At 37.7% G+C, this 144179-nt stretch overlaps 1 protein-coding gene across 5 annotated transcripts; it reads right to left on the reverse strand.

The window, feature by feature from the left end:
• Positions 1–2197: 2197 nt before the first annotated feature.
• EFR3A (EFR3 homolog A) lies at positions 2198–74689 on the reverse strand. 5 transcript variants are annotated; one of them, XM_065752402.1, is made up of 26 exons: positions 74635–74689; positions 69357–69406; positions 63567–63656; positions 52689–52765; positions 51063–51190; positions 50560–50710; positions 42032–42153; positions 38964–39113; positions 34660–34797; positions 31644–31722; positions 30632–30767; positions 29055–29219; positions 26656–26770; positions 25277–25328; positions 22419–22591; positions 21888–21963; positions 18650–18811; positions 17309–17440; positions 16629–16696; positions 15115–15242; positions 8437–8525; positions 6494–6542; positions 5450–5553; positions 4816–4865; positions 3972–4066; positions 2198–2285 (listed from the first exon to the last, which is right to left on the reverse strand). In XM_065752402.1, exons 3-26 carry the CDS (start codon positions 63577–63579, stop codon positions 2281–2283), a joined length of 2457 nt encoding a protein of 818 aa, XP_065608474.1. In that variant the 5' UTR covers positions 63580–63656; positions 69357–69406; positions 74635–74689; the 3' UTR covers positions 2198–2280. The 5 variants fall into 5 exon arrangements, with proteins under 5 accessions (XP_065608474.1, XP_065608473.1, XP_065608471.1 ...); XM_065752401.1 differs by having other exon boundaries at positions 2200–4066; positions 34660–34794; XM_065752399.1 differs by having other exon boundaries at positions 2200–4066.
• Between the last annotated feature and the right edge of the window lie 69490 nt (positions 74690–144179).

Genomic DNA, 144179 nt, shown 5'->3' on the forward strand with positions numbered 1-144179 from the left:
AGACACTGGAACAGGTTGCCCAGGGAGGTTGTGAATTCCCCCTCCCTGGAAGCACTCAAGGCCAGGCTGGATGGGGCCTTGAGCAACCTGGTCTAGAGGGAGACGTCCCTGCCTATAGCAGGGGATTAGCTGATCTTAAAGTTCCCTTCCAACCCAAACCATTCTATGATGCTATGAAAGGCAGTGCTGTGAAGAATCATAGATCTCTTCTTGGAGAGGTTCACAAACTCCCTGTGTCTCCAGAAAGCAGCTGGTAACAAGTCACCTTTGGTTTGTGATGATGACTTGTAACGATACAGAGAACTAGTGGTAACAGATTTTAATCCCTTCTTGTCTGATCTGATCTATCAGGGTGACAAAACCTCTTTAAATATGATTAAAACCAACAAAACCACCACTACCACCACAGAACACCCACTGAAACCAAACCTTCCACACGTGGCTTGTGTTGTTTTCTCAGTTCAATATATGTATACTGCTTGAAAAATGGTACCTATAAGCTATGTACAGCTCTTCAGAAATTCTTATACAGAATCACAGAATTGTAGAGGTTAGAAGGGACCTCTAGAGATCATGGAGTCCAACCCCCTGCCAGAGCAGCTCCCTAGCCCAGGCTGCACAGGTAGGCATCCAGGTGGGTCTTGAACATCTCCAGAGGAGACCCCACCACCTCTCTGTGCAGCCTGTGCCAGTGCTCTGTCACTGCATGGTGCAGAAGTTCCCACACACATTTGTGCAGAACTTCCCATGCATCACCTTGAAAAGATTCTTATTGTGGCATCCATTTCAAGGTATATTTTTTCTCACACCAAGCAGACAACCCTGAAAAGCATGACTGATTTATCCTCTTGAAGCTCATTTGCCATTAGCACATGATTTCTGTATTATTACTTAATCAAATTTTTTGTGAACTTCACATTAGTAATTGTTCAACAGTAACTAAAAGCAGTGGTTTAATAATGCCAGACTGCTTTATGTTTGCATGAAAAAGACACATAAAATAAGGTTTAACTTAAATGCCTAAAGGTCACTGACATTTTAACTGAGTGATAAAAAAAAAAATCATGACACTTCAGAAAAGATTTACTTTAAATTCTGATTTTATTGCTTAAATATAGATTGCACAGTGAGTTCTTACATATATTGAACTGGATCATTCCATACAGTACAGAATATATGATCATCAGAACAAAAGACAAAATAGCCCTACACTGATCATGGATGACCGGCTATTTCTATCTTCTTAAACTAACAGGGATTGTATTTACTTTAAAAGTGACCTGCCACCAAAAACCCTGAAAATGACATAATGGAAAAGAAAACACAAAGCAAAAGCTGGAATACGCTTCAGCAGCTGGATACAAGTGTATAAACACTGTGACAGCACTGGATGTCCTGCAGATAACAGAGCCAGTATGCCTGTGGATCTTTAACACCCTGCAGCTCGTCTCAAGAACATTAAGATGTGAAACGAGCAATTTTAACCTGTAAAACAGTACCCTTAACTCATTTGGTTTCATTCATTACCTTCGTATTACAACAGTTACAAAACAATACATTTTACAGTGACTCTCACATTCCAGCTATCAAAAGTGGCCAATGTGAACCTACTACCAACTCACAGACTCACTGGATTTCCAGATGGTAATAAACTGAATACCATGTGAACACAGTGTTAAAAGCTCTTCAAACCCTGCACAACACCTGCACAACACCTGCATTTCCCATATAAAGCTATCTTGAACTTCAAAAACATGGAAAACTACAGCATAAATGAAGAATACTGTAAACAGAATAGAAAATGAAATGCTGATTTAACCTTACACATGCAGCATTCATGCAACAGAGTTCAGTCACTGAAACAATCTTGTATTTACAGCACAGTCTGCATACTGCAAGAGTGCAAACAGAAGTACATTCTTTATTTCTTATTCTTTAGACTCCTTATTTTCTTTTTGTACAAAAGTGCACAGTGTTATTCTTAAAAAAATGACAGAGTGGATAAGTGTTTTACATTTTATCCATAGGTTAGATTTACTCTTTAAAAAATTACACTCTTTGTATAGGCCAAAAAACTACTGTCTTACATTTAAAAAAATAAACAACAAAAACAAACAACGAAAACCAAAAAGTGAAAACTATATGCTAGAGTGGCAACGAAGTTAATTTATGTGTAGGCTGTGGTCTGATCAGGCTGATAAGCTGCAGCAGTAAAAATCACAACGGAATGCTGTAGATAAGGGGCTGTTTCGTCATCCACTAACAGCTGTGATTTCACTGTTAAACTGAAAAGAAGGTCTCAATTACCTTTTGAGTTTTGTGAATGCTTTCTGAAATTCTCAGTATGTTATCTCATAGGTTTAAGTAGCTGAAATTTCGCTGATGTCGTGTCCCATCAGGTTTTTAAAAGTAGCCTAGTGGAATACATGCTGTGGTACAGCTGAAATATCTGTTTTACAGTGGGTCTGTAAATGCCCCAGACAGTCAGCAAATAAGCTGCCCTGTTCATCACAGAGCAACCACCCAGCTCTTAGAATTATGCAATCATAGATTAATTTTGACTGGAAATTCTTTTGGTCATCTCATCACGCCCCTACTCAAAGCAGGGCTAACTGAAGGGAATCACTTTGTTCATGGCCTGTTTACTATTCATACGTACTGCAGGCAACCTTAAATGTCCTGCATTTAATACAGACATTTTTGTGCTGGTTGAGATTCAGATAGACTAGAAGACGTGGCAATAACTACAGCTGTTTTGTTTTTGTCTCCAGAATTTAGTGAGTCAAAAACAGCCTTGACAGCTATCACCAAAAGCTGAGGGATCAATATATTGGTTTTACTTTATTTTCATTTCAATGGTACACTCAGATAAATAAACCTATGAAAGTTAGCACATTTTGCTTATTTCTACAAAGAGTTGAGAAATAAAACAAAAATGAACAAACATATGAATCTCTAAAAATTGCTTCTGCTTGAAAAACATTTAATAAACTCTTGGTCTTTAAATGGTTTCACTCAGTTTTCTTTCAACTTGTAAAACATCACTAAAAAGCTGTAATAAACGACAGAGAAATACCTCATAGAATATAACTGTCATCTCTGTATTTATGACTTAAAATGCCCTCAGTTTATTTTCTGCTATACTAAATATACTTCTCATGTATTTATACTAAAGCAGACAGAGTAAAATAGTACTGCATTTTCGAAAGTACAATCTGTAAACTATACACTTTAAGATGTGAAAAATATTGCACGATACAGTGTTTCAAGAGATTTCTCCTGTCTTTATGCAAAGCAGTAACTTTCAGAGCAAGAAACACAGGATATATACTGGTTGTATATATCTAAAAAGCTTATATGATGCAGCAGAAATACTTAACAAGTGTCCATTCATCCATTTACTGTACTTGAACACATGTAAGGTATTGTGTTTTGTTGGTTTTTTTTTTGTTTTTTTCTCTCCATATATTACAAAAAGAAATCAACTGTAACAGCAGGAACAAAAGGAGTTAGGTCAGCACTCCACTGTTACATATGTTACGATTTTCTTTATGATTTAGGTGGAGAAGAAAAAATTAAGAAGGAAAAAGTGTTTATCAGGTCCCTCGATTAAAATGAATTAACATATTGAAGCAACACACAAATTGAAGGAATTTACAGAAAGACTAATTGCTAGAATAACTGAATTAATATATTTGAAAAAAAACAAGTTTTATATATGACATCTATATGTATTCATACATGAAAATGAAAAAATGTGATAAATAAAAACCTAACTTCAAAGGAAAACCAGACTTACAGACTGAACATATTCAAGAGTTTGGCTAAAGTAATCTGGTTTTGGCTTGTGTTCATCACTATTTTAAAATTAGCTAAAAAGAAAAACAATAAAATTTGAGAACTCATCTTGTTTCTATTGTACTCTACTCTAACTAATGTCCAGCAGACTTCAGAAGACACTTAATACACACAAAGATCTGGAAACTTCATCTCATAGACTGGAACAGATTGGTAATGAGCATGTCCAGCAGTAATGGTCATCGTTCCTGAGGGGCTAGGTGGAGGTCTGTGTAAGAAGAACAACCAATACATATCATTCATAATAATACAGATAGCATTTTAGCTTTTTTTCCCCACCTTTATAAACTAATACCTGAGATAAAAATGTCAACTAATTTTTTTTTTCCTCACAGCCATCAGTGCTTTATCCTGATCCTGAAATTAATGATATTATCATCTCTCAATTTTTCATCAGGGCCCTTTTCTAAATCAACACATTGCTGATGTTATAGAATTATGAAAATGCACTTTTATTACCTATATTATTTACACTGCACAATAGATGTGCATGAACTCCCAATAACAATGTTTCACATGATTTTTGTACTATTTTGGTTGTTCAATTTCTAAATTTCTCATCCAGACACAACACTGGGAAGACAACCACATTCCTTGATACTTCCAATATACATTAAAATAATAAAACACAAAAATGTTTTTAACTCATTTAAATGTAACATCACAGCATAAATGCTCATAAAATCTCCACAACTGGGGTCAGTTATGGTCTCTTTGATAAAACTGAAAAAATTCAATTGAGCAATCAAAATTGGAATAGTCAGTTTCTTGATATTCTTCACTAAGTAAAGAGTTCAAAATAATAACAAGAATGTAAAAGTAACTCTTTTATACAACTGCTTTCAGCAGTCAATTATTTTCTGCCCATTACATGTGTTTAAAAAAGCTATGACATTACCACATTAAAGTAGTCACAATTGCTTTATAATTCTTTATTTTTCTTGCATACAGTCTTACCGAATAGTGAGTTCCAAAATCTGGGCAAGTCTATCATGAAGCAAATTTGCCTGGAAAAAAAATAAAATTAAATTTAATGATTAATTACTCAATCTTGAGCAGAGTTAAAACAAACATGCCAGGCTACACCGCAGTGTATTATTGCACATCTGTACCTGGTAACTCTTAGAAGCAGTTCCTGTTTAGACTTCCTACTGCTGTAATGATTCTGGGCCTTGAAGAGGCATGTGAAATTGAGTGAGCCTACCTTGAAGCACAAGGCAAATTTTCTTGTCGAAGACAGAAGTTACACATTAAATTACAAAAAAATATAACACGAGGTAAATACCATTTTGCTTATCCCAGGATGAAATAGGGATGTATAATGAATCGAGATTTCAAAGACAGTAAAGATGACAGTAAGGTGCAGAATGAAAAAAATTGCCATTCCTTTTAAAATGATGTAGCAGCAACAAAAAGCACATTTTAAATAACTGTAATTTCCCAGTACAGATAATTGATATCACAGAGACAACAGCTGAAGACAAAGAACTGAATACTACACTTCAGCTGCAATAGCAGTAGCCTCATCCAGCACACCCCTAGATGCTCACACTAGCATCTTTGAAGTATATAACACATTTCAGAAACTCACTTTGGTTTCACACTGTGCTGCAATTTCTTCAAATGGTGCTTTTTGGAACTTCTCAATCACAAGGCGCCTTTTTTCTTTTTCTTGTTCTTCAAGTCCATTGTTATCTTTAAAAAAGATGAAAAAAATAAAGACAGTTTAATCCTGCCCATCAAGTATGAGTGATTTGAACCTGTGTTTTGTCTTCTTTTACACTGCATTTCGATATGTGCTCTGGAGAAACAAACAAGCAACCACACCCTACAGCAGTGACACAATTTCAGAAAGCTGATTTGAGGACAATTTTACCCCTCCTTACCATGTGCTCTGACCACCAATAAACCCTTCCTGTTGTTTTACTGTCTGGACACTTATGACTCCACTTCTCATTCACAGAGGGATGGATCCTCCCTTCCAGTATCATGCAGACAGCTGGGAAGGATTTATTTTTAAACAGAATTTGGAATACAGGCCAAGTGAACCTACAAGCAGCTGGAACTTTTCAGCATCTAACAAATTATTGTACTTCAGCAATTAGTTTTGGAAAACTGTCAGACTGAATGACTCTTTAAAATGTTAGTGTATCTATTGTTTAAAATGTCAGTGTTCAATCCACATTTTTTGACAGAAGTTTAGTAGGCTGGACTGTATTTAATTAGTAACTACTTAGAGAGTTATGAAGCCTAAGAACTCAGTTTAATTGCTGAGTGTTTTTGACAACCACAACAGTATCTTACAATCTAATTCCTGAATGCTCTGAAGACTTTGAAAAATCTCACAATTTGAAGATCTCATTATTTCTAGGCTAGGCCTGAAAAGTCAAATTTCATAGAAGAACATTTCTGTATCATTCCACTCAGTCACATGAGTTTCAGAAAATGAATTCACTAAAATTATCACGACTTCATTTCAGAAACTTAGAAATAAATGGCTGAAATTTTAAGCACTTGACTAGCTGATTAAAACATATGTAATACTTTAATTATGTTATTCTGGCAACAAATTTTCTCTAGTAATTCCTCAGTAGCCTAGAATTACGCTGTTAAATGTGACTATAATAAATCTTACCAATTGCTTTCTTCAAAGCTTCAAAGGTGATTTCCTCAGTATTATCAACCTAAAGACAAAGATTAAACCCTTAAACATCACACATCTCAGACTTCTAAAAGCCATGGAACAGGATGAATGCTGAAGGATAAAACAGAAACAGCTTTTTCACCACATAAGTTCCTAATGGTTTTATCTGAAGTTTCCATATCAAAGAGATCCCTAATTCTCTATTGATAATCACCAGAATGGTTGAATTTCCATGTAAAACTACTATGATGTAGTACTATGAACCGATGCTTGCCTGCTTCACTTACAAACACTTGAAAAATAAAAGCTGAGCAGCTTTATTTGTTATCATTACTAGCCTGTTCTTATACACAAACAATAGATCAAAATAATCACTCAGGCCAAAGTTTTCTGACCCAAGAATCGTTCCCAAGGATGACTGAGGAAAATTTTAGTGAATGACAAAAGCTTTGGAAAAGGACTTGAATTTCGGCAGAACTCTTCTTTGGGTCAGGAACAGCCTGAGGTGTTTCTATACTGATATCTCGCTGATGATTCTTAGCTCCCGAGAGTGACAAAAACTGCTTCTTGAGACAAGTTGTCAATGTGATGTTAAAATAAGAGCTGGTAGTTGATCTGTTCATTTATCAATATGAATATGTTTGCTTTCTACTTCATGAGAAATTGCTTCAGGCTACAAAATCACCAGCACAGAGATCTTTGTGTTTTGCTTCTTTACATGTGGGCTTCTGTATGAGAAAGTCTTTTTTTATAGTGAATACACTGTAACATATTAGGCAAGAATGCTCGGACAGGAGAACAGCATACAGTTGAATATAACACAGTCTAAGCTGAGAAACCATGTTACTTCAACCATTCAAAACTAACTATACGTAAGTAGGCAGCACTTCTTTCTTACAAACGTGGTATGAATGATTTGTTCGATATCAAAAAGTTACTTCACTCAATTCTAACAACTACAATAATCTTGGTTATATTTCAAAGTGTTTTGCTTGTTTCTCATAAATTTATATCTGATTTTTCTGTATCTTAAAGCATTGTATCAAGAAATAAACACAGTATCATCTGAAGTATCATTAGCATAAAGCAAAGAGTAACAATAATAACAATGCAAAACTGAAATATTTGTTAGGTAATCCTAAAAGAAGGCTGGTTCACTTGCAGCAATATTTTATTGCATTTCTAATTAATATTCAGCTTGACTCCATCTATACATTCTATGTCTAGTCTCTGTTTTTCTCTTTAAGACAATAATGGTAGAATTCACCTGCAGACACAAACACTTCAAATACAACAGCAAATCTTAACAGCCAGTGGCAATCTGGTTAAGAAAAAAGCAGCAAATCTTTGAAGAAAATTAACTGGAGATGGATTTATTTTAAGAAATAAATGAACATTTCCTTACTACTTTTTCCTTCCTCTGTCATTAAAGCTCTGTGTGATTTAAACTCTTCTGGTCAGGTCTCCCAGCAGTCTCACATCTGTCAGACCCATGTTGATGAACATGACCCTCAGAGATGCTTCAAATGATGCAGGGATACACATGCAGGAGTTTTATTCAATTCCACAAAATGTAAAGGAAATACTTCATTCAGAATATTCACGCATAAAATGTTAAGTTATTAACATTATATGCAGGTATAGTAGCTGTAGCTGTCCCTGTTCACTGCATGGGAGTTGGCAAGATGACCTTTAAAGGTGCCTTCCAACTCAAAAGATTTTATGATTGGGATATTTTCATAGAACAGTATCAGCATGTTTGCCAACACACTTCTGTACCTGCAGTACAGAAGAATAGAAAATAAAATAAACAACCCAAAACAATTAACAATGCCAGGATTATAAAAATCTAGACTTCCTGGGAAAACATAATTTCACAGTTGTTCCTACCTCCAGCAGCAAATATGCTGCCTTAAAATATCTTATTATCATACCTTATCCTCTGTGTTGTTGCCTGGTAGAATATCCACCTGAATAGATACTGTGTCCACAATGCTTTTCCTCCTGGACAGTCTGTCCTCATCTAGAAACAAAACAAAACACTAAACCAACAGGGCTCACTTTATGTGTAACAGCTGAAAGATGAATGATCAAGTTTCCACACATCAGATGCAATTTGTTTCTATATGCTATTTAAACCCAAACCATCTACTTCATCGTTTGGATTACTGTGAAAAAAGTTTTCTGTTTTATAATCCAGTCAGAACAGTAAAAAAAAAAACAAACAAAACCTCTTTATTGTCTTTTCACTCTCATTCTAAGTCTCGTGAATTTTTCCTTTACAGTCTATAACTTAAAAACAAAAATAAATGAAAAGAAAAACTAAAAAGTAAAAAAAGATTTTATTCAATAAAACAGCATAGCACATGATGGCATACTGCTGCAGAGTCATTTATAAAAGTTTAAACTTTTTTCCTGGCTGTGAAATCTAAATGGTAAGGTCTTAATTTGAAGGTATTCTGAAATGGAAAAGGGTTTACTGGAAGACTGCTCACTAACAGAGAAAATAAAAATTTCTCAATGGAAATGAACAACAATCCTCATTGTTTTTGCTACAAATATCACACTCAGCAAGTCTAAAATTTATTCAGTGAAGAAAGAAATTCTCTCTGCTTATTAATTTCTACAGTCAGTAAGTCATTCTGATAATCTTTTGAAGCAGCCTTAGATCGACTATGCAGATACTAAAAGGAACATGATTTCATTAATGTGAAAGATTATGATCAAGCTATCAATCACTAGATAGATTTTCCTTTTGCGACTGCATTCCCAAAGCAAGACACCAAGTAATCATTTCTCACTTTTGACATATTAACATGAAACGAGAAAAAGCAAAAATAGATTTAAAGAGATGTCATGAGGAACCTCTGACAAATGGCGATGCAAATAACCTGACTTACATGCATTTCATTTACAAAACCACAAATTGCTACGTCGCATTTTAGATTTCAGCTGAGATTATGATATTGGGAAGTGGGATCTTTTCATTTTCACTGTAGAGTCAGAAGCACAAAATGCACTTGATACTAAGAAGAGGGTAAGGAGAATAGCATAAAATGCTCCCTTCCAGATGGTAATTTATTTTGGTTCTTTGTTTAAACCACTGTGCAAAACACTTTTGCAATGCAAATACTGAGCATGATCAGAGTTTGTTCCAGCAGATCCTTGTCTTTTACAAATCAAGTTTCTGTCATATAAATGAAATATTATTTTAAGATAAAGAAGCAACAACTGAACAAGCACAGTGAAAAACACCTGAGTTCTAGCTATCTTTGCCAGGCTCTCAGAGGGTTTGAGTATTTGAAGTGGCATTCTGAAGAATTTATCTGATTTTTAATCCCTAATGGCTCAACTGGTACAAAACCGCACACAGAGAGGGAAACATCTCAAACCATGAAGGGTAAATGCAAGACTGAAGCATCTTGGCTGCCATCTTGCTGCTCTCTCCTGTAATTGACATACATACATAAACCAGAAGGCACCTTTTTTTTGTGATGATTTTGGATATAATTCATTTTCTATGGATGCCTAGCTATTCTTGTCTAGTAAGTGTCCATTCTATCCTAATATCAAGATATTAAGTGGGAAAAAAAATAAAAAGTGTAATTTGCTGCTGTTTTCTGTTAGGCTTTAATGATGCAAGAGTCATTTCCATACACATAAAGGATGCTGGGGTCACAACAGGATTGGGGGAAACCCCAATAACCCCATGGGCTGGGGGTGATATCCACTCAAAGGGCTGAAGGAAGAACTTTGAGGTTATTTCATTGCCAAAGTGGGAAGTCACTGCTTGGGGCATGGAGCACAATTTCAGATCCTTGAGAAGAGCATCTTGGGGTCACATAAAACTTTTTGTGGGATTTCATTGGGAGGAACCAAGGGCAGGGAGAAAGAGAACATGGGGAGGAAAAGCACAGGGTAAGGTCATCAATCTCAAGCAAGCAGGTTGTTGGTCTGTATACACACCTGGACTTACTTAGCCTTAGCAGTGACATCCTACTACACTCCATTTCTAACTTTCTGGGTGAATAACACTCTTCTGTGTAGGTGAGTACATCAAGGTCTGAGTACAGAAAGTGGAGTGAGGGCACACAGCATCAGTGTGTGATAACAAGGCAGTGTCAAGCTTGGCAGCTCAATACTGACCTCCGTAAGTGAATGCAAGTTAGGGTTTGTTCTGAGGGGCAGGCAGCTGGAAGATTTGGATACCAGAAGGACTAAGAGTTCTAGACTGTCTGCTACATACTGCATGGAGCCTAGAGATCATAGGTTCATAAGGTTGGAAAGGACCTACAAGATCATCTAGTCCAACCATCCTCCTATCACTATCCCTACCCAACTACTAAATCAAATCCCTTAGCACCTCATCTAAACGCTTCCTGAACAGCGCTAGGGATGGTGCCTCAACCACCTCCCTAGGCAGGCCATTCCAGTGCCTGACCACTCTTTCAGAGAAAAAATTTTTCCTCAAATCTAATCTAAATCTTCCCCGGCGCAACTTGTGGCCATTCCCTCTCGTCCTGTCATTATTTATCAGGGAGAAGAGGCCCACCCCCTCCTCACCACAACCCCCCTTCAGGAAGTGGTAGAGTGCAATAAGGTCTCCTCTGAGCCTCCTCTTCTCCAGACTAAACAATCCCAGCTCCCTCAGCCGCTCCTCATAAGACTTGTGCTCCAGACCCCTCACCAGTTTTGTTGCCCTTCTCTGAACACGCTCCAGGGCCTCAATGTCCTTCTTGTAGTGAGGGGCCCAAAACTGAACACAGTACTCGAGGTGCGGCCGTACCAGAGCTGAGTACAGGGGGATGATCACCTCCCTGCTCCTGCTGGCTACACTATTTCTAATACAGGCCAGGATGCTGTTGGCCTTCTTGGCCACCTGGGCACACTGCCGGCTCATGTTAAGCTGAGCATCAACCAACACCCCCAGGTCCTTTTCCTCTCTACATTCTTCAAGCCATTCTGCCCCAAGTCTATAGCATTGCATGGGGTTATTGTGGCCAAAGTGCAGGACCTGGCACTTGGCCTTATTGAACCTCATCCCATTGAGCTCAGCCCAGCTGTTCAGCCTATCCAAATCTCTCTGAAGGGCCTCCCTACCTTCAGGCAGTTTGACACATCCTCCCAACTTGGTGTCATCTGCAAACTTACTGAGGGTACACTCAATTCCCTCATCTAGGTCATCAATAAAGATATTAAACAAGATGGGCCCCAAAACTGACCCTTGGGGGACACCACTCGTAACAGGACGCCAGCTGGACTTAACTCCATTAACCACTACCCTCTGGGCACAGCCCTCCAGCCAGTTCTCCACCCAGAGAAGAGTGAACCTGTCCACACCATGGGCTGATACCATCAGTACGGTCCATACCATCAGTATGTGTGTTGCTGGGCACAAAGGACATCTGCACCAGCAGCTGAACTGGGCCTTTGTGCACTGGGGTGCACATCCAGGTGCCAGTTACTGGGGACACTGGGAAGTGGGATCCAGTGGTGGCTAGACAGTGGTGGCTAAGCCCAGTTACTGGAGAGATTCACATAGAATCACAGAACCATATGTTGGAAAAGACCTCTAAGATCATCTAGTCCAACCATCAACCCACCACCACCTTGCCCACTAAACCATGTCCCTCAATGCCACACCTACACGTTCCTTGATTCCATCACCTCCATGAACAGCCTGTTTTGATGCCTACCACTCTTTCCAAGAAGAAATGTTTCCTAATATCCAACTTGAACCTCCCCCGGCACAACTTAAGGCCATTACCTCTTATTCTATAACAAGTTACACATGAAAAGAGGCCTATGTCCACCTTGCTCCAGGCTCCTTTCAAGGTAGATGTACAGAGCTGTAAGGTTTCCCCAAAGTCTCCTCCAGACTAAATAATCCCAGAACATATTTCAGTGCATAGGTTCCACTAATGGACTTGAGCAGACAGAGAGAGGAACAGGATGAGGCCACTAGTACTGTTGGTCTGAGTACAGTGCGTGTCTGGCTGTTGTTCCACATGGGCAATTGTTCACACGTGTACATGAATGGGTTTGTCTGTTTGCATGCCATTAGTGCACTTTCAGCTTGACAAAATTGCTCACTACTTAGACAGTTTCAACAAACCAAAGTAAACAGAAAAACAGTATTTTTAGTAAGCAGAAAAACCCAAGTTAACACTAATCCAAAGAACAGGGTTTTAAGGTTCAAAATGTACATTTAACAGGAAAAGGACTCTAAGCAATTTCAAAAGGATAACAGATCAATCATTCTTTCAGTGTTATTACCTTCACTGTGCCCAATATAATGTTTCATCAGGACTATTATCCAAAGCACAAACCAGTTTCCAACACTATTTGTCATCCACTTCAAAATAATAAGCAACTGGTCTAAAAAATATGTTTCCCTCAAGATACAACTTGGCATGATTTACAGCTGTAATGCATGTCTGGAATGTCATACATTTCAACTCTGTAGATACTAATTTGTTAAGAATTAGAGAGAGAGAAAAAAAGTCACTTCACCTGGAGATTCGTTTACTTTAGCAGAAGAACATAAAAGGACAAGAATGATTACAGGATTCAAGTTTCCAGAGTAAACAAAGTGCTAAAATCCCCATCTATCATCCTTTTTACTAAACTGATTAAGACACCACATTTCTGCACAGACTGTTCTCTAAAATGACATCAATATGCTAGGAATGAAACAAATCTTCCCAGTTAAGTGTTGAGTCCCTTTCCACATGCCCAGTAGAAGTGGAACAGAATTTCTTCATGAGGAATATGAAAAAAAACAGCAACAAAAAGATCTGCACCTGGAGACAGAATTACTTTTTATATTTCATTTATGAAACAGAATCTACCCTATGCTTAACTCCTGTGTTTACAATTCAACATACTGCTGGGAAAAAAATACTGAAGCATGAAAATATATGATAAAATCTTCAGATCTTCATTTAACTTAATACTGTTCAAGTAGAAATTAAATTGAATTGAAGGGAATTAATTACAATTTGAAATAAATAAGTGAATGACAGCAGTTATGTTAGTAATACATTTACTCACCCTCATATTTCATTAGAAAATACCCTCAGCTTTATAAAAACCTATCAAAATGAATCAACATTCTGTGAGCTTCTCACAGCTTCTTTCAACTTTCAACCAAGTTGTTGTAATTTCACTCAAAGAGGTAATTGGTACTATCACAAAATCACCTACGGCCCTATCACCTGTTCAGGGAAATAAAATAGGAAGCAACCATAATTTAGAGTTCTAAATTGAGAATAAACACTAAAGGCAAATGTTGCAGCTTCACAAAGGCATACTAGGAAGGAGATTAAAAAAAAAAAACAGAAGGACACAGTAAGTGCTAAGCAATTTCTGGCCTATTTGTCTAAAAGCCTTCTAGAAGCATTCTTTTCTTTTGGCTGGGCACATCCTATCAGTGCACACCACAGCTAGCAGGAGAGCAGGATGACCTACTACTCATTTTTACCTTTTGACTTGTGTCTGCATTTGTGGTATTTTCTGCCTAATGAAAACAGAGCTTCATTAATATATATATGTATACGGAGAAAAATAGTTAAGAGAGCATTTAAACATTAGCTTTCCTTCCCACTGAATAAAGAAGAGAATAAGGAACAAAAAGTGTATCTCTCAGACTGATAAGAAAAACAGACAGAAAAACAGTCAGAATTGTACGCCTGCACGTGTTACTAAACATACCATGATTAAAATGTATGTATGTGTATACCATGATTAAAATGTATGCTATGCATGATCTTTTTCTCATCATTCAAAAAGCTGTTAAGTGAGCGTTTCTTCCACCTGAACTCACTCAACCTTGCTGGTGTTAGAAATATCAAGATTAGTGTTCCTGTGTAAGAACGGATTCTAGGGAAGTTTCCAAGTAAGCTTTAGTAAGGTCATTTACCCATAAATGAATCTCATGTTCTAGAAGAGGCTCAACACAATTTTCCAATCAGGTCATCTATCTTTCTCATTCCATTCTCACTCAAGAATGTCACATACTACATAATCACTTGTACACTATTCACATATAATGGGTAGGTAGTATGAACTTCCACCAATTTTTCTTGTGCATACTTCACTTGAATCATATTTCCTGACACTGAGTTATCAGTGGAGACAATCATAATATTTTTTATTCAATTAACAACTGAATTTGACTAAGGTCAATAACTCAAGTCAGTAGAAGGCCAGATGGCAAAAGAAGAGGTTCTGTTCTAGTTGGTGACTGCATAAAAAGGATCAAGTACGCTAACTGGTATAATTCTTCCTCATCCAGTATCTCTAATTAATACAGAAATAATAACCATCATTGGTATTATTTTGAAAGCAAATGATTTCTTTGCAAAGATGTGAAGTAGCCTCAAGAACTTTGTACCTCACCTCCTGAATTTAAGGAAAAAAAATCATAAAAAGGACACAAAGTAAAAACACCAATAACAGTTTCTCATAAAAAAAATCTTGAGAAAAAAATATATATTATAATTAATTTTTTTTTTGCCAAACAGTCACACTATATTTCATTTGATGTGCTAACAGATGACACCTTAAGAAGGCAATCCCAATAATCAGTAGTTAGCAGTTTTACAACTTACCTGTTACCTGGGGTACGTATGGAACTGACAATCTTTCCACACTGTATCCACTGCCGCCTAGTGATTCTGCTATCTTGTTTGTCAAGAAAAATAGATTTTTCTCATGCTTCTCTAATGATTTTGGGAGGCTGTTAAAACATACGTTTGAAGTTATTATCTAACAATAGAGACCAGGTAATTGAGTAAAATATTTTTACATTGTATGCAAGCAACAAGAAAGGGCTAATGGTGATGATTTGATAGAAAGAAAATGTGATCAGTTATTTATAAATTGATATATACTTTAAAATATGTAAAATATATAGAACTGCAATATTTTATATTATTTCAACACTTCTTGGTTATCTGAAATACATTTCTCAACTAATCCACAACATTTTGAGAGAACATAGCTTCTGATAAATACAGAAACCTGAGAAAATATTAAATAAACAGTATTTGTTGTTTGTCAGCAACATGCCCTTGCCACAAAGAAGGCAAATGGTATCCTGGGTTGCAACAGAAGGCTACAGTGATGCCAAAAGTTTGCAGGAGATACTTCCCCTCTACTAAGGGTCACATCTGGAGTACCACATCCAGTGCTGGGTTCACCAGTAAAAAAGAGACTGAAGTGTTTTGAAGGAAAGAGAAATAATAAAAAATAAAATAAAATAACAGTTTCATTGAATGGCTTGGGTTAGAAGTGACCTCAAAGATCATCCAGTTCTAGCCCCATAGACCAGGCTGCTCAGGGCACCAACCAACCTGCCCTTGAACACCTGCAGGGGTGGGGAATCCATGACTTCTCTGGGCAGCACCCCGTTCCAGTGCCTCACTGCCCTTCCAGTAAAACATCTCCTCCTAGTACCCACACTCAATCTCCCCTTTTTTAGTTTAAGATAATTCTTCCATTGACTGGAGTTCCTCTCCTATGAGAAATGGTGGAGAGAGCTGAAATTCTTCAGCCTATAGCACAGGGAGGAAAATGCAGATGAGTAACTGAAGGGAGGGTGAAAAGACAGCAGAGCCAGACTCTTCTAGTAATAGAGGCAGTGGGCACAAACTGAAACACAGATTCCATCTGAATCTGACAGAACATTTATTTACTGTGAGCATAACCAAGCACAGACACAGCTATCCAGATGGCTGAGAATCTCCATGGAAGAGTAAGCTCAAATTTGGTTCTGGTCTTCGTTTGACTGCAGTAGGTGGCACTGCCTGAATGAGACTAGATGACCCGCAGAGATTCCTTCCAAGCTGACCCATTCTGTGTTCTGGAAATGCATTTTGCTGTGTTGATCCTTACAGCAGACACCATATTATGCAAACAAAAGTATATCTGACTAAAATTTAAAAGATGTAAAAATATCCAATTTCTTTTACATAGGTTTCTAATACTTGGTTTTCTTTTCTCTAACTTGTATACTACTGAACCCCTTATTTTTCACATTCACAAAATACTTCAACAATATGCAATTTTTAATAGTAAAACAGCAAATTTACTGTTCATTAATTAATATTCTATATCTACTTACTTGCATTTGTCTTTGAAAATTGTTTCTGGCAGAAAATATGATGCTTCTAGACTTCTAGTTTCGATGACCTGAAAAAAGACAAGGCAAACTGTAAAGATTATTTCCTATACTTATTACCTTCAATGACTAAAATGCCTTAAATACATTTACTGTAGCAGATTATCAGTCCTTCATTAATATGTATCTCATCAAAAACAAGCCCTTTACAATTCCTTTTAGCCAGAGAAAGATAACATGGCATTCACTGTTCTGAATAGAAATTCTGGTTCTCATGGCCTTGCCTATGTCGATACTGTTTCTCAAAGTCAGTAAGACTATAAAGTCTTACACACAACAGTGATATAGACCTTTATGTATAACATGCACAAAAAAAATACTGCAGGAGAGAATTCTTTGCATAAGAGTCAGCAAACAAAGCAGATGTTCAAGAAGCATTTAGATGAGGTGCTAAGGGATTTGATTTAGTAGTTGGGTAGGGATAATGATAGGAGGATGGTTGGACTAGATGATCTTGTAGGTCCTTTCCAACCTAATGAACCTATGACAACAAGGAGATAGAAGACAACAAACAACACTAGTGGACAGAAATAAAGATCAAGAACACAAGCAATTACTTAAAAGATTTTATTTGCTCATTATGTGTACTGTAACATGTGACTGATTACTTCATTATGTATTACCTTGCTGACATGCTGACAAAAGACAGGGACTGCAATCATCTGACTCAGAAAGTTCAGATATGCTGCAACCAACGCCATGACTCCACAACGATTAAACATTGGTAGATTATCCTCATTGATGATGGCAACATCCTGAAATACAAAGGGCAGCAATTACATTCTCCAAAGTTAAAAGGTTGTTGTCTCAAACACGTGGAAGTCAGTAGTAGTAGTAGTTATACGTCAGCTAATGTTACTATCTGATATGACGTGGAATTTACTATCTCTCCTCTTACAACCCTAATCTTTCAGCTCACTCTTGAGTTAGGTAAATACTGTTCTGAAATAGAAGAGTTTGAAGAACGTAACTCCTCTAAAAAGAAATAAACCTACCCAACTTTCTCAAAAATAGAGTACAAGGTAATAACTAGAAGCTTTTCTTTATTTCCACTTCTGGATCAGGAAAATTAAAAACAGTACTTTTAAAAATCACCCTTGTGTTGGTATGATGTATGATACATGAAGGGTTACTTAATGCTTATTAGCTTTCATGTTATTTTATTTACACTGTAAATATTATAAATATAACTGGAAATATTATTTTTTCTCTAGCAAAAATCCCAACTACATATTCATCAAGTGAGGATATGGTTCAGAGATGTATTTTAAAATTAAGGATGCACTCTGCATTTCAGAAGCTTCAAAATGTGGGCACACACAAGAGAACAAGTCTAGTCAGAGAGAGTGAATAGAGATCACAATACACAATATTGTAAAAAATTTCTTGACACATACTGGCAGAATTAAAGCATTCCAAATAATATTAACACAGACAGAGTTAGAAGATTCAAAGTTTCACTGAATACTGAATATCATAAGAGAAATGTTAAAGAATAAAGCCTCTCAAGACTGATATCATTTTAGCATAGTAAGATTAAATAGCCTGATTTGACAAAAGCTCCCAATCAAGCAGGTAACCAAAGGCTTTCTTCCCAAAAATATAATATGGAACACTGAAGCATGATCAGAGTTTGTAAAAATAAGTAACAAGTTATTAATGAAACTACTGGGCAGCCTAGGGAATGTTTCAACAGATTTCTGCATCTCCTCAATTGGATGAAGAGAGCACTCTGTTGAAGTTTTTAAACAAATCTGATTAGATGAAGCTGCAACATTAAATAAATTTTATACTTTTATATTATAAAGTATAAATTTATATTATATCCTTTAAAGGATGGATCATGTTAGGACCGAGTTACGTGATTTCCAATTTAAATATCAATATACAAATAACATTACTCACATTTGACTTCACAAATACAACCATTAACCAATGAACTCAATACTGATTCAGACTCATACCTGCAGAGCAATAGCTAATCGAATGAGATCAATAACCACTTCTTCATTAGCTAATTCAATTGTAATAAGAGCCAGAGATGTATATAGCAGCTCAAAGTTCTTTTGGACATTGTCTTCCTCTTTACAGCCTAAGTAGATGTGTCTGTACAACTGCTGACCGTGCTATAAAAGACGAAAAAGATAAAGTAAGTAATAAAACTCCAGAACAATTTAGGTTAGAAAGGGTAAATGTACTGTAGCCCAACTCCTGACTCAAAGTTTAACTCGTTAGATCAATTTGGATGAAGATTTAGCAAAAAAAAAACAAAACCCAAAAACTAAAAAAGCATATCTAAACATATACACACAAACAATTGCATGAAGACAACTAAGAATCATTCTATCCCCCTGTACTCAGCTCTGGTATGGCCGCACCTCGAGTACTGTGTTCAGTTTTGGTCCCCTCACCACAAAAAGGACATTGAGGCCCTGGAGCGTGTTCAGAGAAGGGCAACAAAACTGGTGAGGGGTCTGGAGCACAAGTCTTATGAGGAGCGGCTGAGGGAGCTGGGATTGTTTAGTCTGGAGAAGAGGAGGCTCAGAGGAGACCTTATTGCACTCTACCACTTCCTGAAGGGGGGCTGTGGTGAGGAGGGGGTGGGCCTCTTCTCCCTGATAAATAACGACAGGATGAGAGGGAATGGCCACAAGTTGCGCCAGGGAAGATTTAGATTAGACCTGAGGAAACATTTTTTCTCTGAAAGAGTGGTCAGGCACTGGAATAGTCAGCCACTGCCTAGGGAGGTGGTTGAGGCACCATCCCTAGTGCTGTTCAAGAAGCGTTTAGATGAGGTGCTAAAGGACTTAATTTAGTAGTTGGGTAGAGATAGTGATAGGAGGATGGTTGGACTAGATGATCTTATAGGTCCTTTCCAACCTTATGAACTTATGAACTATACTGCACATGAATATTGCACTGTCAGACACTGACACACATTTCTTACTGAAATATTCAGTAAGATATATTTATGAAAAGAATATAAATAAAAGTAGGTCTTGAAATGTTCTCCATCACATTCATGTAACTGAGGAGTTTCAAGATTTATCCATGTTCTCTTGTGTAAATGTGTGATTTAAGGAAGTCTTGAATAGCAAAGAAATAAAATTTTCTGGAAGGGGGTTAGAAGATGGATAAGGCTGACTTAAGACTTGGTGGTCCAGGGAAGAACACAGGCTATCTAGCAAAAGACCGTCAACATCAAAAGTAATTTTAATGTCATCCTAATGCTGTACTTTGCCAAATTTTGGTAAGAAAACTATTATTTCAACACACACTCACAAATGCAGACACGAAGGTAAAGAAGCAGTTTTATATGCAAGGTACTATGTAGTTTTACCCCAGCGTTCATAATGTGTAGAGGATACCGGTTTATACCAGGTGACATAGATAATTTTTACAATCTAAGAACTGATGCTTTATCTGTGAATGTACTAGTTCAGCTTCAGAAGGAGGAGGGCAATTGACTGTTAATATCTGCTCCTTAGGAAGAACGCATTCACTTAAATACTGAAGATTTTAAAAAAGTCTTTTTTATACTACTAAAATGAAACCTATAGCTCTTCAATTATACCTGGGGGCTAACAGTGGTACACTTCAGTACTCTGTTCAAAAAGGAGGGTAACAGCTATTACCAGAGCACAAGAGCTATAAGCACAGCAGGTTAGCTGTATAATGGGTATGGTATATCTGGAAAATATAAGTAATGAAATATTTCACTTCACTGGTAAGAAAGGCATTATATTGAAAACAAATGCATTTTGTGGACTTATAGTCCATATAGAATATTGCCAAAAGACTACTAAAATATCCTAAATTCAATATTTCCTTATGATAATGGCTATCACCAGTATAATTGGCAGGAAAAAAAAAGCACCCTGGCTTTGAGAAGATGGATATTGATGAAAAGAATTTGGTGTCCATGTCTAGATTAAGTACACCTTATTTTAAGTACTGAAATTCCTAAGTTTTATACACAATTGCCATAGGACTTCTGCACAGTCATTCAGAAACTAACAGACTTTTGGAGAATGTTAACTAATGCTCAAGTGTCAAAAACTTCATTTGAAAATAAAAAATCTCTTTCTTGTAAAATCAGTGCATGTCCTAATTTGTAGTTAACAGGAATCAAAAGCAAACCAACATAGGTTAGCTGTGAAACATAAATATATTATCTTAGTTGACAGTGATAAACATTTCTAAGGCTTGTTTCCACTCACTTGAGGAAGTTCTGTTTTCTGTTTGCAAATCACACAATTGTAGGGGTTGGAACAGACCTCTAGAGATTACCAAGTCCAATTCCTCTGCTACACCAAAAATCAGGTTCCCTGCAGTAAGTCACACAAGTAGGCATCGAGATGGGTACTGAGCAACTCCAGAAAAGGAGACTCCTCTAAACACTTTGGGAAGCCTGTCCCAGTGCTCTGTCACTCTGACAGTAAAGAAGTGTCAGTATGGAACTTCCTGTGTTTAAGCTTCTGCCCTTGGTTTTGTCATTCTGAATATATAAATAAACTCATACAGATAAGCTACAGTCAGGGATAACAGAGCACACTGTATACACATGCTTTCCATGTGAAAAGTAAGGAGATTAGTGTAAAGAGGTAATTTCAAACCACATAAGCATCACCTAAAGGCAAATCTCCTTTTTCTTTAGAACCAAGCTCACTCAGAAGTCAACTGGCACAATGTCCTGTAAAAATGTATCTTCTAAGGAGGTTCAATATTTCTTGAGACACAAGACATTGTACCAAGGCTTTTAAATAAGATTTTTTAATTATAAAAATCTGAAAACATAATGAAATTACATACATGAAAAGCTACTATTGTTAATTAACTATATATATGCATATAGATAGTTAGCTTTTCACTAAAAATTTGAGACTGTACAAAACAATCACACTGAGGATAAGTGAAATGCTGCACAATGGATCTTTTAACTATAGATAAATGTTTTCAGAGTCACGTTTTAGATGTACACTTATCTTATTTCACACATTCAAGGATCTTCACCAAAGTGATAAATGAAAATTTTATTCTATGAAACCATCTCTCAAGAACCTGTAGCACTGTACACTAAAGGCACTGCCATGTAAATTACAATCACTGATCTCTGCAGTGTGCTGCAAAAAGCAGATGTAGAAGAGAAGCAAAGACACTGGTTTATTACAGATGGAAAAGTTAACTTTGTCATTCCATTACCTTTTTCATGAAGCTCACGTCTTGCCTTGAAATTTTGTCTCGTTTTATCTTTAGATCAGAAACATCTGGTATTATTCTACAAAGGAAACCAAGATAATGCTTCACATAAAAAGTTGAAAAGGGAAGAGAGCAAGACATACAGGAACTATTTAAACAAATTTGGAAGCAATTTCCATTTTAAGCTAAGAACAAATTCAAATTTCATTTGAAGAAGCTGAACTAGAAACACAATTATAAACACAACAGATTTAATTCTTTCGTATAAAATACCAAATTCTGTCCCCCTGAAAGACATAATCAGCTACAAAATCACTTAAAACTGAAGATACCGTTATGGTCATTTAATGCATTCTGCACAGTCTTACTTGTTAAACTCTCTCCATCAATAAGTGACACAGAGCACTGGGCACTTGTCAAAATAATACATTAGCATTTAATATTTGAAAAAATACTTAACAACAACATTGCTCATCATCATTCAGCTACCAAACTAGAATTGAAATTAGGCCAAGGAAAACATAGAAGAATTACCTTATCCCTCTGAGTTTTGCTCTGTTGTCATGCCGATCAATGAGATTATGCAGTATTTCCAAAACCAGCTGCCTCAGCTCAGAGTCCTCCATAAGTGAAGGAGACAGTAATGGGTCCAGAAATGGAGCAGGGAGTGCATTAGTTATAGTTGTTGCTTTGTATCCTGAAGTCACCTGTTCATGGTTGAAGTTGAACATTAATGTGCACTGTGACAATTACTAACAGCTATCACTAATGTTTCAGCCGGGTTTTCCTGGCATCTGAGAAGTGGACTCATTTGGAAGTACTGTATCTGTTCTCAAAATTCCAAACATAGGAAGGATTGAAGGACTGTAATCCTTATGTTCAAATGAACACTCTAATCTGTTTTAAAGTGGTATTTTCCAACATCTATCATCACTTAGAAAAGGAAGAATACAAGTATTATTTATTAAACTTATAAGAAATAACCAGCATGTGAAAAGTTGCACGGGACAAAATGAAGAAGGTAATAATTTCAGCAGAGAATTTTTCATTTCAAGCAGTGATGCACATATATGGCAGCTGGTATACTCATGTGAGGGGAAAAATGAAAGGGTGAGAGCACGCGAGAGAGCTTCATGCACATCTTAAACCTAAACAGGATTCAGATACTGCCACACATAAGCTGTTGAGAAAATGAGGGGTACAAAATGATCAAAGGCCTTATTACATTAAAAGTAGTTATATGTTTAAGACTTTGCATAATAATTTTAAATTCATTACGTTTATTCCATAGCAGTACAGCATTTGCATAAGTTGCGTGCAAGCACTATTCCTAGAGCATGGTAAGTAGGAAGGAGTTTGGTTTGGAAAGGAGCACGAGGACATTATCAATGCCATGGGAAATAATCCAATCAATCTTTTTTAAAATGGGAAATTGCTGATTTTACAGACAGTAATATTGCAAATAAAAGTGCATATATTTAAGGCAGTGACAATTTGGAATTGTCTGCAAAACTTTGTCTGCCTGTGTGCATGCAAGATGATATTATGTTATTAAGCATTCTTTTTGCACAGAACCTATGATTACTCTGTGCTCAGTTCAATACACATCACAGGCAGGATTCTCTAACTTCTACCTTTTAAAACATGTGCAGTACACACCATATGTATACCTACATAAAATCTTTGCACGGAACACAAATTCCTTCCCATACTTTTTGACAATATTTATCAACGTCTGAGTAATTCATTAAGTATCAAAACATTAACTTTCATATCTTTGTGCACTGATGGGATTTATCTTTTGTATCCCAAAAGAACATTTGAAGCAAAATCCAACATTGAAAGCATTCAATATATTCTATACACAAAACCTGGATACCCCATAGCCTACCTAAGAGGCTATGCAATATCCCAAAAAACTGCCTAAGTTTCACACCAATGTAAATGGAAATTGTTAAAGATTAGGGAGATAAATATTGTCAGGAACACCTCAGGCAGCATAGATTCTATCTCAAAAAAAGACAGCGTGCAAGATGACTCCCCGAGGTTCTCTTTTATGATTTCTTATTCATAAATAAATTATAACAGTAACTGTTCAGCAATTCTGCAAGTCAGAGTCTAGGATTTCATATTCTGATCTGCAACTACCATTAAAAGTGATTTGCCTAACAACACATTTAATGGCAATGAAGGAATAGAAACTCCTTTTCCAGGAGAGCGTTCTACTTCAGTCATGAAATTGTTCTTCACACTATTTCACCTCCTTTAGTTAATAAACTGTTTTCAGCTTCTGCAGAAGCTAGGACTCTACAAGCAAAAGCCTCATATACTACCTACTTATGAATCTTACTAGCAGGACATACCTTGCTTTTACTGAATAACCAAGACAATTGTGGCATTTATATTATGAAGACAAAACAAGGCTGTGTAAGCAAATTATTTTGTTACATTAGGTACTTATGAGTCTTTTTTTTGCAAGCAGCATAATACACATTAAAATCATTTCCAAGACCACGGAGTGCAAATTTTACAGTTAAAACCAGCATTTGGGAAGTTCCTGACAATTACCTTTTAAAGACAGTTCCTCAAACCAACTCTTAGCAAAATAAGCTGAAGGAACTAAATCTTTAAGATAATCCCACCTAACACAAGGGTCAGAATTCAACAGTGCTTAGCTCTACATGAATGGAAAAAAAAAACTTCTATGTATGCTGCTCATCAATGATGCAAAAAGAACAAACAGCTGAAATCCTGTAATTGGATCAACAGTCGCTGCAGAATGATCCTTTGGAACTACAAGTATTTTGTCTCTTCAAGATACGAAGTGTTTTATTTTATCTTAGTACTTCATAAAATACTTCAAAAGTGTAATTGACAATTATCAGAAATACTCTTTGAAGCGTTATGTTTGAAAAACAGTCGTGATCAAGTATTTAATTATATACGTGGAACTTGGGAAACACTAGGAAGGAAAGAATAACAGTGCCTGAGATGTTAATACCTTGAAGATACGCACCCATTCCCACACTTCAAACACTACTAGCTATTCTACTGATTATAGCCTCTCATGTAAGAGATGAAAGTGATTTCACTTTGATGTTGCTACCATTACTATCCAAACTAATCAACTTAATCCACCCCACGACTTTCTTTTGCATCTGCAGATTTGATTGTAACTGATACAAAAGTGCTCTAAGAAATTGAGGCATATTCCCTTATCTGCTTGCAACACAAGTTGGGAAAATGTCGTCACAATTTTACTGAGTAGATCTACAGATCTATTTAATACAAACATACATTAAATTCCATAAGAATAATTGACGTATTTCTATGTATAACACACATAAAACAAAACACTGCATGCTTCTAATTACCAAATAGAGAAGGCTTACCATAAGTAAAGACCTCAACAACATTATTTGAATTCTTCTAGTTCCCAAATCCCTACAATTGGAAAAAAGGGGAAAATTAATTTCTTACCGTTCTTCAAAATATCACTCATCATCTGCAACATTATTTCTGGTAACTGATTATAGCAGTCTTGGAAGGGATGTGGGATAACCACAAGTAAGGAGCAATTAACTCCAAATGAGGTGCAAATGAGGTTTTTGAAAAGGACATTTATAGCAAAGCTTAAAAAAAGAAGCAGATACAACTGAAGAAGCAGTAAATGATATATGTGAACCAGATGCAAATCTTCACATTCAATTTTAAAATCCCCTTGTACATGAACTGTTCAACTGGCACATGCCTGACTTTAATTTCATATGAATCAATGCTCTGAATGACTTTTGAAGTGAAATGTAATTGAGGCTATTAAGAAGCCTGAACGTTTTTTCCTTCAAAACTGAAAGAACTAATCTGCAAAATCCACAAGAAGAACTGAAAGAATCCACTGATTTCTCAGACCACAGCAAACCACAAATAGCATCACTTAGCCTATTCTTTCTCTTCTCCTTTTCGTCCTGTTGGTACTAAAAAAAGGTAAGAACCTATCAGTACATAGCCACACTGTGCTCTCCTTGTGAGATCTTACACAATAAAAGTGTAGTTGGAGTATATTGCTTTCTTCAAAGGCAGTCTTTCAATGAAGCAAAAAAAGATGCACTTTCTTGATGTGTAAAACCCTTTGTCCACCAAATGAAAGAGGAAGTCTCTTTTAAAGTAAAAAGTTGCCCCCTGCTTAACAGTGGAGACTTCCACCTTCACTGGCTATAGCTTGCTATCTATTGCAGTTACTGGAATGTCTTGTGTAGCAGAGCCTGAATTTTCGGGACAGTACTGCAAGATTGTATCAGAAGTCAGGATGTATTAATTGGTAGTATGGCAGTTACTTAATCCTAGGTTTATAACAGGAGCCTGCTCACTTATGTTTTCCTATTTTTAAATAAAAAAGCAAAATCAAAAACAAAACACATTCACTGATTTCTAAAATTTATTAATTTTAAAACAGCTTATACAGAATGCAAAAAATCAAAAACTGTGCAAATTACATTGCTGCTTGAAATAACAGCCATAACTCAATTTCACTTCATCAGAAAACAAGCATTTCAGAAATTATGTAATTAACAGTAAATTAAGAAATTAATATCTGTATTAAGAAGAAATATCTGTAGAGAACAGAAATGCTTTAGTGAAAAATATATAGCAAATCAATCACGTTTTCTATTGGTGATATGTCTGAAAACTGAGCTCATGCTGCTGATGCATTTATTAGCTATAGCACTTAATGCAGCTTCTAATGAGACTCTGAGTAGGAATCCATACTAACCCAAGGTGACTTGTATCCAGTGACTGTGAAGTTGCTCCAAAAACAGGTACTTTTCCCATTATGAACATCATAATCTCCGATCTCTGGTAATCTGGTAGATTGCTTCCAAAAAATCCTAAATAAAAACAAAACAAAAGCACAAAGGGAAAGAGAAATATTGTGTTATTAACGTAAGGAATACATTTGCAGTCAAAATAGATTAATAAATGTTTATATGTTTTTAAATAAACTGATTTGTTTTAGAGCATAACATCCATGCATTCATTTCTGCTTAATGGCACAGAGTCTCTTCATGACACTCACTTTTTTTTTTTTAACCCCAATACTTTCTAATCTCATATTCTTAAATATGTAATTAGGAAAGTTAAATATATGAAATCTCTTACTCATAACTATTGAGGAACTGGGTTTCCTGTAGAACACAGCATCGCTGCTTTTGTCTGTTAACACCGCTATTAAAACGTTTACTAATAAGTCTCAGAGGTATACAACTATTTCATGACTATTTCTTTAGTTAGAGATCACTGCTGTGTAGTAATGTAAATGCAACATTCATTTTTTGATATATACATATATATTTATACACCGACTTGAAGTTTTATGTAATGGTCAGAAACAGCTTACTGAGTATCTGCTATTGCTCCGGAAAACTTCACAGAATAAACAAAAATACATGCCAGTAAAGAGAATTAAAGTTATTTTAAAAAGTGAATACAAAGGAACATCATAAATGCACAGAAAATATGTATGGATATACATAGTTATATATGTATGTATACATAAGTATACATATAATTCAATAAATTTGTATGCATATATCTATCACTACAATGAAGAGAAAAATATGAAAAAAATAAAATGGGGGAGACAGTCTGGCTATTTTAGTGAAATAACTTACAGAAATTGTTGCTATGATTTTAAGCATTATGCATAAAAGAGTATATGTGGATCTTAATTATTTTAGGCATTTGACACAGTCTTGCATCACATTCTTATCACAAAACTGGAGATACATGGATTTGGAAGTTTGATTATTAGGTAGATGAAGAGTTGGTTGGATGGTCATAGACAAAGGGCTACTGTCAATGGCTCTATGACCAGGTGAAAGCTGTCATAAGCAGAGTCCCCTAGGATTCCATCTTGGAGACTGGTGCTCCTCAACATATTTATCAATGACATAGATAGTGGGACTGAGTGTACCCTTAGCAAATCTGCTAATGACACCAAGCTGAGTGCTGCACCTGACAGAGCAGAATGGAGGAATGCCATAAGAGGGACCTGGACATGCTCAAGAAGTAGGGACATGGGAATCTAAGGACATAAGCCAGCAGCGTGTACTTGCTGTCTGGAAGGCCAACAGTATCTTGGGTTGCATCAAAAGAATGGGCAGCAGGGAGAAGTACCTGTCTGCCCCCCTCTACTCTGCCCTTGTGAGGCTCCATCTAGAGTACTGTGTACAAGCCTGAGTCCACCAGTACAGGAAGGATGTAGAGCTACTGGAGCAGGTCCTGAGGAGGGCCACAGAGATGACCAAAGGGCTGGAGCACCTCTCCTATGAAGAACAGCAGAGGGAATTACGCTTGCCTACCTTAAACAAGTGAAGACTCTGGGAAAACCCCACTGCAATTTTCCATTACTTTAAGGGAGCTTACGAGCAGGAGGGGGACTGAATTTTTACACAATCTGATAGTGAAAGGACCAAGTGGGAATGGCTTTAAATTAAAAGAAGGGAGATTTAGATGTTATAAAGAAATTTTATACTCAGAGTGTTGTGAGATGCTAAAACAGGTTGCCCAGGAAGGTTGCGGATGTCCCATCTCTGGAGGCATTCAAGGACAGGCTAGGTGAGATTCCTGGGCAGCATGATATAGCAATTGGCAAGAAGAGGTAGAACTAGAAAACTTTAAGGCCCCTCCAGTCTAAGCCACTCTATGATTACAAGTCTCTGATAAAGGAACTTCAATTAAATCATAGTACTACAACTGGTCACTGGGTGTCACTGTTGCTGCTACGTTTAAACACTGGTTTCTATGAGCTTTCAAGTGGTATCTATGAAAATGCATTACTGCATACAGCTTGCTACATTATTTTCATGAAACTACTAACAATAGTACTGTATCAAAGGCATGGAATGATGTCTATATTTCAAGGAATATACAAAACCAATACATTTATTGCAAGTCCATAAGCATTTAAATTTTCATTGAGCTCACTGGATATCTGCTCAGTCAACAATTAAAAGAACAGTTCTTTGGAAGACAGATCTGCAAACTAAGCCTGTGATTTAGACAGGAGTACTGTTACTCATTTTCAATTCAATCTCTGTTTTAATACCACCACATTGAGAAAAGGGCTTGGGGAGGGATTTTAAGTGAGCCTTTGATACTGTCATTACTCACCAATCGTTTGAATAATAGCATTCTGGACAATTCTCTCATCACTCTCCTTAGAGCTTGTGCTGAATGTGGCACTTCCTGCTGAGCTGCGCCTGTCACCCAACTCAAAGTCAACACTGATGCGTAAGTGCTTCAATAAGGTGTTAAAAACTTCCAGAACTGTTGGACCTGAAAACAACACATAAATGACTCCACTTGTCAAGGGAAAGATACCTTAAGGAAAGCAAAACTAGCCTTTTCAAATCCTTCTAAGCAGAAATCAGGGTAAGTTGAGAAGAGCAAGTGAAATTCACTGTTCGAAGGAGACAGCCTATGTAGAGATAAATGTACAGAGCATGCCTACACCCTGATATTTTAGAAATTACTTCAGAATCAGGAAATGCAATCATGTATGTATGTATAACCCAACACCAGTAAGGTGTATTGGGTCTGGTTGGGATGGAGTTAACTTTCCTGCATAGCAGTCTGCATAGTGCTGCACTCTGGATTTTTAACTCAAGGTGTTGATAAAAAAAGGGATAAACACCTCCCTGCAGATGGGAAATAATGAATAAATTCATTTTCTTTGTGCTTGCAGTTCTTGCTTTATTTAATAAAGTGTTTTTTATCTTGATTCAGGCAACTTCTCACCTGCCCTCTATTTCATCCCTGTCCTAAGAGAAAAGTGAACAAGTGGCTGATGGGGTGCTTGACTGTCTGAAAGTCAACTATTATGCAATTTTTACATTAAAAAAAGAAAAGAGTGGCTGCTGAAATTAAGCCAGTAATGGGTTAAACTGCAAGTATTTGTCCCTGAATTTAGTTATTCCAAAACCTGCTATTAAAATCCAGTTCTATGGGTTGGATCAAATAATGAGCTCTTTTCACAATATGATAAAAGGTTTCACAGTCTACTTCTGCAGCTCAGCCAGTCTTATATAAACAAGAGAAAGGATAGGCTCAGAAGTAAGCCCATGAAGCAAAGCAGTAATGTTTCAACAAGAACTTCAACACCAAGAGAAAGAATGGTAGATTAAATGTGTGCATGCATGTGTGAAATGTACATCTTAAAAACAACTCTGACTTCAGGGAAATATACTACCTTAAATTACCTGATCCACCTTACTTCAGCTGCTTCACAGTTACCAAGGTAAAATTTTCCAGAGATCATTCTACTCTTGACTCCTATATTACCTGTTAGCCCTCTCATAGCATCTTTGTGACAAAGCAACAGTTCTCTTGACTTTGCAGTGACAGTTCTCCCAGACGTCATAACTTCTCATCAATAAGAAATTCCTGTCTTTCACAAGTCCATAAAAATAAATCTTAACTTTTTAAAGCAAAAGATCACACATCCATAAGAAGTAAAATGACAAAGTAAGTATACTTGACTAACAGTAAAGAAGAAGGAGCCAAATATATATGTATATTTATGTGTGTACATACACATACTATATACATACACACACACACACACACACACATTCACAAAGCTGCTTTTAAATTAAATCCTCTCCTTCAGTCTGAAAACTAAGGAAAAACAAAACACCATTCCTCAAATCTATCCTCTGACCTGATGTCATTAACTCAGTAAAACCTACCTATTGACCCTTTAGCTGCTATTGCAACTGCTTCCAAAAGAACCTGAATAATACCAGCACGAACTCGTGGTGAATCCTTTTTGCAGGCATCAAGGTGTCCAAGAATTTCTTGTATTACATGATGAGAATATTGTGCCTTATAAAAAAAGGAAAAAATATCAGCTATACCTGTGACTTAAATAAGGATATATTTAAATGCCAGTCAGCTAGAGTCACAACTATGTTCCTATTCTACAACATTCTTACTTTCTAATTTCAATCGATTCATGATTAAATATGGATTTTAAATAACTGCCAAGACAGATGAAGCCAACAGGTCCATCCAGCTCAGTATACAGAAGTATGCAGTATCAAAATACTTTGGAATGTCTACAAGAACAGGAGATGTATGAAACGGTATTTGATCCAGCTAACTGCAGTTCAAGGTTTTCAGCTGGTCTTACAGAAAAGCATCACTGATACAAACACTGAGAATACTGAGCTTTCTTCTTCAAAGCTGGAATTTTCTAACTATGTCTAAGTGTCAGAGCTTGACATAATCCAAGAAATAGACTTTGGTCACCTTGCAACAAATAAGAGAGTTTCCCATTGGAAAAGAAATAAATGCAACATTACTTCATATTAAGTTTGTTTCTTGGGTTGTAAAATCAGTACAGCTGTATTTGCATAGAGATTTATATTTAACTTCAGAGATTTCTTTATCAAGCATAACATCAGAGCAGTATGGCTATCATGTTGCTTGTTCTGTAGCTTGCTGAGCAATCAGCCATCTGAGAACTCCATAAAAACCTTCTTCTGCAAGTTTACATTACAATGAAAATAAATCAAATAGCCTCTTATTACAAAGCACAATTAGGTTGTTATTTGAAAAGTTTAAGGAATCACAGAAATGGACTTCCTCGATTTACTGATGTAATCCATTGCCTAGGAAAATCACGGTGAAGCAAGCACTTAACAGTCTGGTGTGCTCAGCACATGTACATGAGAAAAACAAACTGAAAATAAAACCTACCTGTATAGAATACATAATGATTTTGAAGCAAGAAACAGCAAACTCATTAGGATCCCATAGCTTATGATGGTCTAAATGCCTGTAAATAAAAAAGAAAGGATTTGAAATAATGATATTCCATACATAACTATGGTGGTTTAATGCTAACAGGCAGCTAAGCAGCACCCTGTTGCTCTCTAACTCCCCTTCTTCAAAAGCACAAGGGGTAAAAATACAAAGCTCATGGGATGAGATAAAGACAAAGATTGATGAAAAAAACCAAAAAATCTTACAGAAATTGAATTTATGCCATGTTTCTAAATAGGTTACAGCATCATTTTTGGTTTGAACTTTCCCAAAGAAGATAGTAATATCTACAGTTGCGTCAGAATAATAAAAGTGAAAGCATAAAGGAGAAAGAAGTCAGCACTCAGAACACAAGAGAACTGACAGGACGCTTTAACTTACTTTATACAGAATCTGGAAGTCTCAACTGACTCACAGGCCAGCTTCTACCAGCCTAGTGATCCAGAAGAGTACAGGTCTCCTTCAAGGTTGATTAAACCAGCAGGCTTAAAACTATGCTCTCGTGCCCTAGGTTACTTTCCAGTCCATTGCTGAGCTCAGAGAAAGTAATGCCTTTTAGATTTCTGAAGTAGAAATCACTGCAGTAATAAGATTTTCAACAGTTCTAAAAGTAACAGCACATTTACATTATTAAATATTAAATGGGAGTACCTGTAGGGGATGGTTTCCCTTGTGCGCGTATCAACCACACGAATGTACTTAATGTATTTAACCATGAGGTACAAAGACAAACAAAATTACCTCTTTGAAACCTTCCAGGCTTGGTAGCTCACAAAACGCTTACTCACATCTACTTTCTCCCTAATATCTTCCCAGTACACTCCATCATTTTATTGTACAGGATTGCTCATTTCAGCTAACCTATTTTCTTACTGTCTTATCAAGTACAAAATCATGTTCTCCACTGCTTTCTTCTGTCTGTAACTGATCCTTCAATCTTTCAGGTTAGCATGCAGTCTGTTACCTGTGACAGTTTCTCTTTACCTGCCTCAGAGATCATTTTAGGCAGATTATGTTCAACTACACCGCAGAGAAAGTTTTTTAAAAGCCTTTCCTCTCAAAACAAGACATATAGTTTTTTTCTGCAGAAGGGCAAAATATAAGCTGCTTCAGGTAACTGATTTGATGGAAAGACTGAAAGGGGAAGATGACAGCCTAAGTTAATGTTTTATGTAATAGATGATTGGATAACATATTTGTTGTACCAGAATTTTCCTCCCTCCCCCCCAGAAAAATATATATATTCAGATAGGTGACATATTTTACTTGTCATAATGCAGGCAGCGCATTCAATGTAGTTTTATGATTTTGTAGAACATAGTAAAGTACATTTTCAGCAGGGTATGTTCCATTTTGCTAAAAAATCACATCAAATCTTGCTTCATTCCCTCCCCCATCCATCACAGCTCTTTCAGTACAGAATATCTAAGTAAGATAACATTTTAATGTTGGATTAACAAATGCCATAAACTGTCTTTCATCATGACTGTATGTATGAAACAAATGTGCATTAGAAGATTTCTCAAATTAAAAGCAACAGTAGAACCACTGATGGAAGTTACTGCTTTATGAACCAAGAGACACTAACTGACCCTGAATTCATCTACATTAACAGTAACTAATGAAAGCAATCCTCATAGTACAAAATGATAAATTGATGCTGATGTTTATAAAGCAGAACTGAAGCGTGTATAGGCACATACAACAAAATCTCATGCTTCATGATTGCTGAATGAATACTAAACATCATCCTTTTGATACTGCTCAAAACACTCATACAGATGGTATGTCACAAGAATGGCATACAGTGGAATGAATAAGGGTTTAACTTGTTATACTCGGGAAGATATTTTCAGGAGATTTCTGTATGGCTCTGGACCTGTCTCATCTATTCAATGTTTCAAATCCATGCTAAAATTCTGATAACTGTCAATCTGTGCACCAGATTAGCATGATGGATGCACAGGGAAAGTCAGGTAGTAGCATCACATAGAATCCCTCTGGACAAATAACAAGTGGTTGCAAAAGCTTCCCCATTAAGGAAATGATCATCCCAATTTTCTTCAAAATACCTGTTTGTGCTTAACTTGAAAAAGGCTTTCAGTAGCTTAAAAGCCTTTCAGTGTATGAATCAAATCAGAGTATGTAGCAAGAATTAGACCAGCTAAAAGTAGATATTCCTTTAACAGGTGAGTATCTTGAAAATCTACAACAAGAAGCAGGCAGCACTCCTCATTGCCATGGTGTACCACTGCGCTTAAATCTTCCTGCAAAGATCTTCCTGAGAAAATGTCTAATTCGAAGACACTTCAGACAGTTTTAAGTTATATCAATGTTTGCATTTTTTGTTTTCTTGGGTTTTTTTAATTAAAAAACAAACAACAACAACAAAAAACCAACACACACGAAGGCTGCAACTGGAACAATTCCAAGAACAAAACCAATAAACGATGGACTTAACAATTAATATCAGGAACAATTTGTAGATGCATTTGTCCATATCGCACATACATCTGCCATTCCCTGGCATTGAAGCTGTTAATAACGTTCTTCACAGAATATCAAAATGGGTCTTGGAAGAAAATGTATGAAAGTAGAATTCTGAACACAGTACTCTTTCATATAACTTGACTCATCTCTTCACTAACTACAACTATCATCAGTACCTTGAACAGTTTCCCATTCAAGAGAAAGGCCAGTTGTGGAAACAACCCATTCTAATCATTACACTACACTTCTAAAATCAACAAAATATGAGTCACGCTTCTCCATAACCAGTTTCAAGTTAAGAGAGAAACAATAGAGGTGAATTTAAAAAAAAAAGTATGTTTTTTAAGAAATTTTAAATGACTTATGTTATACTCAAATATGCCTAAATGCTCATAAGAAGGAAAGAAATGAATGTAAGGATGAAATGTATCTTAAGGTCTTCCACAAGTTTCCAACTTACGCAAAAACAGGTCTGACAGCATTATTCATATTTCCATAGGTTGCTCTTCCTAATAGTTCTCTGAAACAGTTCTCGGCCAGCAAAGCTGGATTTTCCTCTTTCTCTCCTCCTGTAGGAGAGGACGGAGGGCCAGTTCTGCTGAAATGACATAAAATAACATTCACATTACTACTGAATACTATTCACCTTCCATACTGTGTATGCAATTGGTTTTACAATATTCATTACAAGAGTTGTTCACTGTCAGCCTGTTGATCCAGGCAAGAACTGTATATCAAACACACATCAAAACAGAGCTCTAAACAATAAAATATTTGATCTAATACCAGAACTGCATATATCCTTCATATATTTACTCAGCACCATGCACTGTAATAATAAACAGGTATGTAGCTAAAAACAAATGTCTAGGAATACTAATGGGACTTGTTACCCACTTAACTACTGCCTCCTACAAAAAAATGGAACAGAGGCAATGAAATTAGAGTTGTGCAGAACATTATTTTGTTCAGACTAATGATCTCATTTACCTACCCACTACTGAATCCAAACTGTGGGCGAGTGTTAAATAAAACTCCAATATTTCTGCAGAAGCAGATGGCTTGTAAGTTAAAAAATAAATAAAAATTGATCAAGCTAATTAGAAAATTGTCATCCACAGTTACCTATAACCAGATAATGTAGAAATAAGGGAACAATCAATCAGAAGGTGACTAATTCCCACAGAATACTGTGCTGGGTGCCCATGCCCCAGTGCTGACCACGGGCTGCACAGCCCCTGGGGGCAGAGGTCAGGGCTGCCCTGTGGCAGACAAAGCTGGTTCCAGCATTATAATGTGCTAATATTACTAACACCACGTTTATTTCAATTACAGAAACACATTATTGACTGCGAAGGATGACAAAAAAAATCCTAATACTTTAGGAGGGAAAGAAAAAGCTATGAGAGGGAAGAGCTCCCCATAGTTCAACTACCATTTCTTCAGTCACTGCTGATAAAATCAACTCCCAGTGACTTAAAATCAGCAAATATCAACAGCATTTTAGATGTAAATTTAACTTACGACTCAGTGAATACTGCAGAAGTTTGAGTGTTTTGTATTACTAACAGGTTTTTTTAAGTTCAAATACTGTCATTTGCAATTATTTTTTTTTCTCTGTGACTGGGAATCAGATTGCCTGTTTATATCAATGTAGTACAAGGACAGTAAAAATTGAAGAGAGAATTACAGACATGAGAAGTGAAACTAGGAAACAACGCTCCATTTTGGACAAACTGAAACCAGCCTAGGTTTTAGCCAAACTCATCAAGTGAACTTTGAAGCCTGTCCTCACGTTGCAAAACCTCAAGTCAGCACTGGTACCATAAGCAGTGAATGACTGAACCTTTCCAGAAGAGCACCTATTCTGCCACGTTCCTTTTTTGATTGATATTTTTCATTTATTTTTTTGTTTCTTGTTTCCCATCCAAGTGCCCACTTCAAAACGCAAAGACTCGAACTACTTCAACAAATTAAAGGCAACTGAAAGCTATTCTGATTTCAAGCACTTCACATATCATACCATTAAGCTGTTAATGACATTTCATTTAAATCAAGCAGTTGAGAAAAGAGAGATTTAGAAAAAAATAAAATAGTTCCCACTAAGGTTCAGTATTACTTCTTAAGAAATACTGCACCTATATGTTCCAAGTTTTTTTTTTTCCTTTCTTCACAGAACACATTAAAAATTGTATAAAGACACTCTAATAGGAAAAATCTAGTATTTCAAGATTACTAAGATTTAAAAGATGCATTATAAAAACCCTATAGCTTCTGGTAACATCAGATTTTGAAAAAGCCATGACAGTGTTGGTAGCTTGTCAGATTTTAATAGTAAGAAAGTCCCAGGTACCCTGGTAATGACTGGAATATCAGTAAACTGCAGCTTTATTCAGCTGCTGTGCACCCTGATTTCCAATGTATTTCTTTTTTTTTCCTATTCTGGTACAGTCATATCATCATCCTCCTCAGATCAAAGATACAAATGAGCGTAGAAGTGTCATTGCTATTAATGTTTTGACACAGACTTCCTTGAAGAGTATAATGAAGAGAGGAGTGAGGTGAGACAACAAGGAGAAGACACACTGTTGACATATCTGGAAGAATTCTAGTTAGAATGCAATAAAAATAAGTTATAAACTGAGAAGCACTGCTTGGATTCCTACTTAGAAGAAGTTACAGGAAGAAACCACAGAAGTTGTTCGAATATATCATAATGTTCATACAAGTCTCTAAGAAGTCCTAGGTTTTTTTTGCCTTAAGGAAGGTTGACATTTTCAACTTCACAGTTATCTTGAATGATAATTTACAAAATAATGGAAAATAACCTTTCAATTTTCTATTTGATGTATACTTTCCCCACTTGTTCTGAATCTTCTAGAAAATTTTTTATAGGGAGGGAAGAATCTCTCAGATTTATACTACACTGAAAGTAAGCACAGCAATTGTAGTATAGTACAACTTCAAAAAAACACATTAATTTTTATTAGTTGGGGACGTAAATTTATTGCAGAGTCACCTATTCTGACACATGGAAGAAACTAGCCACAATTACAATTGTCTTAAAAAAAGTGTAAATATTCAATCCTCAACTCCAAAAAGCATATCATCTGATTTGTATTCAGGAGTTAAGGTCTGAACGTTAAACAAATAAAAATTATACTGCTCTTTAAAGTAAAGCTTGGATATGTTTGTTTCAACTTTACAACAATACATTTCTATGGACTTCAGGTAGAGGTATTTTCTAGAATTTCTGTCTTCTTACGATGCTTTAATTCAATCTGTCAAAATACTGTGCTTCTTAGAGGCTTCCTGAAGCACAAGAGTATTTGGTTATCACAAAATATGAAGTTTCATATAAAACAAATTAAGACATTCTCTATTATCATTTAAGGCCAGAAGATCAACCATTTATAAACACTGTTTTCAGCTTTTCTATCGTACATGCATCACAAGGCCCGATTTGCCACATGGAAATTCATGAGTCTTTTCTTCTACTGAATGTGCATTATAGGAAAAAGTTTGAAGAAACCTGTTCAGATATTTAATTAACAGTTACCTTTTAACAGATTTGTTTTTTTGCCACCAATGCTGCATTGCTCAACGTATGATAAAAATGAGCGCTGTAGCACACAAACTGATCTGCTTTATGCAGTTGAACTAAATCCTACTTCACCCAGAAGTTAACTCAGCCTTATAAAGGTAAGTATATGCTTGGGGGCACTGTAAGGGGTAATTAAGGAAAGAGCATCTAGAAATCCTGTAAGGGCAAGCAAAGGCCAAAACTTTCTCAAAGAGCGGGTTCAGAAACCTTTGGCTCTCATTCAGATGTCTCCTCAGATTTAAAATCCAAGTGGATATTTCTCTGTGTACTCGGTGAGCTGCTAGCAATATGCAGCAAATACATAAAGCATACACAGATAGACAACAAATGATTTCAGCCATTTAGTTTGACAGTTTACTTAAAAGAATAGCCGGATACTAACAGTTACAAATTAAAGAAATAAAGCTGAGGAATTAAAAGAAAAAAAAAGAGAAATCTGAATGATGATTAAAGTTGAGTGTCACATGAAAGCATAAAAAGCATGTTGTCATGCTTTTTTGTTGTTGCTGGATGCCTGCTGTGCCTACTAGGCAAGTTTTGAAGCAGCTAGGGCTAGACAGTATGCAAACATTTAAGCTTTTTCACACAGCTGAAGTTGGTTTTGATATGAGGAAGTTTTACTGTATTATCAATAACCATCTTTTACAGCTGCACAGTATTAAGACATGAACGCATACAAGGACCAACATACCTGACATCACTGCTATTATAAGGTAAATGGCATATCCTCAACATTAGTTATCACTATCAGTTTTCTGAATGCCAGCTTGGCAGGTAAATACGCCCAGGAGCTATTAAGAATAGAAATTTTCTCTCTTCTCTTTAAGAACTGCTACAGACAGGTCAGGGATTTGCTACCGATGACTAAGCAGAAATTTAACTTTTTACTTTTAACAAATACTAATCTCTGTACCCGACATATTACAAAAACAGAATTAACAATATTTAAGGAGTAAACACAGATATACAACTTACTGAACAGTGAATATGTAAAATGCAGGTGGTTGAAAAGACAAAAATATGAGCAACAGGCAGGTAAAGCTGTTTTGTTTCAAGAACATGTGGCTAATAATCTATTGCTTTCCACCAGAAAAAAAGATCAGTATCATAAAAACTAGAACTTTCTCAAAAGACATGCTGGAGACCAGGAATCAAACTACCTGTCGATATCCTCTATCTTCTGCATATTAAACAGCAACGATGGTACTATCTTATCCATGTGCTGAGGTTCCCATATAGTTGCTCGAAGTTCATCGTTAACTGTTTTACGAACCACTCCCTGAATGCCCCTGATTCCAGCAATTCGGATCCTAAGGAAAGAAGAAAAGGAATTATTTAACAGAGGAAAGCAATTTGCAGCACGGCTATCTACCTATTATGCAGTTCCAATTATGTAATGTGGAATTTCTTTGAGTTCTCAAAAGCAGTAATTTGGAAATCATTGGAAAAAACCTTGATAAACTCTGATGGACAGTAAATTCTGTAGTTGCAAACTTAACCTATCCCAGTGTAAAAAAAACATGTGAAATTAGCACAGCTCAGCTGGTGCAACAACTACCACAGTAACGTGATTAAGTCTTTAAAAACTATAGTTAACGCTGTGGATTAACAGTAAGTCTTTCAAGACTTGTGGAAGACGAACAACATGGAAACCATTCAGAAGATATTTCTGTCAAACAAAAGATATTTCTGTCAAACTAAGTCTGACGCACCAAAAGAGCCACTGCTTTTGTTCTAAAACTCTTAGTAAAATTAACTGGGACTGATAAACAACAAAAGAAAACTTAAAATAAGTTTTTAAAAAGACTTAGTCTAGCTGTTAGCTATTTTAATTACTTTCAACAAAAAGAATGTACAATGAAATGTACAGCAACTCAATATTGGTTTTTTCCCAAGATATCAAGTTATAAAAACCAAACAATGTAGCCTTCTCTTTTAAATCTACTTCTGAACAAAGCTACATGCATTCAGACAGGATCCAACAGCCAGTCATCTAGTCATTCTAGATTTTTAAATATAACTTTAATAGGGTTATACATGAACCCAAGAAGGAGGTGTACTTTCTGTTCCTCTAGTACAGCTACAGTGCAGTATCCAATATTAAGCTTTCAATATTAAGAATATGATTGACATTTAAGACAGAGAATTTCCAAAACACCATCACTGAAAGATTTTTAACAGGCAACCGCTGTCACCTACAAACAACTTGGATATGAATTTAATGCTCAGAATGAAGCAACACTTCTCAGAATCTCTGATTTTTAATTATTAGCTCTTCCCACAATCAAATTCTGCCGATACACAGGCTTTTCAGCAGACTCCCTCTGAAAGGGAAAAGTCACTTATGAGGTGATATTCACTCTCAGGCTCAGAAATCTCCATTATTTGACCATAAATGTAGACTGCATTCAAATCAGTAAGTTCAGTGGAACCTCAAGCTATGCAGGCAAACTGCAGCTACAGATGTCCATTTTAGCACAAGCTGAATTGTGTTCTAGGCCATATCAAATGCACTAGCTACTTGTGATATTGAAAAATAATAATTGAAGAATATATAGAATTGTTATCTGGAATCAAGGCTCATTTTTTAACTCTGTACTTACAGCAAATTTGATATGACAGGTCCAAGAACGATATTTTCCTAATGGAAGATGACTTGTTTTAAATTTATATTCCAAAAGAAATGGATTCAAACTGCCTACAATGATGTGAAAGAGCTGTATTGCTACAGATTTGATTATTCTGAGTAAAAACTTTCCCTGACATAAATGTGAAAAAATATACATACTTCTGTGTATTAAAGCATTAGTAGCACTAATTTCACATTCCTTCTGTTGTACAGGAGGTCTAAAAAAAGATGTGATTTGATGGCTTGAAGCATCAAATTTAACCCATACAGGAAAGGTTTAATTCCTCTAAATAAGGTATTAAAGCAGAGATTACATTTAAATCAAGAACGCGTGCAGTCTTACGTCACTAGGATGAAATTCCTCCCTAAGGGTACATCAACATTGCAAAGTGAAGCACAGGTAATAATGTAGGCTGATAATGTGCAAATCTGAACTAACACAGTTCTCTTATTACAATAATAACTGCTCCTTCGACATATGTTACTTCAGGGTATTCTTCTGAGCAGATAACACCTGAGAAATGAATCAGTTATACTCTTAATTCATCCCATATTCAGGACCATTATTAAAATTACCTCTCTTTTATGAGAGAAAATGAAGGTAGAAGAAATACTTAAAAAAAATCCAGAACTGTGCTCCATACATTAAACTGATTTGGAATGTTTTAGGTAGTTTAATATTTCTTTTACTTACACTAAACCCAAAAACAAACAAAAACACACAAAATCTCACCAGGTTCACCAGCGACATTTGATTAAGAATCACAGAAATCACTAGAACAGATTGGGCTGGAAGGGGGTCTTAAAGATAATCTAGTTCCAACACTAGTCGGTTTGCTCAAAGCCCCACTCAACCTGGCCACAAACACTCAACACTCAGGCAAGGAGCATTCACAGCTCCTCTGGGCAATTCGTTCCAGTGCTTCATCATCCTCATGGTGAAGAATTTCTTGCTTATACCTAATCTAAACCTATCCTTTTTTAGTTTGAAACTCTTGCCCCTTCTCCTGTCACCACACTCTCTGATAAAATACATGGAATTTTTAATAGTTGGTTGAACAATTTAATGCATGGAAATAAAAGAGTGTAACAGTGATGAAAATTATGAAGTTAAATACTGATAAACAATTCATGTAAAGAAAAAAATCACTAGGGGGAGCTGAAGTTAAAAAGAATTGTGCTGCTTACATAATTTTAAAAAGTACAAATTCACAAAGGCATTTCAGTTTCGCACAGTATCATGTGACAGACACCTAATAAAATTCAATTTTAATGAATAATTCTCAAATAACAAATTGAAAATATGCTTTTCTATCGATGTTAAGTGGACATACTGATTTCTCAAATTCGTTATGCAACTTGCAAACATTTACAGTAATAGGTACTGACCTTCTGGAGAGAATCCATGCAATTCAGCAGGCATTAATCACATCAAATTTCACCTAAATATTCCATGAGCTCTACCTATTTAAGATTTTCAGTATTCAGTCCCACTTAAGAATTCAGTTTCTTTTTTTTTTCCTATGGAATGAATTATTCCACTACATATAATAATATAAACTTTACAATTCTTTGCAATACATAAGGTATGGCACTTACTCTGTTTGTGTTTCTGGATCGTGGTCACATGAGTGACACATGGCACTGAACCGAGACACAAAGAAGTCATAGCGTCTGTGATATGAAGGTGTGTCTTCCTCAATGTTGGCAAATTTGACAAACTGGAAAATGAAATATATTAAAAGAAGCTTTAGGTACAAATCTCTTAAAAAAGGATAATGACTATTAAGCTCCATTTACAAATAATGCAAAACAGAATCCAGACATTTAAATAATATTACCAAGTTTAAACATCTAACATCATAGAAGAGAAAATCAAAACGAGAGGTTTTCTTTTTGAAGAATTTCCAACAGAACTTCATTTAGATTATTTCAATCATTACCCAATGATGAAACTGAATTAAACTACGTATTAAGCAATAGGAAAACATCTCAATAGCAAATGTCTTTAAGTCATGCAATCCAAGAAATGCCATGGTAGACTGACAATGACTGGCAAAAGCAGCAATAGAATCCAAAGGAAACAAACTTGAAGGCATTCTGTCAATTCTGCTTATTTTTACAAAAGGTAAAAACAAAACAAAAAAAAAAAAACAGAAAAAAATTAAAGGAGGAGTTGAGCAATAACGGAACTGTGACTCTGTCAACCTAAGCACCATTCACCTAAAGCTCCATTCACAAAAGACCTAAAATATATTCAGATTTGGAAACTCCTACAAAGTAACAGAGGGATAAGTAACAATCAACATAGACTTGTCTACTGGAAATCACATTAACTGAGCTTAAATTATTCCTATGACAAGGAAACAGATTTTGTGAATCCAGATGAAGCAACACTGGTCACATCTTAACTTCAGTGATGTTGGCCAAAAAGATACACAAAAAAATCTCAGAAGCTAGAAAAATGCTGTCAAAAGAATACTTCCCACATGACAGATGCAAAAAGGCTTAAAAAAACAATGACACTTATGCATCATCAAACTGCAATAAGGTACTGAGCAAGTTTCTGAAGAGGCCTCTCTAGCACTGGGTAGCATTTCAGTTTTACTAGAGCCTTAGATAATAGAGTGCTACTTTATGACACACTTTATGCCTGGAATGTGCCAAACTGGAACTGGGACCTGAATAAAAGAAGGAATTTAGGAATGAAAAATGCAAAGTACGACTGTACAAATACATGTCAGACACAGCTGAATGCAGATAAGAAACTCAGGGTTATTATAAAACGCATATTCAACACAATTGAATGCTGTTATACTGGCATGAAAAAGAAAAGAATGTATTCTGCTATTTATTATCTGTGAGATCTCTGAAGAAAATTTTGCCATCTAATCAGCATTAATAAGCCCACAGATAAGTAATGCATCCAGTTTAAGCACCGTTGCTGAAGACACTGATTAAGTGATACAGCCCTTCAATTATCCTACAGGTGAATAAAGCTTTAGGTTAAAAACACATTAAAAAGACTGAAAGATATTAAATTACATATTTCAGAGCTGCCAAAAAAGATACTAGTCTTCCAGTATACAGAAGACAGCTACAAAAAGAAAAGAAATAATCTGTTTTATCTGTTCAGTGATCAGAGGAAAAGCAATAGTGAGCTTACAGTGCAGCAAAGGCTACATTAGTTAAACATGAAATAAACCACCTAAGTGAACAGACTGCCTGAAGGCACTGTGGATTCTCTATCACTAGAAATTTTAGAATGGGCCACACAGAGAAGAAAAAAAGGGTGAGGAAAAGCTGTCAGGAAAGGTTTACTACAGTGCTTATGCTGCCTTGAAGCAGAGTGATGTCACATTAAGATACCTCCACTTTTTCCTTTGCGATGAATTCTTACCAATTGCTAAGCAAAAGCTGAGACATTTATTGTGTATCTACAGAGACATAGATGTCTTTATCATCTTGTTATCAAGTACTTATAAACCAGCCCATATTTCTTCAGTATGATCTACAGCATACTGAGTTGTGGACATTCTGATACGGCTGAAAGAGAAATTTGTGTATTCCTGAAAAAACAAACAAAACAAAACAAAACTCCACTTTTTTATTCTGTAATCCTACTTTTTCTTTATCTAGGACACTTACCCCTCACAAACACACTACCAGTTCACCTTCAGAAAGTTTCTAAATGTGTATTCCCATTCACTACTGAAAAATCTGCAGAATTCTCTAATACCAGTTCATTTTGTATAACTTTTTGTAGGGAAGAGCTTGTTTAGTCAGGTAGTAAGAAAATGAAAATACAGCACGAAACAACAAAGTAAGAACAACAAAAACAAAACCCATATATTCTGCTGTCACAGTTGGGAATTCAGGCAACAAACAGCAACTGCACTGTAATTCCCAATACAGTGAGGTATGAAAACCACCTTTTCCCTCCCAATGGAGGCTGGAAAACACTTTCTAACTTATTTCTCATTAATGGTTTTGTGAAACAAACTGGTTACAAAACAGAAGTACACATTCTGAAGGGTTTTTTTTGAAGGAAATGAACTAATTAATCCTTAAAATTTAATAAAGCATAAAGCTCAGGGGGGAAAGGAGTAATATGATCTTAAGTGTTTTTCAAGCGTTTAAGTTCACAATTCAGTCATACAGCAAACTTACATAAATGTATGAACAGAAGTAATATACTGTATCAGTGACCATGAGAATATTAACCCATCTAGCATCCAGGATCAGTAGTAACCATCTAAAAATGTGAAAAATTATTTCATTAACATAATCTTGCAACACTGTCTTTAAAATACTATAATACAATTTGCTAGGAGCAAGATCTTTTGTACTGAATAATAAATTCTTCTATCAGAATAAATGTTGAATTTAGACTAAGAAAATGTCAGGAACTCTCTGGATATTTCTCCTAAACCACAATGGAGCTTTGCAGCAGGGATGCAAGTACTTGGCCTCTCAGAATGATCCTCACAGTGAAGTGACGAGAAAGAACTGATGATCCCCTCCTATACATCATAATTTCATTCACCAAACATGAAGTACTTCCAAATTATATTACAGGCTGAGCATTCAGATGATTGAATGTTTAGGTCACAGGAAATCTAGCTGTCACAACACCATTCTAAGATGCACTGTCATGAAAAAAATTGCACAATACAGATTATTCTATACTTCATACTTGCTCTCAAGATGTTATAGTTGTTAAAATATCTGACTCCTAAGCATCTAAGATATTCTCAAGCATAACACAAACGTTAAGAGGTGTTTAACTTTAAAAAAGGCAAAATTGTTATGAAATGCAGAACAGCTGCCTAGGATATATTTAAAGTGCTGGCTTTTTCTTCCCCTGTACTCAGCACTGGTGAGGTCACATCTCAAGTACTGCATTCAGTTTCATGTCCCTCACTGCAGAAAGACATCGAGGCCCTGGAAGAGTGTCCAGAGAAGAGCAATGGAGCTGATGAGGGGTCTGGAGCACAAGTCTTACGAGGAGTGGCTGAGGGAGCTGGGATTGTTCAGTCTGGAGGAGGTTCAGGGGAGATGTTATTGCTCTCTGTAACTACCTGAAGGGAGGTTGTAGAACAGGGGGTTGGCCTCTTCCTTCATGTAACTGGTAATAGGACGAGAGGGAACTGCCTCAAGTTACTCCAGGGGAGATTCAGACTAGGTGTTAGGAAATACTATTTCTCCAAAAGAATGGACAGGCACTGGAATGGGCTGCCCAGGGAGATGGTAGAGTCACCAACCCTGGAGGTATTCAAGGAATGTTTAGATGTTATTTTGAGGAACATGGTTTAGTGAGAACTGTTGGTGATAGGTAGATGTTTGGACTGGATGACAATGTAGGCCTTTTACAAGGTGATTATATGATTCTATGATTTTTGTTCTGTTTTAATATATACTGAAATATACATCAATCACAGTAAATACTTGCAATAAAATATTTATGGAAGTTTTGCCAGTACAAGCATCTTCTGTGTTCATACAATACAGAAGGTACAAAAAGGTACTTAACATTGGTAATACCCATTTTCACTAATTTTGAAATGAAAAAACTCGTATAAAATCTTACATGTCTACCACCAAATGTGGCAAGAACATATTTAGCTATTCAGAAGATGCTTATCCTGGACTAAGTCACATTGCCAGGGAGAAACAGATTGTGCAAGTCCTATGAGTACATCATGCAAGTTCTGAAATTAAATTCCCAATAACATAATTACTTAGGTATAATTATGCTGTCTTATCACTCTTAGGTAGCCAATACTTCATATTCGATAAAAATTAGATGTAGGGACCCAAGTTTTGATACCCTCTGAATGTCTTTACAGGTCAGTTTTTTTCTGCAGTTCTAGAAGAATCAACATGCATTAGATTTAAATCTGAGTTACATTAAGGTACCTATCTGTAAAAATGTGTAGGAGGGATCTGAGCAGTATTTTCTTTTATTTGAGCTTCCAACTCCTATCTTTGATAGCCTGCATTTTTCTCATGTTTCATTTGGAGGGGGGGGATGATGATACAGATCATCAGAAAAACTACATTTCATTATGAGGAAGCTATCACATAGGAATAACAAAAACTGCGTGAATCTACTTCAGCAAGCAACTGTAAAGAGACCAAATACTTAATTCCCATCACTACATTCATACAGTCACAGAATTCCAGAATGACTGAGGACAGCAGGGATCTCTGGGTCCACCTAGTCCACGTTCAAGCAGAGACACCAAGAGCACAGGGCCACATCCAGTTGCCTTTAGGAAGTCTCCAAGGAAGAGGAGGGGGAGACTCTACATCTCTGTGAAAACTGTGCCAGTTTTCAGCCACTTGTACAACACAGAAATGCTTCCTGGTATCGAGAAGGAACCTCTTGTGCTTCAGTTTGTGCCCATTGCTTCCTGTACCAGTACTGACTGCCATTAACTTCACAAATGCAGTACTAAAATAATTAATAATGACAAGAAAAGTTAAAGAGAAATTAGTGATTCAGAAATAAGTGAGTTGCCACCCACCAGCTCAGGCTGCCCAGGGCCCCATCCCACCTGGCCTTGAACACCTCCAGGGATAGAGCATCCACAGCTCCTCTGAGCAGACTGTGCCAGAGCCTGAACACTCTTTCCAAGAAGAAACCTTTCCTAATATTCTACCTGAATCTTCCCAGAGCAACTTCAGGCCATTGCCTCTAGTCCTATCACCAGTTACACGAGAAGAGGCTGATACTCACCTTGCCACAGCCTCCTTTCAGGGAGTTGTAGAGAGCCATAAGGTCTCCCCTGAGCCTCCTCTTTTCCAGACTGAACAATCCCAGCTCCCTCAGCTGTTCCTCATAAGGCCTGTGCTCAGAACCCTCACCAGCTTTGCTGACCTTCTCAGAACGCGCTCCAGAGTCTCTCAATGCCTTCCCTGTAGTGAGGGGCCCAAAACTGAGCACAGTACCCAAGGAGTGGTCTCACCAGGGCTGAGTACAAATGCTCCCCCTGGCAACACTTTCTGGACACAAGCCAGGATGCCTCTGGCATTCTCAGTAGCCTGGGCACACTACTGCTGACTCATGTTGGTAACCCTTGGCTAAACACCCCCAACTTCTTTCAGTTTTTCAACCACTCCGCCCCAGGCCTGTAGTGTTGCCTGGGGTTGTTGTGGCCAAAGTGCAGGAACTGGTACTTGTCTTGCTGGACTTCATTCCATTAATTTGGAGAAGAATTTAGGAAGTGACAGGATGTAGAAGAGTGCTCAGTGTACTGTCTCTCTATAACTTTAATGTCTATAAGAAAGAGTGTGTGTTCTAGAGATTGAATACTTTATTGTACATTAGATCACAACTACTAGTACATAAATCCACATTCGAACATAGAAGTAAAGGAGGCTCTTTTAATAAAAATAAGGTGCCAACACAAACTTTGAGACCAGTATGCTATGGATAAGTAAGGCAATTACAACAGTATTCTATCAGGAATATCAGTTCTGATATTCTTCAATTTCAGTCTTGACATTCTCAACTGTATAAAGACACTTCAGTTAGTGAAAAATACTTATTATAAGCCAAAACTCACAAATATCAAAATCTTGATATTGTATTAGGCACTGGTTGGTCACTTTCCTATCTGGGATACTGTACATCTTTCAAATAGCAAGTTAGATGAAAGCTAGCAAAATGAGCCCCTGCTCATGCACAAGCAGCACAACATTGTCAGAAATGGTATGATTATTTCACCAATACTAAAAAATAAATTGTCTCTCCAAAATGAATTTCCTTATCAACTAAATAAATCATTTGTGTTAAATAATTTAAACATGATAATTTTGGCTTATACACATCCACAGCTCTATATGCTTTACATTCAGCTGAGTTGCCTCAGTGTACATTCTGAGACTTTTACTAAGTTGAACACCTCAAAGCTTTTGACCACTGCTTATGAAATAAATTCTCTGGACATATTCTAAAAAACAAACAAAGGACAGACAATATGAATAATTAAAAAAATAAATTCTCACTACTGTCTCAAAAGATCTTAGACACAAGTTCAGTGTTTGAAAACGTTCATCCCTAGTTAAAAGGAGCAAGCAAAATGAATTAACTCCATTCTAGTAATGTATCAGTCATAGAACTAACAATGCATTTAATTATTTATACAAGGGGAGATGCAGATATTTTATATACATTTTTTAAGCCAATTTACAGTACTTCAGTAACGAAATATAGCACTTCTGTATATTTCCAAATAATAAGCTTACTGCAATCAGCTTTCAGATTCTATAATACTTAAGTAAAGGAAGTCTCAGTTTTTCTCACCACATTTTTTTCAGTTTCCCCACCAGCATATGCTGTCTTAGCACATAGTTAATAAAAATATCTACCACAATACAGACATTCTGTACTTTACAGACACTGCCAATTTGAAACCTCTTCTACTTCAAGAGAAACATGTTTTTCCAGAACAGTACTCTTCAGTTTTGATTTCTAAAACTAAATAAATGATAATAATTTTAAAAGATAATGATTTTAGAAATCAAAGAGCTGAATGCAAGCTCATTGGGTGTTTTTTGGTAAGACATGGAGTACCAAACAGAAAAAGTTCTGCCTCCAAGAACCTAAGATTCACAAGTTAAATAAAAAACTTGAAGGCAACATCAGCAGCTTTCAGGTCTTTTCAAGACTTTCAACTTCAGGGAGTCATTCAGTTAATAAGTTTGTTTTTTCTTTTAATCTGAAGCCGCCAACTCTGCGTACCATGAGAGCTCCCACAGGTGAAGCATAGTCTGTCTGCGAGGTTGGAAAAAAACAATTAAGACAGCTGAATCTTACTTGAAAGTCATAATTGCCCTTGTATTCCTGTGAAGCTTTGGAAGTTAACTTCAGAATGGAAAGCAATCGACATACTCTTAAAAAAAATACAGAATATGATCGTGCTTATAAGGAGAAACTGGAGTGACATTTTGTTTCAACAACAACAACAAACTATGGAAACTTTCCCTAACATTACCTGACTTTTTACCAATTTAGAGATATTTGCTTTGTTTACAATTTGCTTTACTCATAGCTATTCCAGATAGTACCAGCTTCCCCTTCAAAGTGGCAAATTGGAATAACTGAAGCAGATAAAGGATAATTCAGTTATATTTCACCATCTATATTTTCTCTGGGAGGAGAAAAAAACTAATAAAAGCTAAAAGGGTTGATAAGCTCTCTCCATGCCTGACATCAAATTTACTTAACATCACAGTAGGCTAATGTCCTCAATGAAAGACAGATTCAGTGCCAATATAGAGTTTCTTCCTCCAGAGTTAACACAAATTGACTTTTCTCTCTACTGACTATACAGGGCATCTAGAGAAATTAGCATAATAGACTAGAATTAGTCTTTGCAACACTGCTGAAGATCCATATATTCACTCTACTAACAGAGTTTAATATCTCGGTTTTGGTTACTGAGTTTCAAGACAGAAAAACAAGAAATATTTCCTAAATTTAAGAAATCCAGTGATTCATTCTGCTCATAAAAAGCCTCATTAGGAGGGGACAGCAATATCAAACAGATGACCATAATGTGAACTTCTGTTCAATATTCATTTGGAAGTGCTGTGTGCCTTGTATATCAAAGTAGAGGTTTACAGTAACTGTTCATCACTGAGGATTTTAAACAACTATAAAGTGATATGTGGTAAAATAAAACAGAATGCTTCTGCTTCCCAGTTACTTCTCAGCTAACAGGAGTCTTTCTCGATAGAGTCAGTGCCATAAAGAACTCATTTCCTCTTTCTCATATCACCTCTCTTTTTGCTGTAAGAAATAAAACAATGCTTTACCTGCACAATGTCTTTAGGAGGTTTCTTACCTTACAAAGACTCAAAATAAGAATTCACAGAACAGCTTTCCTATTCTTTCTAGAAGTTATTTCTGCAGAGGATGAGCCCAGTCATAAGGACTTTGAGACATAAAACAGGACTTCTGCTGGTAAACGTTCTCTGCTTAGGCCCAAATCCTGCCACATACAGAACCTTCACAATTCACATTAGTAGGCAGATATTTTGTGAATTCTGGAACTACTCTGCCTTAGCAAATAAGCAAATATTTAGTTTGATTTAAGTTAGCACCCAAGTTTACTCACAGAATTAGTTCCAAGAACTTGCAGCTTTGGTTCTCCCGATTCCAGAAGCTTGGCCACCATATGAAGAAAACTTTCCACAAACGGCTTTATGCTTTGAGAATGGCAAGCCATCAGAAGTTGGTCCAATGCCTCCATGGCAATTAGAACATATCTGAAAATTAATTGTGGAGAAATATAAACACATTTGCTATGCTTATTGTTAGGTCTTTATTATTAAAAAATTAGAAAAAGGGTAGAAGGTGCATCTTTTACAGGATCTAAAAAAGAAGAAATTCATAATTTCTATATTTTGTTAAACTTTTTTTGAAGGAATAAATATCTTAAATACAGTTCTATTCTAAAATATTTTGTTTTCAATTCTTCCACTCAACATTTTTGTGCACCATTTCCATATGCTTTATAAACCTCACCTTCTTTTGAAGGCATCTTATGCCCTCTAGACTCAAGCTTTGTTTTGACCTAAGTGCTGCACCCATCTTTAATGCTGTGACTTACTTCCTTACCCATAACGATGCCTAACAACATCTCTGCTCAGCCTCTCTGCTAGGTAAGCACCGATTCGATCCAGCTTTTCTGGTGCAGAAACTGCATAGAAAGTCAGCTTTTCCATGTCAGCTTTAACAAGGCCATCCTAAGAACACATATACAAAAAGCATAATATAAGTAATTAAATCTGCAGAAATTATGAAGCATTTAAAAGTATCTTCCTTCCGGCTACATAGATGACTCATTTAGATTTCAAAATATGTAACTTTCCAGCAAAATAGCCCAAATGTTTAGGTCCAAAACCTAGTAACTTCAAAAATTATGTAACATCTTTGGAATAAGCAAAATAGCTACCTTATCCCATCACTCTTTAGGGGATGGAAGACACAGAATGGACAAAGAAATGTTTCCAAAAGCAAAAACTTAGCATGATACATTATCAGTTCTGTGATACAGTGTTTTCCCTGCTGGTACAATGTCTTTTCTTTCTTCTCTCATTAGTGTACATCCTAAAAGTCATCATATTATATTCAATGTGCCATTATGAGAAGTTGATGTCATATAAAAGCAAGATAGTTGTTTAAATCTTTCACTTCAGTGTCATGTTGTGGACAAGGCTGTCTTACAGGGTACCTGACAGCTAATTCTTAAAACAAGATCAGACAGAGATTAATCTATTAGTTCCAATGTGAACCGTGATATGGAAATGCTATTTTCTTCCTCCCTTTTAGTTCTCCAAACATTTTCTTTTTCAAATAAATGACTGAAGTTTTAAATGTGCTTAACTGCTACCGACTGTATTTTATCAATCAAGTCTTCTAGTATTTTAAAAAAGCCCTGTAATTCAGTGAAACACCATGTACCATCTTTGAGAGATTCATAGACAACTGTAAAGCTACAACTGTAGGTACTCGGAGTGTTTCTATATCTGCATCAAACCAGATTACAATAAACCTATACAACGATATGCTTTCACTGCTCAGTATATACAAAAATGATTTTATTTAAAGCCATTAACATAGACATAATAGCTAGCATTCAGTACCAATATATTTTAATAAAGAGCCCAAGCGCGCTGCAACTTATAAACAAAACATTATACAAAGGCTGACTGCTCTGCTCATAAAATCTACTCACACGTTTAAAAAAATGTAGCACATTAAAAAAACTCTCAATTACATTGGAAAATCATGATTATGTATAGGTATAAGCATTACTGAGTGTTATTACAGAAATGATTTCAGAGAAAAATCATTGGGCTTCAATATACCTCCAAGATTACTGATGTGTTCATATCTATGAACATAAAACAAGTGCTCATGGTCCTAAGTTGTTATGAAGTCAAACGCTACCACTGAAACAGAATACCAAGTTTAATTAAATCTCTATTTAGTTGAGGAAAACACAGCATTTCTTTTTTTATTATTATTTCTTATCAGAGCAGAGCAGTGCTACTGAAAAATGAGTTAGACACATGATGTACAGAGGTTCCCTTCCAAGTGAATTTTCTACCAATCTCTATTACAGATCGGAAGCATTATGGCAGAATTAACTGTGAAACATAAAAACAAAAATAATTGCTAAAGTGTGAGCTACTTAACAAGAATTTTCAATAACTCTTTCAACTTTAAGTCATCACTCACTTTTGGATCTTCAGGAAATATATTATCTACCAGACGCTTGTAACGAGGCCGCAAAGCAGCGCAGCAACAGCACACTCCTGCAGAGAGATGTATACAACGTAATTTAGAACAAGATTATAACAATTCTGGTCATTTCACCTTAACTGAGCAGAAAAAAATAGCATTCATGAATTCATGATGTATTTCCAGCACTTAAGCAAAATTAAGGTAACTGAAAACAACCAGTAAGTCATAAGCAAAATTGTCATAATGCAATATATGAGAAAATACAGAAACATGAGAAAATACTGGAAACGTACCTGCCATAAGCAATTCTTAAAAAATATGTGGAAAGATCAAGGAATTTCAAAATTTAGTAACACTAAAACCAAGACTACTTTCACTTGCTGCATTATGTTCATTCAAATTAACATTTCAAAACCAAACTGAACACACATCCTGCTTACCCCTCTAAGAAGTTAATGTAATCTCCATTGTATTTTAGAGGGAATCATATAAATTGGTATCAAGTACAATCAACAAAACAAGTTCTGCTTTCATTATTTCACTGGTTTTCCAGGCATCAGAAAAAGTCTGCCACCTGAAATGGCAAACAGTATTCTCCTTACCTCAGTACAGATACGTTATTCATACAAGGAAAACCACAGCTATAAATGTAACTTTCAATTCAATTTATTTTAAAAAAGATTCTAATATGACAATAACATGAAAGTATGCATTTTTCTTTTTTTCCCCTCTAAGATTCAGGACTGTTAGCTCCTTAGAATAATTCTATTTTCTATTACAAATAGCACCTAAAGTGAAAAATTGTCAATGCACAGACAAAAAAAAGCATCTAGATATTTCTCCCATTCACTTTTCAGCGACGGTTCATTCCCAAGGAATTTAAGTATTTCAGCAAATGGGATTTTAAATGTTTCAATAGAAACATCAGACTAATTCAGTGGTCAGGTCTCAGACCAACATTAAAGCAGCTCTGATGCATAAAAACCACTGAGCTGAAACAACTCCAATAACATACCAATTAATCATATGCCAAGTTTGCATATTGCAATGCCTACAGCATTCAGCTTAGCTAGGTATCTTAACAGCATCTTACAAAAAGGTATCCATCTACGAAGTCACCGAATCATAAAATCATATGATAAAAATAGTAAAGTCTGCAAAAGGTTAACTACATTCAACTGAAATCAGGAAAATAAAGGTTATCTTGGGGATAACCTGTTGCTTACAATTTATCTCCAAAATTATTAGGCTGCTATGAACTCTTAAACATACCAGGATTTGCATTTCTTCACTTAAGAAATATCATCTGTTTTGTACCAAATTTATTAAAGCATCCTGGAAGTTCAAGACTAAACCTTCCCCTGCTGTACTGTTTCATTACAAGGTTCTGCATGAGTAGATGTTAGCTCTCTATTCAGACTGCTTTACAGTGCTAACATTTAGACAGAAGCCTGAATTCTACTCAGAGTCTGACAAATTCATTCTTGCAATTAATTCACATGGAAATGATTACAAAAGATAGATCTTTGCTTATGAAACCAGACTTTGACTCCTCTTTGCTTCTGTTTTCACTCAAATCATGAAAGGGTGTATAATCAGAGGAATTCAAATTAGAACCTCAAAAAGGAATAAAACCAAAACACTTGAGCAATAAAGAACTCTAATACTGAAGATTTCTTTGTGAAGCACTACTACTAAGTTCTTTGGGTGACTGTTTCTGACGACATCCTCCTCTTAGAGGTCTAATCAATGTAAAACTCTACATTTATTAAGTAACTAAAATCAAAATAACTTCATTTGCCATTGGAAAACGTAGGTAGATATTTGTGATTCAAATGGTTAAAAAACTACTTGTATTACAAACAAATATCGTTGTATAATTTTTTTTCCATCAAGATCAGTGTTTTGCAGCATTCTAAAACCAAGTAAAACCACAAGGTAGGAGTACCTATTAAGTGTCTAATATGTGACACAGTACTGTGAAATTCAAGTAAACAATCAAACCTCACCAAAATAAGACCTTAGTTAAATGTTTCTTTAATTAGACATGCAGCTCAGCACCTGGCTCAACACTCTTTGTACTAGTGCTTTCATGCTTGATGTTCAGCTTCAGAGAAGGTAAATTTCCCAGGTACTCTTAGTTAAAGAGAAATATCAATACAATTACAGTAGCACAAAATTTTTCTACAGCTATCTGAAGAAATTAATAACTGAAGATATCACAAAATATTACAATTAAGAGATAATTAAAAATACTTTTAGAAGTTGTTTCTCCCACTTCATATGAACAGCTAAGAAAATTCTTGCAACTACGTCCGTAAGCAGTATTTTAGCCACATAAATTGAGCACAGAACCTGGATACAGTCTCTCAGTTGAGGATGGTGAGCTATCAGATAACACCATACAAGCTCATTCTCACAGCCTAACTAGATGGTTTCAGTTAAACGAAACCCAAGAGCGTTCTAATACTGATCTTCAAATGAATGGTATACAGTGAATTTTGAGATAAGGACAACAAATAAGTATATGGCATCAGATTTGAAAAACCTACCCTTCTTGAATTTTCAGTAGTATCTTTGCCTTGTAATCCATTCAATTGCAGCACAGTTCACAGAAAATAACTAAGCACTTCAAAGCATTCATGATTTAATTCATCATTAAAGTTCATTCTTTATTTTTTTTTATTTTAAATTACATTAATTTTCTAAAATTAGCAGAATGTTCAAGGATTAGAAAACTATAGACGATCTATCAAAGTTTTCAGCCTTAGAGGATTTTTTGAGTGAAGAAATTTGGAGAACTACTAAAAGACTAAAGCTCTGAAAAGAGGGCAGGTATAGTAAAAAAAGAAAACAAAACAAACAACCAAAACAATGAATAGCTGTTCTGCAGCTCTGCAGAATGCAGCCACTAAGCTGGGCAGAATGAGCATATTTCAGTTTGAGATTTGTCACCCAAACTGCTACAATAATCTCCTTTAAGTGCCGGGCATAATTTCCATTAACAGTCTCTCATCTTTAACATCACTAAGTACAAGTAAATATCAAGGTTAAACATGAAATCTACAGAGAAGCTTATGCTGTTATACAGTAGCTGACAGGAATGTTTTAAAGAGTACTCAAACACGTATATTTAAACTTTAGCAACAATAGGATTTACCGAGTTTAAAAATGCATGTTCTCTATTGCCCGAAGAATCTCATAACCCGCATTTCATATGTTAAAGCTGCACATATTTACCAACTGTAAGGATATTGCTTTTAACACACGTTTATTCTACACAGAATCAATAATAAGAAACAGTCCACTTAATCATAAAATGATAATTTCACCTACCCAAACACATACATGGTCTTGGTTCAAAAGCAGAATTATAATCATAGGCTTTTTCTTGCTCAACAGTTGGAACTTGAACATACTGCCTCATCCTGGCTATGATCACTCCCCGGTACTCTGTCCTTGCTCAGGAAGTTGCTCTCTCACTCTAGCACAGAAGCAGTTGCTTCACGAGAGGGCTCTGTGATACTGTAAGCTTATCTGACTAGTTCTGTGACATCTACACAAAGCCAATAAACACGCAAAAAAACTTCAGTATCAAATTCTGTTAACAAAGCCAAGCATAAGAGGAAAAAAAAGTATATTGTCAACATAGGATTCACAGTTCACCAAATAAAACTGAATAAAGCCAATTTCACTACCTCAGCTTCCCTGAGTTTTCTCTCTTAACAGGGAACAGCATCAGAATATTTTTCAAAAACTTCTAGTCATTTGGTTACCATAACCAAATATATCACTGAAGACTGATATGTATTTGGGCAAAACACACTTGTTTATCTTGCTTAATAATGGACAGAAAAAAAGAATACATAAGACAGACTGCTAACTATAAAGGCTTTTTCAACAGAAAGGTTTAAATGTACAGCAGTTCTTTAATTTTAAATTGGTTGTTAATTTTAACATTCTCTCTAATAATACTTGTAAGTGTAAGACAGGATTACAGAATCTTAATCCTTAACATCCTTGCTCACAAAGAATATGGTACATCAAGGAGAAATTCCATTTTAAGTTAAGCAATTTTGAAGTTACTTTCTGGGTTCCCATTATTTTCAATCATTTCACTGTTTTTATTTTCTGCTTTACATCCACTTGGATAACACAAATGTACAATTTTCATATTGATATTTATAAACATCCTGAAAATTATAAAGTACTTTTTAAAATAAATTTACCACTAATAAGTTCCAGTAAAGAATAATTAGCTTACAATTCCAATCTAGGATATGGTCATTAAAATACCCATTCTCTCTTAAAAATTCCTATTCTATCAGGAAGCGTAATTAACATTGAAGTTTGCATCTATACATGAATGTGTACTTTCCTACTATCAAAAAGGAAACTGAGCACTAAAAAAAATCATTGTATTAAAATGCAAGCACGTAGAAATTTAGTATACAACTTGAAGTTGAGTGCTTTATTTTTTATTTTATTTGGGATCACAAATGTATGCAAAAATAGATTTGCTTCAACTCTCCAGAGGAAAGTGCATAAACTTAATGCTGACTGCTACACCAGCTATACCTGGCTAGCTGTGAACCATTAGCATCAGTCGATCTAATTCAGTGCTGAAACTATTTTCAAGGGCATTTCCCTTCTGGTATTAAAACCAGATCAAATACTTTGGAAGAGGGAAATTATTCTGGCCATATAAGGAAGTTAATTAGAAATATTCTTCAACCTGGTATAAAAAGAACAAATGCTCTAAGGACATGCTAATCAGCCAGTGCAGTGTCCCTCTCGTGCTCCTGGCGAGCTCTGAGGACTCATTGCATGAACCACTTCTTTTTCTCTATTTCTTTCTCCAGCACCACTTGGCCCCTACCCAACTGGACCCTAGCATCTCTCTTCTACGAAGAGAACATCCAGCACGCAGATCCAATTTCTGTCTCAAGTGCAGCAGTCATATTGATGTCAACTTCTCACCCCCAGTGACAGCATAATCTCAAGACTAAAGCAAATAAGAAAATTCCATTTAATACTTAAGTTTGGCCACTGTACTTTCATTTTTAATATTTTGGTGCTTAATTAACTTGAAGCCAAAGAAAAAAATCAACCAATTTTCTCCCTGGAATATATTTTTACAGTAAAGTTATATAAAACCAGGATTAGCTGTACAAGTTCAAGACCACTGCTTTTATACTTGGATCCACATGGAGAGACGTACAGTAGAAGCATGCACAAATAATCTATTAGCCTTTCATAAAAGCAAGAGATGAGAACGCACATCAAAACACCAAGTAAGAAACAGATTAAAAAAATCTAGTTAAATAAAGCTTACCACTAAGCTTCTTCAAGGAAGCATTCTTTTCAGAACCATTAGCAATTAAAACAAATCCCCAGAGAAGATATTATCTTCAGGATGGTGCCTTTTAAAGACTCCTAATCCATTAAAAGAAAGTTTTCCATTACAACAAGTTCTCTGGTTACATTCTTTCTCACAAGTTCCACTGCCTACAGTGTTTCCATACTGTCTCTTCTTTCTCCCACCTTTGTTGTTTTCACGTGGGAACTTTGTTTTACTTGCTCATTTCTGTTCTCTTCAACACCGCCTCTTCTTTTCCTACTCTGAGATACTATGAGAGCTCTCTATTTTTAAAACATTATTATCTAAAATTAATCCAGTCCCTGTGAGAGAAGCTCTATGACTTATTTTGCTTCTTGTCCTTACTTGTATTTCCACTGGCAATAACAAGGTAATTTATTTTTTATCACTAAAACAATAAAAAGCCCTGAAATTTTATTAATCCAACTCCAGGAAAGACATCTGGAAATACACATCTGCATAGATCTCCTTGATTCCTTCCCATCATAGCTAATACTGATAATATGTTTGATAATGTTATGGTCAAGTACTATTTGCATTCCTGCTTTCAGAGTTCACAGTCAGGAAATGAGTTTTGGTGGATAATACCTCTCCTTTTTCCTCCTTTTATGAGTTTGTCATGATACTCCTATTTATTAAAAGAAATAAAAAATACTGATTTTATAGCAGTGTTTCATAAATCAGTACAAACAGGGACACAAGGCAAAATACTGGAGCAAAGCAGAAGGGGAAGGAAAAGAGTGCTTCTGAGGTGCAGCCTCAGAAGCACATGGACATGCATTATTTCTCCCTCCAGACAAGCAGTAGTACAGCACAGAGCAGATTCATCATAAAGACTGACAAAATACCTACTGCACTTAAGGGCCACATCCATTAGCACACTGAGCCAGCAAGACACCCTTTTAAAATTTAAATTTAATGGTTGTATACCTACTATTTAATTCAGAATAAATAAAAAAGTAAAGGATTGACACCATCACAGAAGCCTCCTCCAGCTCTCACTGAGCTCTCACCAACCCTGCTCTCTCTCCCTCTGAGTGCTTGTCTCCTCCAGAGATCCACAGCTGTAGGAGAACTTCACCTCCCAGCAGAGTACTGACCCTAGAGAAGTTCCCATTATCAGATGGACTGTCCTGTTCAGCTGGGCTTCACCCTCACAGTGAAGAAAAAATGCATCTAAGTTTTACATCCTCTATGCGATCCACTGAAGAGAGGCTAACCTACTAGCACCATCCAGTGCAGGAGATGGCACTGCAGCTGTGCCTGAAACAGAGGAAGGACACTATAGCAGCCTTGGTTAAAAGGCTGAAAGAGAACAGGACAAGTAGCAACATGACCAAAGGCTGACAACAAGAAGTCCCTGAAACAGGCAAAACTATTAGAAGAAGGCTACTGTTTCCCTCTTGTAAACTTGTTCCTCTAGGACATGGAACATTGATAGCTCACAGTAAAGGGAGCAGCAGTGATACAGCGGATTATACAAGCTTCCATCACCAACCACTTAAGTTGCAGATTTATGGGCACTATCAGAAAAGTATTATTTAATATCTCTATCAACACAAATGGTCCCCCGAACACCATGAGCAGTTCAGACTTTCAGCAGATATGTTGAATCCAAAGTCAGAGTTATGAAAAAAACTTCAATTACTCCCAACGTAAGAAAGCTGCTGAAATATTTATAGATGTACCTTGCTCATCAATTAAAATCTGTACTGCATGTAACATAGCCTCCTCTGGCTTTCAGCTCTGGCTTCCCTCTTCCAAAGAGAGCTAGCTTCCATGCTGTTGTCGATACTAAAAATGAGACCTTGAAGAACGGCATTGTTTAGGTTTCATCATCACCTACCCTACCAAAGACAAGCTCATTTCAAACCAGTTAGTAACTGATCAGCAAGTAGCCAGGTTGCAAGATTTGTCAGGACAATAATCATCTGAAGCTTCACACATGAGAAAACCTCAAAGGACAGAAGTCTAAAGAAGTTTCATGGTTACTCTGTTGTTATTTTCTCCAGAGGACAACATCAACATGAACACCAGCTCATTTTCTTGGACTATATCACAGGGTTGAACTCAGCAGCAGAGGCAAAAACTCTCAAGAATATTATGCCACTGAACGCCTTTCTTCTCAGACACTGAAAATAATTGTCACAACTTTATCACAGCTATAACTATGAAGGCAGTACACAGGCCAGGTGGATTAAATTCCCCACTCCTCCCCAGCACTGCCTTGCAGCATACTGCCTAAAAGCACAATGCTGAAGATCTGGAGTAGAAACCTCATTGTAACTAGAATTGCATGAATTAAAAAAAAAGACATTTCTGAGTGAATCATGTTTAAGAGTCTTGATGATATGGAGCAATGAATCACAGTTTTCCACTTGGAAGCTTCAAAGTTCACATTGGTGTAGCTTGGGGAACTAGAATTTAACTAGTACAGAGTAAATCACTTAGCTGTATAGAAGATGAGCAAAAATGTTTCAATCTATACATCCTTATTTTAAGATAAAGAGCTTCAAAAACAAGATTTACTCTCATTTAAGTACACTCGATTGTAGACTTCAGTACGTATATAGTTATATTATCAGAAGGGTTTGTCAAATTGCTATCTGCAACAAGTATTTCTGCAACAAGTATTTAAATAAACAGATTACAAAAATCAGATATTTTCCCTCACTGCAAACAGAAAGCCTAGAAAAATGTGTCAGAATGGATGAGAATTCTTCTGTGAATCCAGAACTACATCACGGCTCCTACACTGAGAAAAATCAATGCAGAAATCCTTCTGAGGCACACGTACACAGTTCAAAACATGCTAAAGCACCTCTTCATGTTAAGCAGCACGATATTTAAATTGTATTGAGTTTACTGAAAAAAAAATTAAATGCTGAACAAGATACTGAAATGTTGCTTGGAAAATAGCCACAGGAGACACACGTGACTAAGTATAAACTCTTGGCTGAGTTGAACCAATTTTCAATTAGTACCCTGCTTGTGTTTATCCATTCAATCCCATTCAATCTTCTCAGGAAGCATTAACAAGAAGTGATATGCCTATTTGGACACAAATGTACATACAGAATGCTAAAATCATTTGGAGCTAGAAAATGTTAAAAATCTCCTTATGTATTATTATGAATAGGTCTCCAGACCTGCCTGTAAGTTATGCTGTACACAACTCCTTCCCTGAAGTCAGTCTGATTACAGCTCACCCTACCCTCACAAAAGAGCACCTCTGTGCTAAAATATGCAAAATAGCTCATGCAACAACTTTTCAATATCAGTAGTTGTTAATACATGCACAAAGAGAATTAACAAAGAAAACCTTCTCGTTTAATGTGAATTATCAACAATCACAGCATTTCATCTTGTCCATTAGTCTTAAAAAGTACTCCAGCTTCAGTCCATGTGTTCCAGAACAGCCAGAATAAACAACGTGGCTACTACTAGACTCTGAATGATTATCTTTCTCAAAACAGCAAATGTAACGGCAGAACATACATACACTTTGAAGGCTCTGTCCAGAACTATGTACTCCAGATAAACAAAAAGCAGCCTTCTCTAATTTCTACTCAGCACTGGGGTACTTAAGGAACATACGTGTAACTGACAGCTCTTCTGCACGTCCTCAGTACTTAAAGGGTATGTCTCTTTGCCACCTCCACGCTGATCTCACTAAACTCTAGAAGACAGCTTCATAATTATGTATGAAGAAGTAGATACGTGTACACATTGTTAACTACCAAGTCTCAAATGACTGAGACTGATATAAAAAACAGACTTCTGACAAACAAAACAAAGTTTTCCTTTTGACTTTGAAACAACTGTAGACAAAACTGCAAATAACTGAACTGCATGAGTTAGATTACTGCTCTTTTGATATAGACTTGTATTAAAATTTTCAATTTGATAAATGAGTGCAAACTGCAGTTTAAATCTTAAGACTTTTTCATTCTTTTCCCTATTATTTGGGTAAGCTATTCCTGTTCTTTTTATAATTAGGACAAGACACATAGAAAAAAGGTCTGCAATTGATCTGACCCATGCTGACACATTCCCACCTGCTTTGTCATTTTTGCAAAACGCTCAGAACTAAAACTGCTGGGAACTCTTCCTCTGCAAACATGGAGATGGAAGTGCTCTAGTGCTAAATTAAATCTAATTATGGAAAAAAAAAATGCACCAGACCTTTCACAACCTCAAACACTTGAAGAAATTTATTACATTTGAAATAACTGATAGAGGAAGGATTTCCACTCTGTTCAGAGGTAATGTTCCCCTTGATTTTTCTTCTTTGTAATTCTGGAATAATTTTATTTTTGTTTAAGCCACTGAATTTAAAAAGAATGAAAAAATCTATTTTGAAATCAAAACTTAATCTTTTATAAAGATGTGCAAAATCCACAATAATTGCGACAGAAGATTAACTTTTACCATCATGTACTCAATTTAGAGAAACAATTCAGTATTTTAAAAAGTCAAAGATCTTAAATGCAATGCTCCGTTCTCATGCACAGTTACTTGCATGTGTAAATTATCAAAGGGTAGGCAGCTCAACAGCCATGAAACTTGCTTCCTAAGAAGAAAGAGCAGGCACATCAGACTACTCCAATATTCATTCTACACAAATACATAAAGAAAAAAATTGAAAGTATTTCATCAACAGATTTAACTAAATCACTATTTATATTTTGTTTGTAGGCAATCTCAGAATTCCCTGATTTCAAGATGTCCTGGTAACCCTCAGATTCTTAAATATATATTTGAAATACAAAACTTCTGTAACTATTTCAGATTTTGCAGTGTAAAAAATAATGACATATACCTGTTGGAAAATCTCAAACCAACCTCTACATAGGTACCAAAAGGTTTATAATCTCTCAGCCAACAGGGATACTATTAAGAGCCATAGGTTATTTCCTTGAATACATCAGCTAGGAAAAAAACAGACCTTGGTAAGATACTTCACAGGCACAAACTCAAACTGTGAATTAAGCAGAACTCTGACTGTTCAGCTAAGCACCTTCAAATACCAAAACTTAGAGCTGTTCAACTTTGGTCATGATGGTCATGATCATCAGCCTTAATCTACAACTTAATAGATGAGGTAAAATCTCAGTCACCTACTTACCCTCCAGCTTTCTATTCACTCCTGCCTAATCTCCAATGACGTCATTCTCTAGACATGAAATAGCATTCCTTGAAAGCCAAGATTTATGTACACAGTTAACTTCTGTCTTCAGAAATTCATTAGCTGTCTGATTTTTTCAGAGCCACTGGGAATCCTTGTAACATAGCAGACAGGAAAAAATAGCCCATATGCCATGTGAAGGGCAGGCCAAAACACTCATAGAAGCAGTTTACCCTGGGTCCTTCCACAGATGCATGCATTTAATCACATACTGATAAGCTTAACCCCTCCCCAAATCAATTTTTCTTTGTCATGCAAAAGAAAATAGGACAATTGCATGCATAAACAGCATTAGACTTCTTACCCTTTCGTCCCATGACTGAGAAATCAATAGCAAACAATGCAGCATATGAAGGTTAATCGACTCATAGAAAAACCACTCTCAAAGCAATTTCTGTAAATAATAATGATAGCAATATTTTAATAAAACCTGGAAAAAGCCCTATTAGGCTACATTTTAACATTCATTATTCACAGTTCAAAAACACAAAGAATTGAATCTGGACATAATCAAGCTCAGCTCTAAAGCATTTGATTGTTTAATAGTAATATGACCAGACTACATATGCAATGCTGACAACTGAAGAAATAATACTTCATAGCTTTTGACAAGCAATGTGTGGGACAATACCTACTCATTTCTTGGCTATATTGAAGAATGTTCTAAAACTAATGGAAGACAAAGGGAGAACAATGTCACTAGATACTATCTGCAAGGTGTTAGCACAGATTACTTTCTTTTTCTATGGAAAAAGAAATGTTTCTATGTTCATACACTGAGAAAATAGTCAACAGAAACCAACAAAATGAATATTTATTCAAAATGAAGAGATCTGAAAGAAACCCATGTAATTCATTAAAAAATGCAAATGCAGCCACCTCAGCAGCATGGTTACTTTTATTCACATAAGCGAATTAAAAAAACAGCTGCACAGTGCATTTTTTCTAGCTGCAAGTTACAAGACTTTTCTTTCTTAAAGAGGAGATACATGAGATGAGTTTTATGTTCAGTCTAAGAAAGACAACCATCTACAAAACAGATCAAAAAATCTGCATTGAAGTGTTTACATATTGAAATCGTTTATCGTGTATTATGTAAAGAATTACTAATATACTTTGTGACTATTATAATTAATTTTTAGCTAATATTAATTATACCGTAACATTAATATTATAATAGTTACAGACATTCTAAAAGAGTTTTCTTTATTTTCAGACTAACTACGAACTGCAAAGGAAGCCCAAGTCACAGCCTTCACTTATCTGTTTTTCAGGTTCCTGTGTCAGTCTCATTAGTAGTTCAAAGACAATAATAATTCCAGTGACAAATATTACAGGGCTACTTTATCCTCTGTGCTACTAGAATCAAGTTGCAGCTAATAATTAGAGGTACAGCCCCATGTAATTCTTTTGTAATAGTAAAAGTACTGAACTTTTAGAGCAGGAACATCCAAGCTGCAACATGAACTGCAGGCAGCCCAGCACAGCTCACAACGCAGCTCATACCAACCCTGAGCTACAAAAGCAGCCACTCTTCACTGTGGAGTGGTCCTGGGCACATGTTCACTGCTCAGCAACTGTCAAGCCATCAGAGAGCTATTAATACTGCGCTGACAGAAAGCAGGGCACAGGGAGGGCAGTGGTGTTCAGTTCTGACTCAAGTGACGGCTAATACTGTATGCATTTTGATACACTGGCTAAACACAGGGCTCTAAACAGCAAAGAATACATAGCTGTGCCTTCCATTTTGATATAGGAATTTGGAAACAATCAGATCATTGGAGGGGTTGAAAGGGACCTCAATGGATCAAGTCATAGAAACACACAATAATAGTATCCTCAGAGTTGAAAGAGACCCTTAAAAGCCATCTGGTACAATTGCCCTGCAATGAATGGAGACACCTACAGCCTGATCAGGTTGCTCAGAGCTCTGTCATGCCTGGCCTTAAATGAGCTCAAGAATGAGGCATCCACTGGGCAACTTCTGGGGTATCTCTCCGGGTAACCTGTTCCAGTACATCACCACCTTTAATGTAAAAGCTTTTTCCTCGTATCCAACCTAAACCCATAGCTTAGGACTTCAAGACCAGGATAGTAAAATATCAAATATCTCTGATGAACACTTTGAAACCTCACTAAGAACTGCAGCCACTGCCATTGAACCAGACTGGTACGCTAGCCTTGTCTCACACAAACAAGAACAAATATGCCACCAGTGCTATGATTTTGTTTCCATTTTAAGTGTTTTAAGAAAAATATTTAAAACCCAATATTTTGTTATTTATACTATGTATATTGTATATTTTGTGAGGGCTGCTCCAAAAGTAATACCTTCAGTTTTATTATGCTGGCCCAAAACATCAGAGGCAGATGGTGGTGGTATTGCAGTGGAAGTTAAACCTTCTCGCCAGTATTCCAGTACATTTTGTTGCCATGTTACAGATGACAGCAGAGAGGCAGTCTGACAAAACTGCATCTGACATGGAAGTATATATAAAGCAAAGGTGTGTCACTGAATTCCTCCACATGGAGAAGATTGCACTCACTGACATTCACCAATGCCTGCTGAATGTTAATGGAGACCAGTGAATCTGAGCACAGGGAAGTGGTGTGTTTTTAGCAGTGGTGACAGTGGGTCACCTTCACTGGTGCAGACTGTTGTGAACACAGCAGGTAGGTTCTTCTTCAGCACTGGCAAAAATGCAAAGTTAACTGCAGTAACGATGTTGAAAAAGTAGAAAAATAGTGTTTCGTAGCTGAGAATTTGCTCAAATAGTGTTACCATGTTCTTTCTACCTGTAGTCATTTCCTCTGAAATAAATAGGAGGCATTACTTTTGGAGATACTATGCATAGAAACCCCAAGACAATTTCTAGTCAGTAAATGAGCCCAGCCAAGCCAAAAGGTTGGATACCCATGCTCCTGTATCTATTTTAACACTGTTCTATATAGTCAACAATTCTGCCAGAAAACAGAATCTCTACTTCATACAAAATGAATTAAAGCAAAAATAAACAACAACAACAAAAAAAAACGATTAAGTGGAAGGTCCCATTTGGGATTTTGAAGTGTCAAGGGTGCAAGAAAAACACGGAAAGATAGTTCTAAGTAATAACTTTCTTCAATGACGTAACTTTTGGCTATAAAAGTCAAAAAAAGAAAAAACAACAATGCATTAGCCCATGAAATATTTATACAGATAGAATATATCTCCAACCACCACGAGAGTTTTTTTTAGGGGAAAAAAACCTTCCTTTCTCATCGTCCAACTTGTTACATCTCTTAAAATGATGTTTAGAAGATTAATATGAGTAAAGAATTTACTAATATTTTAAATATTCAAGTCTATTTAAAAAGTGAATTTCCTTTTTTTTTTTTAATAAAGGTTATAAAGGAACTTAACCCAAGGTAGCAAGATAAAACAAAAAAAAGAGACAATCATCCCATTAAATGGTTCTCTTTTATACTTCTGTAGTGGTGACTTCCTTAATCTCTGCAATACATCTCAAATACACACTAGTTACCTTTGCAAATACAGCAGTAAAAAGCCACAAGCTATTCTGACAGCCGAGGAAGTATATATCTGAAGTTACCAAAATGCTGACTTAACCAGAAACAGGGCAAATTATAGGTTTTCCCCATATCTGACACATGCAACTCTAAAATGAACTCGTCTCTTTCTGAGGGCATTTTGTATAGGGGATGATGGTATTAAAAAATTTTACAGTAGTATTAATGCAACTGAAAAATGAGAGGGAATTGCATCCTTATTTTTACCTGCTTGCTCTCTGAACTTGAATGCCAGTCAAGCACTCATACAGTGAACTGCTATCACCAGACAGAATCAGTATAACATAACATACATTATTAACAAAACCTTGAGAATTCAGGATATAAATTAAGTACATTAAACAAATTAATTTATTTAAAAGAAAATGTAAAATTCGCATGGCCAGCTACCACATACACCTTGCTACACTGTGCAGGCTTTCTCACCTGCAACACACACCATTTTTCCACTCAAAGTTTATTCTAATACGAAATCTGACTTTAAGTTAACCATTTAATTATGGTCAGGAAATGTACACGTTAGCAGTTATTGATAAAAAGAACTTAATAGCTAGCAAACTGTTGTTTCAAGTAATCTGTTGAAGTGCGGATATTTGGAATATAATGAGCAAAACCACAAGTCTGAATCAAATCTTTTCACAGAATACTTAGCTACTCTTTTTCCTTAACAGAAGGACTCACATCCTTTCATTTCAATGCAGCCAAAAAAAAGAGCAAAACCAGCTTTGCTTTATACCACATCACATGAAATTAACTGCAAAAGAATTGAACAGGGAAATTGAAATCACACAGTTGAAGACTGAAAGCCTGTTTTATTCAGATAGCCTTGGCAGAAAAAGGTAGTAAGCTATTTATATTGCATTTTTAAAGAAAAGCACTGATTAACATTTTATTGCACAAGTTATAGCTACAAAAATATAGGGAAAATAAATATGTTAGTGATTTTCTACCACTGTAGCAGTAATTTCATTACACTATAGCACTTCAAATTGTGTGTTAATATAAATGCCATTGCTAGTCACAGCTGAGCACCGTCACATCTAAAGATTAACAGACAGTTATTACTGGAGCAAATAAATTTTATAACAACTTCAGAATGACTTTTTCTAATATCTCTAGGAAAAGTTAAAGACCACTGAAAGACATAACATTGTTCTGGAGACCAATACCTTACCCTTCCCCAACTTTCCATACCACCACTTCCACACCTACACATTTTTTTTAAACTACAATACTGAATATAAAAGGGTAAAAAAAACTATTACAAGGGCACCAATATAGACTCACGTAAACAAGCAGGACAATACTGGAGAAGAGGTCACAATGATCTGAAAATTTGATTTCAAAGTTAACACTCTATAGTATCAACTTACGTTACCTCAACATGCTTTGGAAAGAAACTGGCAGAACCTATTAAGAATCCTAAATTAGCAGACAAAATCTTCTGCGTATGGGAAGTTGAAGTCTGAAAGGCTGGTACATCTACCAACAAAATAATGCTTGCTTCCATTAGAATCTCATTTCTCTTCATTGACACAATTTTAGCAAGGAAAATATTAATAAAGTACTGTTATTTTAAAACAACTACAATACACATGAATATTGGTAAGGAGAAGTTAGTGTAATTTATTTTAAGAAAAAAAGTCTAATATGAAAAGAAATAAATGGCTGCATAGCTCTGACTAATTGCATTCAGTTGTTTCAATCTCACTTAGGTAAGTGAGATCAGGATAAACAGTGTTAATACTGATCCTCATGAAGGTAAAAAAGGTAAAAAACTTTTTGACTTGACAGTTTAATCATTAAAGAAAACAAAAACAGCAAACCCCTTTCTCAGCAAAAATTAATATCACGATGGAGGCTTTAACAGTATCAAAACTACAATTAAAAGGCAGCAGCAGTTCGTGATATTGCAAAAGTCAGACCACAGTACAGTCTGAATATACATATTTGCCATTATTTTGTTACATCAGCTCACAAATACATAGAGGCATAATTTCTATTTACCATAAAATCAAAATAACTCGACATACATTTCAGTATATGACAGCGATTCAATCAGTACTACACATCAAAATATTATCACAGTTAAAAATCAGACATTCACAGACATGACTATGGATCACTACAATTATTTTAAACTATTTTCAAACAACCACTAATCACAGCTTCTAAGAAATGTGAGGTCACCTCAAAACAGTCCTCAAACGTTTCCCCATGAAATGAAAAACTTGTTATACAGGCGTATAATTAAAGTGCACTCAATATATTTTGAATCATTAAACCCAATGTCAAACTGTGAACATCTCACTGGAAAACAGAATCCATATCAGCTTCCCTTGAAATTATACACTGAGATCTACAGAGACTGCAAAATACCAAGATCCTAAATATCTCAGAATTAACAGCATCCAATGGTCCCCCTCCTCTTTAAATTTTCTTAAAATGTTAAGTCCGCAAAGAAAATATACATCTCTATAAACACCTCTAAATGTTACCATAAATACTTCAAGATAATACTTACTGGCAGGCATTGCTAATCAGTAATCTGTCTTCAATTTTGCAAAGTATAACCTATAAAAAAACAGAAGTGTAATTCTAAACAATAATCTTGGACAATTTACATTCAAATACGCATAGAAACTTCCCAAGAATGAGACAAGTTAACATTCTTCAACTCCAACACCACAGAGACTGTTACCACAGAAACCCAGATAATCATTCTATCTGATCAGAATAATATGTGAGTTTTTTCTATTCTTGAAGTTTAACCGTCTTATTCTTACATTTGATGCCTGATTAAATGTCTTCATGTTTACTGAGATGAGCTTCCTCACTGCCTCTGTTTATGGTGTACATCCTTACAGGGTACTTCTACTTCAAATGCAAGTCACAACACAGGGGATGTGAAAGGTTTCTGTTCTATACCATAGAAAATTTATGCTAAAAATCCACATGGAAGTTTCTGTAATAATTTCCTCTTAGTATTAAGAAAAGATTTGAGAGCAAAACAATTATAAACAGAAGATGTGTAATGCATTTTTGAAACAATTAGATATTTTCATGCCATTAAATCAAAGATGAAACAACCTATTTTAGGGATAAATAAAGCCTAACCTACTGTTTAAAGGGCAAATTATTTGACATTTTTATATATTAAAGCAGCATACATGGATTTTATTAACAACCAAATGCAATGAGCCCTGCAAATACACTTCTTCACAAATAAAAAAATTAATCTCAGATAAGCACTGTGCTGCTGTTTTCAAAAATACGAAATTAAATGAAAAAAATATATACATTCAGCTAAGAACTGTTAATATAACACATTATTTTTCCAAGCACCAACAATGTGAGAATGAGCATTTTACTTGGTCAGAAGTATGTTTAAATGACATAAAAGCAATGTTCACAGTTGCTAAAAATAAAATTTTCTCTTGTTGTATATGTACATCAATCAAAGGTCCCAATTTGCTGAGAGCAATCTATGATTAAAAACAGCTCTTCAAAGTAATTTATTTAAAATATTCTATCCTATTAGCAGGCTGTATGTTCCCCTCCAAGGACAGAGTCAAAAGCAGCATAATTTGGCAAGAGAAAATATATGCTATAGATTTTGATGTTTGGGAGAAACACAAAAAAAGCAAAATCTGTAAATTAGAGCATAGTTCAGAATTCACTTGGGAGATCACAGAAGACAGATATGCTAACATATCAATTCAGCATGAAAACACAGAGTTAATGAAAGGTTCATCAGAGTCAAGTAACATAACACTGCATGCCATCATCAGTGATGAGTAATTCAATACACTTAGGTAGGAAATTATCACCGTTATTGCTAAAGAAGTCAGCCAACTTTAGAAGATTTTAATGCAGAAAATAATTGACAGCTGTTGAAGCAATTTTTTTTTTCAAAAAGAACACTTTTGGTTTCATTTAAAAATAGTTCATTGGCTTTTTAATTACTTTATGATTTGTAACAGGACTAAAAATTCGAAATGGAGCTACAAGGACAGCTACAGGCAAAAGAGAGCCCACAATGTCCTCTCCACAGTGTTGAGTCATGGGCAGATGAGGCCTAGGGCAGAGTTTTGTCCACTGGAGTTGGCATCTCCTGAAACAGATGCAGTAGAACAGTGCTAACTAAAATAAGAAGCTTCTCACTATGAGCCTGCATTGCTGTTTGCCACCGGAATCAATTCTAAGCATTAAGAGAAGGGAAAAGAAGTCCAGTATTTGATGAACAAGAACTCAACAACTGAAAAAAAGAAAGCGAACGATGATAGGCAGTCATAATTTAATTTAAGAGTGACATCCAGTTTTCTGCCAAGGACTAGAAGATGTTTTGTTTTCCCAATGATAACAGTAAACCCAAATACATTCTATTTGAAGTACAATGTTTCTAAATCTATATTAAAAAGCAGATCAGTGTTTCTGTGACAGGCAAGGGTCATTTTTCTTAACAAAACTTTTTTTTTATAATCTTCTTACAACAATTTGGCAAGGATGAAGAAAGCCATTGTTTCATCAGATTCTAGAAGCACTAACACGGGAAAAAAAATACACCTTGTTGTACTTATTGTTTCTGATCACTCACTTCCTCACATATCTTTTTTCTTTACTTCAAATAACACAGGATGCAAAATTAAAGTATAGCTTAGAAGTTGAAGCTATTTCTTATTTTCCTGAGATTCCATAAATGACGCTAGAAAAAAAAACAGAAGAAAAGATCTTTTTCCTGTTGAGCTTTAAAAGAAAAACAAAAACACTGTAGACATCTAAAGTGGAAAGATCTCATGGCCCATGCTTCACGATGTTAGATTATCACAGTAATTTAAGAGCACGTGACTCTATTCAGTGAAGAAAAAAAATATTCAAGGCTTTGGGCCAAATCTGATTTCATAAGGATTGTCTTTAAAAAAAAGATTATATGCACAAGTGCTGGATGAGGGTAAAAAAAAAAAAACAGAAAACCCAATGTATTAACAGCCAAATCATTTCCTTGGTCCAATAGAATCAGAACTGTATTTCCAAAAGCACTTACATCCTTGAGCTTTGGCTGAAGAAATTAGCACATTTAGGATTTGTATTTTCTTTCTACCATACCATTATGTAACTGCATTATGTAACACTATAAATAATTAACTTAATTTGAGTATTCGAAATGCGACTGTAAACTGGGCACCCATCCATTCCTGCAAATTAAGACAAAGGAGAGCACAGGTTTCAGCATCTCTCACAGTCAGATGATGCGGGCTGGTGAGCAGGCATGAGCTGAAAACACTGAAATGCACTGTGCAATAAGTTCTGACATCACTTGTTTCCCCACTCATATTTTCTACCTGAAAAACTGATCAAAACTGTTAGTTTTGTCAATATTCAACATTATCAACTCACACGCTCACTCTTTAATATCAACAGTTTGGTTCCAAGTACAGTTTCCAGAAAAAAAAAAGCTTAAAACGGATCTGCCCCCCCCCCCCCCCCCCCCATCTCAAAGGCTAGTTTAACCTAACACCTATTTCGGTGACAAAACTGAAAGCACCACTCCTATGCCTCTGTATATACACTGCCAGCAGTGAGTTAAAAATAAAAAAAAAATAAAAAAAAATCGAATAAATTCTTCTCCTCTTTTCCATGTAAAGAACATACCATTTGCCTTTACATAAAAGGAAAAAAAAGACTTCAAAGTTGTTTAAAAATTACACAGTGATTTTACAATTATTACTTCATTGCAGAATCAGGCTAGGCAATTAAAAACCACAGTTATCAACAGAAGTTATCTTTAATCCATACTTTCTACAGCTCAGATCTCGTAATTAGGAGTACAGTTCCCTTTCATAATAGCTGAAGTTCAATTGATGAGTGTAATTAATATTCCAATGCCTTCTTCTACTTCCATTTCAAACAAAAATTCTGTTATTTTCACTTGCATAAGATCACTTCAGAAATAAAGACAGTTCATCACTAACTGCCCACATTTCCTTAAGGTGAGGCCACATTTCAAGCAATTGCCTTCAAATAAATGATAAATGGAAACTATGCAACCATTTTGGTTACTTGTTTTCCTGAATCATAAATTAAACCATTATAGCAGGACTTTAGAAGAGTATGAGTACTACTTAAAATCTTGCACAAAACTTACGCCTTCTCATACATCAAGGCATTACAATCTAAATCAGGAAAATTTTACACACCACCTGTTTTCACTCAAGAAAACAATTCAAATTATTTTATGTATATTACAAAGATTTCAGGAAGCAGGCTATATATGCCTTGCCAAAGCCTTGGCCATTGCACTGGCTTTATTTTACCCACTCAATTCACAGAGCAAACATCTGATGTAGCTTTAGAAACACAGCACAGACCAGTTAACTTGATTTTGATGTGGGAGTTTTCCATAAACTCTCCAGCAGAGCACAGAGCTACCATAATCCACTCCAGGTTTTTTATTCCTAATATCTCAGCTCAAAGTACTATGGGATACTTCCTTAACCGTATTAAGCTTAAAGGAAGATACGGTAATATAATTAGTTCTCAGTAATAGTATTTGTGAACCTGCACCTCAATTACCTTAAGCATGGCTCCACGCAGCACACTTACTGGCAAGCACCACAGTCTGGTAAATTCACCCAGTAATGGCTGCCCACAAAAGTGTGCATCTGTCAGACAGTGCTGGCAGAAGAAAACATAGCAGCACCAAAGCATATAAGAGCTTTATAGTAAAGCATGAAGCCACTGAAGAATGCTCACTGTACAGCTGCATTGGGACATGTCATCTCCTTGTGTTCAATTAATGAATATCAAAGAATCATAGAAAGGTTTGGGTTGGATAGGAACTTAAAAGTTCCACCCCTCCTGCAGACAGAGCTGCCCCAGGAATCAGGCAGCCCAGGGCCCCAGCCAACCTGGCCCTGAGTGCCTCCAGGGATGGGGCATCCACAGAGAGATACTGCTGTGATAAAGGTCATTTCATCGATTCATGCAATTGTTCGAGTTGGAAGTGACCTTTAAAGGTCATCTAGCCCAACTTTCCTGGAATGAACAGGGACAGCTACAGCTAGATGAAGTCGCTCAGAGCCCCATCCAGCCTCACCTTGAACACCTGCAGGGCCAAGGCATTCACCATGGCTTGGCAACCTGTTCCATAACAGACCCTAATAAAGAGTCTACCCCTTGCTTCTTATAACCCCTCCTTTAGATACTGAAAAGCTGCTATCTGGTGTCCCCAGTGTGATCAGCCCCAGCTCTCAGCCTGACTTCACAGGGAAGGTGGATCCCAACAGATCCATGTCTCTCCTGTGCAGAGGACTCCACGCATCTGTTGTTACCAAATACTACTCACCAGGAGGGAACGCTAGGGAGCCAGATTGCTGGGATCCCACCCTGAAGAAGGGGGCATTGACACGGTGATTGCAAAAAAAAAAAAAAAAAAAAAAACAGAAAAATCTCCCTCTCTGGATGCAACTCCTGCCAGCAATGAAGGAAAGAAGGCATTCCATGTTAGCCAAGATGATGGACCACCGTGGGGAGAGGCACCCAACACCAACGGAGAAGGCCTCACAGGAAACGACTCAAACCCTCCTACACTAGTGGCAACCTGATAACAGCCTACCACGGGTAAGACAAACCTCAGCGCTGCTATCACGGCTCTGACCGCGGGCAGTCCCACGGGACAGCAGCACAACGCGCTAAGGGAACGTCTCGCAGCTCCTCGCTCCCCTTCTCTTCCCCCTTCTCCAGCCCGTCACGCTCGGCTGCCAAAACAGAAACAAGAGACGGAACCGCTTCCCCGCGCTCACCTCAGCCACCGCTCCGCCTCAGTTCCGCGGCCGCCATTTTCTCCCCTCGCCGCCCCGCCCCGCGATGCCGCCTACCCCGCAGTGCACGCCGGGAGCTGTAGTTCTTATGGCGGCTCCGCTGCGCCGCGGGCGGGAACAATGGCTCCGAGGGACAGCGACGTTGAACGGCAGCTGAGCCAACGCGGCGTTATTTCTAGACTGGAAGGGGGGAAATATTAAATACTTGTTTTGTGTTGCTTGTAAAAAAGGTGCCAAGTGAGGATGAGTACAAGATACTGTGTGCTGGTAGCCAAGCTATAAATAAAAATACATTTTCCACTCATTTCAGATCACGTACATCTTCTGACGAATTAGCGCCCCACTCAGTTTTACTCCCTTTCACAGTATCACCGTTCCTGACTCGTACTCATTGAAAATAAGCACTAAGAATGCCGAACAGGGCAGATGAGATGCCTCATATTTTTTAGCAGTATCCAAGCCATGTGTAGACTTGGGAAAACTGACAAGAAAAAAATATTGCAATATGTGGTGGAACCCGAGGGAGTTGGAAGAATCCTTTCTTATTTGCACCATTTCTAAAATACAGCTGTGATTCTGACCTGAATATGATAAATATAATATGAATAAGTGAAGGGTCTGTTTTCTATGGGTTGTACATTGAGTTCAGCATTTGTCCTTTGTGCATTACTTTAGCTAATGATAAGAGGTTTCCCAATTTTCTCTGAAATGTAGACGAAATGTCCTACAAAATTTTCAGATGCACCTCCAAGTTCAGAGATAATTATTCCTCAATCAGCTACAGGCAGCCTTCTCTCTCTATTGAAATGCTTTGTTCAGGCTATTTTTGTCTCATTTTTCTATTAGCTGTGTGTAACGGAATGCAAGTTCCAGCATACTTTTCATTGCCATATGGTTACAGAAAAATGCTGGCAGATAGTGCACCTCCTCGTCCCTGGTATTGTCTGAATAATTTCTTATTCAAGAAATTCAAGCATCAAGCCTGGTGGCTGCTGCCCGTTCATCCCCTACTCACGGTTTTAAGTGTAATGATATGAATGACATGTCTTTTTTACTTTGTTTTTCTTTTGGTGTAAAAAAACACTAAAGCAATTTAAAACCCCAGTTTCTGTTGTCAGACATTACAATTTCCATGCCTGTGATAAATATATATTTTTTTTCTCTGCTGGTTTTTAAAATATTTTCTTCTAGTTTCCTTGCATTACAAATATGTTATGAATATAAAATAGACTTATAAAGCCCCAAACATAAAATAAATTCAATGTTGGGATTATAGTTTATTTGAAAATATACAATATATATATTTAAAGCAGCCCTCTTTTCTGACATTATTTTATAAACCATATAATAACTAATGCTCTATAAAATTCAGTAAAGCTCTTAGGCTAATTGCAGTGCTGCTGTTTAAAACAACTGTTTCCATAATTCAATTTCAAAATAGAGCAAACAGCTGTGATGTTGTATGAATATGTATATGCTGATCTGTGTGTTTCCTTATGTACTATGTGGTGAATAGAAAATTTAATTGTAGAATACACAAATTTGTCATTTCACGGAGAGCATCAGTAGAGTATCGAGCCCCATTTTCTCTCCAACACATTTTCTATTCACTGCCAATGAAAGACAGTCCTCATCCTTTGACCACATCTAGGATGACAAACCACTCAATAGGAAGTTTAATTAACTACATGTGAAATTTCTGTACAGCTAATTTCTGGTCAAATAATCCAGTATTACTTTCATTCATTCCAAACCCATTTAAGTGGACAAGCCAGCATTCCTCCCAATATATCCTAAATCTTTTGGAGATACAGTTCATATATATACGCTGATCCACTTAAAACTGTTTCTCAAGTGACCCGCCTTTTCATTTTTAAATGGCAGTGATAGCATAGGCACAATTATGAGACAGAAATGTTCAGTTCCGTGACCAACTACACAGAGTTGTGATTTGTGCTAGTAATTTTTCATTATCAGTTCCACGTTTGCTAATTAGATTTCTAATACACATGTAAGTACAAAGAAGTGTTCAGTTCAGTGTCTGGAACAAGCAGCAAAAAGTACTTTATTATGTTGCCAATGGAGCTACAAAAGGGTGAAAAGAATTATTAGCTATTGTTAGACGGCCTGGGAACATGAGCTCTTTTTAAAGATTTTTAAAGGAAAAGATAAAATCATCTGAGTTAATATACACCAGGAACATACATTGTTACGTTGCTTGTATATCTAAGAAAGATAGTCACATTTAAAATATTTAGTTTCACATATTTTTATATAAGCAGAAAAAATAAGAGATAAGGAAAGGTACAACTTGCATCAAAAACAAATAAATAAATGATGAATTGGTGAATGATGTATAGCTGCCCACCACTACACTGTAGAAATGCTTTATGACAATTCATTTTGGATCTCAGTAGCAAGAAGCAGTAGTTTTACTGGAATGACAGCATGGCTTGCTCAACTACCCACAAAGAAAACCATTCACATCAACTCATTTGTCTATTTTTTGTTTAAATGATCACTTGCCAGTTAAAATGTTGTTTATTTTGCAGTGTATTTTTTCAACCTCATATATAAATATGGTTCATTCTATAAATGGGTGGTAATTACAGCCAAATGTAGTTGATGATAAGAGAGATTTCTAGCAAGAGTAGTTGTACTGCAGAGGTCAGATCCTCAGGCTCTGTGTTAAGGAATTTGCTCTTGTCATTGTTCATTTTGGCAGAAGGCAGAGTGGATGCAAACCGACGCTATTAACCACCCCTGAAAGCCGAGCAGAGAGTTCATGCCAATTCAGCCCTGCAAACCACCCAGTAGCGCATGTTAGATTTTTTTCTCCAGTCTCGTCTTGAGCAAGGCTTCTTGGTGACAGCTCCACTCACTAGGAAGACAGCTGTCAGAAGGACAGTAAAAATAGATTGGAATGATTATGGGTTTTTTTCCAAAATTCTCAGAAAGTGCTGAGCAGCACTGTCAGAAAAGTTGGTGTCGTGCAGATGTCTTGGAGCAAAAATATTCAGATCGCCTCCAAAATCCCCAAATTCTTTCAAAATTATGTCCATATGTTCCTAAAAATAAATTCTGCCTAAGAATTAAAGGTGTTGATATTAAAGAATGCTTGTGTGTAAGAAATGTTTTTGCATTATATATTCCATATGGATTTGATGACCAGTAATAGTTTATAATATAAGTGATGCAGAGGTACTTTCTTGTTTTCTGGGTGTTTTTTTTTTTTTAGATATATAAGTCCTGAGGTAGAAGAGAATTTACAGGAAGTTCATTCAAACACTAAAAGGGATGTTCTTACTACAAAGGAATACATGTTTTTAATACATTAGGAGTTCTTGCCGTAATAACATTTTTACAGATTAGAGTGGCTCTGATTGAATTTATTTTTAGGGCTGGTGGTGTAAATGATTTTATATTACCATATTTTAATGAGGTCTGTATTGTTAAAATTTAATTTGCTTGTCTGACTGAGGGCAGGAGGGCAATGGAGTACAGAACCTTCTCCAATACTGAATAGGTGGCAATGTGATGTACTGAATTTGTGAAACTCAGAGTTCCTGTAAAGAGAGCTAGCTAGGCATATGATTCCCAGTTGATCAAACTACATTTTTTCTTACTCCCAATCAGTGCCATTATATATTAGACAAGTTCATAATCCATTTCTCAGGGCTGTGATGTACCTCGGTATATTCCGTACATTTCAGCTGAAGCCTTCTCTTCCCTCTGCTGTGTAATAAGAGACTAATGTCAAGATTTTTCATTACCATTGCATCCAAAAATAGAATCTAATTATTCTTTTCCATTTCCAGGCTCAAGTGGATTTTTGAGAATTGAGTAAAACCCTATAGTAAAGAATGAATTTGCTCCGGTCTTGCTGCAACTGACACTTACTCTGTTTCTTTTAAAGTATGGATAACAAATAATGCACATCAAGTTTGCACGTCAAGCAATTTATTTTTGTTTATTTTCTTCAGATTCTAAGGCTTATGCAATTGCACTGTCTTATCAGTTCCCAATAGCGTCTCCTCTCCAATGCCAGGAATAGACATTAAGACCTGGGAATCCCATTAACCCTCTGTTGTTAGCTGATCTTTTTAAGTACTGGATAACTAGAAATACTGGGAGTAGAGCTATTTAAGACATGACTTGGATCATCTCAAATAATTTTATTTCTTTTAAAAAATAATTTCCAACCCTTCTGAATTCAGTAAAATGTAAAAATTCTGTTCAGCTGGTTTATAATGTTTTAACCCTTCCTATCTTTTTAGGTCAATTCTGAAGTCATAATATACATCACAAAATCATCAATAGATTTCATTTAGAAAATATCAATATAGTCATGGCATTTTTTTGCATTTTTTTCCACTCATAACTACATGACATATATGTCAGATTTGCATTTTCCCATAGATCTGTAATGTAGGAAATAATAAATACACTGCTGAGCTCTATTTAAGAAATGCCAGGAGGTGGCGTGAGCCTACTTATTTCAGTCCCTCAGGTTCTCAGTTTTGCAGTGCATGCGATCACATGCTGTTGCTTCCACTTGGACCTCTGCCCCATTTCATGTAAATAGCAACTATGAGAAAATATTCTCTAACTTGTTTGATCATTGCTGTTCCAGATGTGTACCAATTAAGTGTTTATTACTACTTAGATTTTGCTTTTGAAACTTCATTTTTATGTAGACTCTTGCCAAAGTACTTGTTGGTGCTTGTCTGTGTTCACAACATGGAATGTATTAATTTCTTTTACACAGAAGATGATGAGGTAAGTCACCATCTCATTTGAACAGTGGCATCATTAAGGTTTGGAATGTGGAATTAGAGATGCAGAAACCTTGACTTTTCTGGAGTATTTTTGTAGATGGTCAATTGCTATTGCTATTCAGAATGGTTGCTGCCAGTGCCTACTCACTCATTCTAACATCTGTGATCTACTCTCCTCTGTCCTAGGAATAAAGTCTGTATTTTCCTTTCTTACTCCCTCTGCAGCATTGTGTGTGAAGAAGAATGAATGCTACTACTTCTTTACTGAAAAAATATGAATAAACATAATCTAAGAGAATCATAGGAGATCATGGGAGAGGAGAGGAGGAGGTGGAGATCAAGACCGCATGTCTTTTTCATCCAAGAGCCCTCCAGAGTTGTGCTAACAGCACTCAGTATCTCTTACCAAAAGTTCTGCAGTCATCACTCAGTATCACTCATCTCTCACCAAAATTCTCCCCAAATTCACCCATTTGCCTCACAGCCATGGGGTCTTCCAGCCCAGTGCTTGCATTTTCCCATGCTTTTCTCCAGTCATTTCTCACCTGCTTTCCTCTTACCCACTCACACTGACACTGAATTTTGCCCAATGTCTGAACAGTTGAATAAAAGCCACTATATTTAAACAGAATGCTAATGAATGGATTCTCACCTTCTTTTTCCTCTTTTTATTTCTCCTTTTTCCTCTCCTCTCCTCAAAAGGACTATACCCTCAGTGTGACATCTGTGACTATCGAAATCTGAAACAAGTTTCAGATTTGCTCTAAATTGTGCCAGCTGGTCTCATGTGCTTACAACCCAATTATGTAAACCATATGTCCTTCACAGAAAAGAATTCACATGAGGTTTCACACTGAAGACATAACATTCCTTAGAGCCAAAACTGATCAAAGAGGTGGCAGCCATTAAGGTAAGCATTTCCAAGGCTAGGTGAACTAGCCTGATGCTATCTGTCATTCCTAACATTTTTCTTCAGGCACTGGAATTTGCTTTTTTTGCCCAAAGTAATCTAGAAATTGTTCAACTAAGTGCATTGTCCTGCCAATGATTTGTAATCTCATGAACCCTGGCCCTACTCAACAAGAACTGGTGGAATCTCAAATCCAGAGTTTTCCAATGTAATCTGAATGCTCAGAGAGATTGAAAGAGTAACAATACATTTAAGCAGTATATTATCTGACTTGTAAATGTGAAGTGTTAAAATGCGGCTTTTTGACATTGCTGGCTTTTAAAGCCTCTCCAAGAAGTGATATTCAGAGAATTGCTGACAGGGTCAATTTCTGACATCACCTTGCCTTTTCAAATGAAATAAGCGAGATTGCATACTTGTAAATGACTAACATTTAGCTCAGCGTGCTTCATCCACTTTGGCTGCTTTAGAAATATAATCATTTGCTTGAGCATATTCTGCCCTTTATCTTGCTTTAGTTTTGACAGACAAACAAATAGAGCATTTATGACTGTTCAGTATACCTGAGAATATTCTTTACATTTTCAAATGTATGTAAATCTATGACCCCCTTTAACCCACAGTCTCTTCTGCATGAGTAATTTTTGAGTATAAGCAAGCATTTCTAAATTGCTTATATATTCTGGTTGTTTCTAGTTCCTGTTGGCCTTGTGATTGTTCTACAGAAAGATAGATACACTTTATTGCTATTTTTTTAAATAGCCAGCAGAAGAAAATGATTTTCATTTAAGTAATAACATTGTTTCTGAGGAATAAAACTTTTCTTTTGCAATGTTTTAGATGGTTTCCTCTTCAGAGTTTCTGAAGTGAGAGATCATTTGTGTATTTTTAATCTTCAAAATTCAAATCTTCAAAGCCTCACAGTACTGAAGAAGAAAAAATAATAATAATGTGACTCCTTTCTTAGTCAGTGATGAAAATAACTGCTCTACCTGCTCCTTAAACCTACATTCTGACTACTTTGGATACTGGAGATGCCCTACCCTATCATAACATAAGACTGGAAATAGGAAGTCACAGCCCAGCTGAAAGATGTTACTTTAACTTCAGCAGAAAGCGGATTTCATTTACAAGTTCCTGCAGCACAAGGAGTAATACATAGACTTAAATCTATATGTCACACCTTGAATCTTCAGAGTAAACTGAGTAAGTGAAGATCTCTTTTCTCAGATGAGTCCTAGAAACAGTATATGCTGCTGTAACTATTACAGTATTATGTAGTTTTCTTACATTTAATTTATGGAAGGATAACTGGGTTATTCTAATAGTAGTCATCTATTTCCTTTCCCTAAAATGGTTTTATTGTTCAAGTAATTGGATAAAATTGGCTGACAAAAATGATAACTAATGGGCAAATTTACAGTGTACTGTATACTGCAAATGTGCAGGATTTTTATGTATCATAAAAAGGTGCTGTTCCAAAACAAAAAGGACTTTAGTAAAAAACATACAATGTGGCAAATGTTCTGTGAACTAAAATGGAGATCATCTGGAGTTAAAGTTTCTTCATTAGGACATTATTGAAATTTTGCAATATCATAAGAAGGCCTTTTTAAAATACTTAGGTGGCATCAGGGTACAGAGTAGGATTCTAATCTAACATATATTCATTCTCTTGGTGATTGTTTATAATAAAGTCAAATTGAGATGAATCCAGAAAGTGAGATGCATGCACTGGATAAGGGATTGGCAGGATGGTCACACCCAGAGTTGCAATCAACAGTGCAATGTCCGAGTGGAAACTGGTGACAAGTGGCATTCCTCAGGGATTGGTGCTGGGACTGGTGCCATTCAACATCTTTGTAGGTGATACAGACAGTGGGATCACATGTACCCTAAGCATATTTACAGACACCAAGCTGAGTGATGCAGTTGACATGCAAGAGGGAAGGGATGCTGTCCAGAAAGACCTGGAAAGGCTCACAAAGTTCAGTATGGCCAAATGCAAGGTCCTGTACCTGGGTCAAGGCAATCCCAAACACAGATACAGTCTGGACAGAAAAGGATTTAGGGGTGTTGGTTTATGAAAGGCTCAATGTGCTGGCAACGCAGAAGGCCAAATGTATCCTGTGTTGCATCAAGAGAAGTGTGACCAGCAGGCCAAGGGAGGTGATTCTGCCCCTCTACTCTGCATTTGGGTAGACCCCACCTAGAGTACTACATCCAGTTCTGGGGCTCCCAACACAAGAAGGACGTGGAATTGTTGGAGTGGATCCAGAGGAGGTCCACTAAGATGATCAAATTGTTTGAGCATCTCGCCTACAAGAGCAGGCTGAGAGCCTGGAGAAGGCTTCATGGGAGCCTTGTAGCAGCCTTCCAGTACTTGAACAGGGCCTACAGGAAAGCTGGGGAGGGGCTTTTTATGAAGACATGTAGCAACAGGATGAGGGAAAATGGTTTTGAACCAGAAGAGGGTAGATTTAGACTAGATATTAGAAAGAAATTATTTACTGTGAGGGTGGTAAGACACTGGAATAGATTGCCCAGGAAGCCTATGGATGGCCCCTCCCTGGGGGTGCTAAAAGTCCAGGCTGGATGGGGCTTTAAGCAACCTGGTATAGTGGGAGGTATCCCTGTCTATAGCAGGAGTGTTGGAACTAGATGGACTTAAAGGTCCCTTCCAACTCAAACCATTCTATGATTTATGATTCCGTGATTTTTCCTTTTGTAAATATTAATCAAATGTTGACTGTAAAGAGAACTTCCAGATTCTCCTGTTTCCTTTCCTCCTTCCCTCCTCCTCTTTTCTGTTTATCAGGATAGCTTCTCCAGAAGATGTGATGACATCCATTCTGCAGTTGGAATATAATACCATGATATTTTGCATCAGTGTGATTAATCAGAGCTGACAGCAGTGCCTCTTGATAGTTTTTCAAAAAAGAAAATCTGATTTCACAAGGAATAAGGCTTAGCAGAACAGAAGCTCTGTCTTGTACTCATCTGGCCTTTCATGTTATGCTCGACAGATCTTGTCTGTATTCTAGCTTAAAAGCAGGAAATTGCTAGTACTAAAATTTGCATTGCTAATGGTATTTCCAAAAAAAAACAACAAACCAAAAACCAAAAAAACAACAACAAAAAAAAAAAAAGAAAAAAAGAAAAAGAAAAAAGAAGAAATCGGTGATTTTAAAAAAATCACGAGTACTGGAGAGAAACTCAAGGTTAGAATAAAAAAAATACTTTGTCATGATATAATGCAGATCTATTTCAGTTGTTTTTATAACTGTCTTCAGAAGTCGTTCATCTAGAGATACAGTTGAAAATAAATCATCTCAGGTTTAGCCCCTACAAGAGCAGGGTCAAGTGACTGGCACTCCCCATAGTTGATCTAGATAACTCTCCAGACTTACTGTAAAAGCATTTATGGTTTAGGCCAAGTTTTATAATTTGTATTATTTTAAAAATAAAATGCTTTATTGTAAGATTCAAAGCAAAATATGCAAAATGTTTTTCAGTATCATATAAAATACAAAATATAAACTCATTCTGCATTTCTTCCTACCACCTTTAAAGAAATTTTTGTCTTTGATGTGATGAGTCAGTAACTTTTAAATTATATCTACCTACTAGTGGTTCAGAAGATATTTCAATATTCTCTGTGTTCTCTGTACATTCTTTCAAAGTGTAGGTAGAAATCATTTCTGTCACATATTCAAAGCCATCCTAAAGGACTTTGTCTTCTTATTTTACTTTTTTGGAGAAATAGGCTTCTACAATGCTCTTTTTCCTCCCAGCTACAGTAATGTGTCAGGACATAGTGCTTACCTGACTCATCAGTCCCATTCCAGAGAGAAGTGGTCCATAAGTTTATGTTTCCACTTGACTTGCAAAAGATTATCATTGTCCTCTTCCTCTTCTTAAGCAAAAAGAGGAATAAAAATAATTGAAATAACAGGTTTGGGTTTTTTTAATGGATTTTGTTGTTGTAGTTGTTTTTTGCTGGTTATTTTCTTTTTCCCCTAGGAACTCTGTGTAGTGACATGAAACAACTCTGCTTACAAGTCAGAGTAACAGCAGGTAATAACCTAAATTTGAAAGAAGTTAAAAATGAGGGAAAAAAAAAGTTTGATTGACAATTATCTTGACTTCATCCATAATTTTTCCAAAGGATGCTGAGCAATTGAAAGACTCCACATCTGTAGCGTATCTTTAGCCTCTCAGTCTTCTGTTTGAGACTCCAAAGTAGCTCTCCAAAACAGGTGGAAATGATTGGTTTTCATGCTTCCTTCATATTATTCTCCCATAGCATTAATTAGGAAAGGGTTTATGTGACTGGATGTCTGTACTGAGTTTGAGAAATATTTGCTCAGAGCCTTTCATGTCTTTGAAAAACTCTACCAGTAAAACTTCTGATCAGATTAACCTGAAAAGTTGCTTTCTTTAATTCTGAGAATACATGACCGTGATACGAGTAAACAAATACAACAAACTCAGGGATTTTTATAAAGTGCATTATTTGTCTACCTTTTTCCATTTATTCACATGGGAGAGGTAAGCTGCTAAGAATGGATGGGCGTTGCAGCTGTATGATGTTGTGGCACAAAGAAGGGAAAGGGGACAACATAACAGTTGGAAGAGAACTTTAGGGCTTGTAATTTCTCCGTGCTTCTCTTTCTCAATTTCATGTCAGCTTCTGTACTTCCTCCCAGGTATGTTCCTGGCTGAGATGTCTCCCTAACCCACTTACATTGATGTCCTGTGCCTTGCTGAGAGAGGACACTCAACTCCTGAAGTGTCATACCATTTGGTTGATGTGATAGTTGATTCCTATGTGGCAGTCTGTTTCATAAGGAAAGAATTTAGTCCAGGAACTGATGTCACTGAGGCTACTACTGTCATTGAGACTTTGTACAACTCAAGAAAAACCCATTGGTTACACAGCTTTTCCCCTAATGTATGAAGTCTGCTCATGGTTCAAGCTTGAAGAGTGAGCTAACAAACCATAGAATCACAGAATCATTTAGGTTGGAAAAGACTACTAAGATCATCTGGTCCAACCATCCACCTCCAGGCATGGTGACTCTACCACCTCCCTGGGCAGCCAGTTCCAATGCATCACCACTCTGTGAGAAGAAATTTCTCCAAATACCCAACTGGAACCTTGCCTGGTGCAACTTGAGGCCGTTCCCCTTGCTACTATTTACCTGGGAGTAGAGATTGACTCTCACCTTGACACAGCTTCCTTTCAGGGAGTTATAGAAAGCAATAAGGCTCATGCTGGGTTTTAGCCTTTCTCATTTTCTCTTTGTTTATGCTTGAAACTTCCTTCTACTCTCCCCAAGCTGCCTAATGCTGTAGCTGTGTCACAAGAATTGAATGCTTACAAAATAAATTGCTATAAAACTATTGTTATATCTGCTCAAGTGAATGAAGCATTCGAATATGAATGATAAGCAGTTCACAATTCATTTATGAGATTTTAACATGCAGTTCAATGCTATATGAAGTTTTCTGATGCTTCAAGAAATTCCCATAGTCCTCTGCCTGGAGAGAGTATTCAAGTAAAATAAAGCTGAGGTGAGAAACACCTTTATCTCCATGAGCACGCTTCAGTCTCCAGGGCCACAGTACTTCTACCCTTCAGAAACTCCCATTTGATGAGAGTAAGAGAATTACAGGAAGGAACAGACAGGGGACAATGTCTGCAAGCTGTGATGCATATTTAGAGCTGGGAGACAAAATGCAAGAAAGAATCACCAGTCTTTGAATATTTGTGTTTCACAGACTGAAATCCCCTGAGTTTTATCCACTGGGAAGAAAACTAAAGTAACAAAAATGATTAAGGGACAACATTAGTCCCCTCCTTGGCATAGATTTTGCTTTTGATAGGACTGACTCATTCTGTTCTTTCTTGAGTGTGGTAGTATCTCACTAGAATAACTATGTCCCTTGTCATTACTAAAATTCAAAATATAATTCAGTTATAAATATAGTTATTAATTTCAGAATCTCTAGGGATGTACTGAGACACTGATGTCTAATTCTGACAATACCTTACAAATATGCCTTACACAATCAGATTGCAAAAATTGTATCCATATATTACTCAGCTCTGATTAATATATTTATTAATAAAGATATCAGCAAAAAATAAAAATAAAAACTTCAGATCAGTTTCTTGCAAGTTTACCTTTCTTTTTCAACATTTGGCTGACTGAAAAGATGGTTTGTGTTAATTACTCATCAGAAAACCTTTCTCCATGAGCAGGGAGTAGGAAGTCTGCCTCTGCCCTTGCACTTGCTTGATCTTAGGAGTGAGACACTTCATCTTCTGTTCTTCTATTTCTCATCTCTGAAATGGCATCAATAAATGTTAGATCCATAATAAAGCACATTTGCTTCCACCAGTGAAAAGCACTTGTACTGAAGCAAGGTGTTCTAACAAACTCAGAATGCAGTAATCTGCCCTACTTCTCTTCCTGCTTCTCCCAAATGGAGAGAGTAGATCAATTTTTGAAACATTTAAGCAATGATAACAGACATGGGACTTTTCTTCATTCCTTTTAGATGTTTGAGTCAGTGTCTCATGTATCTTATGTCAAGTTTTGATTCATGAAAGCCAGTTAGAGACCTAGTTACTGCTGTGCCTGCCAGGAGACATTACTAGATATGGAACTTGCCGAAAAGAAACTAATGAACAAGATGGTTTCTTCACCCTTCTTCTTAATCAGACTGAGAATGAAGTTTCTCAACTGTGTATGAAGTTACACAGACTAGACTGCAGATGGACTACTGACTTCACACATCCCTTGCTTGGTTTCATAACGATTATTTTCAGTTCAGATTGGTCTCCTAAAGTACGTGCATATAACATTCTTCTTCTGTACCTGCTCTAAGGTTAGTGTCTGCTTGGGACATTTATAGATGAGATTATGATTTCAACAGTATTCTATTTCAAGAAGTACTTTAAATGGTTCGTGAAAGTATTCCATTAAAGGAAAAGTGAGACAGAATGCATTGTGGGGTGTAATCTGTGGTATGAAATATGTTTTCCATACCTTGTAATGTGCTTGACTACACAATGCATACTGTTTCTGGGAAAGCGAGTTGTTTCTTTATGTTAATGCAATGTGAGTTGCCACAGCTCAATCACAGATTATCACAGAAACACAATACTGTAATGCTATTTTAAAGAAGTCAGTGTGTTGATGCTAACACCTGCGTTGAGCATGGATAGCAGTTGCTTCTCACCCCTTTCCTAACTAGCACAGAGCATCAGATGAAGCAAACCTTAAGTCTTAACACAGAGCACCACCTCTCGATGGGATTGCTTTCTGCACAGAATTGGCTGAAGTGCTGACTCGGCGCTAGGAGAGCACACCCCCACCTGCAGGTGGGCTCCCACATTTAGGTGTTTTAACAAGGAGATAGCAGTAGGAATCTCTCACATTTGATCTGCTACTGAGTTAGAAATCTTCTCAATAAATAGGAACCTTTGTTAGGGAGCCATTAAGGCCCTCTGCTAGCTGAGAAGTGAAAAACAATGTGGATCCATGGCTGTTTAGACCCTTACAATTGCAAGAACTAAAAAAGGTCAGAAATATTCACAATTTTATATAGACTATGTGAGAATCTCTTATAACCACTATCTATTTTATAAGAAAATTTGCCAAATTCCATGGCTCTATTAGCAGCAAAGATTAACAGGTATCATCACAGTCCAACTGGTGTATTTTCAGGCTTTGTACTGCGCTCAGACACTTTCAAGTTTGTGAAGGTCAAGTTGGATATCAGGAAAAATTCTTCACCAGAGGGTGGTGAGCATGGAACAGGCTTCCCAGGACAGTGGGCATGGCCCCGAGCTGATGGAGTTCAAGGAACATCTAAACAATGCTCTCAGAGATAGGATCTGATTTTTGGGTGGTCCTGTGTGGAGCCAGGAATTGGACTTGATAATCCTGATGGGTCCCTTCCTACGTGGGATATTCTTTTTAAAGGAAAACAAATAATAGCAGGGTAGAATCTATAAGTGACCAAAATTTCAGATTGATTTATGTATAACTTCTTTGATAAAGAAATAGGAGTTCAGAACTGTTGAGGACTTGATGGTTAAGCTAATCAACCTTCAGGCTAACTATCTTCTCATAATAATGTTGTGGTTCTGAAAATTCCCAGCAGTACTGTGAGCACTTCAAGAGTAGAGAATTCTATAGTGACTTTCATTTAAGGAACAGAGTAAAAGAGTATGCTCCTTCAGTACAGAGGCTGCCATGGGGAAGATGTAAATTCATGCTTTCAGTCAGTATGAAATTTATGGTATAATCAGAATTTTATTCTGTTACCAAAATGTATGACACTGCAGGAGTTTGAAGTTCTTTACATGTTATCCTTCACATTAAAGTCTTGTACAAATAATATTATAAAATGCCAGAGGCTGTTTTATGCTTTAAACGGCCTGAGTGTCCAACCTTTTGGCTTCCCTGGGCCACATTAATGAATTGCCTTGGGATTCATATAAAATATATAATATAGTTAATGCCTATAAGTAAATATATATATATATTTGTATTAAAAAAAAGAGAGCAAGAAAGACAAAACTAAAGGGTTGCATATGTATGCTTTAAAGAACAACAGTGGTTTGGAATATATGTGCCAAACCTTTGGTCATCGTGTGAGAAAGATAAATCAGTTTATCATTTTTATTTTGTAGGCTATTAAAAATATGATGGTTAATTAGAACAACAACAACAACAAAAAGTAGCTCCATTATGCATAGTACTGAAATACATAACAACGCTCCGTCAACAGGATCCAGAAATGAAAAGATGCATTAAATTAGTAACCTCAAACTTGTAAGTTTACAAAAAGTGAGTATAAATAATCTCAAAGAGGATATAAAAAATCAAAAGTAACTTGAATCTTATGAACATGTGCAGTCCTTATGCAAGTGAAACTCCCACAGACACATGAAGTTTTCCTGTAGGAGAAGACCTCAAGACTTAGAAGATGGGATCAGATGAAGGAAGAATATGTATTTTATTGAAAATGATCTGATCTGAAAAACTGTTTCTTGAATTGAAGCAGTAGTTTAATCCTTAATAGAAGTGATTATTTTCTGATTCTGTATTTTCTTTGGAGCAAATACAAGAACAGTGATTTTGAAAGGATGATAGCACAAGTTTGCTATTTTTACTGCTGTATGTTGGCTTGATTCTTTTAAGATGGATCCATGCCTATAACTCTAACTATAATCTTTATTTTGTTTTCCGAAAGCAAAGGCGTTAGCTGGAAGCAAGATCTGCTTAGTGACTTTTCTTCTCTTGCCCAGCTGAAGGGAATAGAGAAATACACAGCTGTTCAAGGGAGTTGTGCTAAGGCAGTGCCCACCATGAGTGCTTTGCTGGGCATTTAGCTGCAGACAGCTTATGTGCTCAAGAGTAAATAATGACTCCTGCTTTGCATCTACCCCCTGCTATTCTTCCTTTCTGCTTTAGTCCATGTTCTAGTACACACTTGAATTGTAGGTATTCTCTATTTTCCCAGAGCAGATCCAGGAAACCTACCAGAAGGCAAAAGGCAGTGAAAGGAAGAAAGTCTCAAGTACTGAAGTTAGTGGAAATTGAGGATTACACGACTTACAGTGCTTCCTAGCCATAGCAGCCTGCAACTGGACTTGAAACAGAGAAATCTGTCAACAGCTGTTATGTGAAATTCACACAACTGCAGAAGTCTTCAGCTCTACTTGAATCCTTTGCTACTGCTGTCTATCATCCTTTGGAGAAACCACGTCCTGGAACAAATCATTCACTAGTAAATCCTGCAATGAATGTATGAATTCTTTAAATCAAATCATTCTCAAGCATACTTAGAACTGTATTAGCAGAATTTATCATAAAGTCATAGAATAGTTAAGGTTGTAAAAGACCTCTGAGATCATCTGGTCCAACCATCCACCTACCACCAATATTGCCCACTAAGCCATGTCTCTAAGTATCACAGAATCACAGAATCATAGGGGTTGGAAGGGACCTGTAGAGATCATTGCGTCCAACCCCCCTGCCAAAGCAGGTACTGCAAGTACTGCATCTAGACCTTCCTTAAAAACCTCCAAGGATGGTGACTCAACCACCTCTCTGGGCAGCCTGTTCCAGTGCCTCACCACTTTTTTCTGAGAATAAATTGTTCCTAATAGCCAACCTAAACCTCCTTGGCATAACTTGAGGCTTTTCCCTCTTCTATTACTGCTGTTATCTGGGAGAAGAGGCCATACCTCATCTCACTAAAACCCGCTTTCAGAGAGTTATAGAGAGTGATAAGGTCTCTCCTGAGCCTCCTTTTCTCCAGACTGAACAATTCCAGCTCCCTCAGCTTCTCCTCATAAAACTTGTGTTCCAGACTTGTCACAGATTTATTGTTCTTCTCTGGACATGCACTAGGTCCTTGACATCCTTGAACTGAGAGGCCTGAAACAGAACACAGTACTTGAGGGACAGCCTCAACAGAGCTGAGTTCAGGGGACAATCACCTCTCTGCTTCTGTTGGTTGCACTATTTCTGATACAAGCCACAATGCCATTGGCCTTTTTGGCTACCGTGGCACAGTGCTGGCTCATGTTCAGCCAAGTGTTGATCAGCACCCTCAGATCTATTCCAGTGCCAGCCCCTGGGGTTGGTATTCTCACGACCTGTCATGAGCTGGATTTAACATTATTATTGCTTTTTATTGAGATACACACACTCGTTGCTTAGGCAAATACATTTCTGATCCTGGCTAGGTGTTGCAGAGCACCAAGCTCATCTTTATTGACCGTTTGATGGGATTGAAGATGGAGTGTAATTGATGTGCAATGAGTTTTATCCTCAGAGGTGTACAAGAGAGAAACCATTCTTACTCACTCCCTCAACCACAGTTTAATCTGTGGGGCTCCTGTACCCCTTGTTTTCTCTTTGGACACTTTTCAGTGAGCTTTCTATTTGTTTGCCTTGGGAGCAGAGGAGCACATGATCACTGACTCTTCATAAATCCCCCGATCTAAATTACCAAAGGCAGGAATAACTGGATGCACAAAAGAGTCTGAGTAAATTTCCGTTTAAGAAAAAAAAATACTGGTTTCTTTAAAGAGGAATACTGAAATAATTTCCATTTATTGGTGTATTGGTTTAATATCAATATTTAAATGGCCTTAAATACCATTAGAAAAGGCGTCTAGTTATTATCTCATGGCACATACTGTTCTTCATTTCTGCTTGAGTTTTCAGAAAACCTGTACAGAACATTGTATTTGGAAATAAATTGAACTGTATAGAGTGTCAGCAGTCAGGCAAAATGAAACTTTCAGGGAGGCACAATAGCAGAAAATATAATGGTATTTAAATTACTGGGCCAGGAAGCATGGAACTATCAAGTGAACCAAAAACATAACCTATAAAGAAAACTCCCAGAGCAAAGTACAGTTATTCCATCCCATTAAAAGATTCAACTTCTTTTCTCATTTTTGAAACAGATGGTTTGACAAGATTGGCAATGCTCAGCAGCGTGAACATAATCTAATTCATTCAAATAGGAGCTGAAAATAACAAAATGTAACTCAGCATGGAAAAAAGATTCAAGCTAACACAAGCTTCAGTAAAGAAATTCAAAACAAAGAGGCACAAACAGAACTAGAAACCTGGAAAGCAAGTGCATTAAAAGAGGCCAGGAAGAGTAGCAAATAAATGATGTCCATTTAAGCAAGAGGGGGGGATTAGTTATGCAGATTTTAATTATCCAAACTGTAATATGCCTGAGATGTTGAAACTTGTATTTCTACAATCAGATAATAGCTGAGTGATTGCACAGCTTTTAACGATGAGAAATCACTGGAGCTTGAGTTTCCATGCCTTTTCTGAAATTTTCCATACCTCACTGAACCTCTTCACAGCAGAAATGAGACACAGTGGTTTATGGTTCAGGAAATTGGTAAATCTTTTCTGCATTGCAGGTTGCTCTTTTCCCACAGCCTCCCAGGGGAGGGCTGAATCAGTGCCACAGTGCCACCTTCTGAACCACATGCACCTAGTGCTCCTTTACTACGTCTCAAGGAATAATGCAAAATCAAGATCCTGATGCCAAGCTGATCCAATTTTTCATGAAAACTTGTTCTCTGAAGTCAACACAGAAGTGCTGGTAAATACTTCACAGTGTTTCCTGAAAGGTTCTGAAAGAATCCTGTTCCTCTTCCCAACCACTTTGTACGCAGCAGTGCTTCCCTTGCTTCCTTCTTTGTTTCATGTCTCATTTGATCCTTGCAAAATATTCACAATGAAAAGTGAACAAAAGTGAACTTCTACAAATTTCTTTTCAAAAAACAGTAACACCTCTTCTAGTACAGAAAAAAATAGAATACAGCCACAGTAAAAAATTCTGTGTTTTTTTTTCCTTACAGAGCTGTTAGATGTCTTGCTCTGGGCATCTCCAGATTTGGCTGGCAAAATCACAAATGAATGGAGAAACAAATGGCAGGGTGGTCATGATGACTTTCTGTATAGCTTAATTTTAGGCATTCAACTTTCTTTCCCTAAGATAGGAGGCTTGTTCCATTAGGGTTCCTACTGAGGGTGGTTCACCCAAAGAATCATGCAATCATAAAATGGCTTGAGTTTTTTACCCTTGTAAAATATTGATTTCTGTCACATTTATAAACTCCCTTTAAATATTGGAAAGACACAATATTATCTCTTCACAGCCTTCTCTTTTCCAGAAGAGATCAAGCCCAGTTATTTTAGCCTTTCTGCATAGAAGAGGTGCTCCTGCCCTTCCATCATATCTGTAGCCTTCCACTGGACCCTCTCCAAAAGCTCAACACCTTTCCTGTGTTGGGAGCCCCAGACTTGGACACAGTACTCCAGATGAGGTCTCACAAAAGCAGAATAGGGGAAGACAATCACTTCCCTCACCCTGCTGACCCACCCCTCTTCTAATGGAACCTGGCATACCATTGTCCTTGGATGCAAACACACACTTCTGGCTCATGTTAAGCTTTTCATCAACCAGGATCCCTAAGTCCTCCTCAACAGGGCTACTCTCAAGGAGTTCTTCTCCCTGTTTGTATAAATATCTGGGATTACCTCAACCCAAGTGCAAAACCTCATTAGGTTCACAAGGGCCCATCAGCTTAGTACCTCAATCTTCTCCATATCTGCTGTAGTCAGTTCTCCTTTCTCATTTAGAAAAGGAGGTATGCTCTCTTTGTCCTTCCTCTTCTGACCTCTGTACCTGGATAATGCCTTGTTGTTTTTGACATCCCTCACCAAATAAAGTTCTGTCTGTGCCCTGGCTTTCCTGATACTATCTCTGCAAGTCCAGACGATATCCCCGTATCCCAGTAGGCCCATCATTGCTTCCAATGTCTGTACATGCCCTTCTTTTCCCTCAGTTTGACCAAAGGGTGCCTCAGTACATATAAACTATGTTGGTTTTAGTATTTTTTATTTTTTAATCTGTCTTTGCTTTAGAAAAGCCTCTCCCTGCTTTCTGCCTACCCTTCTCCTTCCTCTGCCTGGAGAAATCCCCTTGCCATGAAAACATGTCCCCCAGTCTCCATAAGTAATTACTGGGGTATCTCCTAGTAATGTAGATCATGATGTCATTTCATTTCCTTTTCATCCTTAGTCCTTAAGATTGCCATTATGTTGTGCTCAATCACAGAATCACAGAATTGAAGGATTTAAAAGGGTCCTCTAGAGATCATCGAGTCCAACCCCTCTGCCAAAGCAGGCTCCCTAGACCAGCTTGCAGAGGTAGGCGTCCAGGACATGGATTCCTGAACATCTATTCCTGTTTGTTTGGCTTTTTCCTCTTAAAATCATTTTAAGATTTGTTAGTATGTGTGTTCACACTGAAGAAATCATATCATTCAAAAAAATTATTTTGTAATAACCTCATTCGGATCTCAACGATCATTATTGAGGATCTTGATATTTAGATCACACTATAATGAAGGACAAAATGAAGAAAACTTGCTTAAGCCAAGTAGCCTTAGCCCATGGGAACTGTTAGACTGGACATTTAGAACTTGTAATTTTGTTGTTTTGAAATAAACATCCTAAACATACATGATAAAGAATCTGAAAGGATGTTACTTTGCTCTGTCATTCACAATACAAGAACAACGAAAAGTTTACTGGGTCAGAGTTTTTATTTTCCATTAATACAGCAGTTATCAAGGAAAAGTTCTGCACTGGATATGTAAAACATAACTTACGTGAGTGACAGTTATATGATATTTCCTGTAACATATCCAAAGTTCAAAATTAAATGCAGCCTTTAACAGAAAGCATCTTTTTCTGACTCGATTATAAGTCATTACAGTGACTCATTAAAATATATTGTTTCTGAAAACTCCCTAAGGCTGTGAAAGAAATGTCATACAAGCACATCATCCTCAGTAAGGCAACGCTTTGCAATTAGTATGATTTCTATAACACAGCTTTATCTTTTTTTTTTTTTTCTTGACAGTGTTCCATGAATTTTATTTCTTAGAGCATTACAGGCAGTTCTGAAATGCTGGAAATCACTCTGGGTATGTACAAAGGGGAATGGTCATGGGGATACATCCTGTCATCCCCTCTCAGAATATAAATTCTTCATGTCTGTACTCCTAAGTGTTGAAGTTCACTATGAGACTTTGTGTATACAAATGGAAGAAGCTGTTTGCAAATCCTCATGTTGTTTTTAACATACCTGTAGCATATGTAAGAGAGTGTCTGACTGCACAGACCCTTCTTGGGATTATCCTTCAGCAATATATGCAGTAGTTGGCCTATGCTGAGGGGAAGAGCCTGAGCAAAGGTTCATAGGTTCATAGGTTCATAGGTACATTAGGTTGGAAAGGACCTACAAGATCATCTAGTTCAAGCATCCTCCTAACACCATCCCTACCCACTAAGCTACTAAATCAAATCCCTTATCACCTCATCTAAACGCTTCTTGAACAGCGCTAGGGATGGTGCCTCAACCACCTCCCTAGGCAGGCCATTCCAGTGCCTGACCACTCTTTCAGAAAAAAAATGTTTCCTCAGGTCTAATCTAAATCTTCCCCGGCGCAACGTGTGGCCATTCTCTCTCGTCCTGTCATTATTTATCAGGGAGAAGAGGCCCACCCCCTCCTCACCACAATCCCCCTTCAGGAAGTGGTAGAGTGCAATAAGGTCTCCTCTGAGCCTCCTCTTCTCCAGACTAAACAATCCCAGCTCCCTCAGCCGCTCCTCATAAGTCTTGTGCTCCAGACCCCTCACCAGTTTTGTTGCCCTTCTCTGAACACGCTCCAGGGCCTCAATGTCCTTTTTGTGGTGAGGGGACCAAAACTGAACACAGTACTCGAGGTGCGGCCATACCAGAGCTGAGTACAGGGGGATGATCACCTCCCTGCTCCTGCTGGCTACACTATTTCTAATACAGACCAGGATGCCGTTGACCTTCTTGGCCACCTGGGCACACTGCCGGCTCATGTTAAGCCGAGCATCAACCAACACCCCCAGGTTCTTTTCCTCTCTACATTCTTCAAGCCATTCTGCCCCAAGCCTATAGCATTGCATGGGGTTATTGTGGCCAAAGTGCAGGACCCGGCACTTGGCCTTATTGAACCTCATCCCATTGATCTCAACCCAGCTATTCAGCCTATCCAGATCCCTCTGTAGGGCCTCCCTACCCTCAGGCAGATGGACACATCCTCCCAACTTGGTGTCGTCTGCAAACTTACTGAGGGTACGCTCAATCCCCTCGTCTAGGTCATCAATAAAGATATTAAACAAGATGGGCCCCAGTACCGACCCTTGGGGGACGCCACTCATAACGGGACTCCAGCTTAACTCCATTAACCACTACCCTCTGGGCACGGCCCTCTAGCCAGTTCTTCACCCAGAGAAGAGTGAACCTGTCCACACCACGGACTGCCAGTTTCCCCAGGAGAATACTGTGGGAGACCGTGTCAAAGGCCTTGCTGAAGTCCAGGTAGACTACATCAACAGCCTTTCCCTCATCTACCAGTCTGGTCACCCAGTCATAGAAGGAGATGAGGTTGGACAAGCATGACCTGCCCTTTGTGAACCCGTGCTGGCTGGGTCTGATCCCCTGGTTGCCATGGACGTGCCATGTGATCTCCCTCAAGATCATCTGCTCCATAACTTTCCCTGATACCGAGGTCAGGCTGACAGGCCTGTAGTTCCCCGGGTCTTCCTTATGGCCTTTCTTGTAGATGGGAGTCACATCGGCAAGCCTCCAATCTTGTGGGACCTCTCCAGATAACCAGGAATGCTGATAGATGGCAGAAAGTGGCTCGGCAATCACCTCTGCCATCTCCCTCAGCACCCTTGGGTGGATCCCATCTGGCCCCATGGACTTGTGGCAGTTCAGATGGAGGAGCAGGTCTCGGACCGTCTCTGCTTGGATCACAGGGTGTGCATTATGCACTCTGTCCTGGACTTTGGAGTAGCCAGTCTAAGTTCGAGCTGGGCTTTTGCATTTCTAACTTTCTGCCTGCAGTTCTTGGCAAGTTCTCTGTAGTCACCCCAAGGAGCCTGTCCCATCTTCCAGAGGACATAGACTCTCTTTTTCTCTCGGAGTCTCAACGAAAGTTCCCGGTTCATCCACACTGGTCTTTTTCCCCTCTGGCTCGACTTACAGGACTACGGGACAGCCTGCTCCTGTGCCTTTAAGATTTCCATCTTGAAGAGCATCCAGGCTTCCTGGACCCCTTTACCCCTCAGGAGCAAGTCCCAAGGGACTCTTGCAACAAGTGTCCTGAACAGGTCAAAGTCTACCCTCTGGAAGTCCAAGGTAGCAGTTTTGCTAGTCACCCTCTTGACATCACCAAGAATAGCAAACTCCACCATTTCATGCTCACTCTGGCAAAGACAATCCCCAACCTTCGCATCTCCTGCTAGTCCTTCCTTGTTAGTGAAGAGCAGGTCTAGCAAGGCATCTCCCCTGGTAGGCTCTTGCACCAGCTGTGTCAGGAAGCAATCTTCCACACATTCTAGAAATCTCATGGACTGCTTCCTCTGCGCAGTATTATATTTCCAGCATATGTCAGGGAAGTTGAAGTCCCCCATGAGAACAAGTGCTGGCCATCGTGCAACATCTACGAGTTGTTTATAGAACACCTCGTCCATTTCTTCATCCTGACTAGGCGATCTATAACAGACGCCCACCAAAATGTCACCCCTACAGACCATCCCCCTGATCCTTATCCATAGACACTCTACTTTATCATTTCCAACCTCAAGCTCTTCAACATCAAAACACTCTTTGATACAGAGAGCTATGCCACCACCCTTTCTTCCCTGTCTATCCCTTCTGAAGAGCTTGTAGCCATCAATCTCAGTACTCCAGTCATGGGAGAGGTCCCACCATGTTTCTGTAATAGCCACAAGGTCATAGTTAGCCTGCCTCACAATGGCTTCAAGCTCCTCTTGTTTATTGACCATGCTGCGTGCACTGGTGTAGATGCACTTCAGCTGAGACATCTGCCTCACCCCTTTCTCCAGCACAGCCTCCTTAGGCTCTTTACTGGTGACGATAAGGAATCAGAAGGGTGTAATGGTGTAAGCAGTAGCAATATGGAGTAGAGAGAAATACTGGATTTGGTTTTACTAAGCACTTCAGAGAACTTCAGTCTAGCTGTATCCCACTCAGCAAAAAGTCCTCCACCATCCTAAGAATGATGGAGTCTTTCTTTCTCTCCTGGTAATGATTTTCATTTTATTTTTATTTTATTGTATGCCAATCATTCCACTGGCATACAATGTAAGGTCCAACAGATACCCTGGTAAATGAGAATATTAAGAGTAATTACTACAACCAGAGTGTTTGCCTGACAAATCCAAAACTGTTTAAATCCCTTTGTCATGCAGATTATTGTGTTAAGGAAAAAGACATGATTTTGGTAAACGCAAATTGACATGTTTACCTAATCTGTTTATTCAGCTAATAAATTGCAGTATCAGATGGAGAATGGATCAAGGATGAATCCACTAGTCAGTAATGGGGACTGGACCTCCAGATGATCTTAAGAGCCCTCTGAAAATGCCTCTGTGCTGAAGCCAGAGAGACCAACCTGCCAATACAGGGTTCAAGGCAGGCAGAGTAACGATGCACACCACCTTCCTTTTGGCTGCAGTTCATACCCTGTGGGACCAGGATCCCCAGGGAACTACGCCACACCTCTAACTAGGGAAATACACCTTGCTTTGCTCGGGCGTACATAATCTCTGATGTCAACAGCTGGGCAGTCTGAAGCACTGCTAGCACTGTTACTCCCTTGCTCACAGAGAGGATCTTGCTCCTGTCAGGCATACTTGGCTGACAGAAAGAAATCAGTTGTTTGAATTCTTTATCTCTGCTGCATAGATAATACACGTGTTATAACATCTTCACCAAGCAGTGATGCAATACCATCTGAATTTCACATCATCATGGCTGCCTGGCTGCTTCCTTCCTCTTCCTCCTCCTCCTCCTCCTCTCCTCCTCCTCCTGTCTCACTCTCCAACTATCTTTCTTTTCCTCCTTTCCCTTATGAAGGGCTAAATGTTCCCACTACAGTCCCTTTTAAACTAAAGGGAGGTATTGCATCTCCCAGTGCCATTTAGTTCTTTCCCTCTAATCTAACCAAAATACACCCTAGGAGGCTTTTATCATGCTCTGGAGATCTTTATGTGACTCTAGAGACTAATAATGAATTTTCAGCTGCTCAATTATATCCCGTGAAAACAGAGATGAATAACCCAGGAGAACAAGAAATAAAATGTCTAATGAAAGAGAGAACTGGAAAATAAAATGTAATGGGTCCATGAACCAGAGAAATACAAAAGGCTTTTCCAGACTGCAGAAGTTGTAGAGGAGAAAGCTTCTCCCTGTAAAAGATAAAATGCTGTATGAAGAAAAGTCACTGATGTTAGGGAAAGTATTTCTCTTGTCTTAGCTGTTGCTCTCAAATGAAATACCTTTACCTGATGGTTGCAAAGTTAAAATGGAGGAGTCCAGCTGCTGACCTGCTGATCTGATTTCTCTCTCCCTACCTACCCAGTCTGCTTATTTAGGCAGCAAGATCTGCTCTAACCCCTGAGTGCTTTCTGTCATGCCTGGAGGTGTCCCTGCTCAGAGCATGTCACAGTCTGCTCCTGCTTCTGCTGCCCAGAGAGGGGGGAACAAGGAGCAACTGTCTGCTGCACACTGGAGCCATGTCTGTCCTCACTGACTGGTGCTGTCACATCATGACAGGGAAATAAAAGAACACACTCTCCCTCCAGAATCTGCCCTCCAAAATAAAAAATTTAACCTACTTTTTTCAAGCTGCAGAGCTAAATTAAATGAATTATCCATAAGGAAAACAGCAACGAGTATAAAAAACTCTTCCCAGCCAAAAAAGAGCAGCTCTGTTAATTCCCTTTCAGTGCTTTGCTGTTCAGTAAAATATCTGATTTTAATTCTATTTCCTTAACACTTTAATAAAAGGACACAGCCTCAGGTAATTACTCTGCTGCTGGCAGTAAAGCTGGAAGCATTTGAGCCTCCTGTTCCTGTGAAGGGTTTACTTGCTGGGTCATGGGGGACTGCAAAGAAAATGCTTTACTAGCATTTATTCATTGGTTTGGAATATGTGAATGATCAGCAAATGTTTTTCTGCCATCAGTCAGAAGCTGTACTTTAACTGAATTATTTAGATAAGATACCCAAATTCTCCTCTAGATTTCCCATAAGCAAAAGCTAAAATGGTGAATGTTGCTTTCAGATTGGAATGTGATGCTTCATGGGACTGAACCTGAGAGATCTTGCTATGCACATTCCCCAATCAGCCACACATCTGGGGAGCAGCTCCCCAGAATTTAGGAATTAAAAAGCCGAATCCATTTACTCAAGTCCTCCAAATAAAGCAATTTGAACTTTGACTTCCTGTAGCATCTTTTGGCTGATTTATGCTAAGATTTTTTTTCTTGTTGATGATGCATTATGCATGTAATATCTGATGAAGATCACAGTAACATCTAAAAATAGAGCCATTCAAGTACCCTTAAAAGAAAACCTGACATGCATACCAGCTCTCTCATCAATGAAACTGAGCTGCAGAGGCACACTCCTCTTATCCACACTTCAGGCAAAATTTAAAGCATAGACAAATCCCTGTTGTACACATTCCTAACATCTAGACTTCAGAGTACATTTACTTTAATTTAATGAGACAGCAAGACTGTGAACGTGTATGCTGAGCTTCTCCGTACAGCACGAGTTGACAATTTTTCCCATTTTGCCCTCTCCAGATAATTTGTTGAGTTTGGCTGTTTTGCCTACCCCTGAGCAGACCAATGGGTGCCACCACAATCAAGGTTTTTTTTCTCCTTCTCTAATAAAAGGGTGAAACAACTCAACCTTATCAACATCAACAGATGAAAGGATCTTCCTTTCATTCAAATAAAGAAGCTGAGGCTTAAGGCTGACTCCTATAACCTGACTCCTATAACCCTTATGAGGAGGACCAGCTGCATTCTTGAGTCATTGCAGGAACATGAATCTTACTGCTGTGCCCTCTTCCTTTTGAATGGATGCTTCTAATTTTTTGTACATCATTCATCCTCTCCCCAGATGACAGAAAAGGTAATGAGTGAGAGTGTTTGCTTAGCTAAACAGAGCTGCAAACAGGTTTTAATCTGTGTATTTACTGAAGGAATGCATCTGTATGGGTAAGATTGAGTTATCCAGCATATGATATAAGATCCAGTCATGTTTGGGCAGCATATCATAAAACAATAAATAGAATGGCTTGAGTTGGAAGGGACCTTAAAGATAATCCAGTTTGAACCCCCTGCATGGGCAGGGCTGCCACCTACCAGATCAGGCTGCCCAGGGCCCCATCCAACCTGGCCTTGATCACCTCCAGGGATGGGACATAATGCTTCAGTTCTGCTAGAAGACAGAGAGAATTTAAATACCTTGAAACTAAAGAGATCCTGAATATTATATTGAGAGAGTCTTCCACTTTAGGTTCTGAAAAATATAATAGAGGTTGCAGAAAATCGGAACGAAACAGAGAAATAGCTATTGTTTGGAAAGTGAAGGCTGATGGAAAAAGTGATCTGACTTCTGGACTTCTCCCCTTCCAGAGCACAAGTGTTCCTCAGAGTTTTTCCCATGCCTCTTCTAGTGCTTGCCTCCATGCTGGCACTGCTCTTCTCTAGAATTAACCTTACAGAATGAAGCTTTCCTAGTGAAGGATGCCTTCCTCAATTTATTATTTTGGTTTCAGTGTGATAGTATCTTCTGTCAGCACATGCGAATTGACAGCGTGCTTTGTTTCTGAACACAGCAGTTATAAACGGACCTGTCTGCAGAGAACATGGAGCTGACCTCGCAAACACAGCTACTGTTGTGGTATCAGCTTGCTCCATAGTGAATGAATTTATTTGTTTTACCTCTGCCTCTCAGCAGCAGAATGCTCTGACAGAATATCAGTGCAATGGGTTTTTTCTCAGGCATTTCCAGACAACCTTCCCCTGAAATCAAGATTTCATCATTTTGAGATTGAGAGAAAAGCAGTTTTTGCTTTCCCTCCTGCAGCATGCAGGGTCTCTAGCTGGATCACCTGGGGCACATTTTCAGTGTTTAAATAAGCTTTCACTGCTTCACAGAAAGAAAGATACAGGCTTTCATTAAGTGTACATAGAACAATTAGCCCCTGAGCAGTGATGACTTTAATTATTTCATTTGCAATTGCTAATTCTAGACTGTTTATTTTGAATAACACAGTCACGGTAGTTAATGACTGCAGCAAAACCAGAGAAATCAGCAGTGAGGTAGACGTGCTTTCAAGTGAAGGTATGTGCAAACATCTCTGTATGCCATGGTGGATTCTTATCCTTTTATGCCAATCAAATGCAGGCTATAGCATTTTTATATTCAATATTATTAAATATATATATAATACATGCAGATTTGCCTCCCTCTAACTTTACTGACTATACCAGCCTGTTATTTAACAGCATGTGACAGGATCGCTGCTTTTGCTCAAATTGTGCAGATCTGTACATTCAGAGCTGAAAGCTCCAGGTTTATTCCTAGTTAATGGCGGTAGCCCTCACGGCTGTGCATGTATTATTTACACGGAAACAAGATTAAAAGTTTTGACAGAGAATAATATTTTAGGCAGATTGTTTCTGCTTTCATTACGCAACAGGAAGCAGTGTAACATAACAGAGAGCATAACATGGTTAGATCCATCGTTGATACATCCAGAAGTGACAAGGTAATTTTTCCAAGGGTCAGATTATTCTCAGCCCATTCCTATCTAATGAGCTAGTGATCCATCTCCCCATCACATCAGGTATTTTTACACCGGAGAATTTTGAAAGTTACTTGAAATTCATATAAGAAAACTTCATCCTGATAATTCTTTTTAAATTACTAAAATCAGTAGGAAATATAAATCCAGCAGCCAGAGTATCATTATTTTTCTGCGAATGTGACAATCTAAACACTGTGCTACTGAGACTGCGGGAGGTTGAGTTACTTGCTGGCTTTGTCTGAGATTTATTAAAGTCAAATGTAAGCCCTTTTCTGTCCACACACTTAAAAGCAAACCCACCAAAACAAACAAATGAAAAAAAAAAACTAACAAAATGCATCCTTCCCTCTGTCTACATTCTTAAACACTGGGGAAAAATATTTAATTTAGGACAGCCAAGACAGGAATATATAATATCTGCTGGAATAATAAGTAGCTTTGGCTCCTGAAATGTTAATAGAAAAATGAATCCCTCCAGTGTTATATAAAATTTTCAATAGTTTTAGAAGTAAAACTTCTGAGCATGTTTACTGAAAATCTGTTATTGTTAAAGAGTATTTTCTTCACCTACACACACACACTGCAGATTTATTTTTGTATTTAGACTCTGATCTTTAAGTATACCTATTTACAAAGGTTTAAGGTGATACTGCACTTCTGCCTCGATTCCTTCTCCCACTCTAAAAAAATGTATTTTTCAAAGCAAACATGTTTTTTCTTTTTTGAAGACAACGTCTATTAGAAGAAAGATGGCATTTCCATTCAGTTCTGTGAGACCATTTCTGTAGCAGTCCTCAGGGATACGACAGCCTAGAGATTATTCTTAAATTTATCTGATGCAGGCTACTTCCCTATGCTCTGAATATGCTTTTCCTATTTCTTGCTTTCCTCATTCCTTGGAGAATGCTTTATTTTCATAAAGCAAATCATTGCTTTATTATGATATGGATTGAGACAGTTCTTCAATGTCTATAATATTCGTGGAATGAGAAATAATTTGAATCTATTTAGACTTTACAGATTAAATACTGAGGTCAGCCAGAATTTTGATACACTTCCAGCATACATCCTTTAGCTCAATAACAAAGTGGCAGATTCATAATCTGTGATCTAGTTCCACTCAAAGAGTTAAGCATACAATCCAGCTTCATTCCACTTAAAAAGTGTTAGTCATGAATTCTCCAAATGTTTTGACTATCTAACAAAAAAGAAAGATATCATTTGCTGTAGAAAAGCCAAATATTTGCACTATTTGGGATGCACCTGGAGAACAGATCCTGATGCCAGCCAGTCCCCAAAGGAGGGCAGTGTCCTCTTTGACTCCTGTTTCTGGCTCAGGGAAGCACCTGCATGTGTTTACACAGTGTCAGGTGCTTCAGAGTTGCCCTAAATAGGGACAATATTGCAGATATTGCAATATTGCAGATACAGTAGTGCAGATTGAGGGTCTCTATAGGCTGCCTGGTTCTGACACAATGCATAGCCCAGTATTTATGAAACAAAAAGGCAATCAGATGTGACAAAGAGGATCAAATTATGTTTATTGTGGGCAGAGGGGTGAATTCAGTTTTTTGGCTTGTGCTTTGGTTTTACAAGGTGCTCAGCACAAGCAGGATTCACACTGGAGGGCAGAATTCTGCTGCTGCTGGATCAACAAAGCCTCCCATCGTCTGAGAGTTGAGGAATTAAGAAAGACACTGTGAGTTTCTTCAGTGATCTATTTACAGCTGTTACATAATCTTAAAAGTTGCTTATGATATAATGAAGAAACCCATCGGGTTGCCACCTTAAATACTATTTCATATGTAGACTAAAATGAGTTATCCTTCCCTATTCAGGTTGCTACAGTCCTAGGACTCAGACAGTCTTCATTTTGCTGTATTTACAGTATAAAAAATTTCAATGTGTTATGGAACAAAATTATTTTTTAAATAATGCTGCAGATTGGATTATATCTCAACAGCAGAACCAAAAATCAACAGATGTATCAGATATATTTAAACTAATTACCAACACATCACAGCAGAAACAGGCACATGGTGCATGGATTCATTTTCCTGTACCAACCATCTGATCCATGCCTATGATCATTAACTTAGCACATGCTGAATTGTATTTTCAAATATGTTTGAGAAAAATATCAACATGTTTTTCAGTTTTCACACTGCAGTCATTCTGTTGTGGGCACCTTTCATTAGAGGCTATCTGGTCCTTGATAGCCATCAGCACCAATTATAAATTAAACATCTAATTGCCTAGTTCTGCAGATGTTGAAATGATTACATGGTGGTTGCTTCTTGGCAGCAATCCAGAGTGAAATTTTCCAGCTGCTACAAACTGAACTCAAAACTGGAGCGTGGAATAGGTGGAAGAGTGAAGGGTGAGTGGGTGGAGAGATAGAGCACATCCATGCCAATGGATTTGGTGAGTGGTAGCTTTTGAGCTGGCATCTGTGCTGGACCTTCATATTAGAATCTGGTTTTGAACATATAACAACTCCTAAACAGCATGGAAAGGAGCAACTGAATTCTGAACAAGTGTAGAAGCATGAGCTGTATCCTTCACGTTAGCAAGATGGCTCTCATGAGTCAAGTTACTTGCATTAACAAGGCACTTCAGTTTTCACCCTTTGTTAGAAAGCAAAGCTGTCTCTCTTTCATGAACACAAATTGCATCTTTATACAGTTACTCAGTGTCCTTGTAGAGGAGGTGTCTGAGTTATGCAGCTTTTTATTTCATTAGCAGCAGTATTGCTACAAAAAGTGATATTAAATTTACCTGAAGAAGAGCACAAATATTGGCAACAAAGGTAGGAAGCTTGCTGTAACCTCGTGCCTGATCTACACTCTGAGAAACTAGATGGGGTAGCTGTTGCTGAGGGACAGGCTGAGGTATATATATGTATATGTATATATTTAAGTTAGCAGTTAGCATTGTGCAGGACAGATGGACCTTTCGTCTATAGCAGAACCTCTTTCTTAAGTCTCTCTCTAAATGTGGTTCTTCAGCAAAATCCTGCTCCTTTCTATCTTTCTGTCTTTTGCCAACATATCCTCTGAGATGAGTGTTCAGAATGGAACAAAATACTGCAGAGACTAATGAGACTTTCCAGGGGTTTATAACACACCTGTAGTCAGTGGAATAACAGACACCTGAAAGGCAAAATAAAACCTACATTATCCCCAATGTGTATGACTAATCTCTGTCCATTTTTTAATATCTGTATCTGCAGTGCTATCGACCTGAACAACTAAGAGTTTAAAAAAATGATCTCAATAAGGAAGGTAGGAAAGAAGGAGTAATTATTTCTGTACGTATGGAAAATGGAAGTACAGAAAGATGACACTGGAAATGTACAGAAAAGCAGGGAATAAAAAACACATTACTTCAGGGTCAAGCTGTTGTACAGAGCTGAGGAAGCTGTACTGCCTGGCAATAAGGGGCTTCTCCCCTTCCCATCTGTCTACTACAGGCACTGCACTGGGAGGCAGGACTTGTTTGGACACTGTGGATATTGTTAGAAATGATAAGGATTCTCCCACTTCGAATTGGCACATGGGGTTACATCTGTGTCCATGCAAGTCTGCAGCCACTGTGCATTGGGTATGAAGGGGTGAGGGCTGCAGGAGTGGGTTGTGTGTTGAGCTCTTCCCATCAGCTTCAGAGAGCAACAGCAACGGAATGGCTATTGCCACAGGAGTGATACCACCCAGCCTGAGCCAAAGCAGGCTCCATTCATCCTCTGTCCTGTTAAAAAGGACCGGTTTGAGAAGAGCAGGCAGGGAGGTGGGTGGTAGCTAAGGAGAAGATTAAGAAATAGCCATCTGGGGCTGAAAGAACAGTAACAGAGGCAAATATGAGGTCTTTGATATTTTAAAGTACAGTTCAAAAGGAACCTACAAAATTACGGTTTTCCCTGAAGATGCAACACACCATAATCTTGTACAAATACTCTAGCCCTTCTGCAACCAAGAGATAATTTAGAAGGAAGGTATATTAAGTGTCCAGAATTGCTTCTTTAACAGCATTGAAAGCCTCCTTGCTTCTCTTCAAAGAAGAGCTTCTTATGGCAGGAAGCTGAATAAGTTGCCTTTTGTTTTCAGGTGAGCTTTACGGTGGAGAGGCTGTTGAGGATCACGCTGTGAGACAAACAAACACTACCCCTGCGTGTCTGTGCTGCAAACAGGCTAGTGTGTTAGTATCTCTGCAAAGGACTGTTACTTGATATGGCTATCATTCTATCACTTGTAGATTGCTAAAGTGTGACAGCTAAAAACTTAAGTTTTTTTCAGAGCTGAGTTCGTAACTTTGCACTAACATAAACTGCCCTAAACATAAAATTCCATTTCCTTCTTCGTATGCTGGACAAGATTGAGTTTTGGCCAGGTCTCATCCCACTGCAATAGGGACTTTGACTTCTCCTGATAAGGACAGAGAATGGGATATTCTGTATTAAAGAAAGGCTGGATGGGAAGCCAGACTCTAGCAGGATCTGTTGTGATAGAACAAGGGGAAATGGTTTCAAAATTGAAGAGGGTATATTTAGGTTAGATTTAGGAAGAAATCTTCTAAGGTGAGAGTGGTGAGGTGCTGGAACAGGTTGCCCTGAGATGTGGTGTATGCTCCATCCCTGGAGACTTTCAAGGTGAGGCTGGATCAGGCCCTGGATAACCTGATCTAGCTGTGGATGTCCCTGTTAACTGCAGAGGAGTTGGATTAGATGGCCCTAGATAGCCTTTAAAGGTCCTTTCCAACTCTAAGGATTCTATGATTCTATGAAATGAAAAGATGCACTGAAACATACAGGAGAGGAGAGGATTGCTGTTTACTTTTGGAGACCTTGCTGCTTGTTGCTTGTGCTGTTTTTCTTTTCTGACAGTTTCTTAGACTGTCGTGATACCATCTTCTCTCTGGAAGGAGTAAACCTCAAACATGCTTTGTGTAACACGTTGAGTAGTACTTTGGTAGGTGTCTTTTGAGTTGGACTTCAGCTGTTACTTACTACTATGTTGACTGAAGAAAGACAAATAGTCGCTCTCACACTTGAGACATCATTTCAGGAGTTTAATTTAATGGCTTGTTATGAGGAAACTGTATGGTCATTCTGGGATTAAGATTCCTCAGGTCCATCAGCCCATTGATGCTTTTCCAGCCCTTGTACTCTCTTTTCCCTAGGGCAATTTTTCTACGATTTCAATGATTTTTCAGTATTTTTTACCTCACTTACCTTGCTTTGGAAGTACTGTGCACATTCATGGGTCTGTTTGCCAATTTCAGATAGAAGCTTGTTTTTATTTGCTCTGAAAGAAAAACGCAGGGCAAAACTCTCGCTATAAAGCACACCTTGAGCAATGAGGCTGAACTTTGACTTTCCATTTGATGATAGGATTTTAAGCCCATGCAGAGTCAAAAGATACTTCTCTTGTTCCTTTTACTTGCTAAAAGTTTTCTTGGAAATAAGATAGATGTTTCTTCTTTTTCTCTTCCCCCTCTTTTTATTACTGTATGGTACCCTTATGCATCAGAAACCTGATTGTACTGAGAGCTAAGCGAGTATCCAAGGTCATACATGGATGTCAACATATGGTAGGTTTTAAAAACAAACACTAGTACTGAGCTCTGAAGGAATCAAATGTGTTTTATGTTTGTTTGTTTGTTTGTGTGTGTGTGTGTGTGTTTTCCCCTGGCATTTGCTATTTACTGAAATAAGGAATTTTATACTAAGCTGTTTTGGTTAGTTTAAAAACTGGTAAAAGCTTCTTCTCTCTTGACAGAACATAATCCATAGTTAAGGATTGACCTGTCTGATGAAAAATTGAATGAAAGGAGTATAAAAGGAAAGAAAGATTTTTGGAATGCTGTATAGCTTTCATTGAGAAAATTGCTCTCATTTAATAGAACCATTCAGTGATAGAGTTCTGTGGTTTACTTTATCCTGCCCTATGCTTTTTAAAGCTTTTTTCATGATTGGTAAGCTAAATGAATTTAGTTTTCCATTCCTTGAATCTCCTACTGCAGTGTCTAAGGGAAGCACGTAGGTAATTTCTCACACCATGAGAGTCCAGAGCATTTTAACAAGGTTCTGTGGAGGTAGGAAGGTAAGCAGTGTGGCCTCTCCTACCTAAAATGGAGCAAAGCATGTGACATAGGTGATGATAATGATGCTACGTTTTCCTTACGTGCTTCTGCCACACTATTATGTTTCTGGTTTCATAGATCAGAACAAGTGAAACTTTACTTAGAAACTGAATACAGCTTGTGTATGTCACGCAAAACCTCTGCCAGATGCCTCAGTTCACATACAGCATAGTTGGCTGGCACGTCTAGCATAAATTCAGTCCTTCTGCTGCTAAAAAATTTCTGCAGTACAGAACACAGTTGTGCATAGTCCTGGTAACCAAACTGTTCAATACAACCAACTTCTTACTCATTTCTTCTGTGTTCACTCACAAGGTATTTTTTTTATAGGCTCTCTCTTCTGGTGCTGTCCAGTCATTAGTCAGTCTGTCAACAATGCATTTGCACCCTCAGTCCGTGAACTCCATTAGTTAGGAAGGGTAGAGCACTGTCTGAACTTAACAATTGCAGTGTTCACCTTTAGCTTTGGGAATTCTTGGAGGGATGCTATTGGATTAAAACTAGTTGTAAGAAACTAACAGTAGTTGTATGAACATCTGTTTACATAAAAATGAGAAGAGCAGAAATATTTTCATTACTTCCAAAAAAGAAGAAGGTGATCAGATTTGGACTATATTCATCTCCATAAAAAAAAAAAAAAAAAAAAAAAAAAGGGATTTATATCAATGACTTTAATTGTGCCTTTATCACGGCCCATTATTTTTCTCTTGTCCTTTCTTGATTATTCCCTTGCTCAGAATGATTGCTAGTTTTCAGTATGCAGCATCCCAGTTGAGCTATTTGCATTCATTAACCTTTCAACTTGTATTTTGGTTTTTGGTCTGACGTTTCGGCTTTACTCTTTTTTTTCTCTGCAAGATTCTTCCCCTCACCTCTTCCTTCTTCTTGAATCAAAACTGGAAACTCACATGAAGGAAAAGGAGCACAAAATTTAAAAAGTAATTATCTATTAACATGATCCATATAGATAAATATACCAGTATTTTGGGGTTCATTTATTTCTTGGGTGTTGTCAAGCATTTCTTTTCACTGTTGCACCTTCCAAGAATGCTTCCCCTTAAAATTCTCCTGTGTCTCCCTTTTCCCACTGATCTCACATTTGGCTATTGATTGGTGAAGAATAGCTTCTTTTTTATACCACTGCATGGTTCTTTAGATCAATACAAAATGATGCCTCTAATTATAGTTTGGACCTAATTTCTCTGTTCAGTTTCCTCCTCCAATAGTTAACATCAGCTCTATCTATTTGCTTCAATAAAGTTCTTGCTGTCTAGTAGAATGGCTCACATCAATCATATCTGCATGGACGTAATTGTCCTTACCATCCTATTTGACTTTGAATGTTTCACTGGCAGTGGGGAAAATCTTCTCAGAGAAGTGTACGGGCCTGTTATCCACAGCCCTGAGCACTGGATGCCACAGATGAGCTACTTTGGGCTATTTTTGCAACTGAGTCAAGCAAAGCAAGCAGACACCCGTCCTGAACTACTTTGGTTGACATTCTTTTTTTTTTTTACAGAGAAAGAAACTCACTTTTTTAAAACTGAAAGAAAATTTGCCTTTCTGCCTGAGGGTGTCAGCAGATATTTGGAATTCTCCAGGAAAAAAAAAAGTAAAAAGAAGTGTTGAGTCTCTGTAATAATGAATCTGCACTTTCTGCAGTATTCTGAGGGAAATAACATTTCTTCACCAGAAGTGTTTATCAGTTTCTCTGAAATGTTTGGCTACAAGACCTAGAGGAATGGAAGATTTATTGATGATTTGTAACACTTTAACCCACGTTTGGTGACTACCAGTGGTCACTTGACATAAAATCCTTACACACTGAATTTATTGATTGCTTGCACTTGTCTTTTAGCATCTGTGATAGTCCATCAGCAGCCCAAGTTCCAAGCAGTGTCTGAATATTCCAGCTCTGTGAGTTACAAGTCTTTGAATACCTTTGTCCTTGGAAATCTTCGGTCCTCAACAATGATTTGATGCCATGGGCTAAGCTTTCCAGGGACACTGATCTCCCACCAGGAATTTGGAATATGCCTACAAACATGTTTTGGGGAGAGATGTAAGTTTAGGTTATTTAGGAACAAAGTGACATAAAAAAAATATTTCCCTCTATGTTCTTGAAATACCACCTCGCCTTTCTTTGTCCTGTTCTTACCAGCTTTTGTTGATGTCAGAGAAAAGTTTAGGTTTATACTTTGTGTATGGCTGTAACTCCCTGATAGGTATGTAGCATTTATTAAATTGTTGGCTACTGTGGTGTTTCTGGTTCAGCTGATAAAGTTAAAAGGCTGAAATTTACTCTTGTTTATTTGGAACCACTCCATGTGTTGGGAATGACAGCTGAATTTCAAGACTAATAGTTTCACATCCAAGTACAATTGAGAGCAAAAGCTTTAGTGTCCAAAGTCTGAGTAGTCAGATAGTTCTTCTTGTAACTGGGCAACAAACTACACTGTCTTTATTTTCACATATGAATTCCTCATTCGGGGATTACATTAAGATTTTGGAAGGAGTCTTGCACAAAGGTAGTTGTATCTCAGAGAGAAGCTGCTGGACACACTCTTAGGAAGAAAACCCTCCCACTGGAGATAGTCTTGCTGAAACAATTGCTTGGATATCCACTTTCTATCAGTAAGTAGCACACTGGCAAAACAGAGAGCCACCCTCACTCATGGGGATTGCCATGGGGAATCTCATCTCAATGGAGGTGGTCTCTTCTTCAGTGCTTCTACACATAAACATGGAGATGGAGAGGGATAGATATGTCACTTTACACCCCCTTGCACATGTCACCAAGCTCATGGCAAAACCCATGACACGAAACCTTCCCCAGCTGTGGAGATCCCTTTCTTTCTCTCAAGCCTGTATTGCAGGACTTGCTGTTAATCCTTCTCTTTCTTTCATGGGAGTGAGTGAGCTGCCTCTTTCTCCAGCTGAATGGCTTTTGGGCACTGCCATCCAATTAGGTCCATTCATTCCTACCTGCTAACAGTGACAAAAAAAAAAGTTAATTGGTGTATATGTCCACATTCTATTCCCTGCATTTATTTCATACCCTGAACTTAAAATTACTGTTTATATTTTTATTGAGGATGTTTAATGCATGGCTTACAGTATTTGTTATTGGTCAATTAGATACACATAGAAATTTCCCCCTTGCTTTTATTTTTCTCCTTGTGATCCATTTTTAGCTTTCAAATCTGCATTGACTCTTTCAAGATATCAGGCTGAAGTCAAGATGGAATCCTGAAGTCATTTCACTTAAATGATATGTGTCTTGAAATCCTCGAATAAAGCATTGATAAAATGTCTATTTTCACTGTGATTTCTATAGAGAACCTGAAAAACTTTGCATGCACATACTTTAATTCACAGCACTTAGCACTATGATAAATTGAACTTCCTGAATTGTGTAATATTTTTGTCGCTGTTGTACTTTCATTAAGTTTGTAATGACAGTAGCTGATCCCCTTTTATATAATTTATGTTAATTTGAAATTTTCTGTGTCCCCAACTGTAGTTAATATCCTTCTAAATAAAATTGCCTATTCTGTCTCCCAAAAGCTATTCCATTCTCCCGCAGAAATGTGATATTTGACAACGTACAGAAATAATTTCTGTCTACATTGAGGTTTGAATTGGTTCCTTGTATTAAAGCCAGTTTTCAGTATTGTATATTTATTATTCTATGGAATGCTATCTTAAATTAATGTTAGATATTTCATCAGATATTCTTTCTCATCTTTCCAGTCAAATGCATAAGTAAAATGGAAATAGTATGTCAGGTATACAGTCAGAGTTTATTTTTCACATTCAGTTATTGGGATTGGTTCCCAGAACATAGCTCAGCTGCTTCCAGAAATAATTCTTTAAAGTCAAACCCCAAATCCCAAAGTGAAATCTGAGAGATGCTAACTGAAATGAGAGCAAGTTTTCATACAGCTCTCTAAATCTAGCCCATCACATCAGAGAATTATCACTGTTTTTTTCCCTTATCTTTCCATTTCATATTTATATTCAATATATACAGTTTTTGCTCTCTGCTAGACATCTGAACTCACTGTGAAGGAATTTAGGTGGAAATTTTACAGAGTTCCTTCTCTTCTTCCCTAAGAAACATTTAGTTGGGTGTAGCTGGTTAAATTTTGATTTTGAACTCTAAACAACTGTAAACAGAATCACATATTTAAAATGTGAAGTCCCTCAGACACAAAGTCCCACACCTTATTATTTTCATGTGAACTGCAGCTGCTACACCATAGCGTAGCACTCTGCAGTGCCAGTCCAGGCTTCCTATTTCTGTGCATTCCTTATTGTATTACAGAAGTGTGGGAAGAGCAAAAATATTAGAGCTCTAGCCAGCAGCTGCTGGGTGAGGTTGGTGTTCTCAGTCACTTTCAGTCACTTGTACCTCCTGCTGCCCAGTTTTTCCCAGTCTTTCCAGTTACTTCTGCTCCTCCAGAGAAATGAACATGGGGAGCACTAGTGTGGAGGCACAGTTGTACCAGTGACATGGAGGAACATCAGAAGGCAGGGAGTGTACTAACACTGAAGGCAAAGAAAGCAGCACCTTATACAGAATGGAGTACATTACTACATTAAAAAGCACTCTAAGTGAATAATTAACAACCTTATTGTAATTCCTCCACCTGTGCCTGTGGTTTAACAATTAACATATACTTGATATTAATCAAGTGCTATGACTTTTCATAACAATAAGCATGGAAAGCTGACACACGTGTCACAGCAGGTGAAATCATTTGCTTGCCTAGCTTGTAGAGACAGAATGGGGGCTTGTGTTTGTCCTTTGCTATTGCAACTTCTAACATAGAGCAACTCCATCACGAGAACTTGGAGGCAGGAGAGAAAGTCAACATGTGAAGCATGGAACATAAATAGCACGATGTGCAATAATTGTTCATTGGTGTTGCTAAGCAATGTGCCAGGCGTGGGCAAGAGCGATGCCATCCTGGGAGTGCTCCCAGTTGCCAGCCTTTAATGGAATATTCTTCTGCCCAAAATGCCCAAAACACAAAATGCGTTTGAGAATGGGGAGAAGCGCTGGAGAGTACATCAGGAAACTACCGAGAAGTAAAAGCTTCTGAAATGCACATCTATTAATAAAACATATGACATAAGTTTGAAAGGCCCTCACGGAGTCGTTTCCAAGGGCACCAGTAAAATTTATCAGCTTATTTGTTAGCTTTAACTGAGCAGTGTCTCCGTGTACTCTGTACTTCAGAGAATTTCCAGTGTACTTCCAGAACATGGCACAGCTACTGGTGCATCTGATGGCTCAGATCTGGAAAATATGGAGCAATATATCTCCATGTTCTGAAATACCACAGAAGGCTGCAGAGAGACCTCTGCGAGATTGCTGTCACAGCCTTTTCAGCATTAATCTGGTTGAAAATCTTCTGGTGTGAAGGTGTGGTATAAAAAAATGAAACACCAAGAGAATGTGGAGAATTTGCAGGAAGCTACTCTGAAGATAGAGTATCTGTATGAAGAGCTTTCATCAATAACTTACTCAGGTGTGTTTGTTGAAGGCTCTTCTGTGTTTTTAACAGCCAGTTTGAGCAGTCTGACTCCTTCTGATAGACTTGAAATACATGAAGGCAGCTCAAGTTTTTTCTGGGCTTTTCAGCCCAGATAATGTCCTGGCCGCATCCCAGCTGTAAGGGCAAAGCAGGTCTGTCCCTTCCTTTGCTTCCCATGGTGCTGTGGTATGTTACTCTTGGTCAACAGCCAAGCACCCATCCAGGTGCTTCCTTGCTCCCCCACTCACCTTGATGGAGAAAGAAATTAAGGATGAGAAAGCTCACAGATCATGATGAAAGCAGAGAGATGACTTGCTGATTAGCACTGTAAGAAAACAGATTCAACCTAAGTAAAATTAATGTCTTTTTAATTAAGATAAGAAATTATTGAATTGGATAGTGGAAATAGGGAAGATAAGAACTAAAACACCTCTCCTCTCACCCTTTCACAGGCACAACGTCCTCCTTTCACCCCTGACCCCTGCTGCTGACCTGGAGCCCCTCCTGCCCTCATCCTCTGGACATGGACACCTCTTCTCTCTTACTCAGGGTCTCCACTGTGCCCATTCTCTGATGCTATAGAAAAGGGAAAAAAAAAATGCTGACGGAAACCCAGAGCAAAGTTAGGATGTGTTCCAGGGGCTGCACTGTTGGAGTTAGGATCCATAGTTCTGTGTGCATCCCACTTCCAGTATGTCGGAGCATTGCCACAGCTCTGTAGAGCTGAAGACATACTGGATGACCTCAGCTGATGAAGAGACAAAGATACTATGGGTTTAAGGCCTTGGACCCTTGTAAGGGCAATCCAGAAGGGGAACATGCCTACATCAAGCCGTACCAGTGCTTAGCACTATAAAATCTGGGATGTTTACACACCTTCTCACAGTCATGCTTAGTCCCTTTGAACATGCACTGGGAATCAGGTGCCTGAGGGCCCACTTGAGCCTTCAGCTCTTGCTGAGGAAAAAAAAGCTGAAAGTTCTTATTTCCATTGAAATAGCTCGCAGGCCAAGGGAGAGTTAGAATCCTGCCTTTCTGTGTGAACAGGAAATTCCCATTTGCTATCTTCCTTCTTTAATGTTAATCCATTTTGTCAGAAAGGAAGACTGTGGAAGAATCTGATGCCCCACAGGTTAAACTGTGTGAAAAGGGCTGGCCATCAGCAAAAGTCTGCGTGAAAAGATCACTCCCATGGGCTTTTATGGCAACTTAACCATAGAGGAACAGCTTAACAACTGTGAATTTCCCAGTCTGCTTTGTTTGCATGTTTCCTTTACTGAAAGAATTTTCTTCCAGAAAGAGAGGAGAAGTTTTCAAGAGATTGCAGATAGACAGGTGTCTGGGTACTAGATAAAACCAGCAAATCCCAGTCCCAAATGCTCCCTTAGGTACCGGTCTCTTATTTAGGTCAGAATTTGACTGTAGCAATTCAGTAGGACTGTGAACATCTAAATTTTTGTTCCCAGTGTCACTCTGACAGGTAAATGAATATCTTTGAGTATTTTAAGCTTATGCAAACAGAAAATGATAATAAAATTTAAAACTGTGAGCTTTGGAAATTCAGGTTAGAAATAAGTCCTAGATACCAGGAACTGCATATGCATTTTACATTTAATTGAAACAGGATTAAAAAATAAAGCAGATGGAAAAGGAAACATCAACCTCCCCCCCACACGCCACCCTCTTCCTCCACACACACACAGAGCAGGGCCTCAGAATTTCCTTCATTGAAGTAAAATTATCTAGACATTCTCCTACTGACTAAAGGTTCTGTTTGGTCTTTCTCTCTCCATGAATCCTGCAGGCATTACTGGCTGAGGAGTCAATTTAATCAGGACTGTAAGCTAAGTCCAAACAGCAACCTACTCATGTGATAGTTTAGTCACATTTTCTCCAGAGAAAGTAGGTTTGAATTCCCTGAGAGAAATCCCCTAGCAATTTGCTTCACTTTCAGGTATGAAATGGGACCACATTATTCGCAGATCAGATTCAGCTTTTTGTTATTTTTGCTACAGATTAGCGCAAGACATAGACTTTGCTAGCTTTTAAGTTGTGAAGTACATTTGGGTGGGATCTTTCAAGTGTTGAATTGATCTCATATTTATTCTGTGTTTGTGGTTACCTTTTCTTGTCTCTGTTCTTATGTAATCTAAAAATATGCCAAAGCATATCTTTTGTGCTGGCACAAGCTGCCTTTTTCTGAAATAGACTGTCAAAATCTAATCTTTTGTAGAGAAGGGAAAAGGGAAGCGAAGGGAAAAAGGAAGGGAAGGAAAGGAAAGGGAAGGGAAAAAGGAAAGGGAAGGGAAAAAGGGAAGGGGAAGGGTGAAATGAAGGTTGAAATTTGACAGTGGTGACCAAATTTAGCTTACTTTTAACATGGCTAAATTTCTGCATGGAACAATATTTGGCTACCAAGATGTGATGTCTCAAGGCCGCTGTCATTAATATGAAAGCAGAAATTCTGTTTTGAATTCTAAACAAGCTCAACCAATTTTACTTCTCACCACAAGCTCTATGGCAATTTTGTCCTTCTTCCTTACCTTCTACAGGTGATTTATCGTATATATTATAGTATCCCAAGAACCAACAAAATACTTCACTTTCTGCTAAGAAGCAGATGCTGACCAGGTCACATTTGTTATGGTGGTAATGACATTCTAGAGTGAACTGAAAATGGTATTCTGCAAAATTGATGTTTTCTGCTTCCCATCTCTTTACTTTTCAACAAGAATCATCATGGAGAAATTCCACAATGTTTTGCTATCGTGAGAACTCAAAAATGACAACTGTATTGGATTTATTCATCAAGACACCGATGATACAGCAAAAATAAGTGTCAATTAGCTCATTTTCTCAGTTGATAGGACATACAGAAAATGTAGATTTTTAGGTCTTGAACATTGATGTATATCACAATTTCTATTGACACGACACTGCTGAAACTCATATCTGATTTAGGCCTTTGGAAGAGGGGTAATATCACAAAGGTGAATACTGAGACAGTACACTAATATCTGTGAGTTCTTGCTTCACATGATCATTCAGATCTGCACAGAGATGGAAATCACCTTCTGCTCCCAAAGTTGATAGGCCACTGTACTGACTGGAAGTTCTGTTCTCTTCTTTTGAGAAAAAAATTGCTCACAAGTACCAGGGGTTGCAGATGTCTTTACAAGTCACTTGGTACAATAGAGATGTTGAACTGATGCTTGTTTGATCTATTATCTCTGCTATAAGCAGTTCAAATAAAGGTCTGTGAGTCAATTATAGACTAGTTGCTTGAGTTCAACATCAACACTGTAAGTAGCATCTGAGGCTTTCTGAAAGGAAGCCAGCCCATAAACCTTTGCTTTCTTGGCTGTAGACTCCTCTACGAGCCACACTGTCATATGTCAGAGCAAGTCAGCATCCCTGTTACCATCAGTCATACAGAAAAGCAAAGTTATGGTCCCTTCAGTGTTTTTCAAGCGATATGCCAGGACCCAGCTGCCCTCTCCATCTCCTTAGAGTTTAGATAATGTACTCTACAATGTGCTGTGTCAGAGCAATGGAAAACTCAACCCTGTATCTCCAGCAGCAAGACATGCTCCTTAGAGAAAGTAAACACCTTCTTCCCAGGTCTCCTGGTATCTGAGGATGAGGAGGATGGACAGAATGGATCCCTGGGAGTCCATTCCATTGTGACAGCTACATATGGTCAGCCTAATACTCTGGGCCTGGGAGCTGCACCATCCCCAGGACTTTGATTGACAAAGCAGACGCAGAAGTTTCAGCAGAGGAGGGGCAGTGGCTAAGGCCTGCTGCTGTGAGCTGTTGCCAAACATCTTAACCTCAGATAAATTGTTGTGAGCACACCACCGTTCTTTCAAGACTGTCGTCTTGGGGTACCTCATGGCCTCTGACTCCAAACTAATTTGTGGCACAGTCACATCTGCTCAGGGCCAAGTGGTCACGGTGATATGTAGGGTTATTCTTCCAACTTTTACCTTAGCATAATGCGTAGCACTGATTAATTATCAGCATTTCAGTCCCTCTGGCTTCCTGAGCTGTGAGAAGACTGACGACAAGGTTCATATTCCCATCAGGTATCTTGCTTATAGTGGCTATAACTGAAAATAAGCAGCAAGAGTTGTACTCCACTGTGTGGTGATGCTTGTTGGACTGCTGAGGTACATTTATGGACATCTCATCAGTCCTCACCAAGAGAGCTTGCAACATCTAGGTTATTTGCAACCTCAGTAGTTTATTTTCAATTTGATCTGATGCCAGAATTTATACAGATCCATATATAATGCTACATGTACAGAGACTGAACTCTCTGTTTAAAAGCACGTATGGATATTTGTCTATTGTGAACCTGTATAGCTAGGACAGCCTTCTCAGACTTAGGAAATCTTAGCTCTGGGCTAGGATTGGCCAGTGATACAAAACTGTATAGCTCTGTCTCCAACCACTGACGCCAAGACTTCCAGCCCTTATGCTCTTCATCTTGAAAGTCAGAAGTCAATGGTAAGGATCTGAAACTCACTTAGAGGCACAATTAGTTCTATCCTCATAATTAGTATTTCCAAGAACTGAGAAAGACATTCAAAGCAAGGAAAGAGGAGTAAAATTTTCATACTGTACTGTCTATTATGCTTCAGGAGAGCACACTCACAGAAATTAGCTTTCTCCACTCTCAGATGAATTTCAATCATGGTATATATTTGCAGCCCTCTCTGGCAGAAAGCAGTTCTTTCTCTGTGGAAAAATTAGGCCTAAATCCAAATGCAACCCAAAACATTTCTCAGAACAAAGCATGAAACCATTTACTTTCTGGAGGCCACACAGGCCATTCTCATTTCTATGGTATCTTCTTGACAAGCAATAGAAATTTCTAAAAAAAAACCCTTCTGTGAACAAAATTAAAAGAAGTGTACTCATTACTTTCCCACAGCTGTAGCTTGAAACCAATTGCAGTTCTTTGTTATTTTGTTTTATTCTCACTTGCCTTGAAACACCTAAAAATCTTCTTAAAAACTACAACACTGGTTCTGGGAAGCTTGGTATCTCTGTACTTTTGGAAAGAGATACTCAGTAAAACATTTCATATCAATCCAAGAACCCCTAGAAAAAAAATTACTGCCAGGATTAAAGGGAACACTTACATTCTCTTGAATAATATATTTGTATAAACAGGCATATTCATAGTTAGGACATAGTCTAGAAGAGAAAAGATGTGGTTAACTGCTTTGTGTTCTCTGCAGTACTACTACACTTACTGTTGCACTCCAGGTAGATGCACTGTAGTGTACAATAATGTACAATTATAATGTTTTTGCTTCAGTTTCTCTGTACAGCCTCAAAAACATCAGGGACCTCAGAGCTGGGTGCTGAATAAAGCAGAGAAGAGTGCCTTGTCTCATCTTTGTTGTATTTAAATACAAAGGCTCAGGAGTTTAGGGGTAGAAAATAGATCTGGAGAAACAAATTTATCCAGGTGAATACGAAAAATGAGAAGAGTACAGGTCTCCTAAGTGTCCAGCACATTTCTAATCCCTCAATTACAGTAGCTCTGATCCTCATTTCCCTTCTTGTTAGACAAAACTGCCATTTCCTTCTGCTAAAGTTAACCATGACAGACCATACCATAATACAGACCAAAATACTGTGTTAGCTAACTTCAAAACTAGTATTTGTTCCTGGAAAGGCAAAATGAATCACAGTCTCTGCAGCAGAGGAAAACTTCTCAATTCATCTGGTTTATTTCAAATAATAGATATTTATTTGAGAGGCAATCAGTCAACTATATATACAGGATCAGTATCAGCAATCTAACAATTAAAGCACGGTAGTAGAGACTTGGAAAATATTTGGACAAGAATTTCTAGATCTCCTAATATAAATGTGTGTACCCTGCTTCTCCCTGCACACTGCCAAAAAAATAATAAATCCCATGATTGGGTGCAGGATGCCTGTGGTGGTAACCTGTAGGTATGCACATTAACTGGGGCCACCAGGGCTACTTTTGACAGTGCAAAATCAGGATGTGCTTGCAGCTGTGTTAATTTCATTTCTCTCTCCATTGCTACACAGTTCTGTAATGTTTTGCTATGTCACACAAACACAGTGCGGATTTGGTGGTGTGAAAATGGGGCAAAGAATTCCATAATACAGCAAAACCAAAATCTGTTTTCCCAAAGCCTAAAATCCTTCTTCAACTTTAGTATTTTACAGAGGCTTCCTAGTCAGGAAATATATATTTTCAACTCATTTCATGATTAGGTAGTGTTTATATATCAAACTGACAAATGCATCTCCCATTTGTGAATTCTGTGATGAATTCTGTGATGATAGTTGCTGCAGAATATAGTAAATAAAATACACAGTGTCAAGTGCTATGCATTGTGGAGCATGTATAGCAATGAAAACTAATGCATGAAAACCATAAAAATATGTGTGTGTCCCACTGCAGTAATCTGGACTGCAGAGGAAAAAGCAATTGAAATCAGATGCCTCTAGTATTTTGCATATTTCAAAGGAGTAAATAGTGTTTTATAAGAACACAGGTGACAAATACGTATGAAAACGAGGAGGAGTAGTATCAGAACACAGAGAGACTGGCAAAGCTAGTGACCAAGTTGTACATGTAGATGGTGCTACACCTGGGTAGGGAACCTGCTTTGGCAGGGGGGTTGGACTCGATGATCTCTTGAGGTCCCTTCCAACCCCTATGATTCTATGATTCTATGATTTTAGATATGTGATTTAAACCAGAGTATATAACACAGAAATTCTTCAACTATTGCTGAGCAAATCTTACACAGACTCAAGGTCTTTTCAGCTTTTCAAACTGCCCTGCCAGTGAGTAGGATGGAAATACACAAGAATAGTCAAGCATCAGAACAGACTGCCCAGGGAGGTGGTGGTGTCATCATCTCTGGAGGTGTTTAAGAAACGTGCTAATATAGCACCTAGGGACATGGCTTAGTGGGCATGGTGGCCGTGGGCTGGCAGTTAGGCTAGATGATTTTAGAAGTCTTCTCCAACCTTAATGGTTCTATAATTCTATGATAGGAAGCTGAGAGGAGACACAGACGGAACAAGAGATCCCAAGAAATATTCCACATCATATGATGTTATTATCAACAAGAAAAATAAAGAAAAAGAAGGTCGATGACTTAAGCCATTTATCTTCCCAAGCAGCCATTATGCACGATGAATCCCAGCTGTCCTGGAAATGTCTGAACATCTGCCTGTTGATGAGAAGTAGTGAATGAATTACTTGCTTTTCTTTGCTTTGCACTGCTTTGCTATGCTTGCATGGGCAGCTTTAGCTAAATTGTCTTTAATTTGACCCATTACTTTTCTTTGTTCAATTGCCTTCTGCATCCCATCGGCCAGGGAGCAGGGACAGTGAAGTTTGTGGCGATCAGTTGCCTACCAGGTTTAAACCACCTCACAGGTTCACATAAAAATGCAAAGCATAAGTGGTAAAGAAACAAAAATACTCATTCTGAGTAGAACAGTGAAAATCCAGAGAGAATTACAATATTTGTGCATTTAGCACTTGGTCATTAGGAACTAAAGTAGTGGGCAGGGTTGGAAAATATTATTTCATCTGTGACTCATTGACAAATTCACACATTTTCACATGTGAAAGAACAGGTTTGCTGTGAGTGCTTCATTTCTTATGCACAGACACTTTCATCTTTAATGACAGCAACTTTAGGTTACTACAGACTTTGGTTGGACGTATCTCTAGTCTGCTGAAAGCATGTTCTGGGATCATTCAATTTTTTTCTCTCTGGCTTTTATTCTTGTTAAATTTTGTAAATTAGTTGATGGAGAAATGTTCTGCAAAAGAAGATTAAATGACTATGAAACAGCTGCTATTGACTGTGAATACTGTTATAAGCTCTGTAACTTTTGGGCAATTTATGATCTATCCTGGTGGTCAAATCATAGGAAAAGGCACAGGTGGAAAATGAAGCTAGAGAATTTTACCTTTAATCTTCTGACTTTGCAAAGGAATAAGTGGAAATTTTAAAAATGCCTTTTCTTTGCCCATTTCCTTCTGTCATTGGTAAAAGCAGGTTTTGTCATCAAAAGAATGGCACCATTTAGGAAGGCAGCAGAGAACACAGAGAAATACAAAGGATGACAAGAAAGGTAAAAGTATTAAGGAAAAAAGTGTATGTGGAGACATGGAGAGAGCTGAATTTATATAGTCTATTAGAGGAAGATTCAGAAAGGACATGATCATGGTTTATATATAACTTCAGAGTAACAATAAATATAAAGAAAATTATTCTCAGAGGATGCTGTGTCAAGAAGCAATGGCCTGAAACTAGTCAGAAAATCTTAGCACAGAAGTTAAGAGATGTTTTTAAATGAGAAGCAGAGTTAAGGGGAGTCGCTGAAATAATATTCTTCTGTCAAATCAGGACAAGAGAACATATGATATTGTCCTTAAAAATCTTCTCATATATATGAAATCCCATGTTGATACTGAATTGAATTGATTTCAAGAATCCACAATTTCTACTTTTTTTAGGGGGAGCAGCAGTGAATGTCTTCCTTTCTAGGAGGGTCTTTTGGTCACTGAGGATTATTACAACTTCCTTGATTTTCTGCTGAGGAGTAATGAATGTCTAAATGTTATAGGCAAGCTTTCTGATGTGGAGAAATTCATGTCATGTGTTACTCTTTTTTTCAAGCTTCATAGTCAGTATGCCAGTCTCCAACTCTCAGAAAACGTTGGTGTCTGAGGGGCGTTGTAAAACATGTTAAAGTAGTGAGCAAATTCCCTGAGCATTAAAGCTCCATGGAAATAATTCACATCACATAGTGCACCGTTTCTTCAAAGGCTTAAACCTGCACAATACAAATATGAGGCACCATCTTGCCTCATATCCATGATTGCTACCAGAAGAGCATATGAAAACAACTCAGTCAGAAGGAAGGAGATGCAAAGATGCTGAGGCAGAAATGGTGACTGTGGTTGTGACATAAGGATGGAATAAAGCACTTTCTAATTCATAGTGTGGCATTACAGCATTTAAGCCTAGTCACTAAGTTAATATCAATATATTTTAATTATAGGCACTTAGGTGGGGTATATGTTCAACAGAAAGTCTTAGATCTCAATGGTCATGTTTGCTCTCTATGCCCCTTGTCTCAGGCTGGGTGCACTGAGCTGGACTCTGAAGAATGCATGAGTAATTATTTGAAAAAGAGGTAATATTAATCATCATGTTGGGCACCTACTTGTTCATAGAATGCCTTGGCTTGAAAAGGACCTCAAAGATCATCTAGTTCCAACCTTCCTGTCATGGGCAGGGTTGCCAGCCCCTAGATTAGGCACCACATCAGGTTGCCCAGGGACCCATCCAGCCTGGACTTGAACCCTCTGAACCTCCAGACATGCCCTGCACCTCATGTATCAAAACAGAAATATGAAATATGCATATTATATATGCAGGCTTTAATCCAGCCTTGACATTTTGCAAGAACACCAATAGGTTTTTCTGCAGTCTTCACTAGTTGGTCGAGATAAAAGATGTATGTGATCTCTATGTTTTTTTATTTTTCGGTTATTTGAGATTATTCTTTGTTATCCTCAGAAACTTTAACCTGTGCAGGTTTTTAATGTACTCTCAGTGATACCAATTTTGAAACGGAAAACAACCATGAAATCCATTCAGACTGAAGCATTTGGAGCACTAGTGTCATTGCACAACACATTCACTCCCCACAGATTTCAATCAGACACATTTTCAGGTAGAAGGAAGTCAAATATTAAAAACCACACAACTAGAAAAAGATAAACCTTTCTCATTGCTGAAGATTAATCACTGCTTGCAGACCTAAGTAAAGGGCCAGATTTTCCCAAGTAGTCCATAATTTTCCATGCACATATCCATTCACAAATGCATATGCAGAGGTGTGTATTAGCCATGAATCTCAAAAATAAAATACTTTTGGTAAACTAACCTAGAGGCACAAGGTCTGAGCTAGATCTCCTGTTATGAACTACAACTCAGAGATGAACCTGCATTATTTGATGCACTTTAGAACCATTCAGGCACTCAGTTGTAGATGCTCTGAAGGTTTTGATTCCTTCTGGGCAAGTTAATTCATAGAGACATGCTGCAAACCACAGATGACAGTGAGACAAGCTCAGATGAGCACTGCTGCCAGACAGAGGGGATGGGCATTTGCTGTTAGATTCCTGCTTCAGTCATACAAAAGAAGTAAAGCTGATAAGTTGCACTCTATGGACAGACTTTGGAATTATTTCCATGTACGTGTGGGTTGTATTAAATTGGGGCTATACTTTGGTAATTTTTCTCACTTAGGCTATCAGCATGATTTTATTTTGTGCACTTAAAACTGCAGTATTCTGCACTGGAGCTAAAACTCTTAAGTTTTTCCAATGCTGATGAAGTTTATGTTAAACTAATTTGTTTCTTCTATCTACCAGCTTACAGAGGGAAAACAAACAAAAAAAGATAGAAGTAAAACTAAACAAAGCAGTTTCTAATAAGAACAAGAACTGAATTTGATCCATTGCTATTTTGTTTCCCTGCACTGCTGGATTCTTTGCTATTTTATTTATTTATCTATTCATTTATTGGAAGATCTGATAAATGCCAGATTAAAGAAAGTTCTTCTTTCTTGCGGAGACTTCAACACTGTGTAATGAAAAGCAAAACACAAGTACAACCCCACACTGTAGAAAATGGGTACTTGGAGATGATTTGACAAAAATGTCTCTTCACAAGTCTAAGCTAGTAGTCTCCAACTCGGAAACAAAATTACTTACCTTAAATGGTGAGAAGTGATTGCAGAGGGCCAGTTTGGTAAGAGAGTGTAGGAACATAGCATTATGAGTTTAATTTTTAATTTTTTTCCTTAGAAACATAGACATCTAATATTAACACTATCTGTTTGCATTTGTTAAAAGATTTAACAAGTTGGGAATCACCTAGGGCAGTGGCAAAAAGAGCTCTTTAAGAACACAGAAGCTGAGCCTTTCTGAAAAGGTATGAAATAAATACTTGAGTAGTATGAATAACATGCTTTTTGTTACACAAGCATTTATGGTTATATAGCTTGACTTTAAAAGCAAACATATGGCAGGATTACATTAGCAATGAATTAGCTAGGACGCCTCTTGTTTATGTGCTGCAGATGCTAAATTTATAGAAAGTTATATAATTTTCTGAAGATCAACAGTTTCCACTGAGGATTGCCAAAATCTTGAACGTGACAAGGGAGATAAGCCAAGCAGTAGGGGTAAGAATTTGTGTGGCTCATGGCATATGGTGTCTGCCCATATGGAATTTCCTGAATGATACATCAATTACCCATACCTGTCAAGCAGTCAGTGAAGAAGTGAATTCCATGAAGGTGAATAGCTAGGAGGTTTTTACGCACTGTAAAAATCACATCTGTTATTATTTCATATTGTAGTTTTTATCTGAAAAGGAAGCGTCATGCTAAAGCATAACAAAATGTTGGCTTTGGTCTGGTCTGTAACATTTGTTATAAATGAGTAATGAACATTTAATCTGGCTGTTTTCAGATCTCTGGAATAGTGCTACTATGGTATATCAAAACCTGAAATTTTGCATCAGTGTTTCTTAAATGCTTCTAAACATTACAAAAACTATTATAAATGTGATCCAAAGTATCAAATCTCCTGCAGTTTACTCTGATAGTTTCATGCTTCCATTTCAGCCACTACAGTGTTTTCTCTCACAAAGAACTGTTCCTGGTTTCTTGTTGCTTTTAGATTACATATTTCTGCTGGCATGACTCATTTTGCAATCTGACTTGCATTTCCATTTTTACTCTGGTGATACTCATCCTAATTTTCTTCTGTGTGGTCCTAATCAAAGAATGCCTTCACATAATCATGAAGACTAGCCTGTAAGAGAATTTCTTGCAGCTAAATTTAACTAAGTTGAAAAGTTCTGCAGGGGATGAGGACAGAGAGTGGGCTGGAAAAATTGATTTTGTTGAAGTATGTTGTTAGTCTTTTAAGTTAAATAGCAAGCAATGTTGACCTTCTAGCTCAGCCATACTTTGAAATATATTTTACCTTTTATCATCTTTACTTGAGGTAATAGAAAGACATTTTTAAATAAGTGCTGAAAAACATTTAGCCAATCTAAAAATGTTGCACATCAGTAAAACATGGTGTGATGCTCTTTGATGGGCCAAGCTAAACCTTCAGTATTATGTTCTACAGCTAAGCAAATATATTACTCAGAGACTGGAATTAGCTAAGTTATGTTAAATGCTCTCATGGTCATGGTTCAGTCATGTATCCACCAAGGTAGTTTATCCATGTGGATGAAAACAGCTACGTGCTGCTTGGCCTTAGGGTCAAAGAGTGAGCCTTGGCCTGTTTTATTTACTACTATATACATAGAAACTGAGATCTACTTTGTTCACAGTTAGATCAAGTAGATAACATCATTTCTTCTTAATGATGGAAGCACGAGAGCAGAATTTACTGACCACATCCTTCTGCTGGGTTAGTCCATGAGGACCACTGAAACAAGCTCTGAGGATCAGAACTGTTAAAGATGTCTAAATAAGAATGTCAGGGTCCCTTGTAGAGGATCATTGGGTTGTGCAAGAAATCTCAACAAAACACTTAAAAACTGCCAGCTCTGAAATGAAGATACCCATGCTGATGTAGCACAGAAATTGTCTAATAGCAGTAGCACATTGTTGGTTCACTGTTCCAACCTCTGAAAGAGATACACAAGTCTCTCAAAATTCACCTACAAAACTCCTACACCTTATGTAACTCTGAGCATATGGTTCAACCTACTGAGCAGCTAGGGCCTAACAACAGATCACAGAAAAAACTGCCAAGAGCAGGAAGATGTACACTCAACTGCAGGAATTAACTGTTCAGATGTATGATGAGAAACAAATATCCAGATAGGATTTCAGAAGGTGCTGCAGGAGGGCAAGGATGAACAGATGTGCTATGAATGCTTGTTCATGAATATGTAATTTTTGAAAGAGTACTAATGTAACTAAAGAGTATGTATTGTCCAGGAATAAACGAGAATTATTTTGCTAAAATATAGCGAGGGAGGTTTGGGTTAGCCTGTATGAGAAATGTTAATAGCAGGGTTGTTAAACTCACCACAGCGTTTTAGGAAGAGACAACAAAACTCTACCACCTGTCACAAATGATGTCTGCATTATGATACTGCCAGGTACATGGAAGGGGGGTCAGAATCTTTGGGTTGATTCTTTTTATTCTGCAATTTTCAGTGAAGGTGGCAAACTTGATTAAATCCTCATCCTGGAGTTAGAGCATTGACAGCTTTGGTGCTTAACAAAATTAGAATCAAGTGCAAATTTGCCTATACAAAATTAAGAGCCATAATTTGATGTCAAAAAAGGAATTCAAGCAAGTGCTCCTGAATAGAAAGCAAAATGGCTTGAAATGGTGGAAGTAAGGGCAGAACTTCTTAAACTTCTGCTTTTAACCATCTCTGATAGTAAAATACAGTATTGGCTTCCTTTAGTTATTTAAGGCTTACTGCTTACAGAAATCTAAGGAACATGATTGTCACTGACATATGAATCAATAACAGGAAGTCCGAGAGCAGCTTGTAATGTGATTAAAGCAAGCTTTGGATTAAGGCACTCAAGGGCAACAAATAAAATGTATATTAGCTGCAAAAGTGGCTTAGAGATGTTGCTCTTAGAAGTCTCAGAAGCTTCTTAGCAAAATGGATCTTCAGTAGCTTCTCATTCTGGATCGAGATCAGTGTAGAGTGACGGAGATGCTTATTTCCACCCTGTGAGATGCAAAGACAATCTGTAGTGATGAAAAAGAATGGAATCGTGGATTCATCTCAAGCAGACTCAGAAAATAGATCTAAAGAATGCTGTCTTTTACCATGCAAGAGATAAAACTGAGAGAAGAACATTCTTTTGAAATGCATTACAGGATGGCTTAGACCTGAAATTTTAGTCGTTCTGCACATGAGTATGAGATTGGACAAAATGAGAACAGTGAGTATGTTATATGGTGCTCTCTGATGTGTCTGTGAAGAAGTATGAAATGTTAGCTAACCCGTGTGGAAAGGCTGGTTCTTTTGATCAGCGTGGTTGCCTAGGAAATGAGCTTCTTCAGTCAAAAAATAGAGACAACTCAAAAAAGTATGACAGAGTCATACTTGAGAAGGAAAGCAAATCCCATAACAGAATAAATGATATTGATATAAAAACATTAATGAATCTATAACTATAAAAAAATTATTGTTACCAAGCTTGCAAACAGAGAATGTATCACCTTCCAGTTGATTTATTGCTATAAAGCAGTGAATCTCTCACAACGTGTAATGGACACATGGAGTGAGCTAACTGATTCCAGGATTATATGAAAAGGAATTTATTCAAAATTTCTAAGTAAAAGATATGTCTACAAAAACAGTTCTGAACATAACTGATCCCTAAGCCAGCCAGACTGAACACTCCATCAATCAGACCACCTCAGCTATTCTAGCCTCATCCTAGAACAACAAAAAATTTGAAATAATGTGTGGAAATGATGACCTGGTTAGGTAAATATTTCTAATGAGAGTCATATGACTCATTTACAGAGCCATTTAACAAGTCTTGAATTGTGGGTCAGAATTAGGGCAGGTGTGTTTTAAGATCTCAACTTGACTCCTAGAGAGTTGATGGGGTCTGTTACTACATTTTGACTTGCTGGGATCTGAGGTCCATCCCCTAAGTATCGCACATAGCATTTTTCAGAAATCTGGTGGTGTCAGAGATGGTAATACCCCATGGTGTTGTCCCTGCTGTGTGGCACTGGCAGGACCAGTCATGGCTGTGCTGCCAACTCCCAGCCCCTTGTCCTGGGCTGAGAGCGTGCCAGCATGACGTGTTTATCCTGTGAGCTCTTTTGAGAAAGATACTGGTGGTACTCAGTACAGCTGTTTCCATCCTGCTGTGACTCATTCTGAGTTAAAATACTATGATTCATGAAGGAGTTTCAGCTCCATGATTCATTCGGGTCCACTTTCACTACTGTCCAAAAACTTGCAATCAGTGTCTTGACTTAGCCAGGAAAACCTAAAAATGAGACAAAGTTAGCAACTGCTCCAAGAGAAACTCAGAGACAAAACCAGTACTGGGGCAAGAGGAGGCACACCAAATCTAGGGACATTCACAAAGCAAATGTACTCCAACTTGAGCAATATATTCACAGATAAATGTTTTTATTATTTATGTACATTAAAGTGGCATAAGCTTCCAATTCTCCCTCACCTGAAAATAGTATTCCTTCTGCCTGAGATGTATTGTCCAGGAGTTTCTGTAGTTTTGTGTAAGTATATGGGATATGAGATTTTTATTATGTTGATTATGTTAAATATATTAGATCTAGGAGCAGGCAACAGAATAGGCTCCTGGCATTTTATCTCCTTTTTACTGGAAGTTTTTGTGCTCTCAGTGGAGCTGAATGCAGAATGAATTTTTTTTTAAGCTTCTACCAGGAAAGAACAGTAAACTTCAGAAAGGTGAGGATGAGGTAGATGGAGGCCAAAATATCTCAAAAGGGTGAAAACAGAGAAACCAATATTCTCTGTAAGGACAGTAGATACCTATTAAATTGTGAGCTATAATTGTTATTTGAGAAAATGATAGAGATAGCCATATTTTATAAGACACTAATTGTGGGAACTGATGGCCATTTTACAGAACTGTTTTCTATACTTAGTGTTAGAGAAAATCCTAAACCCAGGTCCCATATGAATAACCATTTTTTGTACTTCAAACAGTGCTTGTTTTAACTGGGAAAGTGCCCAGAGAGTCCAGCCAAAGATTTGAGATGCAAATATCGTAATTGTCTTTGGTGTGATGCATTAAACTATGAACACATGGTTGAGGCCAAGACCCTTCCTGGATTGAATGTGTTTGATTACAAGGATTACAGCGAGAGTACATCTGATATTTCTGTTTGCTGATAAGGAAGTCACAACTATGTGGAACTTGAGGTATCAATGAACTGTACAGTCAACTGCTTTGTGCATGAGAACAAGTAACCTCTCTTAATGCCTCATCAACACTCTGCAGCCACAGGCTGCCAGTGCAGGAATCCTCAGCTCCAGTTCTCTGGGTTCTTGTGGAGGAAAGAGTTACTATGATGGGTGAGATCTGCAGAAAATTACTTGTGTCTTGGCACTCACATTACTTGGGATGAGTAATGGGCCAGGGGCCTTGAATCTCAGCACAGAGAAACTGTCCTTTTTTCAGCTCCCATTCTGGTTATACATACTTATCATCAGTGGGAATCTCTTGCTTGTGTCTGTTCCAGGAATAAATCCTAAATCAAATAACGACATTTGTTTGATTGCTTCTTTGGGTTAGAACTTCAATAAAAGTAACGGGATGCCTGAACCCATTGAAAGTAGCATGCACTCCCAACTTTCGTTTGGGACATGAGCAGTCAAGGTCAATCCGCTGAAGAAAAATTAAAAGTCAGTTTGATGTCCTTTCACAGAAGAAGTAATGAGGATAAACTTCCCTTTATATGAAATTTATACAAGTGAACCACAAGAAAGGGGACATGCTGACTCATTTCTGGAAAGAACTGTGTGCAACAACAGTAGCATCAGTCCTTATATATGTTGAACATGGCTGCCAGTCAGACTTGAGATGTAGAGGAATGTATTTAAACCCAGATCAATCTGGCCAGAGCTGAGCCTGGGCTCAATGAGAAGCTTGGGAAAGACCCTGGAAACTAGCAGCAGAGGACCATTAGATGTTGCCAAGCATTGTATATAGGTTACTCTAAGTGTAATGCCTCCTATTTGTTTCCATGGAACCTACAACAGATACGATGAGCACAATAACACTGCCAATTACATGTATAGATCACACAATCACATCTTTGTCCTCGAGGTGTGCATCAGTCTGTAGGAGGCCAAGAGTGCATCCAAATATCCTAAGCATTCTGTTTTCATGTTTTATGAAAACAACATAGTAGGTGAAGGTCACTGAATTTGATGAAAAGCTCTTCTAAGCTTTTTCCTTTCTCAGTACCCAGCATAATTCATTGTTGAACTTGTAAATATTTCCTCTTCATGAATCCAAATAAATAAATAAATAAATAGTAATAATAAAAGGATGATGCAAAATTCAGATAACAGGGAAAATCTTCTAATAGATGCTTCAAATCAAATCCTCAAATGTTATAGGTACTTGTATACCATAGCATCCATATCAGGAAGAAGATCAAGCTTCACATTTTCTGGGACATTCAGGTCTGACAGTTGATGCACAATGCCCTCGATTCTCTCACAGTCAGGTGTCTTCAGAGCTCTGCATACTCCTGGCAACTGCATCCCATTAAGAAAAAATATTTCTGACATACCTGTGGGACACCACTGAGTGGAATCATCTTCTGTAGTCTTTGCTTCACTACATGAGCAATGCTGGAGCAGAATCAGGAAACAAACACTGCAATGCCTTGTGTGCTCAAACACTCTATTGAACGGTAGACTCTTGGCTCAATGATGCTGCGATAGCCAGTTCCCAAACTCGAAAGCCCAACTGTTTCCTATCTCTGGTGAATGGATGGGAGGAGCCAAGCTGTTTGAGGAGCCATTTTATCGATAATTGACATTTCATAAGAGCCTGTACTGATATTGCACTGTGACATTAGATCACTTCTTGAAGAAATTCATCTCAAAATGATTCAAAGTAGATCAGAGCATCAAACCAGGGATTTCCAGTGCTTAATGCTCTTTATTTATGCACTACTTTTTTATTAGATTCTACAAGAATCCTTTCTCTTTTAACCATGGTTGTTATCACTTTGATTTTTTTCCCTCTCACTCTCATTCTGATACCATTGAGAAAACAAAAGAAAATAGCTCACTGTCAGGTAGTTCCTCTCCTTGAGATGATTTCTGTTACCACTGTAATGAATGGGTCTGTTTTCTAAGGACCATGAGCGAGTCATCTTTCCCATTCAAGTGACAGCAGGCTTCTGGGTTACCTAATGCATGGACGATGTGATGGAACATTACTTAAAGCCCATCTTCTGCTGGGGTGGGAATCATGCTGCCACTTACTGGGAGGTTGTGCAGGGATGTGTAATATGGAGGCTGTCAAAAAATGAGTGGAGGAACTCTTTTAGTGATTCACATGTTTGATGATACACCTATAGGCTCTTGATGATATCATTTTTTATTTCAACTATAACCAAGCTTGTGGGTACTCTGACAATAGAGACAATGGAATAGGTGGGGCTGTTTGTGTTCAGGAGTATTTGTAACAGCTGCGTCCCTGGCTTTGGGAATGCTGATACGCATTAGGACAAAGGTGTGCAGCTGTGAATTCAATGAGACAAAGGCATTCAGATCAGATAAATGAATATGCAAGTGACATTTACAGGCTCTGGCATCCAATTTAGCAAATAGGTGCACAAGTTAAAATTTCAATCCTATATTTATACGATGTTATAATTGTACCTTTAATAATCAGGTGCTGAAGTTGTTTATAGGCTCATCTGACTTTTTTATGAAGCAAACCCATATTTTTCTGCTCCCCAAATCCAGATAGAAAATTTCTTGAGCAAATTTTGTTCATTAGAGATAATGAAATAACCAGTTGGCTGTAATCAGTCATAAAACATTCATCTTGGAGGTAAGCTTGGCTTCAAGTACTATGCAAATGTGGCAGGGGTGTGGGCAGGTTCAAATTAACGGCTTCACAATGAACAGTGTATGTCAAAGTTTGGTGGAAGTATTTGTAGGGCTAAAAGCTGAGCATCTGAAAGTATATAAGTAAATTTGTAACCTGAACTCCAACTATAGCTATTATGATCCCCGTCACATCACTATGGCAACTCATGGATGCCACAAAGCTACAAACCTTACTGACACTCACAAAAGCCATTGTATCTCTTTTATTTTATTTGTCTGTTTCAGTTGGTCTCTGGAACTAAGTAGATCAAACTATTCTCTGTATACTCACTAATGCCCAGTCGATGAGCTCTGAGTGAAAGAGAATCAGGCATGCCATTATTTTTGCTTATTGTAGTCTGAGGAGGATTTTTCCACGTAATTGAGCATCAAAGATGCCAACAGCTGTGTTGCATATTCAGATGTCCAAAGTTCCCTCTATGTCTTGGTGTTTCTGAAATTCCACCATGATCCTTATCCTTAGACACCTGATTCCCATAGAACTCTGCCAGTAAATACACTGAAATAAATCGAGTGGCAACCATGGCCATAAATGTGTCTTCTCAACTTATAATCAGTGTAGCAAACAAAGTCAATTCATGTCTTCCAGTGAAAAGAAGGGTAAATGATTGATTTGACTGGGAGGAAGTTGCATTTAGGGCTCCAAGGTACTTTGAGGTGGGATAACCCATCTTTAAACCAGAATGAATGAATTATCCCCACAGGGTCCTCTCATCATCTGGAGGGGAAACCTAAATAATGAAGCAATAAATGTTACTTGACTTGTAGAGTATTAAGCTGAGGTGAGATACATCTAGGCTGATAGTATAGCCCAGGTTACCCTCATATGATCTACACTGAGACACAATTCCATGATTTATATCATCAGAAATCCCCAAAAGAAAGTTGCCGTCATCAGAAACTGTAGTTTTCTAACACAATTTTCTGTCTGCTGCTGCTAGTCATGGATCTTTGTTTCATATGATATCTAATGGGTGCAAAATATCTGTCTGTGGGGATCCATTCATGCTTTTGCAGCTTTGATAAGCACTTACACTATTGAAAAAATCATGTCAGGGTGCAGCTGAATTCTTTTAGCCCTGAAATAATTTTTGTAGTCAGTTTCTACCAGTCACTTATGTAATCAAATATGATGAGAAGCAGTTGCTGTAGTATTTTTGTGAAGGGCTGCTTAAAGTCTTTGATTTGTATTCAGGAATAATACCAAAGATACACTGGGTGCTTTAAATATACAAAGGTTACTTCGTAAATAATGCCTCCTATTTCTTTCCATCAAAATTATAATAAATGCAAAGAGCACAGTAACACTATTTAATAGAGCAAATTTTCGGCCATAGAACATTATTTTTCAGCATAGTCACCACCATTAGATACACATTCTCACCAGCAATGAACAAGAGCCTGCATACCATGCTCAGACAGATATACACCAGAGGAGATGACCCAGTGTCACTGTCGCTACAGCTAACCCACTTCCCTTGCTGTGCTCACATCCACTGTTTGGTCTCCAAAAAATGTTCAGGAAGAGTTGAAAAATGTCAGTAGGTGCCATATTTTCCTCATGGAGGAATTCATGACACATCTTTGCTTCATCAGTACTTCCATGTCAGATGCCATTCTGTCAGACTGCCCCCCTGAATTTGTCACACGGAAACAACATGCAGTGGAATATTGGTGGGGAGGTCAGAATACTGATGGAGAGATTCCACCCTGCTGTCATACCACCATGTGTGTCTGATGTTGTGGGCCAACATAATAAAATAGAAAACATTAATTTCGGAGCAGCCCTCGTACTATGGAACTAGGTTTGGGTTTTTTATTTAGGATAATCTGTGTTTCACCACAGATCCAAGACATTTCTGACTGTTGAATGTCCTCTCCCCAGCAAGCCTCGAGTCTTTGAGGAGTAAAAATATCTGGTGTGTGACAGCGGATGGGTAACTGGGGCATCTTAAAGTTCCTGGTGGCATTTTGTTATCTTGCTGAAGCAGACTATGTAATAGATTCAGTAACCAGAGGACCTGAATCGTCTTGTCAGCAGGGGATAAATGCTTGGCAGTGACAGCTTTTTGTGATGGTGATTAAAGATGTCTGGCTGTCAGAGTGCATTTGCATTGGTTGGTGTGACTGTGCAGGTCCAGAAAAGAGCATAGCATCTCTTTTCGTCCTTAGAAGCAGTTCAATTGAAGTGCTACGAGGTCTTTCTGGTAAAACACTCAGTTTATTCATGTGTTGTATAGATCACTAAGAAGCTTTCCTTCATAATGTCTTTATCAGGGAGGCAATGAAGTTTAGAAAGCTCCGTGTGAATCCGCAAAGCTTGTTTCTTACTGGCATCGTACCTTGTCCATCATGAGTGTTTTCATAACGATCTGTAATCAGAAGTACTGAAGGCCATTTCTCTTTCCCTGCAGCAGTAGTGAACCAACTAGCAGTGTCTTATGTAGCAAAAAATGCCATCCAGACTCTAACCCTGCCCAGCACGCACTCTGGAACATTTCTGCCTCCCTGGAAGTCATACCAGGCTGCTTATTACAGCCACTGGTTTCCACTTCCATCAGTGGGTACTGAAAATAGGAAGTATTTCGTGTGATCCAATAACTAAATGGGAGAACTATACACTGTACTGGGGCTGGTTGCTTCAGAACCCAGTTAAAAACTTTAGGGGAGCTTCAGCTCACAACTAACAAGCTTAGATGCCTCAGTTCACATGTCCACGAGGGTTCCTCAGGTCCTGTTACAGTGGGAAACTAAGGCTTTATTATTTGTTTATTTATAAACTACTGAATGTGAGGTTACCACATGGGTCTGACATACCCATGGCATAGCTGTGCTTTCTGGACCAGGATCTGGATTCCAGATAGGATGTCTTGTGGCACCTCAAAAGGCAGCAGCCTGTGTTGAAGACACTGAATTGCACCCTGGGAGTGGACACCTAAATTAATATGCTGGCGTGATGCAATTGGATCCACTTACCTCAACCAGTAAGAGCCACAGCTCATACAGTGTGCTGGAAGCCAAGGAGAATCTTCTCAGGTCTTGCCAAAGTTTGTCAGATTCATTAATGACTGGGGGAATATATCCATAAAGAAAAATCATGTTTGAAAAAAACAAGTTTGTTTTTTTTCTTTTTCTTTTCTTTCTTTCTTTTATTTTTTTTCATGTAACAGGCAATAACTAATGATGCCTCTTTTAGTTAGTAGTGTTATCAACTGACTCCAAGAATCATGATTTATTCTTCTCATCACATTTTCCAACTAGGTATAGCACATCTAAGTGAGTATGCAATGTTGTTTTTTTTTTTTCTTTACCAAAAGTAAATTTATGTGAAGGAAATGACTGAAAGAATACACAGATGCTTAGGCTGAAATAGAACAGTCAAGTCATCTAGTCTGACATCAAACTTAGAGCAGGTCTTAGAATTTTGCTAGTGTTGTCTCCAGGCAATGAAACTCTTCTCCCTCTGGGAAGGAATCCCCAGCTGATCAGTAAAGGCAAACAGGTAGATCACTCATCATCCTGACTGCTCAGAGCAGGTGTTTGTAGATACATGTATGATGACTTAAAGTCCAGGACAATATGTTGAATGTTACAAGCAATCATAAGTTCTCCTTAAGAACAAATGATTACTGTTTAATTAAATTAACACTTTGGATTAAAAAGAAATGAATGACTGCAGCTATGGGTAAAATATGTGTACATCCATTGCATATGGTTATTCACCAAGCATTTTTTCTATAAAAAGTAATTAACAGGTTTCTATGATTTTTTGTTTGTATTTGTTGATCCTACATCTGACATCTGGGCCATGCTGTGGAAAAGGCTGATCTTTTCATGGCTGCAGAAAGGACAGTAATTTAGAATGCATTTTCAGTTGGGATTTTAAATACCTTGCTGAGAATTTTTTGAAGCGTTGTTGGATTGCTCACCAAAAATTCACCTTGACGTTTCAGAGCAGACTACCCCAAAACTGTCACTGAACTTTAAAATGTCACAGTTCCAGAATTATATCCTCTAAAAATAGAGGAAAGGCTTAAAGAGGAATTTAACTTAGACAGGTTTAATTAATCATTATGCTTTAGAAAATAAAGTAACGTGCTCTTTCTGTTGAAGCAGAAGTTTGGTTGTGCAGAGGGACTATCTGCAAATACCAGTGTGGTAAACAGGAGCAAACCCATGCATGAAAGCATGACAGAAGCCATTTTGCTACAACCCATATAATCACACCCTGTTCGATTTCACTTCTGGGGTCTCACTCAAATCCTCTACCAGTTGATGAGGTAACTCCTTGATTTAGTGCATTGGGTCAATGATCTAGCATGCTCCCAACATGTTCATAAACATGCTGATGCTCAGCTGTGTGACCAAAATTAAAGCAGAAGAAGTGCCCTGAGGCAAGAAGGAAAGGCAACAATGCTCCTAGGCCAAATTGTGAGAAGTTAATAAGGTTAAAGAGAAAGATAGTGGTACCCGAGGTGTCAACAACTTGCCCACCCACTGACCTCAGAGCGGGCTGTGTGGAGCTGGTTTGCAGCTGCATTTCTGCAAGCAGCCAGCAGTGAGATTTCAGAGAGTCACAAAATCATAGGAGTTGGAAGGGACTTCTGGAGATCATCCAGTCCAACCCCTCTGCTAAAGCAGGTTCCCTACTGTAGGTTTTGGGAGCCCTGTGCCTGGCTGGGCTCAGATGGCAGCTCTCCATCCCTCCAACTATGGACTGCTCATCCAATGCACCATTTGAGGCCACTTTGGAGCACACAGGAACCATCTCTTCCTCCCACCAAGCCAATTGCATCTCACCTCACTGCCTGTCTGCTCTGTGATCTAGCAGGTGACATGCAGGCTGTCTGTAACCTGTGTCCAGCAGGGATTTGCACAGTCTCTGTCAGTCCCAGGCTTGCAGCCTAGTCACAATCCATCCTCCTCTTCCTGAGATCATGCTGAGAAACTAAACTCAGTTAATTCTCCTACCTGACCTGTAATCTTTAGAAAACTCCTCACTTCTGGCAGAGTTGATGAGTGCTGTTGCAGTAAGGTTGTGTATATTCGTGCAAGGAGAATGGATAATGAGGGATTTAAAACAAAGCCATAACTCAGTATAGGGGTTTCAAATGATATCCGATGATACAATGAAGCCACGAAGTCTGATTGATCAGTGAGATCATTAGAAAGATGAGGTTGAATTACAGCTCTGGTAGTTTATCACTTTATTACCTCAGCATCTTTTATGATATTTGATGAAGGCTTAGAACTTCTACTGCACTGTACTGCTGGGTTTTTTTTATTTCTTCTTCCAGGTCCCTAATTATAAATAAGGTGGCTGTGTGTGTATGTTAGATCAGTAGGCAGTCTAGTGTCACTGTCTCCCACTGTAATCAGAGTTGCAGGCCTACAGTGAACTTCTCTTTTGAATTATTTAAGATGTAGATCATTGCAGAATTACAGCTTAGCTTTTTCTTTCTCAGTGTTCAACACAGCAATGGAAAATTCCAGTGTAATGAGTCTAGAAGGAAAATTTCTTTCATACTTAATATTTTATTGGACTAATTAAAGAGCAAAACAGAAAAATATTCTGCATTCTGTGTAATTGCTAATCATATTTCACATTAACTAATAAACATACACCAGTTCATCTGAAGCTTCACATTTTTCAACGCAATTATTTCCAACTGGTTTAGTAGATTATACTTGCATTTCTGTGTATGATACGTCTCATCACTTGCATGTATTTTATATATATCAGCTGTCTGGAGCCATAGAATTTTGACAAAGTAACAAGGCATTTACTTTCTAGAAGATGAAAATTAATGGCCATAGGCAAAACTGAGAAATTAATGGATTCTGCATAGTTTTCCAGCTCTGACAGCTACTAACTCAGGGCATCGTGCAGTAAAATGTCCTGTATGGCTGGGAATGGGAATAGTCCAAGGGAATGATAAGCAAGTTGTATGTCAACCCAGGTGACAGTCATAGATGTGATTTCAGGGATGAGAAAACCAAAAATGTCATTTATACTTTACGTCTAATCTGACACTTTTGCCCCTGTAATGACTGGAAGACATAAACATTCTGTCTTGCCTTTTCCTTGCTCCTTCCCATATGTCTCACTGCCCAAAGTCTCTATCCAGTGGTGATACATATGTGTCTGCATCCTCCTTGATTCCAGCCTTATGGCTTCTGTGATCCCATTCTGTGAATCCATGTGCATGCATTTCCCATGCCCTTGCCCCCTCCAGATTTCTCTATTCTTTCAAGAGGATTAAGGGTGCTGGAATTGTTGATGTCTTCCAGTGATGTTTTGAACCCTCCTGATGATCTTTTTTCATGAAGCAGAATGAAAGTGAAGAGATTATCTTGGGTGCCTGCTGCGCTGCTGCAAATAGAGAAAATGATCTTTTAAAGCTTTTCCCACCCTGCTGCTGTCTGTGAGAGCTCATAAACAGAAAGTGTTCCCAGTTTTGAGGAAATTTTACCTAAGAAATGCATTCATTCTGAACAAGGTCAAAGTAAACAGGAAAATCCATTATTTCCTATGAACAAGAATTCCAAGTAAAATCTCATTTCTGACACACCAGCTTCTTTAATTTCCAAAACTGAAGGTTCTCCCTGTAGCTGCTATGCCAAACAAACATTATTAACAGTTCTCCCCACACTGCCACAATGAGATTGGCCAGAATGTTAGTGTCTCCATGGGATGATGACCAAGGAGCTCAGGATCTGCCCATGGAAGCTGTGGATGCTGCATCCTTGGAGGTGTTCAGAGCCAGGTTAGTTAGGGCTCTGGCACCTTGATCTAGTGCCTGGTTTAGTGGTCATCAACCCCGCGTGTTGTAGGGGGTTGGAACTGAATGATTTTTGAGTTTCCTACCATCTCAAGCCATTCTGTGATATATGATTCCATGATGCTGTAATCCTGTGATTCTATGCTCTCATACCCTTTCTCTGTGCTGCTTCTCTGAGTAGATTCAGGCCATAATATTAAATGTTTGGTGTCAACCTTATGGCTGGCTTTCTTACTGTTTTTTGTTGGTGCATTTCTGTAGTTCTTATGATAGATTATATAAGCATATAATACAAATAACTTAATCTTCCTGAACCTTTCTGAGATATTAACAAACTCAAACACTCTGGACAAACTCAAACACAAAAAAGACTTCAGAGAATGGTGGTGCAAGGATGGACAGGTAAAATGGAAGGAATACAGAGAAACTGTCCATGAAGCCAGGATCATGTTCGGAAAGCTAAAGCCCTGATAAGAACTAAGTCTAGTCAAGGACTGCCAAGGACAATGAGAAAAGCCACTATAGGTATATCAGCAAAAAAATGAAGGCTAGGGAAAATGAAGGCCTTCTTTACAAAACAAAAATAAAAGGCAGACCTATTATCTGGCATATAAAGAAATGCACAGGCAGTGGAAGTAGAGATATATCATCTGGAAAGAGTATAGGAATGCTATCCAAATGTGTAGAGGTGGAATTAGGAAAACAAAGGCATAGGTGGAGCTGAACTTGGTGAGGAATTTGGAAAAGAAGGGATTCTACTGTTACATTGGTCAGAAGAGATGGGCCAAGGAGTGTACCCCCTCTGATAAACAAGGGAGAAATGACAATAATAGACATGGAGAAGACTGCTAGTCAAAAAAATCTTTGCCTCGGTCTTCACAGTCAGTCAGGTTTCCCTCACCTCTCACAACTCCCTTGTGGGGGAGTAAAATCTCTTCCACTGTAAGTTTGAGATCAAATGTATACAAGTCTGTGGGTCCCAGTAATATGCATTATTACTGGGATTATTATACTACATTATTACTGGGATATTATTATCAAGGTCCTGAGGGAATTTGTTGATGCAGTTGCTGAGACAGTCTTGTCTGGAGAAGGAGTTTGGGGTACAGATGGACAAAAAACTGGACATGAGCCTGCAGTGTGCACTTGCAGTCTGGAAGGCCAACAGTATCCTGGGCTGAGTCAAAAGAGGGGTGGTCATCAGGCAGAGGGAGGGGATTATCCCCCTTTACTCAGCTCTTGTGAGGCCCCATCTGGAGTACTGCATCCCGGCCTAGGGTTCCCAGAACAGAATGAATGTGGGGCTGTTGGACTGGGTCCAGAGGAGGGCCTGAAGATTCAAAGAAAGGCTGAGAAAGCAGGGACTGTTTGGCCTAGAGAAGAGGAGGATATGAGGACGCCTCATTGCAGCCTCCCAGAACTTAAGGGGAGCTTATAAAAGAGATGGCTTTTGACTTTTTACACAAGGTGATAGGGGTGATGGTTTTAAACTTAAAGAGGAAATATTTATATTAGATGTTAGGAGGAGATTTTTTTTCTCAGAGGGTAGTGAGGCACTGAAACAGAAAAGCTGTGGATGTCTCATCCCATGTCCAAGCCAGGTTGGATGGGGCCCTGAGCAACTTGATGTAGTTGAAGGTGTCTCTACCTATTGTAGAACTGTAGAACCATAAAATAGTTTGGGTTGGAAGGGACCTTCACGTTCATGTATTTTTGGAGTTTATGCCTTTGTCTTTCCCTCTGAACACTTATACAAAATACTGCTCTAAGTTTTCTGGTAAGCAGCAAATCATCCACCAGCATCCAAAGCACAATCTAAGGGCAATACTCACCCCCTCCTATGCCACTGTAAAGACATGGAAGTCAAATAGAGTTCTCTAGAGCAGTTTTCATGTTCCTCACCACCATTTTCTTGTCTACCAGCCTGCACGCACATCTCTCTACTGTCCAATCCATTGATGGAGAGGATGCTGGTATCAGGCTGCTTCAGTGCAGAACCACAAATCACACCAGTGCACTCTGTCTACAAGACCAGTGTCTCACCGAGAGGTAATCCCTGCAGTAGAGTCTATTATAAAGCATGTAACAGCAGCATGGAGATTGATTGAAAGTTGCATGGAGCAGCCTCCCTTCTGTTTTTTCCCATCATTTTACACACAGGGGTCGGCAACCTCGATGTTGTGTTTGTGTATGTATAAGTAATAGACTTAGTGAGGGAGAGACCTGGCAGTGCTGAGCAGATGGTGATTCTGTCCCCTGGTGAGACAAGGGCCATACCTACCAAGGAGAAAAAGGCAACCTTGCTCATTTAGAAGTGATGCCTTTCCACTGAGTTATATTTACATGTGGATGAAATTAACTATATAACATCAAACAATGGCTAAACTAACCAACTTTCAGGAAGAACAAAGGAAAAGCCTCCATAACACACTCATCATTTATTCTGGGGAGGTGATGAGGGGATTCCAAGTTTTGATTCATTTTTTTTTTTACCCTATTTTCTTCTCAAGAGCTGCAGAGATTTAAAAACTGCTTGTATGCCAGGCAGAGTTTTGCAAGGCAGGTGTTGAGTGACTGTCAGTGTGTTGGTGAATGCAGCACCTGTAACCCACCCATGATTAATTAACAGATTGTTTTAAAAAGACAGGCAAAGGTAAAATGGGAAATCTGTACTGATACAATATCTTGAGATGAGAAGTGAAATTTTTTGCTTTCTGTTAAACTTCCTTTGAAGGCAAGGTTTTTGCAGGGTAAGTTATCGCTGGATTCTTCTAAGAATGCCTTTATTTAAAAAAGCTGCTCATGTAGGACATCTACCATGTCCTCTCCTTTGTAGCTGAGAATGAATATAAGAGACTGCAATAGCCTAAACAAAGCTCCAGCCACATGAATAGATGATACCATCTGAATATATAGTAATGGCTTTAATTATTCTGAAATTTTAAATTTTGATATTTTAGGTAAAGAGTGAGGGTTTTGTAAATGCAAATGCATTTTGGGTGAATGAGAATGCTATAGAAAGGGAGATTCAGTTTTAGATGTTACATCACGTCAGATCATATCATGGATACCCTTAACACTTTGAATAACTTCAGAGGTGCGCAGAGAATAGTGGGGATGGAGAAAATACTGTGATTTACTTTTATTTACTATTAATTAGATAGCATAATAAGACTCAATAATATCATGTTGGTGTACATTTATGTGTGTTTATACATATATACATGTAATATATGTAAATAGTGCTGACACTGTGTTAGATAATAAAGTTACTTACCTGGGCTACATACTCTGAAGTCGAAGGTGAAATTTCCTGCTCAGAAGTGTCCAACTTGATCTAGACAATGATGATTGTCTCCATGTTCAGTCCATAAATGCATCATTTTTGTTTTGTTTCCTTTTTTTTCTATTTAAATTTTTCTGAAAGTAAATTACAGGTTTTATAAGAATATAACTCAAATATAGCTTATGGAGATACTTCCAGTGAGACACAGAGATGATGTGTGCTCTCTATTTAAGTATTTAAGTACTCAGAATATTAAAGTTCTCTTTAGAGATTTAGGTCATAAAATTTTCATATTCTTTTCTTCCCACTCAAATAAGGATGGATTTTTTTAATAATAACAATATAAATTGAAGCCTATGAATTCTCTTTCATAAATATTAGTCATATACATATATTTTTAAACACATATTTATTAATCAAAGTTAATCTGAAACCAAGTATCAACATATATCAAATAAATATGACAATGTATGAATTTTAAACTACTAACACATATTAAAGACACAAATAAGATGAATGTATGATAGTTACATCATCAACATACTACTCATATTACCGAGCATTTGAAATGTGTAAATAAATGAGATACATTCGAATTATAAATAGGTAGCATGACTGCAATTCTATTCAACTTTCAGCTTCTACCTAAAAAAGCCAGGTAGAAGAAAATGATCTTTATTTAAAACACTATAAGACAAAATCCTTTTTAAAGTCATGTTAGCAGTGAAATAGGTATTAATGGAAAAAGGTCTCAGGATGACATTTACAAAAGAAAAAATACAACCCATTACCGTCTGTGGGAAGTTAAATAAGTAATCTGCTAATGCAAACTCCAACTACTCAATTCCACAAAAATTGAAACATTTACAGGCTCCATATTCAACAGTAAAATAAGAAAAATAATATAAATCTTTGTGCCCAACTTTAGTGTGTTAGGAAGTCTGTTGCTCTGAATTCACCAGCTTTGTCTGCAGTTTCCTGTGCACGTCCTCCTCCTGGTCCCAGCCTTCCTCCATTCTCTTAATGTGTGCACTT

The sequence above is a fragment of the Cyrtonyx montezumae genome, unplaced genomic scaffold (genome assembly GCF_038088225.1).
Source record: "Cyrtonyx montezumae isolate F1298 unplaced genomic scaffold, pur_monq_1.0 scaffold_8, whole genome shotgun sequence".
Lineage (NCBI taxonomy): Eukaryota > Metazoa > Chordata > Aves > Galliformes > Odontophoridae > Cyrtonyx > Cyrtonyx montezumae.

What these genes read in the sequence shown, in the direction of transcription:
- EFR3A (XM_065752399.1), bottom strand. An exon ending in ACGTGAGCTTCATGAAAAAG is followed by an intron (nt 18,812 to 21,887) that starts GTAATGGAATGA and finishes CGTCTTTTATAG; the next exon opens with CACGGTCAGCAGTTGTACAG. An exon ending in GATTAGCTATTGCTCTGCAG is followed by an intron (nt 17,441 to 18,649) that starts GTATGAGTCTGA and finishes TTTGTATTTCAG; the next exon opens with GATGTTGCCATCATCAATGA.